This window comes from Pagrus major, chromosome 23, assembly GCF_040436345.1.
Source record: "Pagrus major chromosome 23, Pma_NU_1.0".
Lineage (NCBI taxonomy): Eukaryota > Metazoa > Chordata > Actinopteri > Spariformes > Sparidae > Pagrus > Pagrus major.
In genome coordinates, this window is record NC_133237.1 from 11,164,450 (window position 1) to 11,308,628 (window position 144,179).

Genomic DNA, 144,179 nt, shown 5'->3' on the forward strand with positions numbered 1-144,179 from the left:
TGTGATGAAACAAGGCAAACATCCTCATGAAAGCTACTCCTCTGCACATTTAGTAATGATGGCATGAATAAATTGACCGTGCATGAAAGCTGCTGCTGCTATGTCTTATCAAGCACTCCATGCAGCACATGGTAACAGTGGCAGATTGAGCGTTGTAAACTTGCAGTAATTTCTGAAACAATATGTCTTTGATTTTAATGCGGAATTCAAAAGAAAGCGAAGCGTTCTAGCCGACAGCTGTGGATTTGGTTTTCTGAAAGGATGGCTGTCGCCAGCAGGTTTTTCTGTGCTGTAGCTAGCTAGCTCTCTGTAAACTGGTTGAAAACTCTGTCTCAAGCTGACTTGTTAATGTTTCCAGATATGGCAACAAGGCGTCCCAAATGATTTGAGATATCACAAAGTGTCCTGGAATCCCAAATCCTGTCCTTTTTGTCCTGAAAATGCCTAATGAAACACAGAATACTGAAGCTGTGAAACATTAGTGTTTCTAATGCATTTATTTATTTGTGGCCACAATATCAACATTGAATGCCACATCTTGGTTGATAAATAGAGTTAGTTTCTCTTTTTCTTTTTTATACTCAAAGGCACAGAATTAACCTGTCTGCAGTTTTCTGGACTGGTTTTGGACGGGCCATCGGGTGGGTTTTGACATACGGACCTGGCAACCTGCTGTGCTCTGCTTGCACACTGAATCAAAACATGATCGTGCTCAGGATAGATTTAAGCAAATGTCAGAGTAAAGCTAATTTGTTGAGGTTAGCATCCTGTACATAGCGCCCAGTCATTATTAGCTGCTTGTGCGAGTGGATGTTTGAACAGACTGACCAGAGGTATTAGCAAAGCAGGGTACTTAGAAATGAAAAACAAAAAGACGCGAGGAAGCTGAACAGTCCAACCACTGTGATTAAGCATCCAATAAATTCCTTTTGAATATGTCCAGGCTTCATCCACCGAAGCAACAAGTTAAGGTCAGGTCAGGTTGTGATAAGGAAGCACTAGCCACATGGCATACCAAGCAGGCTAGCTCTTTCTCCCAAACAATAATGTCCATTTCAATTATTACGATAAAGTTTAATAGAAGTAGAAACTTAATTTTCACTCTACACCACACTGAAATTAAATTATGTCCAGACGCTTGTTAAAGAAAATTAGCCTTGCATGTAGTTCACGATGAAGGCTTTTAACCTTTCTTTTAAGGGTCAGCTCTGCTAACTGACGCGTACAAAACAGTGTGAACAGTGCATGCAAATGAAACTAGCACATCAATTGCATTAAATAAATCGCTCGGAGGGAAGCTGGATGTGGGGGAGATCAGCCTGTGCTTCTGATGACCTGCTGGTTTGTGTTGGGGGCTTATCAGGAAAAATAATGAAGAGTAGGCCTACTTAAAATGTAAAACGTTACCTGTCACCTATTACATCTGATGTTGGATTAATATTACTGCTGCATTAATGTGTATGTTTCTTTTACTGCTGTAGATGTTTATGATTGAGTTAATTTTTACTACTTTATATACTGCTGGGTACTTTAATTGACAGTATTACATCATGTTCTATAAAATCATCATATGTTTGTGGTGTGGCTGTCCTGTGAGAACCACGGATCTGTAAAATGTCAGAAAAACAGCCTGATGGATTTTCCAGCTAATCCAAGAGGGTACACTTCATCCTTCACTCTAACACTGACTGTCTGGTTATTGGGTTCACGATTACCTCACTGCTGTGGAGATGTCTGACTGTATGACTGCGATCGTTACCTTCCTATGCAGCTCTGCACCCATCCTCCTCTGTGAGCTCCTCTATCTCAAACAATGAATTAGGGAAACATGGAGCTGAACACAGACTTGATATTATCTGTGGAATCAGTCATAAATGTGTGCTTGATAAGACTTGTGTCACCGTAATCCTTGTAAACCTGACACATTAATGACCCACTTAATGTATTTTGTTGATTTACTGGTTGTTGCGGAGACCTGGGAGAATCCTTTATCTAAGGTGACGTGATTTCTGAAATGCAAACAGGGGATTCCCAGTTCAGCCGTCAGTGTATCATAAAGATATCCAATGTTATTATCTAGTTAAAAAAAAGGAAAAGGGACATTTCCGGGGACAGCTCCTGCCAGTGTACCAGAGATGTCTGACAGTGAGAAATGAATCAAAAAGGCAACCGTATACATATTTTACACCTGTTCCCAAACATCCATTACTAGTTAAGTATTATTTTCAAAGCCTTACAAGTATAGCTGTAAGTACTTGAACAGCGCATCAATAATATGATCTCATAAGGTCTGCACTGCTTCCTCTCCAGAGAACAATATCCCTGTAGGGCTGCTTTAACGCATGTGTTATTCTTGTCATGACCGAGGCTGTCAGTCTGCTCCTCACAGATGATCCGACTTTGTTTTCAAGAAGATCTGCAAAGAAACCACCTGACCTTCAGCTCTGTCAGGAAAATAATAAGACAGTTGAATTTCAGGGTCGGTTAAAGAAAGGACTGCAATAATTGCTGTGTGACATGCTTGAGAAAGTTCTTTATGTCTATATGAGGTCAGGGCGAGCTCTGTTAAAGTCAGCGTCGACATGAGAGTCTTGATATTCACATCATTTTCTCACAAAGGTGTTGTTTTCACACTGTTTTCATCTGCTTTGTATTCAGTGAGATGTGAACAGGTATCCTTCTTTTATAAGAGTGCAGGTACAGGTTTGGTACATCATGCTGCAAACAGTCACCACAAACACTTCGTCCTACAAATCTATTGTGGTCACAGAAGTCATAACGCTGACAGCTTGACAGTCCGAGGGGACAGATGAGGATATATACACTTTATGTAGAATGGAAAATGGTGTTTAAAAAAACCCAAAATGTTATCATGCCTTCCTCACAGCTGTTAATCATTGCCATGGAGACTAGTAACTTACACCACTTTTACACCAAAATCAGCCTGTACATGCAGGATTTTAAAACACAGGTAAACTCATGCTTTCTTTTTTCCCCTTGTGTGTCTCGGTCATCATCACAAATGTAGTCATCATGATTGTATACCTCATCAGACTACATCCAGAAAATGTTAAACATGTTTTCAAAAGTCTTAATCAATAAAATTCTGAATACGACACTTCTGAATTAGACAGGAGCTGAAAGCAACAGAAGTTGCGATGAAGTGAGATATTCTCATCTCTGTTGAGAGGTGCACATGCTCAGTACCGATCAGGCTGGCACGACTCAGTTACTAGTAACACGGAAGCGACCAACAACAGTTACTTTTTAAATCTTTAACTACAGTCTGTCTTTCAATCTCAGTGGCGACTAAACCATGTTCGAGTGCTGCTTGAACAGTAACGTATTGGAAAAGTCAATACAAACTCACAGACACAGAAAAGGGCGGGAAACTCACACAAAGGGAGGACCTGAAAAGCAACACACGACACATGAGAGCAAAACCTCACAGAAACACACACTAAAACATGACTTTATTGTTTTTATCACATACATCTTGTACCATAACTCACCTATACGGGAAGGGGTATTAGTCTGTCTCTCCTCCAGATTATCCTGTAAAGACTTGTTTATAGGGTGTTTAACAAAACCCTGTGCTTTCAAATATGAATTTAAAACTTATGCAACATGCTACCTGAGGGGATGTTGAGTAATAAACCCGATGTGTACTTACTGAGACTGATGACATTGATATTTCTCTGTTTTCTATCTCGAAGCAAATTCTGCCCGGTGCAAGATTAACATATCGTCTCATCTATTGTTCCGAGGGCTCCGGGTTTGTGTCGTGCCGCTCAAGACCTTTGTGAAGGTGAACTCATTCTTCAAGCGCTGCCGATAACTGCAGGCGTTTAGCAACCTTGGTGAAATTTGCATCAATGTGACTGAAATGGAGGAAAAAGGCACTGCCATTATTCATGATTCTCTCTATAGGGCATTCAATAATTTCATATTGTTTTTATATTTTTGACACAATATATTTATATGGTTATTTATTTCATGATTTCTTCTATATTTGATGTTTATTTGTTCCATACAATGAGACTTTCAAAGACCACCGATGAAGCAGAGGTCTTACTGTTTGTACACAGAGCTCACTGTGTCGAATCAGCAATGACTCATTCCTCCTCTCAAGTCATTGAGTTCAACTATGCTGAGCTCTCGCCTAATTTCCAGTGTAGGTCCTAATGTTAGTGGCTGCCAGCTGTAGACTGCAAACACTGGGACACACACACACACACACACACACACTACACTCTGTTGTGGAGGCGGAAGTGTGAAAAAGTGTCATGAACCTCATTGGAAAGGCATGGTGGTTAGTTTCTGTGTTTGGGTTCTGAGGCACATGACCCGAGGCTTTGTTTGACTGTGTAATGCGGCGAGATAATGGATAGTAATGTGGCCGGCCATGTCGACCAATGTGGTGACTGTAGACTCCAGTGGACCCAGCACACCTGGTTTTTATCTGTTGGTGGTACTCAGTATGAAGCAATAGCTTTATCTTTACTCATAGAAATATTTTTTATTTAAAAAAGGTTCGAATAAAACAGCTGCTGATGTTCTCAGCTGTCATCTTACACCTTTCTGCAAAGGCACCTGAGCAATGGACCAAGTGAAGCAAAGTTATGGTGTTGTGACTCTAATTTAGTCTTTGTCATGTGTTTATATTTAAGCAGCCTATATCAATGATACGTACTACTTTCAGCAACTGACATAAACTAGTGATGAAAAAAATCATACATTTTTGGACCACGTTTGTTCAGTCAAGCCAGTTCAGTCCATCGTTTGGCACAGCATGCTTTTCCAGTCAATCAGAGTCGGTTTTTTACAGAGTGCAACATGCCTTTTTAGCTTAACAGCAATCGTGGACTGAAAATGGTCGAATGACCCTGCTTTAAATGAGCTAAAAGTACGACTGTACTGCCACTGAAATGATGAACCAATCTGTGTGTCAGTGTTAGATAACTTTGCCAGCCTGCCCACCTAACGTCAGCTTGATGATCGGACAGCTATGGAGATGGGACATTACAAAACGAGCTGAATCAAAGACTCGTGTAACGTGGCCATTAATAGTGTTTGCATTAGCTCTGTTGATGTTATTTAGGATGGAGTGGAGTAGCCTGGCATCACCAGAACAATTTGCGTTCATTTTCCATTTCAAGTCGGTTTAATCAACGGGCCCAGAACAAAATCCCTCGAAACATATGATGTAGCAGTGAGGGATGGAAAAATCTAAACAGACTACAGAACATACCACAGTGTGCAGATATCAGCTGTGATGTCATTGCGTCAATCTGTAGGTGAACAAACATACTTGCACATTTTGGTGTGACTAAGAGGTGCAAACTGTTTTGGAGTTGGTCAAGTAGATTGCGTCAGCTGGCAGCCGTTAAATGGGCTGCAATGTCTGCGGAGTAATCCTTTGGGGGAGCTGCGCCCGTCAAATTACGTCCGCTAAAAGTAATTGATTTTGACAGTGACAGACTCAAAGTCCTATTCTGAGGGTCTGACAACTTTATGGAAAGGATCCCGACAGAAATAGACCTTTTGTAACCAGATACAGCTGCTTGATCACTCTCCTCAAAGCCACCAGACTCCTTTGACAAAAACAGTAATTTTACTTCAGAGATCATTGTGAAAACACACATATATATATATATATAACACAATAATGCACGCCTCCACTGAATCCAAAAAATGAGTTCATAACGTGCCCATGAAGCCGTTTGATTAAAGTTTGAGCTTAAATAGCATCACAATGGTTTAATCCCTGATATGTTTAATGATGTATTATTGTATTTCAACTCAGTGGACCGTGAGATGAATTATATATTAAAATCATTTTCACGGACAAATCATTTTTTTGGTTTTTATTTGGATACTCATTAGTTGTTACCTTGGCAACAGCTAAGTTTTCTTGGGCACAAGACATTAAAAAACAATCTCAATCGTGCAAAGAAAGTACAAGAACAAACAGCAATATTTAGTACAAGTAATTATCCATGTTTTTGAAATGAATGGAAATAAACAGCTCTCTGATTGCTAAGTTTGGTGTCACACTGCAGATGTTGAAAAGTAACACTGTGATGTGGAGCTTCAAGATGAACAGAAGCCTTTTGTTCACACAGCAATTACACAATACTGCCACAGGAAGCCAACTACATTGATCGATTACACTTCCCTGTAGAGCTTGTGAGTCTGTATACAGTAAGTGTAGTTGTGGATGTGCTATATGTGGTGACAGCACTCAGTATCCACAGATGGAAGAAGACAAGAGGAGGAGCCTGAACAACAGCAGTTACATAAAATAATTGGATGGTTATGTAACTGTTCGATGTTTGATGTCAGATTTTTTTTGATGGCTCTCCTGCAGCAGCACTTTCTCTGTCAATTAAAAACATCTAACATTTATTACCTTTTAGTCTTTCCACCCACACCTCTAAATTGTCACCGTGACTCATAAAATACCACCTGTAATCACCGTCGAATTTATTTTAGGTAGCAGGTGGCGTTACATAATGGATTTCTTTAGTTGAATGGGAAAACAGTAAAAGAGCAGACGCATTAAGTTTTGCCCTGTTATATATTTGCATTACTGAAACATAGATCTTCACAGCAGACACAGTGAAGCGTAAAAGAGGTGATATGGAAACTTGAAATTTGAAAAAAATTGCTTTTCAAAACATGTATATGAATTTCAGGTCCGTGAACGCTGGCTGCCCACTGCTCCTCACAGGCTAAATGCAGAAGAAGTTTCACCACATTGTACACTGTATGTGATAAATACCGACTCTTCTTGAATACCTACATTTACAAAAGATTTATCTTTTGCACCCATAAAGATGTTTTGGAAATTATGCTGGCAAAAATGTTCAAAACATGCTGCTGCAGTGACTTCATGTCACTTTCTGGGAGTGTAGTAGTATAAAGAGCAAGAAAAGTCAGAGTCAGGAGGTGGTTGAGTGGGTCATATGCAGGACTTTTCACCTCGACACTGGGGTTAACGTCCTGTGTGAGAAACATTGACTTGTTTTTGTTATGTTGAACAAGTTCGCTAATGTGAATTACGTAACTTAAGTTATATAGGTGTTGTTCCTGAATGTTATTTTAACACAAAGCAGGATGTTTTTCTAAACCTAACCAGATAGTTCTGTTGCCTTGACCTAACCAAGTAGTTTTCCTTTCGCTCGGGTACTATTTAGCCTAGATCCTGGTGACAGTGTAGTTACTTTCTACTGTGTCCCTGTTAATGATTAAACACACATTTACCCAAAATGACAGAGTTTAGATACCAGTCTTTTATTCTGAAAATCAAACCTAGAACAGAAAAGTTTGGGATTCGAAGGATCGACACTGGACTGATCTGCACACCACCACCCAGACCCCTTCAAGTGCAAAGCTGACACTAAAGGGGTATAAGCTGCCGTATTTGACAAGCTGGGGGTGAGAAGGTGTTGGTCTGAACTTACCTTTAGCATTTCAAGAGTGGCTCTTTATATATTGGATGCCAAGTTAATGAGAACCATTCATTTTGTTAAATAGCAACAACAGATGTAGCCACAAAGTTTCAAGCTCTTAGAATGGACAACGCACATGTTTCTTCATTAATGCCACAATGCACATGTCAGGAGGAGGTTTTTGAAACTTCACACTGAAGAAATAGAAGAGCATTGCCAACAGCTGATATAAGAGCTGCAGGAAAGATGCAGAACTTTTAAAAATAGATGTCGCTCTTAACTATATGGTCACGTGTCGCTGCCTGTAAAGATACCTCTCTCCACTTCACGGTGTGTCATCTCTTTATTAGTCTGTTAGTGATTACTTTTTGAATGTCAAAGAGATGTTTGTGTGTGACGTTGATATTTTCACTTAAGGCCATTTGACTTTCCTAGAACGTGTGTATACATGTGCCACGTGCGACAGCAAATGGAGGGATGGGTAAAACCTCAGCTGGAGGATGCACAGAAGTTTGCTATTCTGCGAATCCACTTTGCACTCATGTGGGAATAATGTTAAGACAGAGCTGTGAACTCTGGTCAGGGTTCATCCAATCTTGTGACCATTACCATGTCATCAAATCTTGCCACTTAAGCAGCTGGGGACACGTGCAGTCAGGCACACCTGAGCTGGAACTTTTTGTGGGACTTGATTGTCTCATTAATGTCTTGAAAGACCATTTCTATTGAGGCGAGCTCATGAATTGACAGCACAATGTGTCGCTCGCTCTTTTCTTAAATGTCATTCTAGCTCAACCAGCAGTCAGTCTCTATCTTCCTGCAGTCACCTTGGACAAATGGTTATCCTCATTCCAACAAGATCCTCTAGTATAATTTAAATGTCTGTGTTTTAAATTATTTGATATATTTATCTGCACCATCAAAAGCAAATAATTTGAATGATAGGATGTTCCATTTTTGCACGATTTGAGCAATGTGCATGTTATTAATAGCTTTTAAACCTTCGTAAGTAAATACTAAGTTTTTTCGGCATTTGAATGGTGTGTTAGTATAAACAGAGATTATTTCTGAAAATTTGCAAAATGCTTTTTCGGATGGCGATCGTTTTTGTTCCAAAAATACCCGCATAGGTGTAGACTTTAGTACAACCAGTCCACGGCACACCTGTGCAGTAATCATGCTATTTGTTCAGCGCCTGATTCGGCACACCTGTAAGGTGGATGGATTATCTTGAAATGCTCACTAATATGGATTTTGACAAATTTGTGCTCAAAATTTAGGAGAATTAATCCTTTTTCTGGAACAGAAACCTCAGACCTTGTCACCTCAGGATTCAAAACAGGACAGGACTTGTACCAGGACTGCTGACCTTGTATGCTCAGTTAACCATGAAGCTAGCAGTCAACATCAGCTGACTCGGACCTGCCTGGGCGGCCCAGAGTGTGTTGGTGATGGATGCTATCGGACTGTCACCCCCTGAGGTACAAAGTGACAAGAGGCTAGCTGGTTAGCATGCTAACTTCAATAGATATCCCTGCAACATTATACATACGTCTTTGACATAACATCAAAACTGTTATTTTTTCACACTCTACTGATAATCTTAGTTATAGATATTATTATTATTATTATTATTATTATTATTATTATTATTATTATTATTATTATTATTATTTCTGCATATTCTGAACTTTGAATGGGAGCAGCAGTAACATAAACAATTTCCCCTCGGGATAATAAAGTATTTCTGATTCTGATTAATATTTTAATATAAAATTCTTACATATTGCACCTTTAATGCCAATTTCCTGCTAATGTCAGCTAATGTTAATGATTTACTGCTATTTTTTTGATTTACCTTGTTTGTGTTAAAGTTATATATCTTGCTAAATATAACTGTTAACCTGGAAGACTTAGATGCATGTATTTGGTTGGATGGTTGGGAGTCCTCTTAATCTGCTGCTTGATGGAGTTCCTTGGAGAGCCTGCAGAGGAGCTGATCAAAGACTACCAGGTCAATTTTGACATTTTCTAATGAATGTTGTGTCCATAAATGAAACATGTCTCTTCTTCAACTTAAAACTCCTAACCTTGAATAGACAAATATTTCCACAGGTCTAACTCATTTCTGCTACACTGAATCAAGTATACTTGTCTGCAGGTCTTTTATAAGCTTTAATAACTGCCTTCATACTTAAAGTCATATGTCGACTATGAAATAGTGAATCCAATGACTGATTTGAATGTATTTTTGTTGAGTGTATATGTAAGTTTATCTCTTTTCCTTTTTGTTCTGCTACTTAGTACAGGACGTGATCTGCCACATGACTTTAATAATATACAGGATTTGTGTCACTGTGTCAGTCGAGCTCTGCCTGGTTCCTATAAACATGAGTTGTTTGAAATCCGATTGCTCCTCCAATTATGCTCCATTCAATGCCAAGCACATGTAATTGCTGGCCTTTGAGAGGGCCAATTTTCTGCACCGCAAGAAGTAAAACAACAAATAACAGAAAAGATAATATATTGTCTGTATGTGTCCTTATATAAAGCTTTAGCAGCTTCATTTCACCATGGCAACAGTGCTTTATCGAGATGGGAGAGCATCAACTCAATCTTGTTGTCTCTACAGTCACAGAGGTTGTGGTACAGCAAACCTTGGAAACATCTTGGATTACAGGATGTCCGTAATGATTTTTTTTTTTCTGCAAGACAATATGAGTTGTTATGTTTCATCAATAATCAGATTGTGGTTCATAGTGTTAGTAATGTAGTGTAAACACCTACAGTACAAGTGGCTCTTGTAATAAACAAATATTTCATTTTTTTCTGATGCACGACAAAGCAGCATACTGATGAACATTCCCCACTTGAAAAGAGACAAATGGTTATTTGTATATAAATATCACTGATTAGAGTTAAAAACTTTAACTGATGATTAAAGGTGTGATATGTAAGAATTGGCCACCTGTTGAATTTACACTCCGACTACCGACTGTAGCTGCCGTCCGCTGGATTTTCCAACTAAAGTTCTTAAATATTGCAACTTTAATGCTTCCAGTGAAGAGCGCCTTTGAAAAATAGGATTACTTTCAGTGCCTTTGAAAGTCATTCATAACTTCTCGCTAGTCACTAAGCTAAGCTCACCTTAGTAGCTTAGCTTAGTAGAACAACAGGGATGAGGGGGAAACAGCTTGCTAGCGTGGCTCTGTCTAAAGGTAACAAAATGCACTACCTCACCTCTAAAGCTCAATAATTAACATTAACATTTATGATTTGTTGAAACTGTCCCAAAAATAAAGTGTAAAAAACAACATGTTGTTTTCCAGTTTTTGTGCTAAGCTAAGCTAGGCTAATCAGCTCCTTGTGTTGGCTTCACGTTTAATATACAGACATGAGAACGGTATCGAGCTTCTTGTCCAACTCTTGGCAAGAAAGTGCATAAGTGTATTTTCCAAAATGTCAAACTAGGCATAAATCATTGCAGCATAAACATAACAAGCAGCTGGTAAACATCAAACACATACACTCTGCACTGAGACCCATGTTTATTGAAAACATCTACTGCCTGCTCGACTGTGCTGATCTCCAGTGAGTCTTAATCAATTTTGTTGTTGCTCTACAGGAGCAGATAAATCCAGCCTCTGTGTTCTGTCCATGGTAACTACTCTGTATTGTGTATCTGCTCTCAGTGAGGTCACCTCAGGTCAACTTATCTTACCTCTTCACTGCCTCTCCTGCTCCAGAAGCTGGGTTTGTCCAGTGAATTGTCCTTCCTGCCTTTCTTTTGTTGGAGAAGCACATTTCTCATACATCCACACTTTCATCCGTTTCAGCCCAGATCTTAACCTTAATGTTCTTTTAATGGCTTTGTTCCTGTTTGTTTAACCGTCCCCACTGTGTTAAAAAACAGACATGTGAGAACACAATACCTGCACATGTCCATAGAACAGGCTTTGACAATTTGCCACATTTACTGGACCAAACTTCAACAAAGAACTCCGAACTACAATAACAAAATACACACTGAGGAAGCCCTCACTGAATTTCGCCTGAAGCAACTACTTTTGCAGTGAAGCGCAGTGAGGAGTGTACAGATGTCTTAACTTGCATAACCAAATAAACTTTCCAAGACACACATCGTCAAACTGTACATGAGCAAACACATCCAGTCAGGACGGCTGGCGATCACTCAGACAGTGAAGACATTCACAGGAGCGTGTTACATGATACATTCTCACAAAGCTTACCGACAGGAATTGTATCACATTTCACACTTTTATGTAGCACGATTACTAAAGCAGAATTAAAACGTGAACGGCACTAGGTAGAGCTCATACCTCCACCTCGTATCACCTGAAATTTTAAACCACCCATAACTGTTTAACTATAATTTAAAATCACCAGATGTAAGATCTGCAACATATTGTACTCACTCATAGATACCAGCCACCTAAATATGCCTGATTCTTTTGTTTTTCATCAAGATACATTATTCCCTGAGAAATTAACAGAAATGTTGAAAAACGCCCTATACTGCAATGTTAAAGGTGCACTATGTAGTTTTGGGGAGGAAACTTTAATCAGAAGAAAATTATCTCTACTGGTATTTATTTTTTTATTCATGAGCAAACTTAATAAACAAACTCTCTTTGTTTTCATGACTGTATAAACAAACTGACCTTAAAGGACAACACATACTGTTTTACTTTGTTTATATGTGGTGGACCCTGCCACCTTTCTAGCTTCAAACAGTGTTCTGGGGAGCTTATTTTCCCCTGAGAACAGCTTGTTTATTCACTTATGGAAAAAATAAATATTTCTGAGTTTGTATTTTTACCTCATTAATATTGTAAATGTTAAAATTCTGAGTTTGAATTTCCTATCCAAAACTACATAGTGCTCCTTTAAGGAAAGTGAGAAAAAGAAATCCTGGATCCGTCCCTTCACCAAAAGTTATTGGGGTCTATTCTGGGCAGAAACCCTTCGTCCATCCAAGTTTTGTGGAATTCTGTTAAGTAGTTTATTTAAACTAAAGTCCTCAATACACAACTTTACATTTAGTAGACAGGATTTGGATCATTAATGGCTGTATGTCAGATTAGTGTCCACTAAAGCTACACATGAGCTGAATGAAAGTGAAAAAACATAATTTCCTCGGCAAAATAAATAGAAATGATAACAAAAGACACATTTTATTTCCTACATTGTAGGTTTTCAGATTTTTTTATTGCCCTTAATAATTGCTAATCTATTCACATGAAGCATGTTTACATTAAGGATCTAAGTACTCATGGGCAAAGTGCCTCTCCCTAAGTGTTGATGTATTTTGCTATAAAATCAGAATATTGAATCTAGTAGCTCTTCTTTACAGCATTTGCAACATACAAGAGGTGTGTGAAAGCAGTATAACAATGCTATTTATTACGAGGAGACTGCCTCCTTCTGGCCATCAGGATGAAGTAAAAAGTAATTCCCTGGTTACAGTGAGCATAAATGTAGCAGTGAAACAAGACTTAACATGAAATTGAAAACAGAAATGTTGTGTCTACAAAGAAGTGTTGTTCTTAAGCCTATATTAAGGAAAACTGTACACTCTTTAATCAAACTCCTTTGACACATACCATTGTTTTCTCAAATTCCCAAACATTACTTATGATTGATTTCAGTCATCAGTGAGCTTCTGCAGAAAAAGGTATTATAAAAGCTGATAAATGCTGTGCTGCCATCAAGATTTATGCTCTGGCAGCCAAAAGATTCAGATTTTGTCTCAAAGCAAACAATAAATTGGCTGACTTCCTCCTCTCCTGTTAACTTTCTCCTTTATGACATAAATTTCACCATCATGAATTCCACCATTATGCAAATCCACTGCAGTTCTACCATGTTCCCTGACGACTCCGGTTGCTTACGAATAGGTAGCTCATGCATTTGCAAATTCTTCCCCTCAGAAGGTATCCACAGTTTGCAAATATAAGGCTGGCTCAGGTTTCTTTTCTGTACACCTAGTGTGCTCCAGATATTGTACCGTCCGGTATGGTCCTCGACTTCCTGTGTGCTGGTAGAGTCCGTTAAGTTCACGCCTCCCTGGGACCAGCGAATGATGCCACTGGGGTAAACTCCATTGAACCGGCACTCAGCATGAGACTCGTTGATGGAGGAGCTTGGACTTCCAAAGCAGTCTGTAAAGATCAAGAACCTTTAGAAATATAAAAGACGAAAACAACAAACAATGGTTAAAAAAATATAAAAATGTAACTCACCGTGCACTTTAACAACAGTTGTGGCAAACTTGGATCCCCGTATGGTGCGAAGTTTGCAGAGGTACGGTCCCTCATTGACTGGCATCACATTGAGGAGAGTCAGAGTGAGTCTGTGGGTGGGAGTATTAACTGTGCTTTCACACAGAAACTGAGGCTCACGTTTGTCGTTGTCAAATTGGCATGTTATATTTCCAGCCTCCCAGGCAAAATATTTAATATCCAACTTATTTGGGAGGTTCGTGTCACATGTCAGCGTCACATTGTCTCCACACCGTGCCTCCACCTCTGAAACTACCTGTAGCTCCACATCTTCACTGGCTGAATGATCAGAGAGAGGGATGATGGGGTTAATCTTTAGTCAATTATTTATTTGGTCACATTTTATTAACATTGCTCAGTTTAATGTTAATATCAACAGAATGTGAAGAAATAACACTTTTCACATGTCTGTGTAGCTTATTGAGTTAGCATGCTAACTAGCAAGCCCCGTCCTGGTCCTAGGCCTCTGTCTGTAAACTCCAGCACTACTATAGTCCCTGAGTTACTGAGCTAATGAGCTAAGAGCAGCTAAGTTAGCAGCAGTTAGCGGTAACTCTGAGGATATGCTGCCTCCTACTTATTATGAGTTTTCATTTGAATTGGTGGCTAATTCTTGCATATTGCACCTTTAAAGGAATTGTTAGCGAAATAGTGTTACTATATTTCTGAAAGTTAAAAAGATTGATAAAACTTAATTGTCTGTACAATATGTGGCTTCAGCCAGCAGCCTTTGCACAAAAACTAGAATAGATGACAGTATAGGTACTAATATCGAGCAGAACAATGCTAGCAGTAAGTTATGCTAAGCTTATTTAAAGGTGCCAGAATCTGCCACCTGTCGAATTGACACTTTGAAGAAATAGGAGACATTATATCACAAGAGTAACTGCCTACTGCTGTTAGCTCAGTTAGCCGTGCAGCTAGCGAAGCTTTTAGCTGACTCTGCCTGGACTGGAAGCTCGTAGTTTGTAGTTGGTTGAGCTATTACATCTTGAGGTGGGGTAATTAGCGACAACAGGGATAGGGCTAGCTGGTTAGCATGCTAAGTCAGTAGATATCTGATCAACTCAATACATAGATGTCTCTGGCTTAACTTAATAGCTGTTATATCTTCATTCTGTTTGTAATATTAGCTCATTTTTAAATGTTTTAAACTAAATTCTTACACTGCAAATTTTAGAAGTTTTCCAAGTAAAGTAGACTATTAAATTTAAGTTGTAGGAGCTAAAAAGTTTTAACAACTTAAAATTATTAGTGACTTTGTCAGATGTTACAGTTTACATATCGCACCTTCAAGGATTGGAGATTTACCATGAATATAAAAAACCCTTTACAGCAATTCAAATCAAAATGTTCTGATAAACATGACTTTTCATGCACAAAACAAAGCCTCACCAGTAATGCTGACTGCTGAAGCGAACCACATGATGGAAACCCAGCCATAAATGATCCGCGTCCTCCCACCAGCAGAGAAACTCATCACTTTCATCTGCGTTAAAATCAATATTTATCCCATTAGATGAACCAGATAAAAGACAAACACAGACAGCTGCATCAGGTAAAAGCCGGTTTCTCACCATGGTGCTCTAGATTTCTGTTGTTGTAAAGTTTAGGTCCGCTTCCTTTAATGTGTTGTAGCTCCAGAGGACTGTTCTTGTAAATGGAAGAAGATTCACCGAGTCAGCTTCAGCTTCAGATCATGTGGTGTCAGGTTTTAACTTGAGCGTGAGTGAACATGCCCAGGAATGAATGACAGAGAAACATGAGGGAGAGTGAAAGTTTTGTTTCCTGCCTCCTTGTTAAACACTACCATGGATTACTGCACTCACTGTCCACAAATACTATTTACAAATTGGCTCTATGTCGATCTTTGCTTAAACTTATAATCAAATCAAAACATACCAATAATACATGTATTTGTTACAGTAAATGTTCTAATACTTTTACACTAAAAACAATAAATCAGAATGTTTCCAGCCAGAATTAACCAATTTTGTTTATAAATGAGCCTGTGTGCTAAGTAAAAACTTAGTGGCTATATGAATGCATTTTAAAGGTTTTCTAGGTCAGTGTTGCTGTTTCCATCCAAATTTGACCCTTGCCTCAGACCACTTGTTGTGTTTAAGATGCCTTAAAGGTGCGACGTGTAAGAATTTCACTTAAAAACATGAAAAAATGAACTAAACTTATCAAAGGAATGTGAAAGATAACAGTTTTGACGTCTGTATTGTGCTGCAGAGATATCTAGGTTATTGAAATTAGCATGCTAACCAGCTAGCACCATCCACAGCTCCAGTGCTAGGGGTGTGAGCACCAACAGTCCCCAGTCCGGACGGCTCGCTGAATGGCTAACTGAGCTAATTGGCTAACAGCAGCTACAGTTAGCAGCAGTTAGAAGTTACTCATGTCATGCGCTGTTTGTTTTGTGTATGAACTTGACGGGTGGCCAGTTCTTACATAGCGCTCCTTTAAGTCTGGTCACATTTGCAGATTCAGGATAACAACAATCCATTTTCATTCATGTTTGTCCCTGAAGTTGTTTTTACGACTCTCTGATTTATCTCCAGACTTGATTGTTAATGTGCAGTTCCTTAATCTGGGCCTTAAAAATACTTCTTTTTAATCACTCAGATATAATCAGAGCCTCTCTCAATCTCTCTGAGCACCAATTACAGATTGCATCTTGTAGTAACATTTAACAAGTTGTGTGATAGAAATCTTTGCTCTTACTGAGAACAAATGACAGCACACAAACACATCATAGCTTTGACTGTTTATCCAGATACCTCAGGGTGAGACACATTCCCCTGTCGCACTGAAAACAGCCTGTTGTACACCAGTTTGTTTGTGGTAATATCCACTCTGACTCACTGGAACCACTTATCTCTGGAGGGAGATGCCAACAAGGCGACCTGACCCGAGGGCAGAGCTGTGAAAATTGAGTTTCAGATGAACTTAATGGTAGTTTTGGCAAAGAAGCAGCATGGCATTTGAGTTTGTTTGATGAACTCCTTACAACAATAGGTCTTATCTGTTATCTCAGGATTGGCTCTTGTCTGGTGAGAAAAAAGTTTTGCTGGGCACTGATGTTTTCTTCAGGGAGCAGGCAAGAGCACTGTCGAACTTCTGAATTATGTTGAGCTGTCAGAGCTCGGCCTGGGTTTGGCTGCAAGGCAAAAAAAACAGTGTAGGCTGTAATCAAATTTATAAAAAGGAGAATAATAGGCAGATTTCCAAAATCATGTTGCTACAAGTCATTTTGTTGTCCTGCTGAGAACAAATCACTTTTTCCTTGTAAATAATTTAAACAAAACCTTTTATGCTTCTCTGTAAATCACAGAACGATTGCACTCAAGATATATTGATTTTTTATAAGACTTTGTCCCTCTACATTTTAAAACCACAGACACGTCCCACCCACATTCTCCGGTTTCACAATCAACAGTGAAAAAGAGCTCTGCTGTGTGTCGAGAAGCTGGGCCTAATTATCAGTGTACACAAGCAAGTAATCTGCTTGATCAAGCAGATCTTCACACACCGCAGTGATTCTTTATCAGAAGGTAGTCAAGCAAGAAATGACAAGTTACAAGACACATTATCAACTTCTATTACTGAGGAATCAAAAGTTTGTATGTAAAGAACAAAGGCCTCGTTTATACCCGATGTCAAAATGTAATCTGTGTCCCGATAATCAAAGCTTTGCATTTACACCTGGTATTAAGCAGCCTTGTTATCTTGATGTTGACTCACACATATGATCTCAGTATACACACTAGTTAAGTGGGTGTGACAGATATGTAGAGGCAAGATAAGGCAAGACTTTATTACTACCTGTAACTTTTGCCTCGAGTTCACATGAAGATGAGTAAGGTGACCTTTCAACCTGCTGGGCGGCCTCCTCCAAACTCCAATACGCGCTGCATGCATCTACACTAAATGTTAGCATGCGTTTTCCATATCCAGATAATGTAATGCTCTGATGGCATTCTGATCACAACGCATTCAGACGTTGGCAGTAACATGTGCTTTTGGTTGTCGAGATACAGATCACATTTTATCTGCCAGGTTTGAATGGGCTCTATATGTTAATATAAGCAACATTTTCAAATAGCAATCGCATATATCACATTAAAGGAAAAGTTCACCCAAAATCAAAAATTCCTTCATTATCTGCTCACCCCCATGTCGATGGAAAGTTAGCCATTTCTGGAGTTTTATAGCAAAACAGCAAACAACTGAAGTAGATGGGGACTTGTTTTGTAAATAACAACAATACTTTTTTAAATCTATTTAATCAATTTGGGATTGCTGGGCTTTTGGAAACTTTTACAAATTACGAATCTGGATTACGCCAGACAAGCTGTATGGAGCCATTTTACATCATTTTTTTGGTTGTTTCTTCACGTTTTTAAAACAAGTCCCCATCAGTTGTTTAGCAGAAAGCTGCAACGCTGTTTTGCTGTGAAGCTCCAGAAATGTTTTGTGGAAGACGAAACTTCACCCTGGTTTCAATCTGCATGGGGGTGAGTAGATAATGACAGAATTTTCTTTTTTTGGTGAACTTTTCCTTTAATAGAGAAAACCCAGACATGTTTTGGCCCAGAAAAGTAATATAACCCCAATTTCTATAAATTTACTGACAAACAAATCATCCACTAAACAATAGAAATCCCTCTATAGTTTGCTATGACAAGCAGTGTTGATAATAACATCAGTTACATTATATTGTTAGCACAAAATCATATGGAGCACCTTTTCATTTTAAGCATTGTGACAACCAAAAGTATGATATACAAATTACCATAGTGATTAATCAATACCTCTGGATTTCATAGCTGCCAACTCTCACGCTTTCGCCGTGTGACACACGGTTTTGCCTGTTTTCACACACACTCAACCGTGTGTCACACGGCGAAAGCGTGAGAGGTGGCAGCTATGAGATTTAGCAATAAATACTACAGCTGTTCACAGGTAGCACTAGGCTATAAGGTTGAAATGTATTTAAACCGATGTAATTGTATAGGTGTTTTTGGTCTTATATTAAACATTTACATGCACAAATATTTAGGCGTTCATTCTGTCCCATAACTCTTTCAATACCTAGAGGGAGAGAATATGTTTGGTTGAAGAAAGAATAGGCAGATTAACCCCCAACAGGTTGGGGCAGGCGAGCATATGTGGAAATAATACAGCCTGGAAACATTCTGGCAAACAACACCCAACAAGGAGCAGCTGGTGGAGATCAGGCAGCAGGTCTGGGCTGATTGTAGATCAGCCACAGGTGTGCAGGGCAGGGCAGTGTACTGAGGACTCCTGGTGGACAGGTGAGGGATGAGCGAACAACACAAAGAAAGACAGACAGAGATTGAAAGAGGTATGTGAATCACTGTTCTATTTTTAGTCTCAAGAAACCAACAGAGAAGTTATCAGACTGTTTTTCCGATTCATGTGAGAGTTGAAAGCAGTGCTGCCCAGTTGTGGGGTTATTGTCAATCTGTTCCTCTGAGTTGAAGCAGAAGTAAAAGGTCTGCAGTGAAGCGGGAAGAGTGATCGACTCTGAACCTCCAGGACAAGTTTTCTTTGATGTATCAGGCTATGTCTGTGCAAAAAAAACAGGTGAAGACAGTTTTAGTTTCCTGGAAGTGGTCTGCAAAATGAATGAAAGTGACTTGTATTTGAAGCATGACGGCTGAACAAACACAGGCGCGGTCTTATAAAAAGTTCAAAGCCGCTTTATAGTTTTTACTTCACAAGTCACGCAAACCAGAGGAGATCAGTTCATATCCATACAAAGTTTTCTGCAGTTTTCTGCCGTCTCACTTGAATATGATAATGTTTTAATCACATTAAGACACTGTTGGCACCAAAGAGGCCTTTAATCTTCTTTTAAATTTCCTCATCTTTGATTTTAAACACCGTGTGATGGCAGAGAAACAGATCTTAAAGGAGTTTCAGGCTCATCCGGTGTGCAGTGACTTTGAAGATTTTTCTCAGGACATTAATCCTTTGAGACAGATGCTGCCCACCCTGAGGCCTAACCCTCCATCCTAAGTGCATATAAGGCTCTAGCTTCTCTCATCGCTCGCCACTTTGGACACTGTAAACAGTAAAGCAAAGGCTGCCAATGCAAAAAAGGATATCCTCAACTAAATGGCTCCTTTTCACATTACGATTGCATAGCAAGATGTAGCATTTGTCCTGATAGAGTATGAAGCAGACCGTTCCTCTAAATGAATGCAGTGTGTGGTTGCATGTTGGATCCAGATCACAACTAATGTTACACAACCTTTTAAAGGTGTCAGTACTAATTGTGTCAACCTCATAGCTCAGATCATTAAGGAAATCTGTGTCAAGTTACTATTTTGGAAGTGGCGTATCTGTGATTACACTCAGAAGGAGGTGTTCCTGACAAAGACGATCGAGCCTTTAACACGAGTGCACACTGCTTGTGTTTAAGTTTTATAGCCTGTGTTGTGTTCACCTATATATTTACCAGGACTTGAGGAGCTTGTCGTGTATTTTATTCTTAAAAATCAAACTGCAATGCATCTTATTAGTACAGCTGTCACGTAAAGTCAGACAAACATTCCCCTGAAAACCTAAAATCCTCTCAAGTCTTCCAAACAGTGGAGGTATTCAGGTTTTCTGGGTAGTATGCTTTTAACACAACTCGGATCTGTTTATTTACACAAACCTCTCAGAGAGTGTGAGGCTATCATCTGTATTTATAAGCCCCATACTGTATTTTGACAGGCGCAGCTCTTCTCACGCAATGTGCTGTGACAAAGAAAACTCTGAAAGTGAGCTACTGCTCTGCACGCAGTCACTCACGCAGCAGGTGTTGTGAAAAAGTGTTGACTGAAGAATATGTTTTAAATATTAACGGATTAAAGAATGCCAGTATATATTTTATCAAACTGTTATTTAAAGTGTGAAGGCCTCTGCTGAGGGAGGAGGAGAAAGACTCAGCCGTAACGATTCATACATCCTCCCTGCTGGAGCCTGGGATTTGTTAGATATCAGTTACACACATCTTTGAGTTTCTATGACGTGCACAGCCATTAGGCCTTTATGGATCCCGAATCCTGGCGGAGCCGTATAAATGAACATTAAGACCAAGTATTACAGCATCTCAAGTGCTGTTCATCACTCACAATTACATTAATGGCAGATGTGGACATTATGAATGTGTAAAGCTGGCGATCTATCAGTGAGCGGTCAGATATGTGCCGAGAGCTCCTCCGTGTGAAACAACTCATCATGACAGAGAGCAGAGAAATAAGGGATCAAAATAAAATCTTTAAATTGTCCATGGTTGTGTCGGTCATTGCAAGTTAGAGAAGCCAGAATCAAAGCAGGGTGTGTCAATATAGGAAGGTAGCCTGATAGACTCAGTGTGTTGGCTTGTTTTGATTTCATTTCATTCATTTTCTACGTTTCTTGGGATTAGATATGCAAGTACTGTAACATTTTATATCAACAATGTACGGCAGAATAAGAAAGGCAGCTACTTGTAATGCAGAATATGTGACTTCAACAGTGGCCAGGGGATAAGTGGAAAGACTGTGGAGTAGCCTAGCTAAATTGATATAAAAAAAACAAAAACCAGATATTATCTAATTTCTTTTCCCCACCTTAATCCTTTCCTTTTATTGTCCTGCCTCAGATTTGTTCTTTGCTTCTCTGCCTAGAAGGCCAGCATCCTGGGGGCGTCTCCTCACTGCATGATGTGTAGACTGGTGTTTTTGCAGGGAACCATTTAATGAAACTGCCAGCTGCAGACCTGTGAGGCGTCCGTTTCTCAAACTTAGACTCTAATGTTGTCCTCTCGCTCGGCTGTGCTCCTTGCACTCCTCTTTCTGTGCTGGTTGGAGCCAGTTTGTGCTGTTCTTTGAAGGGAGTAGTACACAACATTGTATGAGAACTAAAGTTTCTTGGCAGTTTCTCGCGTGGGATCTAACAAGAATAGATTGAGGAGTTTCAGAAGAAAGTTATTTTTTTCTGGCTATTTTGAGACTTTAATCAAACCCACAAACTCTGATGCTTCAGATAGTTAACCAGCCTGAGGGAGGCCAGTTTTATTGCTTCTTTAATCAGCAGTGCTCACATCATTGTTCAAGGGTTTTCTAATGATCAGTCAGCTTTTAAAGACAATAAACTTGGATGAGCTAACACAAGGACCACAGGTGTTTGCTGAAAATGGGTTCTCTTTACATCGATGTAGATATTCTCTTTCTAATGTTATGGGATGGGATGGTCGTAGCTGGTTAGCATGCTGACTTCAGTAGATAACTGTAACACAATATGTTACAAGTAAAAGATCATAACTCTGCCTACATTCACAATAAATGTTGTGGCACATACTGACATCATGACGGTCGAGTCCAGAGAAGAAAACTTGAGACGGGAACTTTTGTTGAAAATAATTCAGTGTTTTGTCTTTTAAGTGAAGCTTTGCAAAGAAATAAAGTTATGTGGGCTGATGTATTGTGAAGTGCCCTGATTAGGATTCAGTTCCTGTTTTTTCTCCCACATTTCTGGCAAACAAAAGCACTAAATGTAATAAAGATTCAGTGGGACTTGGATCTATTTCTGCTGTGATCATTTCAGCAGCGCTCAGTGCATTTGATTTTCCTCCCATTTTGTAGCACACGAGCCTGCATTTTCCACTCCAGCTTTTCCCAGACGTGTCTTTCCCCCGTTAAATACAAATACGGTGTTTAGCATGAAGGCGATACTTTAAGGAGCTCTTTGTCCTTGGGCGTCTGCCTCTGTGAATCCTCGGCAAAGCAGAGGGAGTCCAAATCAAACAGTGGGTGGGAGAGAGAAACGGCGGTGGAAGTAAATACTCAAGAGACAAGTAGACACAGAGAGAGAAAGATAGAGACAAAAACAGCAAGGCAGTAAATCAGTGAGATAATGAATATTGTGGATAATGCGGTGGTGGGGAGGTCAGCATGGAGCAGGAGATAATTACTGAGAACAAGAAGACAAATGAGAAGATGCAGACGAGGAGGAATTACTCAAAACAATTAGATGAAAAGAATAAAGTTTGGGAGATGTCTTGAGAGGCTGCAGCTGATGGATGAAAGCCTACAGGTGTTTTTAGGATTAACTGCTTTAAAATCAGTGGAATATTTCTTTCAGCAAGTTTGTACAGCACACACACGTAATCTGCTTTCCTTCACTGATACTGTCGCTGAGGTTTTCCGTCATGTATTGAAGCCCTGCGGTCAGTCAGACGAGGACCCGTCATGTTGTCCTTTGACAGTAAGTGAATGTGAACTGACCAGCGGTGCATTTTAGATCTCAGCCCGGCCTCGTAATGTCAGAAGAGTCACTCTGTCTCGCTGGGCTGCGGGCTGAGAGGCAGCAGCAACAGGGACAGGCATAGTAAGGGTGAAAACGGTTGCCACGGCAACAGAGGATGCTGGCACTGGGTCCATTAGGCTGACACTGGATTTGATGTTGCGTTGATGGCTCACCCGGGTTATACTGAGGTCAATCTTCTTCATTTTTCTTCACTTTCATCTTATAAAGACACAGACGAAAAACAACAACAACAATGTGCCAGATTTCATCACATTGATAAGGAAGCCAACCACAAATAAACCTCTAATTTATTTGATATGGGGAAGAAATTTTAATCAGAAAGATCTTAACTGATTGTTGTTTTTTGTTTGTTATGCCGAAACAAAATAAACAAACTCTCTTTGTTTTCACGAATGAATAAACAAACTGACCTTAAAGGACAACACTCATACTGTTTTACTTTGTTTATATGTGGCGAACCCTGCCACCTCTCTAGCTTCAAACAGTGTTCTGGGACCTAATTTTCCTCTGAGAACAGCTTGTTTATTCACTTATGGAAAATAGATATTTCTGAGTTTGTATTATTACCTCATTAATATTGTAAATATTAAAACTCTGAGTTTGAATTTTCTAAAACTACATTAAACTTCACAATTTCAACTTTTCAACACTGTGAAGTATCATGTAAATAGATCATAAAGCCTGACTTTTTATTTCACATTGTAGGTCGAGCAAAGCCAGAAAATAGCCTAAAGACCAGACCAGAGCTGTCAGTGTATTCTGTGTTCACTCCGCGGGGTGTCGCTGCTGAGCTGCAGTCAGCCTGCTGCCTCCCAGTCGGAGCTGTCCACGGTGCTGAAATGGGAGCGATTCATGGACAATATTGCGTCTAAAAATGGATCCAGATGTTTGTTTGTTTAAGACTATTGCACGTCATTAATTGATTGCGTTGATTTGATTGTGTATACGTAGTGATGCTTTGTTCAAAAAGTCGGCCACTGGATCAGATTTACGCACGATCAGCCAGTGTGTGTCATGATGAGTAGTTCAGTCATTAGTGCAGTGGTGAGGAGGACTAATGAAAAACTAATTAAAACGCTAATTAATTCCCCTTGTTTCCAGTATAATACAATTTTAAACTTACTTTCATATCTAAGACACGTTAGTTGTCACTGTTTGTTTGTTTTCTTGTTTGTTTTTTTCTTAATTCAACAGAAAATAAGTCGTTTTCCAGTCTGAGTCGATAGATGGCGCTACCAGTGAAAAAAGCGAGAGAGCCACTCGCGCACTGAGGAGAGTCAGTCAGTTTCAAGGAATTCAAGGAACTCAGCAGTCCTGCGTTATTGCGCTCGGAGCTCGCTGTGTTTCCAGGACTTTTGCACACGATACGATCGTAGCTGATTAAAGGACAATTGCCCATTTTTTCCTTCTTTTTTCTTTTGTATTGCTCTCTGCAGAGTCTGAAGGAGGACTGCTGCAGGACGGGATTCCCCGCTGAAGTTGTTGACGCGCTGCTCCACACGGACAGCTGCTCATCACACGCTCAGTCGAGCCTCAGACAGGACGCTGCGAGGAAGTTATGGTTGTCAAACACACTCGCACCATGTTAAGGAGACCCGGCGCTTTCAACGTGTGTGGAAAATGATTGCAACCAGCAGCGAGCTTTTCATTATGGTGAGAAGATGTCTTCTCACTTTCAAACCGTTCAGGTAAGAGCAGACAGTAGATTGCTGTCATCATATTTCATACACTGTGATTTATTTATTTTTTTGTTCTGCATCATGAAAAAAAGGCAAAAGCACACTGTGATGTCACTGTTTAGTGGTTGTTTTCCTCAGTGGTCTGCAACTTCACAGCCTTGGCATTAACTGGAGCAACTGTCTGCCCGCTGTGCCATCATTAACATTTGCTCACACAGCTAAAAGTTCCTGCACCAGCCGCTGGAGAGGAGTGAAAGCAAACCAAGCGGGTATAAACTCATTAAAACTCCCCAAGTTTGACCAGATAGGCTGGGACGCAAGCTCAAGATACTCACTGCCATTAAGTAAGAAGTCACTGTCACTGCTTCAGCCTCCTGTGTGAATACAGAGGTCTTACTGGCAGTTTTGATATGCCAGTGAGCAGCTCTCACCCTCTTACTGTCCAGTTGGCACAGAAGGAATCATAGCCACAATACTTGTGTTTTTCACCATCACTTCATATATTGCATGTGAGTGCATTGTCAAACTCACAGGTTCTGCAGCCTCTCTGTTGTCAGTTTTCAGCCTTTGTACAAACTCAAGAAATCAAGCTGTTAAGCGTGACACTCTGTCCTCCTCCCTCCTTTCTATAAAAGGATTGTTTCCAAACATTTTCCCAGCACGACTCTTGGAGCGAGCAGACGAGACAGTTTTGAGCTAATCGGTCCAAAGCATCTGTTTTTTTCAGAAGCTTGAGAACTTGAGAAATGTTCACCGCTCTCTCTCTCCAAAATGCAGCCACTCGCCCCTAATTTGATGCTTTCAGATGTTGGCCCAGTGAGCACAGTGTGATGCAGAAAGCCCGTCTGTGTGACGGTTCATTTGATCCGACACAGTCAAGCGAGTACACAATGCTTTTCTGCGGTACAATATGAACTTTGGAGAATATGTCGACGCTCCACAAAGGACTCTGAGTGATGTCAACCCAAGTAGACTCTCACACACATGCCCCGGTTCACAATTTCCTTCTTCTTCTACTGTCTTGACCCACATCTGTCCTTTTCTCTCCTTCTCCGTCCGTCTCATGAACTTTAAACTTTGTCTTTGTCTCCTGCAGGATCTTTGTGGTGGGGATCGGCTTCTTCAGCCTCTGCTTTCTAATGACGTCTCTCGGGGGCCAGTTCTCGGCCAAGAGACCCGGAGATTCCCCCTTCACCGTGCGAGCCGAAGGTAAGCCGGCGGGTCGCATGTCATTGCTGCTCGGTCTCCTGTGACTACAGTGGTTGGTAATGAACAGGCTGGGAACATGCTGAGAGCTTGGCGGGGCTTCCTTGATTGCCACCAGCCGGCTGACAGACCTGCTCACTTTGCTCATCAGGAGTACGCCGGGGGGTGCTGTCACCCAGAGAAGCTCCCCGCTCCTCTCATCTACACCTCTATCTTTATACACCTGCTTTCATCCCTGCTCAGCGCCCACATGGCCTTTTTCTGACCCACATGAAGTCATTTTATAGTACAACTACTCGTGGCTGTTTTTTTAATGAATATTTATTGGTTATGTTGACCCTGCAGGGTTGTGTTCATGTAGGCGGATAGAGCAGACAAGAGGAAGTAGTTCACCAGTGAAGTTCCTCTTGTAAGGTCAGGTCATGCACAAATAAGTTATTGCAAACATGAATTACTGTGACAGGAAGATTTAAATATAAAATCTGCATCTGATTCTCTGTGACGGCTCTGACTGCACAGTCAGTCATGATTTGCTGATTAAAAGGTCTCCCTGACAACCAGCTGATTGGATCTGCTTAAAAGTAGTTGTCAATCTGATCTCCAAAAGTCCAAATGGCCGCTCTAATGAAGCAGTACTCAGTAACATTGACCTTGCCCTGGCAGAGATCAACAAATCAAAACCACGGCAGAAACACAATCCAAACTATCGCAGAGACTCCATCCCTGAGAGAAAGCTCTTATCTTTCTCAGCACGTCCTCTGTGTTTGCGCTCTGTGCTTCTGCATATAAACCACTACAGCACTAGCCATTTGGGAGAGTCAGTGTTAGCTCTTGGACTATTGTCTCTCACCTTTTTTATCTCTGCCTGGCACAGTGTTGACACTGCGTGTCATCCTCTTTGAAGGGTACCAGCTGGCATGGAGAGAAGCAGTGTTGCCATCTATCACAACCCGTCCAAGGACAACAGTTGTTTATAGTTTGTATTTGTATAATGTTACACTGATCTCCATTTATTTATAATTCAAATGAGGCACGAACAGTATGCGCTCGGTGCCATGAGAGTACTCAAAGGGACAGTTCAACCCAAAATCAAAAATGCATATTTTGATAGTGTTATATTTGCATCTAGATTGGAGAGTTTTGGAAATATCATCTGTTGAAATTTTCTCTCCAAATAATGAAACTAGATTGCACACAGCTTGTGGTCCCAAATAACAAAATGCAAAATAGTAGATGCCTGCCTTCCTTCTGCAAAGGGATATGGTTGATGGGTGTAGTTTGGTAGAAAGAAAACAGTTCCTCTGCAACACTGCTCACAACAAGTAGGCTTGCAATGGTAGTCGGTGGTACCGGTGTTGCACAATGTTTGGGCATATACCGATTACATTACGTGCCCAACGCCCCACCGTCATTTTGCTTTTTAAAAAATCAGTACTTAGTTGGACCGACAAGACAATGGCAGAGGATCTGTGGTCAAAGTGGGGAAAAAAAGTGCCTATTTGGCAGTTTTTCTGATGTAAACCCAACACTAACAAGGAACCTGATAACATTAATGAGGGAATAGGAGTTGGTTACCTCACTGAGAAGTTGGAGGTGTGCAACCTGTCGCTGGTAGCTCTTCATCAAGTTGCTCTTCTTCTTGTTCTACTCCTCCCGCAAACTGCGTGTGGCCCAGTGTTATTGGTAACATCGTTGTTATCATGAGCGTATTAGTCTGTGCCAACATTTCATCACCGCGGCAACCCTAAACAAGGTTTGTGGATTATCTTGAAATCAAGTTATGAATTCTGGAAAGAGACATTGCTGTTGAGTCTCTCAAATTTAGTTATTTATTTATTTTTTTGGTTCTTTGAGACCTTGAGTCAAGTGCCATCTACAGTAGTTCCATTGTATCTGAGAGAAGACAGTCATCTCTACAGAAAATATGGATAAATTAGATTTTTGGGTGAACTGTGCCTTTTAAGGGTCCCTCTATTTAAGCTTTACGTATGTATAGAAAATAGCAAAAACAACAACATGATTGGCGGAGATACATGTGACATCACTTTGCTGTTGTTTCAGAACCATGGACAGCACTGGTTGTTGGGTGCAGGGATTTTGAAACAGAAACTGTATTTTGTTGTCGTTGCTCTGAAGTCTTTCTGAGGCTGTTGTATTGTTAAATCAATGAATAAAGAAATTGCCCCCTTCCAACTTTGAACAGCCCCATCAGTCACTTCATCCTGTTGCCGGGCCTGCAACAGTCATCATTACATCCAGTTGAATTATGCAGTCAATCTTCAGGCCAGTAAGTGAGCAGCATTTCCCCTTGTGGTTGTTTGTTGTGTGAGTTGTAAAGATACTCGAATGGCTCTACACGGTTATTCAAAGCTTTAATAGCTTTAACATCACCTCGTTGTTATAGCACCTCCTCGGGAAAATGGGTATAATTTTGAAAGTGTAGTAACGCAGGTGTCATCTTGTGAGACCATTTCAAGGATTTCACGCATGTATGAGTAGTTTATGCAGAACTGGTTCGGATGTGGGAGAGAGAACGGGCAGAGGGTGGTGGGGTGGGGGTGAGGATGGGGAAGACAGGAGAGCTGTCTGATTAATTAACCACTCATAGGCTGCAGTCAAGGGAAGGCATCTGGCCTCTAGCTCATTAAACACTGCCTCGACGCTAACCAGGAAGAGTCTATGCAAATTCTCTCTGCCCGTGATGTGTACGTGTGTTTGTGCATGTTTGGGAGTGAGGATTAGTGACACGGGGAGTTAGTGTAATATGAATGAACAGGGATGGAGTGTTCAGCGGACCTTGGTGACACCAACTGTACACACCCATCCAGCCTCTGCTACTGCATACGCATGAACCTGCACACATGTTGTCAGTCTGGATGCCAACATGTGTGTGACATGCAGGAAATGTCAGAGAAGCAGCAGGGGGGCACCTTCACATCCACAGTATTTTGTCTCTGAAAGGGTAAACAAAATGTCCAGGCTGATGCTGAGAGGAGCAGCTCGTCTATTGCTCGTCTTGTGAATAGCAACAATTGCCTGAAGAGCAAGAGGTGCGAGAAAAATATGTAATTATAGTCTTGCTACCTTCTGTTACTCTCTGCCTCTCTGCCTCCTTCTTAAATGCTTCTCTGCAGCTCTGTCTCTTAAAGATATTTTCTAAGATGCACCGCGACTTTTACCTCCCTTTCAGGTTTCCGAAGGCTGTATTTCTGCAGAATTATAGATTTTTTTTATACTGTGTATAAAATTACAGTGAATAAAAGTGTTGCACTCCCTGACACGCCGAGTTGCAGTAGGATACTAAGCTATATCCAGATTTAAAATGCATGCATTTCCTTCATTATGTCCCCTTTTTGAAGGTACAGGAAACTAATGATGTGGAAAGTAAGTGAGGGAGGTGGGGGGACTCCCCGAGTGGGAAGCATGAAAGACGGAGGCATTTGATCCTAGATATCTTAAAGGCTCCAGAGGTGTACTGTAGCTCCATAATAAGCTCTTTGAAGACCACCTTCACAGTGTGTCCTTTCACTACTGAGGTCCTTAATGCAGCTTTGCCACAAAGGGAGAAATAGGCCTAGGACACTTTCATGTTTTAACGGGGTCGAGCACAACTAAATGGTTCAGATGTTAATGTGTTCTCCGGTCCTACCTGCAAGCTCCATTACCAGAGATTTTTTTTCGAACTCCATCATCGAAGTGATGGAAAAATATATTTTGCTGCAGGCAAACAGAGTAGAAGGCAAATGATTGCTTCTTTACCCATTTGAACACACACATTTTTATTTTTATTCATGTTTATCATGCTGCAACTCAATCCCCAGAATACATTTTGGCAATAAACATTTCTTCTTTATGTTGCCACTTTACGTCTCTTCAAGTTCAATATTCGATTTCTTTACTGTCGTCACAGCACTGTGCTTAAGGTTTGGTTAGGTTTCGGCACAAAGACAACTTGGTTAGGGTCAGGAAAAGATCATGCTTTGGCTAGAAATATCCAGTTTTGTCTCAACAAACACAGCTGGAAAATGTCTTGAGGTCTCGTACAAAGTATCCAGTGGTTTCAGGCTTACAAATGATGAAATGCTGTCCTGAAACAATGGTCTCTGGCTTTGCAACCTCCTTGCTTAGCTGTAATCCCACGTCCCCTCCAACTCCTGATATGAAAGTCAGTCAAAAAACATCTAATGTGACCGTGATGATGGTTTGTTAATAGGGTATTGTAGAAATGTCAATAAGTATGACACATAGTTGGCAGAAATATAAACTACAAACATTTTATTCTGGTGACTTGGCCACATGCTGAAAGCACATCGCCACAAAAATGTGTTAAAACTCTGGAAGAATAATAACCGCTTTCATTTTGGTGGCTGGTCTACTGAACCTGATTAAATGTAAAAGCAAACTTGCCTCTCCCAGTTTAAACCCATCACTAAGCAGAGCAGCAGGTGTGCAGGGAGCATCGTGTTCAGTATCCTGTTCACTGCCATCCTTTCACAGACTGACGGAACTTTTTTATTTCATGCTTCAGCAGCCTCGGCTATACGCGGTGCATGACAATGAGTCTTAACTGACGTCTCTCCTGGTGAGGGTGTGGCATTCGCAGGTCTATCAAAGCATTGTGTTCAGTGCTGGGTTTGAAATACGAACTGGGGTTAGTGATCTGCTGCAGTGGAAGCGATCCCCCTCCAGCGTCTGTAGATGTTATGAATAGAATAAACTGACCTTTGCCTACTGACGGCACTTCACCGGTAGTTCAGAATATCTGAACCTCCTGATGACAAAAGAGGTGTGAATAAGAAAGCGCTGCTTGTTGTTCACTCTGTCACAAGCTCCCTGTCACCTGGTGGAAAAAGACCAGTGATTTTCCCTCAGATTGCGAGGCAGGTACGACAACAGGGGCTGTACTGAATCTGATTGTTGTTTCAGCCAAGACAGGTAATGACACTCGCTGGGATTCAACTGCTAACATGTTTTCTGTGTCTCAGATTGCTGTGTTGTTTACAGATTTGTGGATAAAAGATGCTTTTGACGGGAGTTTAAGACAGAGGCTGCTCTCTTGCTCTTTTTGTTACTGATTTGCATCACAATAGACCCATTACAGACAGAGACTGTTGTCACCACTGCTCATATTAGGCCCCTGTGTTGGTTTAATTATGTGTGTAGACATACTGGCATTAGACCCATTACTACTAAAAAGTAGTATAAAGCATTTTGTGGCTCCAGTGGAAGCTGCATGTAATCTGATGAATTGCATCCAGTTGTGTCAGTCAGTGGCTAAGTTGCATTGTGGGTAATGTAGGCACCAGGTTTTGACAAGGAAAAAGAATGTGTGAAGTAAAAAGTTGATATCTCCGGTTCTGCTGCATCACTTTTGAACATTCGTTTGTAAACTGTCCAATTAGCAGCAATTAGAGGATATATTGCTCCTTTTAAATGTACAAGCAACATAGCTACTAATTTTAGAAGTGACAAGATGCCGTGCTCCATTATTGTTTAATATTATCTTGGTTGATTTCAGCCTCTTTCGGAGCGTATGTACTGTTGATCACGAGCTGCAAACTGGGTCAGGAAGTTCACTTCCAGACATTGTTTAGGTAGCATTTCCTATTCTGGTTGTTTCTTTTGCATTCATGCATTCAAGATTTCTTTTCTTTTTTGTTGTTTTTGAGTGAAAACAGGAAAGATGCTTATGCAAATGCTCATCATATTTTTATGCCAAATCTGAAGAGCGAATGCATTAAATTGAATAAAACCACTAAAGTCTTGTCCTGGAAAATGATGTGTGCTGTGACACTCGTGGGTTTTCTGAGCAAACTGAGTACTTTTGAGTGGTTTTAATAAAAGGTACTATACTGAACTCTGCTCCTAAATCGCCTTCAAAGCTGCCAGGTGTGCTTTGTTATTTTCACCCAGGTATCACACATCAAATGACAGCGTGGTGAATCAATAAGGCTGCGGTATTTCCGTATAGCTCGAGGAAACATCACTGTGCTTCCAACTAAACGTGCTGGTCTACAGTACGTCTGCATACTGTCAGAAGAGATAACCAAGGAGAAATACTTTAATTGAAGCAACAGAGAGCCACGTTTTAAAAAAAAATAATAAAAAAATACTGCGGGTATTTTCCCCTTTTCCAGGCTGTCAGGCACAATAAGAGGCTGGAGCTGCTGTGAGGATAAGTGACAGAGGGTTTTCGGCTGTAATAGCTCCTGGATCTGGCAGCTCCCCCCACATAGGTGCCAGAAAGAAGAGAGAAACTCAATCTCAATCAGCCTCTTCTGTAATGAATATTTGAATTAGGAGCGAGAGGGTAAGGAAAGGTCTGTCTTTGGATGTGTGTGTGTGTGTGTAAAGAGTGCAGAGCAGGAGGGATCGTATGAATTTATTCAGGTGACAGGTGAGATGAAGAGGTCTGACCCTCAGCTCCCTCAGTATGAAAACCAGGCAGCCAGCGTTCATATGAGAGATGACAGCATTTATTTATTTGGCTCTTAATCTGGCCAATAGGGATGAGAAAGAAAAAAAAAAATCTTCTCTACAAGGCAGCAGAGATATCCTCTGAATTCTGTCTTCAGGCTGTGGTGGGGACCAAATAAAACGTTTGATCATCTGCGTCTAAATGAGACAACTCTCCATATACAGTAATTATATGACGCTTTCCACATACTGCTCAACACCTGAGCCAACAACTGAAATGTGTTTCTTTGTAATGAACCTTCACAACGTTCGCCAAAACTTAATAACAGTGGTGGGAGATTCTTTCCCCCCTGGCAACATGTACTGTTTGTTGTTTTGGGTCCCTACCTGTGTAATGAAAGTGTTGAGCAGTAGATCTGAGGCGGGCTGTGTGGTAATTGCAATGTGGGAGCTCTTTGTTCTGGCCGAGTTGGTCATTTAGTTTTCCTGCAGAAAATAAGCTGAGGCTGCTGTTATTGCAGCAACTTTTATTGCTTCTTTGTCGCGTCCATTAGTTTGTTCACTCTGCAGTTCTGCATACACGAGTGTGTGAATCTGTGTACGGGAATAATAATAGATGTGATAACTTTATTCTCTTTAAGTGATGAGACATACTTAGTGCAGAGATTATATGCATCATCTGAATGTTGGACCTGCTGGTGGCAAAATTAGCGCAGTGATGTGAGACACGATGTTTAGAGCCTCCTCCACACTAAATCCACATTCTGCAAGAGGGCCAAGGTGGTGCCACTCTTTGTTTTCAATAGGGATTTATTTATTTGTCATTATTCAAACATCTAAATAACAGCCTCCAACATGAGGATTTGCAGATGCTGACGTTATTTAGGGACTGAAGAAAGATATTCAGTCTGTTCGATAATGAATTCCAAGAAAAATGTAGCGCTGTGTACAGTACGACATAAATAAAAGTGTTCCTGAGCCCATGTAGTAATATCTTTCTGTACATTCACGTGTTTCACAGAGTGGTGATCCACAGCCAGTCCCTACACAAAGACTAGACACACACTGCTCAGTGCGAGGTATGAAATAATAAAGGTTGCGATGGAAAATAATGAAAACGAAGGTTGAAAAATAGTAATGGACAGTCACCCACATGAAGAGCATCCACTAGGTGCCAGATTTGTTATACAACTGTGACCTCTACTCTTCAGAGAGAACCATGTTTTCTCAAGGTGAAGGGTTTTTAAAAAGGGAAGCAACTGAATGTTAAAGCTGGCGCACCAGGAGCAGTCGATTCTAGTGGCCCTGTGGAGGCCGTGAAAGAAAATAAACTTTGTTTTAGCGGTGAACAGTACAGCCAGACCAACAGAACAGCTTCTTTCCTCAGGCTGTTGGACTCATTTCATCCTCAGGTCTCAGCCATAAAAAGTCATTTCCACCGTTTGACTTATCTGATCCACTATTAAGTTCAGACAGTTTCATGACCAGTTAAAAGTTCCCTGCAGTACTTTAAGCTTGTTTTAATAGCTGTGTTAATGCATCATCATAAAAATAATACTTTGTTCCTTGTGCCCATACACACGCACAGGTTGTGATTGTTCAACAGGTTCAGAATAAGCATATATTTAGAAAAGTCGATGAAGATGATGAGGTTTTGTCTTCATGCTGTATTTTTCAATTGCAGATGATCAAATCCTGTTTTATATGTTTTACAGTGTCCCAACTATTTGGCATCAGGGACGATGAACCATGGACAGACCGCTCAATAAAAGAACTTCCACCTCTCTGTTTGACGTGGACCCGTAACACTCATCATGTACTGGACCAGTTAATTGGCTCAGGTGAAGGGTCTCCTAAAGTGCCTGAGGGATAATAATATGCAAGCGGGCGTTCTCTGCAGAACTTCTGAGGCCCGAACAAAATAGTAATTTGTCAAGTCATGTGAAATGAAAAGCAGCGCGAGGACTTAAAAGCGTGACTCACAGACAGAGCAGGTGAGATAAAAGCAAACGGCACTGAGCCGGACAAAAAGAGGTGAACAAAAGTCTCAAATGCTGCAACAGCACAGTAGAAAATCTGCTGGAGAACTATAATTTTTTGACTTGTAACGCATTAGCTGACCTCTCCATGAAAGCTGTCAATAGTGGTATTTTATGTAGCCAGCTTTAGTTCATGTTTAATGCAAGATAATGACGAGTTTTGTAGGTTTGTGAGCAGCAGTCGTGACAGAAAGGCCCAAATCTGCCACTACCAGCAACAGGGGGTGGAAGACCACGGTCAGGGATCAGGCTGGATATGAGTGCTGGTCTGCGGGGGTGAGGTGTAACTACCCCATCCATGACCTGGTTTCAGCCCTGGTGCTGCCTGATAGCATAGTGAGCCAATGAAAAGCAGGCAGTGGAAGAATGCCTTGTATGCCTTTCCTGGCCTTTCTGCCATCTTTCTCCCCCTGTTTAAAGGTCGAACGAGTTTCTTTTTGAAGACTGCCCATTCAAGGAAAATTGTATCTACCCTCCCTCTGGACATATTATAGAACAAAGTGTTTAGTTGAACGCACTATTGAGCAAACTTTTCTCCAAAGGTTAAATATAGGGGTGGAAATCACTGCAAGTGAGGCCAAGTAGCGTTTCTGAGTTCTGACTTGTACCTTTGCCTTGTTTTTTGTTTTGTTTTCCATAATTATTCAGCTCCAATTCAGATGTTTATAGTCAGTGGTTGGCTTGTGCCAGGCTTAAAACTCTCTCTGCACGAGGAGAAATTCACTTCAAGCACCGAGCCATTCAAAAAGTGTATAATTCTGTATAGTTGCATTACAAATATAGAGATATTTGGTCAAAAATATTGTGATTTTTTTAATTTTTCATGCCCAGTCAAAGCATTTATGAAATTCTTTTGAAGACACTTCAAAATATCGACGTGTGCACTGGACAAAATACTTCTATTTTGCACTTGCTTTGAATGTAATATTTTTTTCATCACAAATGATAATATGAGCTCAACATATTGAGAAAAAAGTTGAATCTTGGAAAAATATTCATGAATTTCAGAATATATTTTGGCATTTTTCCTCTTTTGCTTTAATGACAGCATGTACTCAGGCTGGCAAGGACTCCACAAGTTTGTGGCCTTGTCCACACTGAAAGGGATATTTTTACCCTCCATTTTTTAAAAGAAAAATCCTGTCCACACAATATTTTAAACAACAGTTTTTTCACACATATTTCCTTCACTTTACCTTTCTGGCACACCGCCCAAGGTGCTGTGAAGAAACCGAAAGCAAAAGGTGATCCATTCGTGTGGACAAACGGTGAAGTGGAGTCGCTGCTTAGCGTCGTAGCAACGGGCATGCGTAAATTGAGGCGTGATGTCATTGTTTCCCCCTAAATAATCTGTTTTACATGTACATACGATACACAGAAAGTGGAGCTTTTAAACAAATGCACTACAGAAAAATTTGGTGACTTAAAAACTCTGTTTTGCATGTGGATGAGAGGCCACAACATGCAGGAAAACATTTGTTTTGTGAGATATTCCTATTAATGTGGACAAGGCCTGTGCAAAAGTTGATGACCCATGCTATCTCAGTATGATCTGACAGTGTTTCTCAAAGCTTCTTTAGATGTCACAGAATATGTGGCTTTCTGAGTCCTCGGATCTTGTCATGATTGAATATTTGTGGGGGCACTTAAAGACTGAGAAAGCCAAGCATGCGGTGACATCACAAGAAGCTTTGTGGAGCACTGTCAAATGATGCTGGGATAACATGAGTCAGCAGAGTCCGTGCCAGCTCAAGTGCGTGCTGTCATTAAAGGAAAAGGGGGAACTTACAAAACACCAAGATATTCTGAAATTCATGGACATTTCTTAAAGAATCAACTTTAAACTCCCGTTTTTAACTGATATTATTACAAGATCATTTAAAGGCTGTCTGCCCCACTGGTAACCATTCAAACATGGTTGACAGCATGGATTTGTAAGGAACTGTTGAGCTCCATTTGCCACATGACCATGTGTCGGCGAGAACAGAGTGTGTCACAGTTTTTCAATGTGCTTGGTGACAGGGAGAGGCGGGAACACAGCAGGGGAAGGGACAATTATTTGCTTGCAGACAGATTCAACAGGAAATAGACATCATTTGTCCAAGCAGTGTTGTTCACAGTTAAAATTGTGTGCATATGTCTGTATTCAACACTCATTTGCATTCTTGTCTGCGAGCTTCAGCTCAGACTTTTTGGCAATGCATGTAGCCAGTGAGCCTCTCTGAGGGCAGTTGTTTATAGCTGGTTGGCCATTGTCTCACTGTGCAGGCTACAGCACAAATGGCGATCTAATTGGAATTTGTTCATAATATCGATTGTGCTGTGGCACTTCCGAAATTGAGTCGTTAAAGGAGATTAGCTGCTACTAAATAGTCCCTTTTATTAAGCAGCAGATGAGGAAGGACGCAGAGGAGGCTCTACATTAGCACACAGATACCATCAACTCCTGCTGCCGCACCACCGTCAGCTCGCTGGACTGTGCATCGGAAAAAACACATTAGCCAACGTTCCCCGAGAGGCTGCAGGGAGCAAGAGTAGAAAGCAGCCTGATGAACAGTTGATTGCAAACATATATAAGGCTCGGTTCTAAAAATGTACCATGTTGCAAGGCTGTTCAGTCCCAGTAATGGTGATTTACGAGCGCAATGTGAGCGCTGAGCATTACTGTGAACAAATGTGTGTTCCTTCTTCCCACACTTTAGCCCTGAGGCTTTGTTTAGATTTAGTGCAGCGAGCGCGCTGCAGCTGAAAGACGATCCCCTGAAGTTAGCAAATATCCTGAAAGTCCATAGATAAATGTACATGTACAAGTGTGGCAGAATAATTGCTTGTTTGGAATTATTTTTGTAGATTTTGTTGCTTAAGGTTTTGCAGATACATGCAACAGGCTTTCAGACTGTGTTTACTTGGATCATGTAAGGTCGCACTCCTCTCCTAGCCTCCGTCCTCGCCTGTGCATTGATAAACGGCTGTTTAGAGTCTGAATGGGAATTCATTTAGTCTCCCTCTTGCTGTCTGTTGAAGGGAAAATTGTTGTCTAACTGCTGAATTATTCAAAGGGAGACATCTCTAGGCCAGCTTGACTGAAGATATTCTGGAAATGAGTGAAACTGTGCTAAGCCAAAGCAGAATATCAGATTTAGAGGGCTCCTCCTAACACAATTTACTCTGGAGCTGAAGCCTACCACTACCTCTGCAACTTTTTCTGTATTTCTTGTTTCCTCCTCCTATAAACTTCAACAACACAAACACACACAGACAAAGAGAAGTGTGTGATTTCTCCCTCGGTCCTTATTTTATTTACTGGTGATGTGATAGAATTTCTTTGTGGAGAAAGGTGACTTTCACCCGGGCCGGTGATAAATTAACTCTGACGGGAGAAGTGAGTGTGCCACCGTTGCAGTTACTACAGCCTAATGCAATTGATGAGGGAACAGTGAGAGGTGTGGCTTTTTTCACTCACAGTCCCCAAGAACAATAAGAGACTGTTGTTGGTTCCTGTTGTTTTTCTCAGGGATCTAAACCACATAGTGGTCCCTCGAGTGACATTATTTCTCTTGATTCTTTGTATTTTCTTCATGAAACGCCTTTTCGCCGCAAAGAATTGTGTTTTCCTCACGAACCCTTTTGTTGATTTTGAACTGTGATGCAATTAGGTGTCAGTAATTACACTAGAGTGCCATTAAAGAAAACAACGCAGGGTCAGGACCCTTGTCTGAGACGTGCTTTGACCTTATTGTCTGCAGCTTTTTTAATGGACTAGGTGTTCACTAACTGCATCATTCTGGTTTACCACCGTCAGCTCGTTAATAATTTGAGGCAAGCAGGAAGAAGAAAGAAAAAAAAACAACAGTACCCCAGACTTATTTGTCCCTTCCTGTGTTTTGCTGGAAAGCTGGCCTTGGATGAGCTGCAGGTTTAGTAATGAAGGATGACAGAAAATGGAAACTGAAGTGTTTTAAAATAAAGCAGCAGTAAAATAAATGTTTTTCAAATGTGACCTTCAGTGACAGAATTTTAACTGCCTGTACAGTAAGTCAGAGTGGAAACGACTGTATTTAGATCAGAACAAGTGTGTGACCTTGTTTTTGACATCACTAAAAGCAAAATAAGACTTTCAAATTCGCTCTTCTGTTTTTCAGTGCTTGGTGGCCAAGAGTCTCGTGGCGTGCTGAGGAAAATCAGCGACATGCTGGAGGTCATTATGAAGAGGATGGATGCTCTGTCCAAACTGGGTAACACGACAGACACCCACAGGCTGGATGAGCTCAGCTCAGCCCTGGACAGGTACAGCATGTTGGTTTCTAAAGCCCGTCAAATGTGTTTTTTAAAGTAGATTTAGCTAATGCAACCTGCTGTCATGTAGGGTTGCTGAAGAAGGCAGCATATTGCCTGCACTAATGTTCGAAAATTGCAACTGACTGTTGAAGAAAGTGCTCTTTTCGACTTACTCTTTAAGAGTAATGGCACGAAATGGTTCAGCTCATTTTTGCCAAAGGAGTACTTGTCAAAAACTGTATGTCAGGCAAAGTAAGTAAAAGACTTGATGAAATTTCTATGTCCTCAATGTCAGTGTGGCCCACTCAAGAGATCATGGAAGGAAACTTCACCAAAATTAGTGTCAGCTTTCAAGTCCATTATTGGCTTTGGAAGCAACACCGCACAAAATAATCCCCTCACAAGATCCACTAAGTTGCGGTTCCGGAGCTTTTGATCATGTCACATGATGTTCATCAGCAGCAGAATTCACCTGTTAGTACCAAGTTTTAACATCGACACTTTCATGACAACTGTGAGAAGGATAGTATATGATGGAACGTTCCAGAACTGAATGGACCTCATGGATATGAATATGACAGGTGGCCAATTCTTACATATCGCACCTTTTTAAAATGGCAGGGTTTTATGTTACGTTACTCTATTTAACAATCTAAAATAATCTGCTGTTAGGAGCCATACTAAATCATTCCTGAGGTATTCAGTATGCAGTACACAGTGAATAGTCTGTACGGGTGCTCTAGCCTGCACAGATGTGATCCAATTACCATGACGCACCGCCTTCTGGTGAGAGACAGCCAGCCAAAAGGACTCTATTAACTGATTCAGGACATTTATCTTTTTAAAATCAGCAAAACTAAAAAGTGTTGTTGGTCATCTCGTCACGTGTGCCAAGAGAGATGCTGAAAATAAGCCAGGGAAGAGCAGCAGCTAACGGTCTGCAGAATATTAAGCTCAGCTTTCAAGTTCAACCTGTGTGCTATAGGTGAATTTCACTGGCATGGTAATGGTAAGATAAGAAACGTGGGAGGCTGAAGAGGACTGTGTGAAGAAAGGAAGCGGGCCAAGTGTAGAGCCCTGGGGCATCCCTGTAGAGCAGGTGCATGCTGTGAATAGAGGCTCGTTCTACTGAAACCTTGAGTTGAAGATGATGATACATGTAGAGAACAAAGCCAATCCTACTCTTTGGGCAGCTGGAGCAATGAAAGAGACTGTCATATATATATATAAAAAAAAAAGAAAAAAACACAGGAAGAGCAGGGGTCTTGCTGGACAAGTTGAAGCTGCCAGCCCCGAGTTATGGGTGCTCTGCTGTTGCCGTGGCAACAGACCTTTTTCTTGTGAGCCCACCTGCTCCAGGTTTGAGGAGGAGGAAGCTTCCTCATGTTTCTGCCTTACCCTTCTGGACATCACCTCACAGCCGGGAAATATCTGTTCTGAAATCCTACTTCAGTCGAGCCTGCACTGCCACACACAACCTACACGACACACAGCCACCTCCGATGATACATGAGCATTGTCGTAGCATTTGCAATTTACAATATGTCTGGCTGTGACTCCTGCTGACTGCAAATAATTAGCAGTGACAGAGGAGGTGCGACGTCACACCTGACCTGACTTTCAGGAGCCTAGGGGGAAACATATATTGTACTTTGACCAAAACTATGCACATAATGACTTTTATCTGCAGTTTGATATTACAGAATTTAATTCCCTCAAAACGCCCTGTGGATATCCTCTCAGTCATATTGTTCTAACAATCATTTAATTGGCCTCACAGGGGCTGAAGTGGAAATGCTACGGTGACAAAGGCCAAATAGTTTTGAAACCAACTCGGTGGTTAAATATATCTCATTCTGACATTACATACACATTAAAAAAACTCTGTTTGGCTCAGGGTCAGGGTTGACCTTAACGGTTATCACGCAGGAAAAACTTTGCCCACCTGGTGCGTTGTTTAAAAGCAATTAGGTTGTCCTCTAGCTCTTCAGCAGCTGATAGCCTCTCCAGGGTCAGGAGAGTCCCTGCACTGTAAATATGCGATGGCTCCTCGTGACACCACAAATTTCTGTCTGCAGTACCAGACAGTGAAAGCTTTTGTGCAGCTGCATAATAATCATTGCTCTGTGTGTGTGTACTCAACTGTGCTACTGTATGTCAGCGTGTCTGCGTAATTGCCAATTAATTTGCACTGACCTGCTAGTCTGAAGCATACAAGCGAAGGTTTGGCTACCACTTGCCTCCTGGGCACAATGTGGAAAAATGAAATTGGGGCTTAGGATTATGTTAAGTTATGCGTTTAAGCACAGTTAGATTGCTTTCCCCTGGAACACGCACAGAAAGACACGCTGCCTCAATGAAATCAGTTTTGCTTCTTGATCTGCATCCGGCTCAGAACTGCAGTTCCATTCGTTGGTATGAGTTTACACATTCAGAGCTGTTTAATGAGAAATGTAAATCCCAGAAATAATACGACGCAACAAGAGAGGCTCATTAAAATGATTAATTTAGGTGTTTTTTCATGTAAAACAGGGCAATGTTGGTTGATTGTAACAAACAAACACATCATTAAAGTTTTGTGTTGATGTGCAAAACTTTATTAAGTTTAGACTTTTCTCTCCAGTGTCTGTTTGTCAGAGGTTATCCAGTTTGTCTGAATACGTGCTGAATCGTGCAGAGACGAGGATCACACTGCAAAGTTCTTTCCACCAGTTTAATGGGATCCACCAGTAACTGCTAACATAAAGTATTAACAAGCTTTCCTCTTGCAAACTGCTCTCTGTAAAGCTCCACCAGCAAGTTTGAAAATGAGCTGGTCTAAACATCTACTTGAATGGACAATATAACATGATAGAACAACATTTCTTTACAAACATTTCCGCCAAAATAAAAACCTTCCTTCACCGCTGGATTTTATTTTTTATCGAGCAGTGAATCAAAAGAATCCTGCAGTGTGTTTGGCTAAGAGAGCTTACAACTAACTGCGCTAATAGCTTACAGCAGAGCTAAACGCACAGCAGGACTGAGAATTTCTGTTCAGAGGAACATGAAGCGTTTAATGTGACAACACAACAAGTTCAGTTAATACATTTACTGAAGTACTCTAGCTGAGTACAGTTTGGAGGTGAAAGTACTTTGAGTTTGGAGTTTTCACTTAATTTGTGGCTACATTTTGTTTTGCCAAACTTCTGTCTGAGATGAAAGTAACCAGATAGGAGCAGTGACCAGGTGGTGGAGGAGCAGCTTCAGGGCACAAAGACCTCAGTACAAAGACTGAGATGACCGAGACTGAGACAGAAATTTTCAGAAATTTGGTGTCCTATTCACGTTTTCTTAACTCTGTTTACAGATCACTTCTGTGGTGAGTGATCGACCCCAAAAATCCTAATTGGTGCGCCCTAGTTGTGGCGCTACTACCTGTACAATGGTTGCACCAACTTCTAACAAACAAAGTCAGGCTAACATAAGCATTTTTTCTTTTCTCTTTCGGACATCTTTTCTGATGCATTGCATACATCCATGAACTAGTAATGGAGGTAATTGCTGTGCATTACTGAAGCCTCTTTCCTTTGAAGGTTCATTGTTACACAGAAAGATACATATGGTAATAAGCTTGTAGAGCAGTTAATGTGCCATGGGCTTGTTTCCGGTAAGACTGCAGATATAGAAGCAGGTCTTTGAATATATTGTGATGAAATTAGACTCTGAGGTAAGATGAAACTTACTAAATCTGAGGCTCTACTGAACAAAGCTTTAGATCATTTGCTGTTGGTCTGTTTCTTACAGCCAAGCTACAGATCTCCAAAATCTCGGAAATTCAACACTGTACTGTGATGTATTTTGCAAACGCTCCACTACTCTTTATTCCCTCTGTGTTTCATTTGCCTCTCCATAGTAAATATTGGTTCCTGATTGTATTGCCGACAGCTTTTAGGCCACAGAGGTCAAGAGCGGTGAGACAGATTTGCTAACAGCCTAATTGTCTTCTGTTTTTATCTCCCCCAGGGACCTGCTTTAATATGCCGACTTACTTTTTTTCCTCAACAAATAAATTACTTGTCAGTGTTTAAAAGCTTTTTCGATTTCACGCCTCAAGTTCTTGACAATTAGCAATTTTTCCGCCACTTCATGCTCGCTGTGATGGGTGGAAAAACAACAAATACTTCTGAATGGAAGGGAGCTATAAAAGAAATGTAGCATTTCGTTTGAAAGCACCTGATTGCAACTTGAAGAGCATTACAAGATGGTTGATGCTGGCGTATTTTTAGATATTCTCTCTTCCTCTTTGTGTGTGTGTGACAGGATTCAGCCTATAGGGCTCGTGGAGCGGATTCAGGCCATAGCCCAGAACATGTCTGACATGGCGGTGAGGGTGGAGCAGATCCTACAGCGCAGCATGGCCAACAACAGAGGTACGATTTTATAACACCCCTGGAGAATACAAATATATCTGCCTCCCTACACATGACCCCCTCCTCTTCCCTTTCCTGTCTATGTCAAATCCATCCAATCTGGAGACACTTTTCCCCTCTGCCCACATAAGCCTGACTGTCAAGCCTGGATCCAGTTGAACACTTGAATGCACAATTTGTGTCTAACGTGCGCTTGCTGGCTGATCATACAGAACATGACAGACATTATTCATGGCACATCACCCGTTCAAATAGCAAGCCACCGTTTGTGCCCCGTGCAGAAAGGTGCTCCTTTTTGTTCTTGCCAAATCATAACCACACAACATGCAGGATGTTTAAATCGTGATGAAGAATTACTATCTTGTTAATAGGATCCGGGCTTTCTTTATTAGCCTCCATCCTCATTTTCTTTATGGGACATCAGACAGTTTTCAATTCCTCTCTTGTATCCACTAGGTTGCACTTTATGACCGAAAACTATTCAGCTCACCGTCTCATTAAAATGCCGTCAAGTTAATTTGTCTGTTGTCATAATGTCTGATATAATTTAAATAAGGCTGATCTGAACCCGGTGAAGTTTTGACAGCGGCAGGCGGTAGCACTTTTCATTGTGAGAGGTCTGTCGTTATCATGCTAATCAGACAGAATGGCTGGCAATTATTTGTCTGTGATTGTGCTCTTCGCCGCTTGGCAGGATGCTGGCGGAGGAGCTTGCAACTGCTCCTTTAATTAGGCCGGCTAGTGTCGGGCTTCAAGGAGAAGAAAGGAGGGGAGAGGAAGGAAAGAGAGCAGCAGAGAGAGGAAGGAAAGATGGGGAGAAAAGGAGAAAGAGAGGAAGAAAGAAGGAGGGGGATTATGATTTTTATGAATCACACTAATGCAATCTATCTATAGTAAATCTTGTGAGCGGGTTGAAGAGACTTGAGCCATTCAGCAGGGGAGGCCAAGCTTTTACAGGAGCTCGTTAGCTAGCTCTAGTCTCTAATTTATCTCTGTTCATCCCAAAGGCAGGAGGATATACGTGTGCTGTAATATAAAAGACAAATAGGCTCAAAGCCCAGGGGAAAAGCTGTAAAGATCTGTTTGATCAGTGGTCAATTAGGAATCCCAAAGCCAGTTAATCCATCTATTTATACATATTAATTGAATGGAGCTGGGTGTTGTATCACAAATTTAATTCTTATATTAAATCTGATAAGTTAACAGAGTGGAGTGAAGGTCGGTAGAATTTATGACAGGAATACAAAACAGAGGTTATGCTTTATAGTAAGGTCCTTGTAATAAACAACAGGTAGTCGAGGTGATTTATTCGTTGTTTTTCCAAATAGGGTTGCAAATAATGCATTTTTTGATTTTGCGTTGGGGTGTATATAAACAACAGCAACAAAATATTGATGATAATATGGTCGGAATCTTCACAATAAAAGTCCTCTTCCCGCTCCAGTCCTACACTCTGTCGGATGCAACAGCTTGATCTGAGATGTTGTGTTTGAAACAGGTCTCTGTAAAGATGTAGTAGAAACAGTTCTCTGTAAAGATGTAGTGGAAACAGGTCTCAGAAAAGATGTGGTGGAGACTGGTCTCTGAAAAGACGTGGTGGAGACTGGTCTCTGTAAAGATGTGGTGGAGGCAGGTCTCTGTAAAGATGTGGTGGAGGCAGGTCTCTGTAAAGATGTGGTGGAGGCAGGTCTCTGTAAAGATGTGGTGGAGACTGGTCTCTGTAAAGATGTGGTGGAGGCAGGTCTCTGTAAAGACGTTGGTGCAACAGTCTCCTGAGTCCCATTTCATTATCATTAGCCAGGAGCAGCCATAATTTCAAGATGGATTAGCATGGCTCTCCTAACTGTCTTCCTCTCCTCCTTGGGGTCGTTCGGCTGGTCAGGTTAGATTCCTTGGGCTGCGATCCTTCTAAAACTATGTCCTTCATCCAAAACCCATGCTTTCTTGTCCAATCCTGATGAATAATTTTCTGTCATAGATAATTCTTGTTTTATCAATCAAGCAAGGAAAACCACTGTTGCCATGGCCCTCATAAAACCTTAAATTAAAGGATATATTAACCTTAATAAGGCATCGTTCTCACTTTGGATCCAGTATCGGCAAAAAGCATAGTTAATTGTAAATAAGTGCATAGTGAACTGCTAGTGAATGTATAATATAGTATGTATGAATCTTAATAGAGCAACCAAAAATAGCTTTTCTTATTTAGTTTCTTATTTACATTCTGCTTATTTCATGGACCTTCATGTAACGGCCACACGTGAAAACACTGTAGAAATTCTGGATGTACTCTGCCAGCATGTTTTCTTCACCTTCCTCTTTGTGTTTGACTTTAATGTTTTTGTCCTGACTGAAAAAGTCCAAACAATGCAGCTTTTCTGCTGATTTGTGTGGTCTGCATGCACAGGCTTTGATAAATGCCCTGCATTTTTCTTTTCCTCCAGTCAGGGATGGAGCATTAGGACAATGCGAGACTCCTAAAGATCCCCGTTATCCGGACTGTCCCAGCAAGATGGATGTAAGTCTTCATATCTCACTTAAGTCCAAACAATTTCACCCGCAGAGCAAATATCCCGATGTCCTCTCTGGGCGACTCACCTTGGTGTGACATCAATTTTGTATAATAAGATAAGAGGATGTATGAATTGTCTGAGCGACAAATTCTACTGGGCGACAGCAGAGTACAATATTATACATACATTGTACGAATTAAAGCATATAACAGAAGTGGCAGAAAATTGTAGTGTGTACAATATAAAGATAAACAATACAGCGTGTACAAAATGTGCTTCTATTTAGGGATGTGAAATTCTTAGTCAATTCTTGAGCATATATTCAATCTTACAAATTAATGCAACAACTTTGAATGTAACCTTCTTTAACATAAGAAATATTCTTTTTTGAAAAATAACTGCTTTAAAAGCCTTTTTACCCTGTTATACTACATACTTAAAGCCACATTATGCAGAAATTGGCATCATCTTATTTGCAGAAAATTGGCTGATATCGACATCCAACCAATCTATCAGTGCATCCATGCATCTTTTTATCAACATGTCTGGAAATCGTGAATAAATGAATGAGAAGCTCATGATTAAAAAATATCCATCATATGTTCAGTATATAGCTGTAGCCGAGAGGTGTGCATCAACGCTCTGCCACACGTGTACACTGTACTGTAGCATGTACAGAAACGCATACATATGCAAGGTGCACTGTTCACTATTCATAGTACCGCAAACATGTTTATGCATGAAGTAGGCCCCCATACATATGGACCAATCATACACATGTAATATGTTCTCATTAAAACTATTTCTAGTCTGTGTGGGCTGCACAGGTCTCCTGCTTTAGTATAATCAGGTTTTTTTGAACAGAAGGTAATTTCAGTTCTGTCAGCAGAAAACAGAAGACGCTCTACCCTGAGGGGATGTGCCTATAGCTCGCCAAAGAAAGAGTGGGACATCTGCGACAGAGTTTTGGGAAGTCCTGGGAAGTCAGGCTATTAACAAAAACAGCTATTTCACTACTTAATTATCCTCTCTGGCTCCTGCACTTTGAGGTCCACTACCGCAAAGAACAATGCATGTCTGAAAATAAGTTGACCTGTGAGTGGGAACCCATTAAAACTCAATTATCTGTATTACTTGACCACAGAGAATCATAGGTTCATGGTTGGCTCAACCCAGATTTAAACATCTTTTTCCATCTGTAGCCAAATGTAGTGTTGTGCCCTGAAGGAGTATACTTTTGTATAAATGTAAACATTTTATACACATTTTTGAGAGACAACCATTTGGGCCTTTGCCTTTCCAGTGGATGCGGGCTCGTTGGACCTCAGACCCTTGCTATGCCTTTTATGGCGTGGACGGCTCCGATTGCTCCTTCCTCGTCTACCTGAGCGAGGTGGAGTGGTTCTGCCCCCCTCTGGCCTGGAGGAACCAGACTGCCACACCCACCTTAAAGCCTCCGCCCAAGAGACAGGTAACACAGCATTTTCATATCATTCTTTGTTAATTCCACAATAACACAGTTGGCTGAGGAGCAGAGCGCAGGGCAACAGATTGATGTAAAGGTGAAACAATTTCCCTCGACTGCAAGACACTTCGGTGCAACCTCCTCGACAGCACAAGCAGTCTGTTTCTCACACCTGCTCGGTGCGAGGGAAAGTCTGAAATTCTCTCGCTAGAAGAGCCAGCTGCTGACTCAACTGAGGAGGCACATAGTCGTCGACACTCATCACATGCCAATGGAGGTGTCAAAGCATTTAGCAGCAACAAGGAATCTTAAAGACAGAAAAAGCACAAAGAGCAGAATGCTGAATATCAAGGCGCTGTAAAAAAAAGCTGCTACTGTAGATTTAGTAGCCTGACACTGATGAGTTGCTTATATTCCAAGTTCAAGCAGAGCATTTATTACTTCATTTTTTTTTATCAACAGCTCTTGGGAGAGTCTGAATACCTAACGGTCTCTCACAGGGAGCTGGCTGTCATCCCCGGTTTTCAATGCTGTTTGGCTTCCTGCATCATTTCATTTTTAATTTCAGCACCGTGCGCGTGATGCGTTGTGCCTACATTCGCTCCTCAAGGTCTATCCCACCGTTCGCCTCCTCCCTCTTTTTCCTCTCTCTCTCCTGAGTAAAGCACAGCCTGCACGGCGGGGCCCTGATGTGAATTCACTCCGCAGCGCTACCGCCTGCTCTAATTGCCAGCCTGTATTCACTGAGACTAAACCCACGGCTTCCCTCGGGTACTCTGCATTTTGCTGTGCGGTACACAAGTTACTCTTGAGAGCTATAACTCACCTGCATTGTGAGAGTGCAGTACAGCTCTGCATATTGATTTTGCCTTTTAACAGAATTTCTTTTATATAGCGTCTGTGAGTTTGAGAGACAGATTGTGTGCATCGGTTTTATTTTTCATAAGTCCTCCGTGCTCCCCTATGCGGTTGCTCTATTGATTAATCCTCGCACCCCGGTATCTCGCTGTGATGCAGTGATTATGGTGGGCAGAGGAGGAGATGTAAAATGAGAGCAGACTATTTATGAGGATGATCCAGGAATCCCTCAGGCAGCCTGTTTAATACTATCAGATAACAGGATATAACAGGCTCTCTGTGCCCTATACAGTCCTAACTATGCCCAATGAAAATGTAGAAAACAGCCCACCCACTTTTTCAAACGATTAGTCCCACACTAACACACTTTCACCATGCTGAAACTGTCGGTCTATTCACCCGCCCTCTTTTCAGAGCCATGTTCAAATCCATTCCGCTTTCTTCTTGGAAAATTCCCAAATCAATTAAATTCCAGACCGCGTTTTCACTGCTACATTGCACCCAGGCAGACTGACATACGCACAGATAGACACGAGCGCTCCGCTCACGTCAACTAGTCATTGATGCCCAAATGCCAGGCAGCTTAGTTCAGGTGGGTTAAACACTGTCACCGCAAAAGGCCTTGATCAAAGAGAGTATACGTGGTAGGAAGGAGGGAAACATGACAGGAGAGAGGAAAGTACGATGGCAAATGTGCGAGAAAGAAAGGGACGAAAAAGAGGAAAAGAAGGAACAAAGTAACTAAACAAAAAAAGGATGGAGGATATCGAGGCAGGGAGGAGCTCAAGCTGTAAACTTTGAGTTTTCTTATAACCGTCTCTAAGTCTTTCAGTTGTTTGTACAGTGCCTCCATTGCAATAGTTGAAACAACTGGGCACCTGATAACTGTGTCAGGTTATAGAGAACAGCAAAAGCACCAATCCCCTTAAGTCATTGTTGGTGAGTAATTGTCACATTAAGTCATATTATTTTGGTATTTCATGAGATTTTCTGGTTATATTTGGTGGATATTAAAGGTGCACTATGTAGCGCTAAGTTTTTTTTTTATGCCTAAACAAACTTAATAAACTCTTTGTTTAGATAAAAGCGTCAATCCACCTTTTTAAAATGAAACACAATACAGGAAATTGAATCTACTCTGTTAAAAATGTTCTCCCCCAGAGCCTCTCACCCACATTTGAAATGCTTCCTACGCCCATTGTATCTGTTCTATCATAGTTTTTTAATCATCCCATCCCTTCTGCTTCAGGTGCTGTTGTTTAGTATTTTCTGGTGCAGAACTTCCACATAAAGAAATAACAACACAGGCTCATGACGAGGCCACAGCAGACGTTCTCTACACTTATGATTTTTTTATTGCTTCTGTCATGCAGGCTGTTTTCCAGTCCGACATCGGGACTCTGCTGGAGCAGGTGGGCACCGGGAAGGAATCGCTGAGCTTCATGAAGAGGCGCATACGCAGGATGGCGGCTCAGTGGGCCTCCGCCGCTCGGCGGCTGGATGACAAGCTCCGCACCCACTGGAGAGAGCAGAAAAGGGTGAATACGAGGCACACACTGGAGGATGAAAGTGTAGGAGAGGGAACAAGAGAACGAGCCTGTGTTGTGGTTTCATCTTTTCAAAGTGTTGTTGCTGCAACAGACTGCAGAAGAGGCGCCTGTAAAAAAAAAAAAAAAAGATTCTCAACAGATTTCTTGTTTTTTGTAAGTCTGGAAACATATTCCTCATCTCCTAATTTGACGTAAATCCATCTGTTTAGGAATTAAAGAAAGAAAAAAGGGAGGTTTTGGATCAAAGAGTTGTGAGGAAGCCAGACAATCGTTTAATGCCCACATGTGAGGCTGCAAAGTTACCAGAACAGCTGTGACATTTTGTTCGACTAACACTTTGTTCTTTTATCTCCAGTTCCTCAGATTGTTGAGTGAAAGACATAAGATGATAATGATGCAGAGGAACTCCTAGCAGGCATTGATTGGCTTTGTTGCACTTTCCCCACTGACATTTACAGGGACATTTCCACAACGTGTCAAAGAGCGCTGCCTGCTGCAGCAGAGGAATGATGAAATGTCGATGACATTAGGTTCCTTCTGGCATACATGTTAAAACCTTTACACCAGTGATGTGTCCTCATGGTGAAGCGTTTGGGTCGCCTATTAGCAAATATACAGTAACGAGAACCAAGATATATGTGACATAGATAATTTTGTATCGTGCAGACCGTCACGCTCTCAGTACAGTGACGTGTCGGCGTTCCAAAATGCTACACTTTCATCCTTTGATCGTCAAGTTATTTTTGCCTTTTTGTATCTGTTTGAAGTCTTGATGACAAAAGTGATTTGTTTGGTGTTGAAGTGCTCTCCTATTGCTGCCTGTGGGGGTGCCAGCAGTCTTCTTTTCCCTCGCTCTGCTCAGATTTGTGGTGAAAATAACCAAGCGGTGGTTGACACGATATGAAATACAGCCGCTCGGTCAGTTCACATTGTTTCAGACTTGCAAACATTCAAAACATCCTCTTCCATAACACGTGACATCATCACTCTCATGCCCTCAAGAGAGACTCCACACCAGAGTAGCCAGAATCCACATTGTACGTATATGTATCCTTGTCACCGCCTGACATGTGGGATCATTTACGCTGACACAATAATATCCTATAAGTGACTCACAGTACTGCTCTTTATACCCGCACTATAGGTGAGCAGAAAATAGGGTTTCAGTCATTTCCTTCGCATTTCTTGAACACGGTTTATGTACAATAGTAATAGACAGTAATCATACTTATTATACTGTATATACCGGGGCTGCCTGCCGCCTGGCCACCTCAAGGTTCAATTTGGCCCACCAGATGTTTTGAGTGGAAAATGATCATGTTTGTGCTGTTTTAATTTTTTTTAAAATACCATTTGAATATGAATGATCCCTAATTATTAGTTATTTCTTCATATTAAAGTCAGTCAATTGGGACCATTTTTCAGCTCTTTTAAGATGAAATCGCTAAAAGTGTTAGCGCGCATCATGTCTAAAATGACCCACCAACCCAAGACATACTTATTAATAAACTTGGAATCAGACTCAACAACAGCAACAGCTTTAAATCTCAGCAGCCTACCAAGAAGACTCTATACTCAACGACTGTTCACAAACAGCTTTGCAGGGAGAAAATGTACAGTAGCCGAATAATTAGCATATGAGTAAAATTATTCATTATAAAAACAAGAACTCAACCTTACCTCAGGCATTTAGAGTTTATTTTGCCTGAAGCCTCATTCATTCTCTGACCCTTCCTCAACACATTTGCATGCATATCTGTATGGAGCATCATACTGATAAAGCACAGCACCATTACATGTGGGTTTACATTTCACAGTGAAGTGGCTGAGCGATGTTTTTGTAGATCTCAGCTTGGGCAAATCGTTTTATGCCCGAAAATGTGGACAGCTCTCCACAAATCTCTCTGATGCTGGAAAGAGGCTTGATACCCCAAGAGCTTAAATGAAACATGAGGAATGAAAGAAAATTCATTTGTAGTGTTTTGCTTTCTGTAAACGAGCTGACAGTATCCTGCCGTGTGTGTGTGTGTGTGTGTGTGTGTGTGTGTGTGTGTGTGTGTGTGTGTGTGTGTGTGTGTGTGTGTGTGTGTGTGTGTGTGTGTGTGTGTGTGTGTGTGTTCAGTTTTTTCCTTCATCGGCCAGTTTTCAGCTGGATAAATCAAAGCCTGTTCTGTAAATAACATTACAGACCAAATGTCTGTTTCTTCCCCACTGGGGAGTGGGCTTTGTTTATTGTAATGGTGTGTTTGACAGTAATGGTTACTGTCATTAACCAGAGCCTGCAGGCTTGGCTGCTGTCACTGAAACACTGAGTGCTGTTGAGAAAACAGACACGGACGGACTTGTAGAGAAGGGAGATGTTTCATGGAATGTCTCTGTCTCTTTTTTTCTGCTTCCTGTTCTGTATTTTCTTCTGGCATTTGAGTTACTCTTTACTTGGTATCCAAGTGATGTTTGAGTCATGATTAGTGATGTGACGTTCATACTCCATTAGGCTGTACTTTACCTGGAAGCACAGTGACTGGAACATGACGACTTGATGAGTCCAACTAAGTTATTATTATCTGCTCTGTAAATCACACGCAAATCAGAAACAGAAGCATTTATTTTGTACAGTATGTTTAATGCATGTTTTATTTTGAGTTACTACTAGAGCAGGTTTACATGCTTGACTGCTCAAAAAACACATCAGTTTTCTCATACTGTCCAATGCTGCAGCACTGTATCCCCCCTCTGTGTGAAACACTCTGTTTGAGCTCCTGTCTCTTTAAGGTCCCCCCTCCTGAACACCCAGTCACATCTGATTGGTCAGCTCACACACGCCTGACCCAGCAGCGCTTACAAAAACAGAGCAGCTGTGCTCAATCAGTTCTTACGTGCCAAACTAGCCGTAAATTATGAAAATGTACGACTCTGTGACAGTGTGATGTCACAAAGTCACGTAATTAAAGGCGGCACTACTGACGAGGCGTTTAAGGAGCAGTGTTTTCTGTGGGAGAGAGGAGCTTCCGTTTGACCTTTTTCACTTACAAGATCTTTTACATGCACATGAACATATAAAAACGCTGAATGAAAGGAAAAAACAAAAAAGCACAATAGGTCTCCTTTAATGATGGTGCTACTATCTTAACATCACGCTCTGTTTCAATGAAGCAAATCGAGTTATTTCATTTTAAACCATATTATGTCACCATTCTGTCACAGGCTGACTGTCACACTGAATAACAGCCTGCTAACGATCCTCTGGAAATAAAACACATTAGCATTCCTGCTAAATGCCTCTCCATAGCTACGTCGCGTCCTGCACCAAACAAACATTCACAGGGGAAAAGTGTGATACTTATGGCAGTTTCCAGGCTAGATAGCTAATTAACTGCAACTGTCACTTTGGTCTATTAAGATGCCGGTGTCATCCTCACTCATTAGTGCCAGTGTAGAAAATATACTGTATGCCCGTGGCTTGTATAAGCTACAGCCTAAGTTTGTTTACTTTGCGTTGTGTCGACTCGAAGATGTTTCCCTGTTGATTCTTGTTCTTGAACTAGTCCTCTTCTGAGATGCTTGACTTAACTCTAACCATGAGATGTGCAATATGTAAGAATTGTAGTTGAATAAATTCAAAAATTAACTCAAATTATCAACAGAGGAAAGATATAACACTATTGATGTCATGTTAAATACGTGTATGTACTGTGTTGCAGAGATGTCTATTGAAATTAGCATGTTAACCTGCTAGCGCCAGCTTGTCCTGGTCCAAAGCTCTTGTGCTAGCAGTGTAAACTCCAACACTCCTCTGGTGCACTCAAACTCCCACTCCGAACGGCTAGATGCACAGCTAACTGAGCTAACTAGGCAGTGATATTAGCAGGAAGAAGTTACTCCTGGTACTGTGTGCCCCATTTGTATCGAGTATATATTCAATAGGTGGCCAATTCTTACATATTGCACCTTTTATGTCTGACCTCAGCATAACCCAACCACTCATCTCTATTATGCCTAACCATAACCTGACCTGAACCCTAATCCCAACCATTAAGGCGCTGTGGGAAATATCATTTTAACAGGATGGAAACACTCTTCAAAGGGCAAACAGACTTCATAGCAAGACTTGTTTTCAGCCTGCCTGCTGCTGTCAATCCAAATCAGACCTCACCTCTAGCTGGCTGAGAGCAAAAAGAGCATTTCTAAAATTCCCCAAAGACAATTTTTTCTTCTTTCCAGTAATAAAAACCCACTTCTGATAAAATAATAAAAAAAGACAAAATACAAACATTATGTTTTCCACAAAAAGGGATGACTCAATTTTATTTCATTTGGAGTCATTGTACCACCAGTACAAAATGTGAACCCTGTGTTTGTACACTTTTTCTCCAAAGTAACTGTTCATTGATTATCATAATATTACATGTCTTTATTTTTTCAGTCAAGTTTTGATGTCTAAATGCAAAACTTTGTCCTCCCCCTCCTCAATTGGCTTCTTCCCAACCACAGCAGTGAACTTTAAATCTGACTTGCGGTGCTCATATATGTTCAAAACGCTGCAGGCTGAGCAGCTTTGTGGCTCACACACAGGGGAAATCCATTGTGTCAGCAGTGCAGGTGATGAAACTTTGAATTGGATTGGTATGTGGTATTGAGCCTTTTCTAGTTAAAAGATCTAAGTGTGAAAAGCAGCCGTCTGAAAAGCAATATAGCATCAGACGGATACAGACCGAACCTGCCAGTAACATATGAGGAAAGTCTAGATGCCATTATAACTCGGACCCTTACATAAGCTGATTATCATCTTTTTAAACTAGACTAGTTTTGATATTGGATTGAAACATGACTGTCCATCTGTACGCTTGTATTTTGAGGGATAGTTCAAGGGAAATTTCGATGATTTCAAGGGCAGTGAGACAAATGATGTCAGAGGGGTTCATGTTGATTCAACGTCACTGTCAAGCCTCTAAACAAACGCGTGAATAAATATGTGGTCTCCGAGATTAACCAAATTGTCTTTGAAAGCTTTTTTCAAATCCAAAGTAATTGAGAAAATGCCATCTGTTGAAAAATCTAATTTCATTACATATTTAACAGCGTGGAAATTCCATCCGTCCCCATCAGCAATTAAACCGCTCGTGTATAGTTCTGCATATCAATTAGCCCCCCAGCAGGTCAATGTTCATTTCAACTCCGCACACAGTTGATTGTATTTTTCAGGAGTTGCGTCGGCGGGAATATGCTGTCACTCCGCTTCCTCGCTTTCATTAAGACACTCAATTGCATTACAATTTGACATCAATGATCCGTGCCAAACACCTGAATTTATTTACAGTATGTGTAATATATATATATATATATATATATATATATATATATATATATATATATATATATATATATATATATATATATATATATATATAAGCGTTTGGTGGAAAATTCTCACAGAATCTCAATTATTCACTACCCAGGGCTGGAGATTGTCTTAATGTAATGTAAAATTGCTATAATGGCTTGTTTTTTTAATTATAGTGCAGAAATGGTTTAACAGAAATGCATACATTGCATTCCAGTCAAGTACATTTTATTCATATAGCCCTAAATCACAAATCACAGTATCTCAGGGGGCTTCAGTATGTGACAGTCTCTGTACTCAGACTCTTGATTTGAGTAAGGAAAACCCCACGTATACAGAATAGACCAAAAACATCATCAGTATATAGGTTGCAATGATAAAATATGTGAGGAATTTGGATCCAGGAGGACGACTGAGCAGCTTGTGGTGTCGCCAAGTGGCACCTGAGCCATACTGTTGTGTTTTAGCAAAAAACAACCCAAATCCAACACCCTGGGCACACAGATGGTAGTGACAAAAGGAAAGCCTTGATAACAAACTGACTCCAAAAAACAAAAGGCACTGGCACAGGCAATAAAAGGAAGAGAACAAAAAGACTAGACCAAGTACGAACCAGGATGACACGAGGAACACAAGCGGCAACGCAGGTGAGACACAACGATCGACAAACATGATGTGAAAATGCATCCAAACTGAGAGAGAGTGAGGGAAAAACACCGAATTAAACCCATAATATGTAGGAATTCTACATTAAAATGTCTGAAAATGACTAGGTCTTTAAAATATATTTTGTAGATTTGTGTACTTACACTTACATTGTGTATCTTTGTGTTTAAATTCAAGTCAACTCTCATTATTTGGCACTGACTCCAGTTCTATCTCTTCTTTTCCCCTCTCCTCTCTGTAACATCTCCATGAAATAAAGTACATTTCCCATCCAGCTCCAGTCAGCAGTCAACATTACAGTAGCGTGACATAAACACAGACAATGCGGGTCTGCCGCAGTCATGTTGATAGATGGGAGTGAAGATAAATCTAGATTTTAATCCAAAAATTTAAAAAGTAATCTCTTGGCTCTCCTCCCGTCGGTAAATGGTTTCCGGATCAGAGCGGAATCCAAAACACTCTGCGAATGTCTTGTTTTGACAGAGAGTCTTCTAGTGGCGAGATTATATATTGTGGGTTTAACTACACTAGGGAAGGTACACTAATAAGGCAGGTGAAACTAATAGGGCAATCAAAATGTAGGGAAAAAACACAAAGACAGGAAGTGTAAAATAGACATGCCACGCAAGGATGAAACCTACAAAATAAAACAGGAAACAACTAAAATGAAACCCAAAGCCAGGACACGTACGGCCTCCTCTTGACCATGTTGACCTGGAAGAGGACAGACCACACAAAGAAAAATCCAAATATAAACAAATTTTGATGACGAAATGAAAAAAATACCATTCTGTCATAAACCCCACTCTTCTTTTGCTTTTCCCTTCAGATTCTAGTTCACGTTGGATTTCTGACTGAGGAATCCGGGGACGTCTTCAGTCCCAAGGTGCTGAAGGGGGGTCCGCTGGGCGAGATGGTGCAATGGGCCGACATCCTCACAGCCCTCCATGTGCTGGGGCACAACCTCAAGATCTCGGTTTCTCTCAAAGAGCTGCACGGGTAAGATTAGATTTCACTTATTCCTCTCTGATCCTCTTATTTTGAAGCTGTGGCCAGAGCCGCTGCAGCGGTTGTACAGTGCTCGGCTTTGCTCGACGATGTTTAGATACATCTATTGTGCAAACTATTATTCTTTGTAGCCTGTTTTGTTGAATGAACATGCTTTCTTTAAGTGCCTTTCGAGTGATGAGGAGCCCAATCACAGCGCTGTTACCCCACACGCTGTTTTTTCGATCACCTTTGGCCACACTAAGATAAGCTATCTCTCCTTCCTGCAGAGTGCCGCCTCAGCCTGAAGGCTTGACAGTGTCTATATGCTTCCTGCCGCAGCTCACTGACTCAAGAGTGATAACGGGCTCGTCGCTCGTCATCACAAGCATAAATACATATGGACAGGTGGACTGTTTCTTCCAAAAATAAAGGATTATTGATTGTCACACCTTTCCAGTCCTGCCTCGCACATTGTCTCCAGCTTCACGCTGGCTGGTCAGGAAAATGACCGCGCGCAGGACGAGACCCGCTGTCGATTCCAGCGGGCGGTATGGAGCTGCGACAGGCGGACTGACGCTAATGCTCGCTTGTTATTGAGCACCATATGTATCCAGTGCTGTAGGGAGGAGGTCAGAGCATTGATGGGTTCGAGCTGCCCTTTGATCTGAAATTTCAGGCCGCGAAGAAAAGCAGCTTTGATATGCACAGACTAGGGTAGATCAGTGGAGGTGGTGAGGAGGCCCCAGTGGGAATGCTTCTGCTGCCCGTGCTATTATTTACCCGGCTAATTGGTGTCATGGTGTATTGAATCACTGCGCGCTGTCTCCGCTGGGAACGCCATCAGAGATGTTTAGAAAATTGCACAAGTTCTGACAGAGACTCACAAAGGGCCAAGGTTAGGATAATACAGTCCAACAGCTGACTGTAGCCTGTGTGTGTGTGTTTTTAAGCTACAGCAGTAACTAACTGAGGTTTTATTGGTAAATGATGTACTTTCTATGAGTGTGCATCAGGGCTGATATTGGTCTCTATTCATGAGGAAATAAAATGTTCAGCCTTGGAGATACTATAATGGAGAATGGCACCGTATCCCCCCTCTATATGAACACAGCTCGGTGTACATATCCTACTTTCTTTTATGGGATTTGTAAATTGTCCGGTTAGTGGCAGATGCCGAACATCCATAAATCCTCCTCTCTGTAACTGTTAATGAATAGAAACAGGCAACATTTCTCTCCATCCCTTACTCTTCCTCTCCCACACACTATTAAATTGACAGATCGTTATGTGGGTTGTGCTCCCACGGATTGCCTCAGGCTCGCATCTATTTACATTTCCTGCTCTTCGCTTTTCCCACCCGGGCTTTGCAAGGGAGCTTAATATCAGTGGATGGGCCCCGCTGTGGTTCTCATGTGGACAGGATCGGTGATATGTTTAGCCTCTTCCTCCGATAGACAAATTAGCCACACTGGGAGCTCAGCTGCAGTGGGAGTCGAGCTGTTGGTCTGCATCACATAATTGCCTCTAATTGGCAACATTCATGCTCTCTGGTGGCGTCAATGAGTAGTCACTTTGGCTGGTGTCCTTCCCTTTAGACAAATCGGCTCTTCTCACACGTCTCTCCCGCAGCCAATGTCTTTTCTCTGCAGCGAGATCTTTAGCTTATTTTTTCCAACAGATGCTCTACGGAGTTCTCTGAAGAAAGACGTGCTGGTCTTTTCTCTGTCCACACACTGGTAAATGTTCTCAAGGGAGGCACTGATCACACCCTGAGGAGAGAATCATGTATATGTATAAATGATTTTTCTCAATACATAGCAGTCTGGAAGCACAAGAGATGCTTTCATCGTGGCAGCATCAGCTTTGCCTTTTGCTCTAGTATTATGCTGTTTTGTTGGAAAGTTTACATTTTCACATGGGAATCACATGCGTTCATACATGATTGTTTTTTTTTTCACATGTGGACAAGTAAACATGACACATTCTTAGCATTACTAGCAAGCCTAGTCTGTGTGCACATGTTAGCATTCAGCCTCAAAGCACCACTGTGCCTATATGTTGGTGTTGAACTTTAATTTTTAACTCATGCTTTGGTGACGAAATCCACATTGGAGCAAGCTGTTGTGGATAAGCTGATTAAGTACAGGACGCTTCGGAAACTAGGGTTTCTATTCAGTTTGGAACATATCGTTATACTGTTTACTTATTATTTTAACTCCATGTTCACTTGTTAATTTCCATTTCTTTTCAGTTTTCTGTCCCTTCTTGCTTTGGTTTAGGCAAGGAAATACTTAAATAAACTAAATAAAATAACTTCAACATGTCGGTATCAGATCATGCCAGCTATATACACATCCTCACAGAGTCGCGAGCGCGACTACTGACTCTTGTTATTCTACGATCATAGGCGGTGAAATTCAAAACACTCCTCTTCGATTAGCTTACGTGGGTTAGGGCATACGTTGTCATTGCAGGTCTGACTGAACAGTTGGAACTTATGACTATATAATCATTAGTAATATTATCAATCATCAACTAGGGACAAGAGTTGAAAATTCAATAAACTCTGTGCAACACATCAGTTTTATACTCTGTATGAGAACCATGTAAAACTGCATCGAAATAAAGATGATAATAATAATAATTGACAGTTTTAAAATCTTCTTGCCAAGATAGCTACATTTGACTCGATGGTAATCACTCTTTACCTCGAAATGAACTCACATTTTAAAATGCCATTGTCAATAATTCAATTTAAATACATCACTAACCATCAACCACTTCTCCTGTTGTAGTGTTGGAAAGAAAAGCGTCAGATCCATGTAAAGAGAGCTCGTGATGGAAGAATCAAGAGAGGAAGTACAGTCATCTTTCCTGGGTTTACTGTAATTGAGGTTGAGTGTTGTGACATCATTTCTGTCAGTAACACCGACACTTGTCGCGCACCGCGGGGAGGGAGTGCCCCCATGGCAATGCGCCGAACGTCAGAGACAGCTGTCACTTCCGCTCGGGGATCTCCCCTCATCTCCTCCCCGAGTGACACAGGTAATTGGCCGTCGACGGAGCATAGCGCCTCAACACCTGAGGAGCAGTGGAAGGTGGGGGGAGCGAGAAAACAGGGGAGGGTGCAGCTGCAGCCTGTCAGGTTTAGAGGTTCTGTCAGCAGAGTGGAGAAGGAGTGTACACACTCACTGCCACCCAGTAGTGTTGTGATTCAGAGGTAAACCCAAGGAACCAGTGTTTTAGTGCTCAAACCAGTCTCACATGGGATGGATGCACTCAAACACACTCACACCATTCACTGATTTTAACGCACTATTGTATCTCCACGTTTTCTGTCCTCCGTTCTGACGGGCTGCTGTGGATTTTGCACATGACCGTGTAAACGCAGCTACAGTCAACAACCTGGTGATTTCATCATGTTTCTCCAGGCAAACATGCAGACTCGCCTGGACTGTGTGATCAGTAACCCTCAGAAATGACTTAACAAAATGTCAAACGGGAGATCAATCGCGTCTCTAGCCCGGCAACCTAGCCTGAACGCTGGCTCTAATGACAGGCACGTGTAGGGCAGTCTGAAGCGTGAAATAAGATGAAATCAAAGCTCCGACAAAGAGCCTTATTATGCTGCCAGTCTCAGGTTGTGCTGACGCTCTTTCACCCCGCGGCCTTCTGATTGATGTGCCTTTTTGTTTTCTATGCGTTGAGATGAAAAGCAAAACAGCGGCGTCGTTAAAAATAACCTGAGTGTGCCGTCAGTGAGATAACGCAAGTTAAATTGTCTTCAGTACAACGGCGCTGGAGTTTTGGCTAATAGAGGTTAGCGGTGCAGTCGACTTTCGTGTGATATTCCTTGATTACTGTAGAGCATTTAATTGCTTGAAAATACAACTGTTGGCAGTGTTTTTTTGTTGTGTTACTGTTCAGGCTCAGTGTTTTGCTCTTTTTAGAGGTTTCAAACCAATTTTCCGAGAGATTTTATGGCCCTACACACCCAAGATTGTTTCTGCAGCATAAGTACACCGCTTGCTACAGTTTAAGAAGATGAGGTCCGCTTCCTGTGATGTTGACAGCTCAGAAAGTGCTTCCCGAGTAAATAAAACGCAAATGAGCTGCTGATTTTGCACATCAGTGAGTAAAAAGAAACCACCACACAACAAAATTTTGAATTCATCCCTGATCTTCTATGTTTTTTTTTCCCTAATTAATGCAGATTCATTTCCAGTTTTTCTTTTTTTTTTTTAACAAAAGCTGAGGATAATGAGCCCTGTTTACTCTTTATGCATTGAACAGCTGTAAACAACACAAAGTCAGAGAGTGTTGCTCTTGGGACAGCAGCTGTATCTGATCATAACCGCATCAACATCTGAGTTTTTGGTCCTGGTGTGGTCGATTAGCATGCCAGCCGCACAGATACTGTCCTCTCTGCCTGTGTCATGCGCCACACACTGCGAGCCCTCCCCGCAGCCGCCCTGCAGCCCTCGGTGCACTCCCGTCACCCAGTCCCAGCCCCTGGAAATCTCTCTCAGCCAATTCCCCTCACTGCTGGACATGCGTGCCTCTTTTTAAAGGAGTAATGCAGTGTGACTATGGAGTCTCTTACCCTTGTTTCTTTCTCTGTCTCTCTCCCTTCCCTGAAACTGGTGAGCTGCAGTGGTGCCAGTGACCAGCTGTGAACCAGATAAATGATGCCCGATGGTGGTTTTCAAGCCTTGCACCGTTTGTCCTTCTCTTTCTCTCACAACTTACTTCGCTTCTCTGAAGCCTGAGCAGGTCATTAAAGTCACTTTCATACTGTGTCCTAAAGGACGATGCTGACAAAATTTAATCTCTTCATTGAATAAAATGAGTCAGTTATTGTCTGTTATCGGCAGATAAAGCTTCTGTCTCCGCGCCAACTCATCCAAAACCTTTTAAAAACACATTTAGAAACATAAAGTTGTACACAGTGACATATATTATTCATCATGATGAACGCGTTCTGAAACAACTCCGTAACTGCCTTTTTAAATATTTGAAGAGCAGCTCTGTGTCTGGTAGACGTCTCTGAGCGTGCTCAAGAATGCCTGTTTGGCGTTATCGCTGCTGAGAGGGATAAGCTATACGGTATATCTATGTTCATCACGATATATGGTTCTTTAATGTGTTTTTGATGGTGTTGGAAGGCAGTGGAGTTGTGAATGGTGAAGGCGGATACTTGTTAGTGGAGAAGATTCATTGTTGGTTTTGGTGTTTTCATTGGATTTAATGATAACGATAGAAAAAGATAAAATAATGGGAGCGTTATCCTTTAATCTTGTAGATAAAGACAGAAAGGGAGTTGTTTGTGCCCGCTTGTGTACGCACACTGTAGATGTCTGTGTGCCTGTGTGGTACAGTACAGTATATGTGTCTGTGTGTGCTCCCATTTCCACACTACTGGCTCCATAATGCACTTTAATCCCTTTACTCTTCCCCTTAAAGTTTGCCTAGATTTGCATATATCCAATTAAACCCCCTGAACAGCGGCGGCTTCAGTGGATCTGAGAGGAGCCGAGTCACGCACAGTTCTGCTCTCAGTCACTGTAATACATCTGCTCTCACATTAATGCACGTCGGCATTTACCTCTGAGGGTCTGTACAGGCCGTAAATTAAATTCAAACTCAGGGTGAAACCTCGCACACAAACACACCTATACTAGTGGAAGCACATGTATGTCAATTACACTACATGCACACACTGCTAGCAGGCAAACCCACACACTTAATTGAAAGAATATACATACGCAGCAGTGGCATATGTATACCAAATACCTGGACGTGGTCATACCTAGCGTTAGCATCCGTCCTGATTGATTCAATCACACTTGGACAGCTTTCCTGAGCCACACTGAAGGACCGCCTACTCAACTGATGTCCTCTGTGAAACAGGGAGAAGACGCCACAACATGTCGAATGGATTACACACTGTCTGATTTCCCTGTGGTTCACTGTAGTGCAAATGACATGTTTGGACCTAACCTGCCAATATCAGCAGCATGGTAGTGAACACAATGTTTCAGCTTATCTAACCACTGAACTAGTAAACGCCATATCCCTGAATCTCTTAACAAATCACGCAATTTCAAAGATTTGTTGAGTGAGAAGAAACTTAAAAAACTTTGTAAAACACCTACAGTATGGTGAATTCTTAATAGTTGGTGCCTTCTTGTAATTCCATTAAATGCAATTCAGTAAGTCTTTTGTTTCTTGTAAAAAGTGTCAGTTTGTCGCAGCAACGCTGTACCTGCCTGTCAGCTACATCACAGCGCTGACACTCCTCGTCTCTTACCTGCCAGCATTTAGCGTCTGTTTGAACACACTGTTCCCCCAGGCTCTCTTCAAAAAATGCGCGATTTTGTGAGTTGTTGCTTTAGGAGGAGCTTGACAAACTTTGTGAAACACAGTCTAGGAAAAATTCATAATTATTTGAGCCGTCTTGAAAATTTGGCAAATGTTATACACAAAGTATTTTCTTCTCTGATTAAAAATGTGTTTGTTTGTCCCTGCGATTGGTGGCTACATCTGTTGGTCCCCCAGTTAAAAACAACATATTTGGTCTTAGCAAACCAAAAGTGAGAAATCAAAAGTGGTCACTTGAGACTCGTTCTGATTCCAGGTGTGAACTGATGTGCTAACAGCTGTCCACTTGTAATTGGATCACCCAAAAAAACGTGTTAATGCTAGGTATAAACAGCTGGAATTGACATTCTCATCAGCTGTACATTGTGTTTAGTGCTGATTTAGCAATTCAAGATTCCCTTTATTGCCATTCAAACTCAAGACAGGTACACAGTAGAACGACAATATGTTGCATCTGGCTCAAGACACCAAAAACACAAGCGCCGCCTGTGTGTACATACACCCATGCGCATACACCCACATTGACTCATGTACATGTGCATACACAGCCCTGCATTCCCCCATGTACACGACAACACCCCTGCAAACATACACACACATGCATGCGGACAGTTGTGTGCAATGTGTATATTAATTGTTAGCATGCTGACACTAAAATGATGAACATAAGTGCCAAATGGTTATGCTTGTAGCTTTGTCATCGTGATAAATTCATATTTTGTGAGAAAATGTCAAATACTGTAAATGTAAAACATGGAATATCCATAAAAATGTATTTTTTCTGACCATGTAATTGAATAAATGTTGTCTGTTCATATTTTTGCACACCATCTTGTCTGCCTTTTATATTTCACCACTCCCCTGTAATCTATATAGATTATATATAAATATAAGTTTATATGCTGTCTGCTGGACTGTATTGTATCCACCTGGCTACACACTGAACACAATGTAGAGAACAGGAATACAGCTTCAGTGAAGAGCACTTTTGTTTGTGTAGGCTCTGAATTGCCCTGGTGTGTACCTTTTCAGTGACCACAGCATAAATCCGACACGCTCCTGCTCATTATCCCCTCTACTGTATGGGGAACTGGCAGCCATGCCTGTTTCCACAAGGCTGCACAGCTGACTAAATGTGTTCACTGTCCAAAGGAGGATCGATAGGCTCTTGTTTTGCAGGTGTTTGTGTGTGTGGATTCTGGCATGTGTTTCTGAACCAGGTAGTGAGAGGGAGAGAGAGTGGGAGTTTAAGGTCATGGGTGTGTGACTACCGCTGCAGAAACTTTCATGAAGTGGTTGCAGTTAACAACACCGAAAGCTTTGATGCATTCCAGCAAACCAACAGTCTTTTCTTCATGACTCATGAGAGATGCTTTCTTTGCTGTTGGTCATTCTTTGAGATATGTGGCAGACATTTTTATATTTGAGCAGAAGCCTCGATGGAATCCAGTGATTTTTTTCTGTTGTGAACAATGTGGTTGCAGTATCTGTTTTATAGACTTCTTCATGTATCAGTTACAAATTGTATGAAAAAGCCCTAATATAGTAGACGTAGCTGGAAATTTAGCATCAAACTCAGGCTTAAAGGAGCAATATGTTAGAATTGTCCACCTCTTAACTCATACTCCAAACAAATAGGGGGCAGCATATCACCAGAGTAACACTGCTAACTACTGCTAACTAAGAAATGTCATGAACAACTGCATGTAGTGTCCTCACATGTATAGTATGTGTGTTTTTGTGTGTGTTTAGTGGTCTGATGAAATATATTATAAAAATATTCTAGAGTTAGAGTTATCCTGTTTTTCTAGCTGCTTCAAAATGTCCCATGGCCCATTACCTTGACATACATAAACTGCATTTTACCAATCTGAGCATTAACTTCTTCTGCTGCACTGTAATTTCTTTTACAAAGGCGTTGTTCTCAAGAGCTGCTGAAGTTTGACAAAGCAATTCTTTTTGTCTGGATGAAAACAGACACACTTGATTGCCTTTTTCTCAAACAAAGTGCTACCTTGATCCCCACTGAAAGCGGAGCACTCTGAAGCTGAGCTGTACTTTGTCATAGCAGACAGCAAATTTATATCTCCTGTCTTTCCTGTTTTTGGGAACATAACACTCTTTTGTAGCTGCTTTTGTCTGGTTTTATTTATGCCTCCTTTTGTTCCGGCTGCAGAATCTTGATATCTAAACTGATCAAGCCAGTCTGCTTCACTGCACAGAGCGGCAAAGTAACAAGGGCACGTTATCTCAACACAACAGTGACCTGCAGTCACAGATATTTTAATTAGATGATCAATATGCACGAATGCTGCTGTCATTCACACCTTGTGCAGAAAGCAATATAAAAAAAGGTGCTCAAACTAGATTAATACAGGCAGCAACCTTCATACTCACAGCCTAGTTAGTCTAGAGTGCATTATATTTATGCTAGCATTTTGAATTTTGCCCGTTGTTATATTCGTTGTTGAAAGCTTATCTTCGCAGGTGTAATGTTAACCCTGTTCACCGTGTTAGTTTAGCATGTTAGCATGCTAGCATTTGCATTAGCACTAAACATTTAATGTCCAGCCGCAGACTAAACATTTGACCTCACTGTGGGGCTAGATGAAAGGTCTGAGGATGAAGGTTATTACAACTAATCCTCTGAGAACCATGAGTGTTTGTACCAAATTTAAAGGCACCAAAGTCAATGTGATTCAGCTTCTGGGGACCATGAATGTCCATAAAAACAACAAAAAAGAAAGACCGGCATTGACATACAATACATAGAGCTATGGCTCAAAAGTCTGGTAGGAGAGCTAACAATGCAAGCCGACACTTATGTAGTAAGTGATTGGATGGCATCGTGAAGCAAAATAACCAGTCCCTCCGTCTCTGTTAATGATGTGTACTTAATGAACGGCTGCATTTCTCAAATAATGTGTGTTTTGAGATCAAGTTGTGCAGATAAACTGCGTGACCCCGGAAGCGAGACATCGCTGCCTTGTAGCGCTGATTTCTTGTATTGCTCGCTTGAATGGCTCCGCCGTAATCTCGCCGAGCGCACCGACATGCTTCACAACGCAACTGGCCCCTTTCATTCTTCCTGTCTCCAACTCTCCGTCTGACTGTCTCTCTCTAAGACGTACCCAATTGTATCTTCAGTGAAATGGGAGAAATTGCACTGGAGAGCTTTGAAATGAGCAGTCCCATCTGGGGTGCCTTGGTGGATTGAAAGTCTTTGAGTTAATTTGTAGTATTTTATTGCACGTTTATGGGGAATGGTCTGTCATGATCACTACGCTGTCATCACAATAATGACCATAATATTCCTCTCGTGTCTTATAAGAGCTGCACTGGAAGATTCCTCTGCAAGAATTCATCTGTGCAGGGACGGCAGTACTGGAGCAGCAATTTTGACAATTTCTTTAGTTTAATGAACTAACTGAACGGGAGGAAGTAATGCTGTGACTATCCGTTGACAGCAGCCCGACAACCAGTGTTAAGGCTCGTTCCCACATCGCAGTGAGTTGATAAAAGCACATCTGACCCGTCTGCAGGTTTTTGGGGGTCCCACCAGGAAGAGGAAGCTGCCCTCTGACGGGACCTCTGCCCTTCGACCTCATCTACACCGACTACCACGGCTTGCAGCAGATGAAGCAGCACATGGGGCTCTCGCTGAGGAAGCACAAGTCAGTCTCTCTTTCTCTTTGTGACTTTTCTGTTTCTTTACCAAGCTCTACGTGCACTGTTTGTTTGTTGCATCCGTTTCTGTCCCCATTAATTGCCTTTCTGATGAAATACTTCGCCGTTATTGGCTTATTGGCTGGCTGGTGTTACAGGTCGGTAACTTCACTGCGCATCAGCAGAATTCTCCCTTTGGAGGGATTCAATTTGGCCTCTTTGCACAACGATCAATCAACCAGGTGCAGGCTTCAGGGTCAATGTTTGCTCTGCTCTTATTTTGTTTTTATCACAAATGCAAACTCTGATTAGGTTATCTGCTTAGAGTGAACGCCTGTACACAAGTGCATACTCAAATTCTGTGATCAGATACAGCTCCTGCATTTGTAAACGCTTAAAGTAGACATGTTATGATACCCAGTTTGTTCTGATTGGTCAGCTCACAGCTGTGATAAACGTATTCTCAAGTGCCAAGTGATGTGTGACATGGTGATGTAGTGTGATGTCAAAAGTCCTGAAATTAAAGGCAGGGCTACTGACGAGGCCTTTCAGGAGCAGTGTTTTCTGTGGGAGAGAGGAGCTTCTGCTGGTGCAGACTTTAACCTTTTAACTTTCAAGACATTTTACATGCACCAGAACTTTTATTAAACACTGAGGGAAAGGAAAAAACAAAAAAGCATAATAGAGCTCCTATGAAGTTTGTAGCTCTGATGTCCCTGGAAAGTTAGTTGGTAAAGTTTTTGTTCTTTGGTTCCAGCTGGGCAGCACCGGAGCTGTCACAGTGTAAAAGCAAATCCCCAAAACAATGCTTTTACTGCAACTCTGGGAAGGAAAATATGATTATGAAAAAAGGAAAACTTTAAAAGGAAACAAAATCTTCAAGTAATAATTATTACTGTGTAGCTGTAGTGCAGTTTATCTCATTCCACATTTTGCTCTGAATGCATAAGAGGAGAGGGGTTTAACATTTATTATGTAACTCGTCAGCAGAAGCACACATTCTCTCAAACGAGGCAGGAAAAGAGTGAAAACCTCCGCCGATTCCCATCAGCCCAAGGTCAGCTGATCGACCTGCGCTCCTCAGCTGTCACGAAGTGTCAGACCGATACTTTAATTTCCTGTCCGGCCCTGACACTGATCTAGAGATGCTTGGCATTGATAAATGTGCTCAGAGTGGATTACATCAATTGATTTTTAGCTTCCCAGTGTGAATATTCACTGCTGGTATAACTTCCCTCAAGCTGTTTATTGTAAACTTAACTCATAAAGTCCGTTCCACCCTCGTTTTCTTGTTTGAGCTTGATGTGGAAGGACAGTTACACAACATACTTTCAGATATTTTATGATCTGCAGTCAAATGAGTGTAATCTATTCCTTCATTTTACCAGAAACAATTTTCCAGTCTTTCCAAAGAGAGTTTGGAGTCGAGTATTTCTGAGAACAGTATCGGCCCATGTTTTGTGTCAGGTTGTGTCATGATCTGTTCCAGCAGAGGCCCCTGTGGTGTCTGTGGAACAAGGCTGTGATTTAAGCCTCAGACGTCTCACCTTGAGGTTAGTGTAAGCTCTGCTCAGTGAGGGGAGACCGGCGGGGGGACATGGATATCCATCACCGCTGACAGCTTTACACACCAAGACAACCAGACAGTTAGAGAGCTGAGAGGAGCTCTCATGAGTCGAAGAAAAAAGGAAAACGTGCTGCTTGTTGTTGTTGTTATGCTGATAGATTCTTATTATGCATATAGGAGCTGAAATAAACCAAGGTAATGAAATTGTTTTTCGCTCTCTCGTCTCTCTCATTCAGGGAGACTGTCCTGTTTGAAAGCTAGAGACATCTTTGTTCTAATTTTAGCTCAGCCCATTTCTTATTTCGTCCCAGGTGCCACATCCGAGTGATTGACACCTTCGGCACCGAGCCCGCTTACAACCACGAGGAGTACGCCACGCTGCACGGCTACAGAACCAACTGGGGCTACTGGAACCTCCACGGCCAGCAGTACATGACCATGTTCCGTACGTGGGATTTCATTTCTCTCTTGTCAGAACGTGGCTGGATGTGATGTGTACACGTCTCTGAGTGAAGGCAGACTGTTCGAGTTTCTACGGTCCTGCGAGGCTTTGGACGCACAACCAGAGCAGAGAACTGAACAGCTGTGCCCAGGCAGATGCCTAAAGCCACCGACTGTTACCAAATGCACAAACACACAAGCAAACACACACATTCACAGCTCATGTAGCCTCCAATTAATTCGGCGTCAGTGGGCAGCCCCGCTGGTTCCTAAATACTGAGTGTTATCACCCGGCTGACACTGTGAAAAATGTCAGCTTTCATCTCAGCTTTACCTGGAAATGCCGTTTCTTTTTCTCCTTCACATTCGCCGTCTTGGAGCCAGCTGTAGATTTGCTGCAATCTAAAACTCCCAGTGCGTTAAAACTTTAGCAAAGACGACAGAAGGAAAGTGTTGATTGGAATTTCTAACTTCTATTCAATACTTTGACACTGAGGGCATAAATATTCTATATTCATTAAAAGATAAATATAACAAGTCTTGTATATTGTGTGTTAAGAACAGCAGCATCTAAGTCGGCTTCAGGAGGAGGTGGGGCTGCCATAAAGGGCCCTGATGTCATACTTGAGTACAAGTAAAGATATCGTAGTAAATATTACTTTGGTAAAAGTGAAAGTCAGCCGTATGAATGGTACTTGAGTAAATGCCTTAAAGTATCTGATATTAGCTGAACGTAGGCATCAAAAGTACAAATAAAGTAAATTATACATATATTTACCTGTATGTATATGCTTTATGTTAGGGGTCGACTGATTATCGACCTGGAAGATTATTAGTCCGATATTTAGCATTTTTAGAGTAGAGTATGTTAAGTAAGTGCACTTAGTTACATTCCATCACTGGGGCTACAGTATGTGAGCAGTACAGCGGTGCATGTTCAAAAGATACCTGGCGAAGGACTTTACATGTTTTTACAAAATTGCATTAACCCCAAGTGCTAAATTTTAGTTCGACCATTGAAAATGTTTAGTCGCACACTGTGCAGCCAAAATAGTCGCACCCTGGAGCCCTGGATGATGTCAGCTGTTGTTGATGAAAATCTAACTGACGTGACTCTTAGAAACGTTCACGGACGAGGTTTATTCATGTTGTGTTTAGCCTTGTTCGCTGACCTGCCCTTCCTCAATCTCTCTCGGATTTCTCATGACTTGAACGTTGTTAGAAAAATGTCCTGTAAGTACACAATTCAAAGGTTTAGTCATTTTTTGGACATTTAAATGCGTAAAGGTCGCATATTGTAGCTTAAACTGATGAAGTTTGCAGTGAAAATGTGTTTTCAGCACACCTTTACAAATGCACAGAATAATAATTCTCAATCATTGTGAAGTTCATCTCGACATAATTCCCACAGAGCTCCTTTTGTTCTGTATTGTCTACATGTGCAGCCGGCTGGATCTCCACAGCAACTCATTACGTTTAATCACTTTTTTCCCTTTTTTTTTGAGACATGAAATTGGACCTGTAACATTGTATTGACAATTACTTTGTTTGTCCTTGGCAGCCCACACTCCTGATAACTCCTTTATGGGTTTTGTGGCGGAGGAGCTGAATGAGACAGAGAGACTGAACATTCAGCGCAACAAGGTTAACAATATGGCTGTTGTGTACGGGAAAGAAGCCAGCATGTGGAAGGTCAGTATCCCACAGTAAACACACTGATGATTATCACCATAGCTACATATATGCCAGTTAATTAGGTGCAGTCAGCAGCCTGTAATAAATCCTGCCTTTGTCTGCACCTCATTTGCTTTAATAAGGGTAGACTGTGTGTTAAACTGGTAGCTCAGAGTGTGTTAGTACTGTAGAGATTATATATTAACAATTTAGTGATCTGTAGTTCTTTTTTTGTAATTAAGTTCTGTTAATTGAACACTGAATGTGTCTTTGCAATGAAGATTTAAAGATGAAAAAAGCATGAGAAGGGCTCACAGAGTCAAAGAGACACAAAGAAGTCAACATGATGCTGTTATATATTACACCATCTTGTGTTGAAGGCGTACAGAGTATCGATCTGTTACATACAAAGCAATAGCGCTTGCTATGTAGTATTGAAAACATATGAGTCATATGAGAGGCTTCCTTTCACAATACTCTTCTCACTCTTTTGACGCTGTGCTCCTACCAGCTTCCATTGTGAGATGAGTTGTTGAAGGTTCTTGAGACTACAGAGTGATTCCCACTCCTCTTGCCCCGGAGCAGCACTACATGGTTTAAAATGCCTTACAAGGCTGAATTACACTTCGCTCTTGTTTGAATTTTGTTGAGCAGTGTAGTCCCATTGCAGTGAAGGTTGTTATTGTGAGGGGGAAAAAAAATGTATCACACACACACACACATACATACACGTGAACAGGGCCAACAGGGCACTACATTTCTCCACTATCTAAGAGGGGACCACTGTTTCTGGTCATTTTGAAGAAACAAAAATCAAATAGAAAAGCTTCTTTTGAGGTCTTTTACCATAATATTACTTCAAATGTGTTCTTTTAATTTTTTTAAAGAAATTGTCGAGAGGGGACTTGGATCCTTCAGCGACGTATACCTTCCAAAGGGGGGGCATTGGAGCTGTCTGTACCCATAATTAACTTTGATGTCATCAATATTTAAACATTTCTCTATAATACCAATATTACGAAATCATAGCCACTTTAATGGAGAATACACACACATACAAACACAATACACATATTTTTAGATTCGGACAGGCTAACACCTCAAGGACCCCGTAATCCGAAGTCCATCACCCATAAAAGTCTGTAAATCTCTCAACAAAAAGATGCTCCTTAAAACTCCAGAACTTGCCTGAGAATCCTCAAGTTTTTAAGTTTTCTCCAGTTTAAAACTAATTGATGATAGTTGTCTATACAAACTTGGGTACATTGCAAACAGGAACTCCTAAAAGCAAATTCAAGCTTTGAAAACCTCCAATTTAGGGGAATCATTAGAGCGTTACACACGGCAGACGACTGAAACATAGACGGATTAAATGCATTTGTCACAACATGGTTTTTTGCATGCGCGGGTTTCTTTGAATCCGATAAAAACAGAATAAATGTTTGGAGTTTGGAGAACTTTTGAATATCACTTTCCTCAGAAAACCTTCACAAACATACACTGTGAAAACACCCACTACATGTTACATCTCCCCGCAATCGAGTTACTCCTCCAGGAATTTAGCCTGAAGTGTGACGGCAGAGGAACAATTGTTTTTGTTTAGAGTAAATTTTCCCTTCGAGCTACTGGCATGATTTCTCACTCTTACTGTAGCGTTTGAAGTGTGCTGCAGCCTCCCCCAAGGTTTGGTTCACTTGAATTTTGACTGCAGCTTTGTTCCTACACTGCCATAAAATTCCCCTGTTTTTCAGAACAACTTGAGCTGCAGCGTAACATTTGTGAGTCTGAAAGACTGCAGTGTAAAAGTTGGGTTCTCTCCAGACAATGAATCCCCCCCCTCATTTAGAGCAGTCTTAACTTCCTCCACCTCAGTTTTGAGGTTCGCGTGAGAGTTTTCGGGCCTGTAAAGGTCCTACGAGAGGAGAAATGACTTACTCTTCATGTCGTATTCTCTCTTTTCCTCTACGTCTGCCTCTCTGCTCACTTCCCTCCTACTCATACCTCTGTTCTCACCCTGTTACTATTCCTCTATCTATCATCCCGTGATGCCTCATTGATGGATCCACACAGCTTCAAGTGAGTACACCTGCTTTTCACGGGCGTCATCGATTCTCCAAACGCCCAAACTCGCTCTTCTTTTTCCCCACTTCGGTTGTGTTTGCATGAACTTTTAGTGATATATTTTAAGAGCCTAAAAAATATCAGACATAATGTGACTTCAGATATGTAAAACATCCTCTGACATTTAGTTCTGTCACTATAAACATTAACTTAATCTGTAATGAAGCATAGAGTATAGACGACTGATCCAGAAATAAAGAATACAGTATATAAATGGCTCAATAAATAAATTAATGACATTTATATAATAATAATAATAGACATTTCTGCTGTGAATTGCCTCTGTTTTTATTTACTTTTGTATTAATCCCATTTAATTGAGCATTTTATTTATAATTTATTCATTTTTAAATGTTTTTTTATGTATTTATTTCTGTATTCTTGTCCCTCCTTATCTAATTTTACTTCAGAAGAGAAAGATCTTCATCACCTGATATTTGTTATGCCTGAACAAACTAAATAAACTCTTTGTTTTCACGACTGAATAAACTGAATAAACAAACTGACCGTAAAGGACAAGACAATTTCATGCTGTTTTACTTTGTTTATATGTGGTGGACCCTGCCCATTCTGGGGACTTATTTTCCTCTGAGAACAGCTTGTTTATTCAGTTGTGGAAAAGATAAATATTTCTGAGTTTGTATTATTACCTCATTAATATTGTGAATATTTTAATTTCTTCTCCAAAACCACATAGTGCCCCTCTAACTTAATTATTTCTGATACAGACAAATTAAAGATGAAATATATTAATGTTTTATTTTTGATGCATTCAATGGCATATCAATGTATTTATTGAGCCATTTTTTATCTTTCTTTCTGATTTGGGCAGATTCAGTTGTCCATAACAGAGCGACATCATCACGTTTACAACATTTAAACAAGATTTAAATAAATGAATCACTGAGGTTGAGGCCTGTCTTAGCAGTCACATGAATCCAGTAATGTGAGTCAGATTTGGTATCACTTTCAGCAAAAGAGCGTGATTTCATCTCCATGTTGCTCAAAGAAATTAAAATTGCCCGAGATGAAAAATGAGGAATAACACTCAGCTGACATTTATAAATGATTTATGCCTTGAAGACATAGCATTAGTGAATAATTCATAACATTCCCCTAGAAACACTTTTTGAGGCAAAACATATACATTGATTCTCGTCTTACATAACCTCACAGGGTCTGGATAGTTACCCGTTGCCAATATGATGATGTTATGGCTAACAAGAGCAGACTCTGCTCGTTAGACCCCATCGTCTCATTTCCATTAGCCAATACTTTTGCTCGGGCAGGGGTGATAATCTTGCCCTCCCTATGCCTTTGGGCTTTTCTCCCCCGCCCTTATTATAGTGGTTGTCAGTAATACTGTGGGTCATAGCTGTGTCGGTGCTTTAGTGAGGACAGTAAAAAATAGGATGCCCATCACGGTCCAAAGCTCCTTGGCCCTCCCCCACTGCTCAGAGCTCCTAGTCCAAATTGCAAGCTGCTTGGCTTACTGAGCTAACTAGCTAATGGCAGCCACAGTTAGCAGGCTACTCTGATCACATGATGCCCTCTATTGGTTTGGAGTACTAAATTGCAAGGTGGCCAGTTCTTACATATCGCACCTTTTTTAATGCAATCTAATTCATAAAAACAGTCTACAGTATGTTTTGTGTTGTAGTGATATCTACTGAAGTAGCATGCTAACCTGCTAGCCCTATGTCTGAAAACCTCAATTCAAAGCTCCTGTGTAGCTAGCAGTTACTCTGATGATATGCTGCCCCTCTTTGTTGGCAGCATGAATTCAACAGGTAGCATATTCTTACATATTGCACCTTTAAAACAATTGCTGGGAGGGCAGAGAGGGACTCATGCACACACAGGCGTCCTGGCCACCAAAACAAAGAACAGAGAAGCTCAGATCACAACACACATTGAGGGAGTGGGACGTGTTTCTGTTAGGACGCCATTACACGTCTTTGTACTGCAAGTTGTTGCTAGATGCCACATAAATGTGCAGGAAGATCTGCACATGTATATGCAATTTGAGACAACTACCAGTTTTTAAAGGATGCCGGATACTCTGTCCAAACTGCGGGAAAAACATGTACTTGATAAGTCAAGCGGAACAGTGCAGGGCAATATATGCCAAACACAGAGCGAGCCAACCAACAGGGATATTCTGGACTGAAAAAATACTAATTTGAATGCAAATAAGATGACCCCCTTTGTAGCACTGTGTGTTTGCAATGTTAAATTATTTACTTTACTCGCCTATTTCTAAGTGCTTAACTCATTTTGTCTGCACCCTTTATGTCTCAAAGGGAAAGGAAAAGTTCCTGACCATTCTGCATCGCTACATGGACATCCACGGGACGGTGTACTACGAGACGCAGCGTCCCCCGGAGGTGCCTGCCTTCGTCAAGAACCACGGTCTGCTGCCTCAGCAGGAGCTGCAGCAGCTCCTCAGAAAGGCCAAGGTAGGAGGAGCCTTACAGAGGCTTTGATGCAAAGATGTTTGAATACACAAAATCTGCATAATACTGACATGTTTTTATACAAGTCTTACACAAGTGTTGACCTGGATTTGAGCATCTCATTGTATAAACTTGAGATCTCCGCCTCTTTTTCCTGTCAAGCTCTTTATCGGGTTTGGCTTCCCCTACGAAGGTCCCGCCCCTTTGGAGGCCATAGCCAATGGCTGCATCTTCCTCCAACCCAAGTTTAATCCCCCTCACAGCTCTCTCAATCATGAGTTCTTCAGAGGAAAACCCACCTCCAGGAAGGTAGACACCATTACTTGGAAGCCATCACTTTTATCTTTTATTTTTATCAGCACTACTTAAAACACACTACGACACTATATAGTTTTGGAGAAGAAATTCAAACTCAGAAACTTTTTTCTATTTATGATTTATTCATCTTTTAATGAACTGACTTTTTCATCACAGTGAGTCGAGATTGTCTGTGTGTGAGTCCACATTTCTGATTCTGACCCTAATACTGTCATTTTACTTTGTACTTCCACTTTCCTGTTAGCAAATGTAGATTAACCTAACTCTTAATAACCATTTTTTATACATACATCAAACCTCTACACAGGACCATATATATACTATATACCTTGATACCTACATGCAACAGTTGAATAAGAAAAAAGGTGATTAATCCAAAAATCTGTCTTAAATTTGGTTAAGGATTATCTCGAAGGGTCTTAAAAAGTATGAAAGAGTAGCATCTCCAGCTAAATGATCTTACTGTCTTTACTAATGGTTCACGAAGGCTTTATTTATCATACTATGGCTCCAAAAACATGCTGTGAACACATCTTAAGAGCTGATGAGAAAACAAACTAAAATATTTTCATTTATACATATCTATAAAATGACTCTTTATGACCCATTTTACCTTAAACTAGAGATGGGATTTATGGCTCTTTGAGGGGAGCCGGATCTTGGTGAGCCGTTCCTTTCAAAGAGCCGTTCAAAAAACTGGCTCATTTGACTGATTTTTATATTTATTAAGTTTTAAGAAGCCAGCCTGGTGGTAACTCATTTTATCTTGGAAATAATCACTGGGAGGTATGATGGGGTGAGATTTGGAACAAAATAATACAAAATTAGATATCCCACCAATATCTGAGTTTGAATTATTCTGAAATATTGAACCGGACTTAAAAGAAATATTTTTCTGACAAATATTGCATTTTGCCTTACTGTCTTCCACAAGAGAAAAGTGCATCCAAATGCTGCTCCGTTTCCTTTGGCTCATTTTGTCCAAACAACAACGTCAGACACACGACAGACTGACTGTCCTCCTAATTAAGACCGCTGCAGCTGCTCTGCTCTCCGAGGCAGGGGCAGTCACGTGTTTCTGTTTTTTTTTTTGTTTGTTTTTTACGCAAAGGCAGCGTGCACAACTCGGGTGGCGTCATGCTACATTTGCATATCTAATAAGCACCTGCAGCTGGGCTGGCTCCTCCCCATGTAACTTTTTTTTCCCTCCTGTTCTCTGTCCCACTCAGGGGAGGAGCAAAGGAGGAGCTTTTGTGTGCGTCTGCGTGAAACACAGTGATATAAAAAAAAAAAAAAAAAGAACGGTTCCCAGCTGCGACTCGGTTCCCATCGTTCATGTTAACGAGCCGTTCAAAAGAATCGGTTCGTTCGTGAACGTCACAACACTACCTTAAACTTAATGACAACCTCCAATAGAGCGCTTTAAAGTAGATAAACATATTTATCTTGACATATTATTTCCTCTCCTAGCTAATATCAACATTAAGCAAAGGAAAATGGCGCAAATTTAGGTGAAATACAATTTGAATCCCTCCAATCCGTCTTCCTATTCAAATAAATTGCAGTAACTGCGATTCAAACATCTCAGTAACACTGCATTTCTTAATAACAAGCTTAATTTAACCAAGTAATATGAAGTGCTTATTAAGCATTACAGACTTACCATTGCATTGGGCTAATCCACTAGTAATTTTGCTACCTCAACTCACACATGCTCTTCACACTTGGAACATTCTCACTATAATTTAACTCAGTATTACACACAATGTGAAACTAAACTCTGACAAATCTTGTGCCATTAAAACTAGATGGTAACAAAACAAAACTCCCTGATACAAATAACTAGAGACCATCTTGCGGCTGCTAGATATGCATTCTGTGCAGATCTTGTCTTCAGTCGATGTTTTATTGTGACTGTTAATCACATTTATTCCTCCCTCAGGTGTCCTCTCAGCATCCGTATGCAGAGCAGTATATTGGCAGACCACATGTCATCACCATTGACTTCAATAACTCTGAAGAGTTTGATGCAACCATCCGTGAGATCATGAGGATCAACGTATGTTCAGGTTTTTTGTGTTCGCTTCCCAAACTCACTTAAAATAATGGCTTTCTAATATTACAGTCCACCAAATACACTTTACACTGCTGCTTAATGATGATAATAATGGTAATTCACTCCCTTTGCACTCCTTAGTCTGGTCTGACCCACTTTCGAAGCCCTCAGCTTTTAATAGAGCTCTTAATCACAGCATCTGACATTACAGCAAAATGCTTAGCTGGCTCCCTCTCCGCTATCCGCACTGCTAATTGCTTGAGATATTGAGCAGCTCAGTAGGTAAACTGTGCACACACCTGGGTTTACATGGCACTTTTCCAGAGGCCAGCCCCACAGGCAGCCCGCATTATCCGCAGCAGATCATATTAATCAATCACGCTGTGCTCAATCTGTCACCACAACAACACTGAGCCCGCAGCCAAGCCTCTCGCGGTGCCGAGACGCATGTGGGCCTCCACCTGCCAGGTGTGTTAAATAGGCCTTGTGTTTTCCTGCTGATAGAGGCAAAATGAAGTACCAGTTGTGAATCTGGTGAATGCTTGGGGTAAGAAAAAAACAATGCTAATCACACAAGCTGACTGTAAAATCACCTTTAATGTAAAAGATTAAATGAAAACAAAGAGCAGCTTTATTTTCCATTATGTTGACCAACGTACAGTAGCTGATAACGACTGGACATGTGCGGTAAATTTGTGGTTTGCAGTCGAAAGTGTTGAAAGTGGTTGCCAGTTTGTTGCACCAGCTAATCGTGCCAATGCTAGCTAGCAAACGTTTACGTTGCTAATGCGCTAATGATGTTAACATTGCCCACACTAGCTAACGTTAACTTTGCCAACACCACCTAATGTTAACGTCGCTAATGCTACCTAGCTGACGGTGGGCAATACAGTATGCTGGGCGCAAACTGTAGAATGCCATTTTTACAGGGTTTTTTTTCCACAAACTGGCAACTACCAAGAGTCTTGATGCTGAGGAAACAAGAAGCGTTATACCATCGGTACACAAACCTTGTCAGAAGCTGGTACCAGCTGTCAGAATTCTTCCCTTTTGTGGTCCAAATAGTACTGACCAATCACGTTTGAGTAGGTTTTGCTGGCGCACAGGTAAACAGTTCATGAGGACGATGATTTAGCTTTTTATCAGCTTTCATTTATGTACATTCATATGCAGATATCAGATTAGTATACCAAGATTCACGGGAGAGGAAGCCCTTATTAGCCCAGATTTCCGTTATCTGAACAACCTTGAAACATTAAGCTTGGCCAGCGGAGAAAAATCTTTATCAGATCATATCAATGGGTTCCGAGATTAGACAGATGATGACAAAATCTTCCTACCAGCACCTCTAGAGCTCATTTATTAACAGGTAATATCTAACTTGTTTAATCTGTACAAAGAGTTTATATTTAAAAACGACAAATCTCCTTTTAATGGGAGCTGATGTGTATCTGTCGGCTGTGACCGGTAACTTCCTGGAGTCTAAGCTGGTTTCCTGGCAACTGGTCACTTTGGTTTCTGTTCAAATTAATAAGATGTAACATGTTAATTAGTTAGCTTTAGAGGTGCTTGTGGGTGTATTTTGTGACTTTCAGGTTCAGCCAACCTGAAAGTGCTGTCGGTTTTCTCATCTTACTCTTGATAAGAATAAAAAGTGCATTTGCCAAAATCAATAATAGTAGCTCTGTATCTGTAATACAGTGTTTAGGTTCAGCAACATAAATCTTTCTGTAGAATCATGTGCATAATATTCAGATGGCTGCAGGCGCGACGCCATCGGTAGTCTGAGTACCACACAGCGGTTCACTCGTACTGTATGTACTCACAGCCAGCTCAGCACATAAAGTTCTTTACTCAACACATTTTCAGATGAGCTTTGTTTGTGATGCTGCCGCTCATGTTGTTGACGTTCGACAGAGCTGAAGAGCTGCCTCCCCGTCTGAAACCCTGTTGCCTCACATTTTAATGGCACCATGGCAACAGTGCGTGATGGAAATGAGGAAACAGGCAGCTGATAAAGAAGCACTAAAACGGCTGTGACACCTGCCTTAGTGTACAAGCCAGCTGGGTTTGTTTGCCTTATTCTGGACACGGCTGCTCCGAGTACAATCACCTAAGACGTTTTTATTTTATGTCACTGATTGACGGCATGAAATAATGAATGTCGCTCACATATTTCTGTGGTCGAGAAATGCAATCAGTTTGGGTATATAAACTGCACAGTCGTTTTAAAAATGTTTTTCCGCTTTTCAATTCAAATCGCCCCTCTATGAAGCATTTTTCTCACTCTGCCTCTGATTCTATTATATAAAGATGCCCAAAAGGCAAATTGCACTGCAGAATAGCTGATAAAGTGCCAGATACATTTCATTAAACTCAGATGAAATAAAGTAATAAGAGAGTGCTAAAAGGAACACAACACTAAAAGGAACCATTTATCAATTTAAAAGCCTGAGTGCTTTGGAGGCCTGATGGTAAACAATGAGATCTCACTTTAGCTACCACAGGAGACATTCAGAGAGTGTGCTGCGCTGGAAATCCTCGCAGAAAACATCCTGCGTTCAGCAATCCTGCTATATTTCATGATCACTTCTCTCAGAACGCTGTAATTAATATAATCCTACTTCTTTCTGTCACTGCTGGGTTTTCTACGAGGCTGTTGCCATAAAACACTAGAAAGAAGAGGAGAGGATATTGATCAGTGCTCTCTCAGTGAATTTGAATCCACTGCTTGCCTTCAAAAATCAGAGAATACGACACTGATAAATGTGCCCAAAGGACCCAGAATGCACAGAACCAGGAGCCTCATCAGTACCGGGTGACCAGTGGTCCACTGTCACTTTAATCCATTGTTTGACGTATTGATGCAGTCATCACTAAAAATAATGAAATCAATTTTCAAAGCTGTCACCTGTGATGTATTAGCTCATTGATTTTAATGTGAGGCTTGTGGCATGATATAAGCCTTTCACAATTACGCTAATGAATATGTCAGCTTTGATTAACTGTCAGATGCTCGGCTGCTGTGATTACAATGGCTTGATTCTGTGGACACACACACACACACACACACACCGCACTGTTTCTGCATCTGTGTGCACATCTGTGTTTTGCAGGTGGAGCCGTTCCTGCCCTACGAGTACACCTGTGAGGGGATGCTTGAAAGAGTTCACGCCTACATTCAGAACCAGGTGGGTGTCCAAACTCAGCAGGCAGCTGGTGAGGGTCATAATGATGTGATGGAAGTGATGTGTCGGTGCGTATGTTGCCTCCCAGCAGCTCGGGTCGGTCACAGTTTGGTGGTGAGCAGAACACAAAAATAAATGAAATGTGAGCTGGAACCATGAGATTAATTGTTACTTGTTCTGGCTCAACTGCTGCGGCTCTATGCAGCCGGTGACACTCCCTCGAGTGACCTGTGGTTATAATAGACCAGTGCAGTGTAGTCTTTTGCGACTGAAAGTATTACAGCTTAATTCAGAAGTAATATGTAATAACAAGTTGCCATTTTAATCATTAGAGAAGGGTTTAACAGACAGACTTCACAAAAGGGTCTAATGAGTTGCATTATGGAAAACATAGGATCCAATGTTTTAGGAGCTCGATTCATATAATTTAAGACATTTCTGCCTCTACGGTGTCAATTTTGGCCTTTGTTTTTAAAATATTATCATGACTTACTTTCAGGATGTGTAAAATTGAATCACCTCAGTCTTACCTGGTGATATTTCCCTGCCTTTTTATGGCGTATGTTTCTAAACATGTTGCCACCAACTGCTGATTAATGGATTGTCTGGAGGGTGAATCACATCACCTTCACGTAAAAACATTGCTCTGTACCCTGCGTCTTCAACAGGCGAACCGCGACCCTGAGGTGGTCTTCAGAGTTACTGCCAAATTATTGTTTGATCATATTTAAAAGTTTTATTAAAAAAAAGTAAAAGTGGCTGAAACACACACACTAACATGAATCCAACATATTAAAAAATGTCTCAACACTGATGATAGTATACCCACGAATCTTCATGCAATCGTGAGCAAGCTAACCAAACCACACGCGCTGTGCTGTGCCTATCAATTACGATTAACTCCTCAGCGAACTGCATATTATGGAATATATTGACCAGTTATCTGTATTTTTATCCCAAATGTACAGAATGGATCGTTTTCCTAACTTACTCCGACTTACCCTTACCACCGGACAATTTGCAGAGGTCGAGGCTAACGCAGCTAACATTAGCTATGCTACAACTATTGTTGGCCACTTGTTTATACATGGCAGTACAGGTTGCCCTACGTGTTATTATTGGTCCAGTTTAATGTGCAACATCTGGGTTAACAGGACTTTATACAATATGTCATAGGGGCTTCTAAGTCTGCCTCTCTATCAGCTAAGGGGTCGAAAATGGGCCCGTGTGGCCTGCCATACTTGGGATCCTAGCAGCATTTTGTGTCTTTGTGATACAGTACAGTCAGCGTTTGCTTTTGGCCCATGGTCCACCGATAACTTTCATGTTTGGCCTCCAAGGAAAAAAGTTTGCCCACCTCTGCTATATCCTATACTGCCTTAATAGCGGTCAACAACTCCACAGGGAACCTTTTGAAGTTTATTTTGCATTTGTAGTTCGCAGCCAATATGAGCAAACACAGTCAGCTTTTCCAAGAACTGACAGTCTACCCTTTTCAAGAATGTGTCTTGACGGTTGTAACACGACACTAGGAGAGAATATGAATGTGGGAAGGAGGTATAATATCTCTGCATTAGAATGGACGGTGTATGAGCCTCTTCTCATTAGCTCAGTCTTTATCATCAGGCGTCTCAGCTCCTTTGTTGACAGGGGGGGGGGGGAATTAATTGGCTCTTTTCTGTAGCCTCAACTGATTTGGAGGGACTTGCGGTGCATGTGGGATACTTGTACCAAAGCCAATTTTATTTAAGTGTTTATTGAGCATTTTTAGTCATTTATCTCTTGGAACAGATGCACACCATCTAAACCAAACAGTATCAGTCAATCATTTGTCCATTACATTACCCTGACGTTGGCATTTTTCGGTTGAATGTGTGCTGACTTTGACTTTCAGCATGTGTTTGGAGGAATTTAAGAGATGATTCTCACATGCTGAATGGATAATTACCTGATAGAGAAGAAATACAACAGCAATTGCATTTTTATAACTGCACAAGATCTTCTTCTCAGAGCATTTATGTGTCCATGTAGATAATCTGAATTCAACTAATACGCTGAACTTCTATTTAAAAGTCTCCCATTCTGGGATTTCTCAGTTGCTTGGCCCCAATATATATGCCTCGGCTACGCTGCCAGGGTCAGCAATTAAATTCTGTGGAGACGCCAGCTGCAAACTTAATAGACTAGCACGGTGACTGTCTCACAGTGATGGTCCTCGAGGACAGTAATGAAAGAGCAAAATAACTCTCATACATAAATGGACTTATCATCCAACCTTTTACACACATCAGCATGGGAATTAATCAAAAGTCAGGATCTAATGTTTAATGGATATTTTTTACTGTAATCCAGTTCATGAAGAAGTCTTTATGAATATTATGACTGTCATTCTGAATCATTCAGTCAATTATGTCATGATTAATGCACAGTTGACATTGACAGATGTCTTTGTTAGGTCAACTTGATATTAAACAGGATAATACAGCCTGTCATAACACTATGTTACCTTATAGTACCTGACGCTGCACTATGTTACCTTACTTTGAAAATACCATGTAGGCACTTAATACAAGTCTTTTGGATCAACACGTTTTGTTTTTATATTGAGCCAAATTGGCTGAAAAAACATGTCAATTCCATCACTTCTATCATTTATTATGGTTCATTGACTTGCATAAAAATTAGCTTAGGTTGTACGGTTTTAGGGAAAAGAAGCATTTGAAGATACCCCGAATGACATCACAAAAAGCAGTACCAACGTAGGCACTGGTGGACCATTTCTAATGCACAGATCAAATAAAAATGTCATTAATTGTTATTACTGTCAAATGCTTGTCATTAACATTCATGAAGACTGACACGTGTGTGTCATGTCAGTCTTGTGCACACTCCCGTTATCCTGTACATCTACATGCGTTGTCATCCTCTGCTCCATCTATCATGCTGTGATGGTTGGTGTAATGTGTGGCAGTGGCAGGTTAAGGAAATGCCTCTGCTCGGCTCTGACACCATCTCTTTCCGAGCTGTCAGACACACACACACAAACACACACACACAGTCAACACTCCGTGACCGACTGTGACTGCCCGCCCGGTGTGTACGAGGCCAGACTCCCAATCAGACTCTCCTTTCTTCTCTTCCACTTTTCTTAACCTTCCTTTCCCCCCATTTTACACTTTCCCAATTTTATTTCAAACTTATCAACTTGTTTTTTTCAACTCTCCGACTGAATCTCTCATCCTCGTTATCTCTCACAATAACTTCCTCTCAACTCCCTCCGCTGGCAGAGCTCCAGCCCCACCATGACCCTCATACAATACACTGGCAGCTGAGTCTCTCTGCTCTTGTGAAGCTTTTCTGGATTATGTGACGGCACGTACAGCCAAGAACAAATAATGCATTTCACACTTTTCCCTGTCCTATTATTATTTGTATTGTATGCCTATAATTGAGAACGCATTCAACTGAGAAATCACTTGAATGACATTTAACTTGAGATATATACAGGTGGACACGCACATTAAGAGAGCAGCATGACGGAGATGTTTTTTGTACTCTGTCGTTGCTAACCATACAGAGTAGTGCAATTACAATTACCTGACATATTCTCTGGATACCTAATTGTATAACACCTCCTGAAGATGTCACCATCCCCCAGTATATGACAGATCATTAATAGATGGAGGCTTCAGTCGTGTACTACTACTAATGTAGGAGCTTAATTAATTTCTTTAATGTGATTTTAATATGTCCAGTAAGAAAAGAACAAGCCTAAAGAATAAATGAATGATGGCTGGATTCCATTTAGCTGCCTCAGTTTCGGTTACCTGGTATTTTGCATCGTGGCTCACTGTGATGGCTGACCGGGAGCAAAGCAGAGCCGTCACTAATGCTCTTAATGACACCTGTGCTCTTCCTTAATTTAACATCGCTCTGTCTGTTGGAACATGCACTCATCTCAGAGTGTTCAGTGCCAGAACGCATGAATCAGAAAGCCAAAAATTGCCACCTATGATTCACAGGAACTGATGTAGTTTGAACATCGCATTTTCAAAAAAAAAAAAACATGACTCACTTCACTGGTGATATCTGGGAATGCAGCAGCTTCACTAGAACTGTACAGTAGATGATGTCGGCCTGTTACAGTTATATCGCATCGGTGTGTATGTTTTCCAATATGTGCCAATATGAAAACTTTTCTTTTTTAGCTCACAATGCAGAATAAGATGCTTAGGGTGATTTATAATTATTAAATTCCAACTAAATTTAAAGTGTCAGTGCACTGATTTTATTTTAGATATTAAAGTTTATTGTTAAAGTGTAACATCCTGCCTGCATAACATCTTTGTTACAAATGTTGGATAACCACCTTTGAAGGACAATTGCAAAACAATGTGTGTGTATCAGTTGATATATCAATATAGGAAACTATTGCTTCCTAAAATCGGTGTCGGCATTGGCCCCAATAATGGAGCGTCAGTCGGGTTCAAGTTCTTTCCAACCTGTGTGGTCATCTGACATCTGGATTGACCAGAGTCACCTAAATCTACAAAAATAACACCTGGTTATGTTTTTAGATTTCCTTGATGTACTCTATGTTTAGGATCAGAAATGCTCTGACACCATTTCAACAGTGACAATGATTAACAAGAGAAAAACACCCTGAAGTATTCTGTTATTTTTTTCACAAGCCGCCACAAACAAACCAAATACTGTGAATGCCCACATAATAATAATAATAATAATAATAATAATAATAATATACTTTTGTCTGTTAAGGACTTTTATTAACAAGGTCACAAAGTGCTTTTTTAGAAAAAAAAAAAGTAGGTAAGAAACCAAAATATGAAATGATAGCAGTGGAAGCGCAGCAGAGAGAGAGAATAGGAGCCTAGTTATTGCCTGCGGGCACTAGAAGCCTGTTTAATAAACGGGTCTGGAGGCCAGTGGGACATGTCAGAAAAATGTTATTACCTGGGTCTTATGAATAGCCCCAGCTGGAGGGGGAATCTAATCAGGGCTCTCACCAGAGCCTAATTCTGCCTCCAGACCTCATTTGTTATTGGGCAGCATAACTGCATTCATATCATTTTGCTGGAAGATTGACGAGGACTCGTCAGCTCCGATAAGCACCTTTTGTCCTGTAACGGTTCTTTTATTATTTCCTGTATCAGCCGGATGTCTAATTTGTCACTGTTTTGTAGTGGGTATATTATTTTTTGTAGTTGACAGGTCAAAGGTTTTGCAATATAACACAGAAAATATCACTGACCAGGGTTGTTTTATCTTTGCACGTGCAGGACTTTTGCTCCCCACAGGCTCCATTTCCTCCAGTGAACTCATCTGGGGCTTGGCTGGGCAGCACTCCCAGTCCTTTCATCCTCCTGCCGAACTCCAGCATCCTGACATGGGCCGCCAACGCCAGCTTCTACACAGCCTGGCCGCCCCTCAGTGCACTACGGCTCTTGGTTTCATCGGCGGGCCAGTCGTGTGTGACGGCTTGCCAGACTGCAGGACTAATCTGTGAACCGGCCTTGTATCGTTTCATCAACATTAAGGAGGCCTTCAGCGGGTAAAGCCGATTGGGTTAATTTGTTAAATGACTATGCACAATTCGTTCTCAACAAAATGTGAAGAACAGTTTTGACGCTATGGCAAAGATGTCTATGTATTGTGTTGCAGAGATATCTACTGAAGTTAGCATGCTGACTAGCTAGCCACGTCATTCTGTCTTGTAATACCCACTTTGTTCCTCAGGAGGCGATAGTCTGATAGGATAGCTTAGGCCTCCCTCTTGTTCCTTTCCTGCTTCATGCCTATCCTGCTCCTACCTGTACCCTCCATGTCTTCATTGTCCCTGGAGTCAGAATCCTGGTTGTGGCCGCTAAAATCACCTTGGCACTGGTATTCCCTGACGTCAAACTGCTCGGTCTCAGAGGCTGTTTTTGGTCCCAGTCTGGCTGTGTTCAGAGAGAGGCTAATGAGCCCAGTACCTTTGCCTGATCACCCAGCTCTGGTTAAGTGGTTGTTGTCCAACTAGCTTCTGTGCTACATTAGCAGTGTATTATTGTAGTATTTGTTATTTTCTCTTGGTTGTGAAATGAAAAGTTCATTAAATGTGCTAATAGAAGATACATGCAGAAATACAGCCCTCTGGATGCCTATGGTTGTGATATCCATCACATCGGCCCTCTTTGAATACAAAACTTAAACTAAAATGAGATTGTGTTCTTGTCCAATGCACCATCCACACTATTGATTATTTTGTGAAACGCCTCATTAGGACCCTCTTGAAAACAAAGCAATGCACCTACAGGAGCTCATCCTGCAACAACAATACATTTGACGAACTATTACGCCTCATTTGCGCTTCTGTTTTCAAAATTATGCAGCTGCACGAAGCACAGAAGACACCAGCTCACCTTTTCTCTTCCCATTAGTCAGCAAGGTCCTGAAGGCGGCACTGTAACATTAATATTAAATATATTAGTGGAATAATCATTAATACCCTCTGGCACTCCTGCTACATTAATATTAAACATGTAAGTGTGTTTTATCAGCGGAGTAATAATTAATACCCTTTAAACTTGTCTTTGCTTCCAGGCTGGACATCCAGTGTGAGGGAGTGGAGTACGAGACGAACCATCTCTTCCCTGCCTTCTCAGCAGAGCATGCTGAATGTGGCCTGCAGCAGGACCCGCTGCTGTTCAGCTGCGCCGGCTCCAGTGCCAAATACCAGCGCCTTTGCCCCTGCAGGGACTACCGTACCGGCCAGGTGGCTCTGTGCAGGGACTGCCTATGACCACACGGGGAACCTGTGGACGGAGGGCAGGGTCCTGGCTGCCTCGTGAGACTCTCTTTGCTGTAAAACGCAAACAATGACTCTGCTCCCTTACCTCTGACCAAGGGGCAGGCTGCCAAAGTAGGTATTACCTCTCAGGGAACTGCATGATTGTACTTTGAATGTGGCGGGTTTAGATGGCTGCATTAGGACCACAGTCTTTACAGAAGTCATGCTGAAATGTGTCACGTGATGGATCAGTTAGATTAGTAAAGACATCATGAGCAATCAAAAGGAAAGCATTGATTAAAAAACATGTTTCAAATGCTTGAATTTCACAAGTGTGTTTACTCAGTGTTGTGTGAGTACGTACAGTATCATAGTGGAGTTTGGATATTTGTACTAGATGCACCCAAAGCCATTTACACCATGTTGAGATGTACAATTTTACATGTTCTGTAATTAATATATTTGTACATAAGTGTTGTTTAATAAAACACGGGAGAAAAACAAAAGATGTTCCCATTATTCATAATAGGATATGAGTGGAAATTGTTATAATTAATTTTCTTTTAAGTCATTTAAATTATAAGATAACATCAATCTTCTATGGTCAGCTTCACAAAGCGTGTGGGGAAATATCCTAATTACTTCTTGCAGCCTGTGATTTATATGCAAACTGTGCTGAGTCGGACTCATTAGTTTGAAAAGCAGTCTTCGGATACAAGATGACAATAGAGTTGGGTTTATTCCTGTTATAGTATTTCTGCCTCAATGTTTTGGGTCTTCTTAGCTCCCTCTTATTGGAGCAGATATTTCTGTACAATACAATTTTCCTCAGCACCGCTTCTTTACTCTCTCCCTCACAGAGGCCAGACATATTAGTATTGTAGATAAAGATAAACTTTCTTTCATCGGAGGACCCAGTGTGGAAGTACAGAGACGGACGACAACAGCCTGTTCGGAGATGAGCTGCAGAATTACTGTGCGCTGAATGATGTGCGGTTGCAGCAGATAAAATCACAGTTTTTCTCAGCTTGACAAAAATACAGCATTATTTTGGTGTGGTGAATCACTGTTGGCAGGCAGAAAGCGGCACAGTGTTTAAAGTAGTTATGGGTTTTTACTAGTGTGTGAAACAGTTTTTGCTTGCTGTTATGTTCTTGCTCAGCCACAAATCTGATGTTTCTACTATAAAGCTTTAGCAGTCTAAGTTGAACAAATGACGAGATATCTTCCGTTACAATAACAGTACTACCACAACAGAAAAATGTTTAGTGTGTCACATGCAGATTGCCACAAAAACCACAACCCTGCCACATCTGGGCGCATTTTTCAGTATAAAAGCCAGGATGCTCTGTTAGCTATTCTGACCCACAATCCTTTGCCAAATCAAATCAAATCAATTTTATTTATATAGCCCAAAATCACAATCACATTACCTCAATGGGCTTTACAATCTGTACAGTGAGCAACATCCTCTGTCCTTAGACCCTCGATTCAAGTGAAAAACTGAAGAAAAAAAAAAAAAAAAAGGGAATAAATCTCAGGAAGTTACCAATTCAAAGACATTTTTATTCTTTTTACTCCAAATGTTGCACTACACACTGCAATGGATGCATGAGCAAGAGGTCAAAGTTCAAGGTGCAATGTGATAACGGGGTCCTTTGTAAGTGCAGCTGCAGCAGTCTCAAAAGTAAAAATGAAAATTGTTTTATGTACAAAATTCCCTCTTAAATGTTTCCCAAGACAGTGTTTTCTTGCTGAGTGGGACAATAAAACTTTAATAAGATGGAGGATACCGAGTTGATTAGTCTAACTCAGACTGCTGAAGCGTCATATCAGCCTGCGCTAACCCTCAGAGAGCATTTATGCACAGAACAGGACTGTGGATCGTGTTCTCCATCTCCTACAGTAGAACTGTGTCAAAGAGAACCAGTAGAGTAGACTTGGTAAAAGGGGAACCTAGCCTTTGAGGACTAGGCTGGCAATATAGTAAAATGACTCATGTCTCCCAAGGCTCACAGGAAACTGCAGCAGGGCTTAACAACTGAAGACTGTTCGAGCTCATGGAGCACAATAGGACTCCACCGGATAGCATGTGTCACCAAATGAAAGGCACATTAAAGAAGACATATGTAAAGTTTTTTCCACTGAAGTTTCTCCGAGGCATATTTTCACTTGCTTGAGGCAAAGAATGTATATATTATGAGACACCCATTTGTAAACCATTTTACTAGAAGATCATAGTTAAAGGCTGTAAAATATCTTGCCCTCAAGAAGCTTACGGGTTTTTTTCCACACAGATCTTTATTGAGAAAGAACAAAGACACTAAGAGAAAAGATGTTGGGAAATTCGTTCACATTTCTTCCAATCATTTATACAGTCCCATAGACCATTTTGAGTTTAGTATCATTTTTCTTTCTGTAGTGCTATATGTAGTCTTCAGATATGTGTCTGTATTTCCATGAATGGTGCGAATTTTAGTTGAAAACATTAAAAGATAACAAAAAATATCAATTGAATGTAAAGAAATAATAGTTCTTACATTATGTGTATCTATTGCATTACAGAGATATCTACCTAATTTAGCATGCTAACAAGATAGCCCACTACTAGCACAGAAAGTTCCTGTGCTAGTAGTGTAAACGCCAATACCCCAGCCGCCCGAGCTCCGACTCTGTACTGCTAACTGCACAGCTTACTGAGCTAAGTAGCTAATGGCAGCTACAGTTAGCAGCAGTAAGTTGATACCCTGGTGATATGCTGCCTCCTATGAATTTGATAGCTGGCCAGTTCTTATATATTGCACCTGTAAGAAAAGAAAATTAAACAATTAGCCATTGGTCCCTTGGGTGTTCCTTGCTGCATGCCAGCTGGGAGATGATATATTAGCGGCTAGTTTGCTTCGTTCAAAATGCTCTCTCTTAGCCTCTTAGACCAATAAATACATAGATAAACCACTGTTAAATGCTGAAATGTCACGATCATGTAAACACAAGCAAAATAGCCGTCATGTGACAAAAACGTACCTCAGTCTGAAAAGGCTACCCAGCGCGACAGTTACTCCAGCTGTGTGCTTTATGCCCTGCACATCATTGTCTTTACTAACCAACAACCTCTTTAAATGTCTCACTCACATGTAAGAAAACACATATTATCATAATTAACAGTATGTTAGTATTAGAAAAAAAAATTAGCTGCACTCTCTCTGCCATTCTTGTGCTACTAGCTTGCTAATACCTTTAGCAATACACCTGCCTAGCCCTGTGGCAGGTAGTCTGTCGAGTTGTTTCATATAGGCTGAATAAGACGATTGGATGGGCTCATTAGAAGCCAGAGACAGCCACAATTACTGTGGATTTTTTTCCTTTTATTTATTAGAGCATTTGAATTATTCATTGGTGTCGGGACGTTAAGAGAGAACAAAAAATCCTTCTAAAACAACTTACCAGTCCTTGCTTTAAGGTAAAGCCAAACAAAACAACAAAAATAAAAAGTGATAGCCAGTGTTGAGAGAGAGCAACCAGAGCTCCAGTAAGGGTTGAGCACACAGGGCCCAGGTGTTGCTTTGCTCACCTCCATTACCTCTATCACCTCCAGCACCTGCAAAGAAAGCAGCAGCTCAAACCAGGCACACAGGGCAGAAAAGTTCATCACAGTAATGACGAAACAGACTAGACTTTTCAAGGATATCCCCCACAGTGTATCTTCTACATTTTTTGCCAAGCCTAAGCAGGTAAATTGTAATGTTGCGGCAATCGCCCGCTCATAATGTTTGTTTGTTTAAAATGTAACTGCTTTCAGAATTTCAATTTCAACTGGAAATACTGATTCTTCAACAGAAACCATTGTAGTGACTTCACACATATAAACTGTATAGTAAGTTAAAGGTGCACTATGTAAGAATTTGCCACCTGTTGAACTGTTAGCTTGTTAGCTCAGTTAGCCATGCAGCTAGCCAGAGAGTTGGTGTTTACACTGCTGGCACAGGACCTTTGGACTACAGTGAGAAAAAAGTTTTAAGGCCTGGGGCTAGCTAGTTAGCATGCTAACGTTGACATTACATCAGCGCTGTTATTTCTTCACATTCTGTTGATGATTTTAGTAAATTTGAACTAAAATTCTTACATATTGCTCCTTTAAATGGAGTGTGCCATCAAATGTACTTCACACACATCTTCAGAGGCAAACATAGAGCTCCATTTCATGACGAAACTATCCTGGTACAGTTTGACTGTAATTATCTCTCCTCATTTCTTTTGTTTTTGCAGGCTTCATGAATGAAACCGTTCGTGTGAAGCAGTCTCTCCCAAGCTATTTTAAATCACCTTTACAGATGGACGTTATTATATGTGCAGAAATGCTCCAATGTCACTAAACTCATTATCACAAACCCTGCTGCTCCACTGAAGCCGAAATTCCTCCACCCAAGATAAGAGGATTTTAATGAGACATCCTCAAAAGACAGAGTTGGAATTTGCCGGTTTTCATTTAATGATGGTGCTCGTGTCTCCTTGACTGATAGTAAGGACCATTTCACAATATGCCCGGGCTTCCTCTGCAATTTATAATCTCTGAACCAATATTGAACTTTCTCTTGATCCTCCGAAACTGAAAGAAAAAGAATATATGCGTGTGATGGTAACACTCAGGAAGGCTTTGAATCTTTGAGGGCTCTTTAGGGTGAGAATTTGGGTGTTGAACAGTAACCCCTGGTACTTATAGAAAGAAAAAGAGAATATAAATATACCACTTCGCATACCACCGTTTTCTGTAATTGTATTTTTTCTGAGCTTAAGTGCCACCACAAGTACTTTGCCATTCAGCTACAGAAAGAAAAAAGCTCACCTCAATTTCAGCTTTTCAACACTTAGAAAGGAAAGTTTCATTAATTTCCTGGCAAGAGAGACGTCCCGCAGTTTGAAGCCAGTCGATACTGCAGAAAACACGCAATGATGGTTTTACATCGAGCAGCTAAAACGTGCGTTTTGTCCTGAACAACCTGTTGACTTCGTCCTCTGACAGATACTCCACACACCCTGCTGTGGATCAGTCTGTGCCTGAGAGACTGCCTGCAAGGTCGGCAGTGACTGTATCAGGTAACACAGTGGCCTGAAGTGAGAGAGAAGTACGGAGCCCTTTGAGCTCACTAGCTGTGGGAAATCTTTAAAGCCAAAACATAACAGCATCACACAGATAAAGGGTCACAGGAAGAGAGTGATTGCAAAGGTGCTAGACAGAACTCAGCCTGGAAGTGTACAGCTGATGAAAGTCTTGTGTTTTACAGGTTGATAAAAAGGATCTCTGTCTGTACAGTACTTTCTATATCTCATCCAATCCAACCCTAACTACTGGATGGGTTGGCATCAACACTGGTCAATCTTAGTGACTTTGGTGACCCCTAACTTTTCCTCTATCACCACAATGAGTGTCACTTTGGTGGTTTGGAGATTTGGACATTCCTGTTCCCTTAGGCCAACAGTCTGAGCTGACTTCTCATATAGCACCACCATCTGGTCAGAACGCCAATTTACTGTATAAATACATACTTGGCCAATTAATGACAATCCCTTCATCCTCAGTTATACTTTGTGCTCGATGCTAGTTAGCAAATGCATGTTAGCATGCTGGCACTTCACTTCAACACAGCACCTCACAGAGCTGCGATATAGCTGTAGACTTTAAGTCTGGTTCTGATGTGACACAAAATAAAAATCCCAAGACGAATCACACATGTTACTCAAGTCATTTGGTCGAAGTCTCAAGCAAGTACTAAATAAGTTAGGTCTCAAGTCAAGTCACCCCCCAAGATACTGCTGAATCCGGTCTCTATAGAGAGATAAGATGAGGTATCAGTAACTGTCTAATAATGGTACTATTGGCCAGTTTATCTAACCTGTCCAAAATGCAAAACAGTGAATTGAATTTGTATTATAATGAGTGATATTCAGTGAAATAAATGTGAACAAACAAAACACTTATAAGAGCTTGTTTTTTTCTTAATTTTGTCTCATCAAAAAAATACACCCTCCTCATGACTTTTAAACAGTCAAATACTAACGCTCAGACTTAAAAAGACTAATGACTAACTAAACATAAATTGAACACAGACAAGTTACTCGAGTCATCATCATCATGTCAAGTCCAAGTTGAGTCTCAGGTGGTTTATTTTTTTGTCAGGTCAAGTTGCAAGTCATCAAAACAGTGACTCGAGTCCACACCTCTGAGAAGAATGCAGGCTAGTATCACCACAGTCTGTCAATAACGGAAACACAATAACAATTACATATTATATACAGTTATCCATAATACATATAGGCCTAATATCTCATGTTACCAATATACAAGTGTAAAGAAAGGAGGTGAGTTTCAAGGCTAAATGGTCTGCAGTGCCGGGAGCCATTGTTCTAACACGGAGGTTAGCCAAACTTGAACTATTCAGAAGTGAAAATGAAAGCAATCTCTTTCAAAACATCCATCGCAGATTACAAACCAACCCTCTGGTTTAACTTGGACCTAATGTCCGTTGTTTTAAAGGATTGAGAACACTTTGTTGCAGCAATTCTGCAAAAGCTCTCAGATGCAGATTACTATTGTAAGCATCATAACTGACAGACTGAAAAAGTACAAAATAAGCTGCAGATTGTATCGGAGAGAAGATATTCTTTCATCACAATGTGCCTTTATATGAATAATAACTGGCCTTGTCACATTTACACACTAATGTGTTGTGTATATGAACAGCTCTTGACCATGTATGGAACAAAAATCAGCAGTGCTGCACACAGGTCTGTGAAAGAGTGTTTTCTTCGCTGGTGAATAAGACAGCGGCCATGATGCAAATGACGCAGCGTGATTCATGGCTTAGCGGGCGACCTTTTCTAAAGAGGGAGGTCACGCAGACTGGGATTAATCACTTTTCTCCGCACACAGCAGACATCTTCATCCCTCCTGCACTCACACCCACACCTCAATGCCCTCTCTGCTCCCTGGATCCAGCTTCCTCTTCCTCCTCTCTGTAAATCCTCAAGATAAAAATGATTTCATCATTATTCTTAGACAACTTCTCCATGATAGGCTACCCACACTTAATGATGTTTGATACTCCGTTTCTAATCACTTCTCTCTTTTGCTGGCTCGTGTCTCTTTGTCACTTTCGTCCCACAGAGATAAATGCATCACATGAAATGACTGCGCTGCCCTGCTCTTTAAATGTGTGCGCGCACTCTATGCAGACGCCTTCCTCCGTAATAACAGGTGACATCCTCATAGACTAATGGAGTGCACCTGTTATGACTAAAGAGCTGCAGAGTGGAAGACAGATTAGTCAATTTGAGAGAGCTTTTAATATAAACTGTGGTGCCTCGGGTCAGTGGTGCGTATCCAGGATGGATTTTACAAATTTAAGAAGCAGTTTTACTCGTTATAATGATCGAGCCACAGCAGCAGCAGCTTACCAATAGAGATATGTAGTCATACAAAAATATTTGATAGCTCAGAAACGATGGGAATAAAATGATCATCTGTCTCCGTCTTCCACTTAAAAAGGTGCACTATGTAGTTTTGGGAAGAAATTTTAATCAGAAGAGAGAGATCTTCACTGCCTCTTATGCCTAAATAAACAAACTCTTTGATTTCATGACTGAATAAACAAAACTGACCTTAAAGGACGACACAATTTGTTTTACTTTGTTTATATTTTGCGGACCCTGTGTTAGAATGCGTAGGTGTAGTAGGACCCAGAAGAGGACGACAAGGTGGGGAGTGGAGTGGTAAGGAAAAGGTATGCAGGTATGAGTAGTGGGAGGCTCTGGCTGGAGAATCCGCCGAAGAAGAGGAGGAGGAGAGGCAGCTCACGGTGGCGCTGGTGGATAGTGTGGAGCTCAGGGGAACACAGGGCAAGGCTGTTGGCTGCAGAGGTGCTGAAGGCCGGGTCACTGGTAGATGAAAACAAGTTAGATCACTGAAGGCGAAAAAGCAAAGTTAGATCTCTTAGCAACATGCACAGAGAACAACATGAGAAAACTCTTAAAGAGATTAGCACCAGCAGGAGCCATGTACCACTCAGTACTGACGAAATCATCTGGCAGCAGGTAGAGTGGAGACCAGGGCTTATCAGCAGGCGCTGATTGCCAATCTGCTGCAGGTATGTGTGTGTCAGCAGCTCCTGGTGAAGGGAAACCCCGCCCAGCCTTTCAGTGCACCTCTGCAAGCACAACAAGCACAGAAACAAAAATACCACAGCACAAATCCAACAGAGAAAATGACTGACTGTGACACCCTGCTACCTTTCTAGCTTCAAACAGTGTTCAGGGGACCTTATTTTCCTCTAAGAACAGCCTGTTTATTGAGTTATGGAAATTACAATGGTAAATATTAAAATTCTGAGTTTTAATTAACTACATAGCGCCCCTTTAATTTCTCTTTTTTCACTCCTCCTCCATCTCTGCCTGTTTGCAGCTTCCTCATCAGGAATTAAAAAAAAGAAAGTTCAACAACTTATAACCCATCACTCTTGTTTTCGCATCACTTTACTCTGTGAAAACATTTTCTTCTAATGGCATTTCGAGCTCATTATGCAGATTAATTGGCTGGTTTAAAAATTTCAGCTTGTTTTCACTCTTCTTATGTCGCTTTTCTCATTCCCGACGTCAATTAAAAAACCCACTCGAGGTGAGCGCGCACCCACTTGAGCTACAACAATCACTGCTGCTAATATTTCCATTGCACTTAACAAAGAGAAGAAGTATGATGGAAACTTGCTCGAGGTGTATGTGTGTGTGTGCCTGTTCTTTGCAGGATTTGGATGTAGCACCTTAGGTAACAGATTGCTCACCACTTACGGAGAGCTCTGCTGTTCGATGATAAGACTCCCCTGTCTGCCGCGTAGTGAAGTCAGCTTCGTTTCAACTTAACCAGAGGCATTACAGGTAGGTGTGAGGGGGCAGCGCGAACAGAGCAGATATGGAATCACAAAGGTCCGTGTTGAGTTTCCGACTTCACGCCCTCAGAGAAGAACCGACACACACACACACTATAAATGATGCACCACACACTTGAATTTTATCTGCACAAACTCCCGTAGATGCTGCTTGGAGACGGTTTTCAAAATCACATCTCTGTAGGAATAATTATTTAAAAATTTTGGGGTTTTATGCACCTGTTTGACTCAAAGTGAAGTCATGCTCAGGGCAGTTGTATCTATATTTTATATCATATTATAAATCATTACAGAGAATAATCACAAGAATCTGCACCTCTCCTCAACTTTAACAGAGGTCTATAGAGAGCTTCAGCTCACTCACTGTTTTGGTTCACTCTCACTGCTCACATAGTGTCATTTCTGGCAGCATCAGGCAGTTGTTTTCAAGGAAAAGGCTCTAAGAATCCATCCACGGTCTGCTCAGCACCACAGAAGCAGGTAGAGAGCCAGATATTTCCCTGAGGAGTTGGAGGAGACCAAAAACAGAGATAAAAGAGAGTGAATACTGGACTTACATCATAAATGTAATAAAATATCTGCTATTGCAGGTTTTAAAGAATAATTTGACATTTTGGGAAACATGCTTTCTTAAAACCTTTTCACGATGTGCAAAACAAACCCCACAGACGTCCACCAACATCTGACTTTTGTCTTCAGTTGCCATTCATCCTGAGGTCAAATTACTCTGCCCACGTTCTCACTCCCAACTCGTCAAATTCGGCAGCTTGGTTTCCTAACTACCCTTGTGGCATCAGTTTTGGACATGAAGGACCCAAAGGTCAAGTGAGTACTAAGTTATATGCAATGTTTGGTTAGACTTTCAAAATAAAAGCTCCATGGTCAAATTTGTAACAATATGTAATCTACAATGTCCAATCACACTTTCCAAAATAAAGCATGATGAATGCTTAGGGTGTTATTAACATTGTCAAACAGTTGTGGTTTGGTTAACAAAAAAAACAAAAAAAAACGGCTACGTGGTTAGGTTTAGGCAAAATAACACTTAAGTGACATCTTTTATGTAATTTACATACATTCACTTATGTTACATACATTAAAAACAAATCACTGTTAACTCTATAGGAGGAATGTCTTATCAATAACCCATCCATTTGCACCAGCAACCTCCTGACTCTAAAATGTCTTGCTTTTTATACTTCTGCACTAGAGTGACGCTTCAACAAGTGACGCTAGAGGGGCACCTGCAGAGTCAAACTGGTAAGCCTGGGGCTGTTGACCAGGCTGCTGTGTGTGACGCACTGGGAGTGAGAACAGGTACTTGTTAGCTCCAGCATGGATCAGAAGTGATTGAAGCTTAACTTTGCCCCTTTTCCAGCGCGATGCTATAACGCATGTTGAAGTTGAGGACATTGGTGCATAAATAGTTCACTGTTCTCTGCTTTTTGGTGCATTTGAGATGACAAATGTGACACACCAAGGAAAAAACACCCAGAAAGGCAAAGTGGTCTGGCAATGGGAAAGGATTCTATTGCCAATTTTCTAGCAGGTTTAGGCTGCCTGTGATGAAGAATAAAACGCATGAGGAGATTAATACCATTCTCTTATCCATGTGATAAAGATACGGTGCCAGCCAGCAGGATTGTGTTTTTGGCTGGGTTCAGCCACTTGATTAAACAAGCAAGACATTGTGTGAATTTGTGAGCTGTAGAGCTGCTGGTCAGCCAATTTTATTACATTCATACATAGCAAGGATATGGCTATTTCCCCCCTGGTTCCAGTCTTTATGCTAGCTCAACTAAGCTAAGAGATTGGTATCAATCCTCTCATCAAACTCTTGGCAGACGGTGAGCAGGCATATTTCCCACATTGTTGAATTATTCCATAAAAATTGCAGCAGTAGAACAGTTTGTCCTGAAAGCAGGCGAGGGTGCCTTTTGTGTGAATATGTTCTGCGATGGCTCCACTTAAGCTCAGTTTTTTTCCTCAAGTGAGATGAGAGACAAAGTTATGAGTCCTGGGAAATCTTTATTTCATATGTTCATATTTTCAGCCTCCTGCTGTCAGCGTTATAGCCTTCAGGCAGTGCTGCATTCTGCTGGTTTTTCCACCGGCTTTCAGTAACGCATTTAACATTAGGCCTGTCTGTGTGCATTTCTACAGTAATGCATGCCCTAAGTGGCAGTCTCAAGCACAGCGAGAAGTCAGGAGGCTTCTCTCAGGTATTGGGTCGCCCTCGTCCATGGTCAGCTGGAGCTCTGCATCTGTCACAGCTGTCTCACGGTCAGTCTCTACATAACTGCACTCCATTACTGATTCTATAGAGCTGAGAGGGGAGCACACTAGACATATTAGAAGCAATCCTCCACAGTCTTGTGTGGCAGCTTTTGACTGAGGAGAACGGCCGGCTGTCTGCAGCACAGCTTTTAGGGAGATCCGAGAGGCTCGGTGACTGCACACCTTCAGTCCTGACAAATAAGGTAGGCTGAGCGAGTGAGGGGAGGGGGATGAGAGAGCGAGAGAGAGATCCTCATTCCTTATAGACAGTTCATCCGCCCTGGTGACCCTGTTGTCTGAGTGGACTGTCAAGTTGTAATAGACGTGATTGAGAAGGTGTGAGAGGAATCTGGAGGGAAGTGGAAGCTGCAGAGAAAATGAATCAGAGGACGAGACGATAGAGATGAGAGGACAAATGATTGAAAAGTAGGGAAAAAAAGGATCAAGGCAGATGGATCAGAGGCCGGAGGTTGTTTTTCAGCACAGTCAGGAAAGAGTGAGGCTGGAGAGAGATGACAGAAGAGGGAAAAAACAGCATGTGTGGATGACAATTTTTTATCGGGGCTTCTCTGGGCGACTTCAAAGTGAACTCCATACCAAGGATATACAGGAAGAGGCTGCACAGAACTCTCAAATGGGAATGATTGAAAAACATGTCTTGAATCACTGCTGTTAGGACCTTGATGTAATGTTTTTTGAGAGATCAAAGTTATCCTGCAGTTTTACAGTCAGCGTGCTGCATGTTCTTATAAGTTATTTAGTGAAGTATGGATTGATGCAGGAGGTGAGAGGGCTGCAGGAGGGAGGAAGATAGAGATGGAGTGTGGGAGTGCGGGTTCTGTACAGTATGTTCTTAGTGATCGACTGTGTACAAAGTTAAGAAACTGCGGTATCAACATTAAAAGTTGTAGGTTGTCCCTGAAGCTAGACAAATGAGGGAATAGCCTTTGAGTTCTTGTAGTTAAAGGTCACACTGGTCAAAATAATAACAGTAAAACAACTGAAAATGTTGGTTTTAGGGGCTCTATGGGGCTTCTGTGTTGTGCAGAAGCTGCTTGTTTGTTTCTGTTAGCGGACTCCATTTGCTGTTGCTCTCTCCTAGCAGAGAGGCACTGAGACGAGGCATTCGAGAACGTGCATAAAGTCACATTCTTTAGACTGTTGCGGAAAAAAATACTTGAGTCCTTCACAAAAAAATCCACAGTCTAGCAGCATTAAACAACTAAAATAAGAGAGACAAGAAAGGTCTTACATTTCACTTTACGTTACAATCCACTTCGATTTGGCAAAAGAAAAAAGATTATTACATGTAAATTGCTCCAATTTGTCACACAGGGCCCCTTTCACTGGCTCCTGAGTCGGCAGTGAAAGGGTTAACGATCTTCTGATATCATTAAAAGCTGTGCAAACATATCAGACAGCTTGATTATGTACCTAATAAAGTAAAAGAAGTTTTAATTGCTCAGAAAATCCATCTTCTCAAGCTGCTTTATACCTCAATCCTCCAAATTGACTGTTCTCCTGAACCCCTGTCGCAAGCAATGATCAAATCATAGCTCTGCAGCCTTAACCGGGCACAGCAGGCCTGTCATGCTTCTGATTTGTCAACATGTTGAAGCGGTGTGATGTGGGAACTCGAGCAGCAAATCTACACAACGTGACACATTCCCAATTCTGGTGCAGACAGGAAGTTAAAACAAGTAATTAGAGTCGGAGAGCACTACCTTGTTGTTGAAGCGCATAAAGTTCTTAATTCTGAAATATCAATGACAGCTTATACATAATTATTTAAGCCTGGAGGTGAAACACATTGGATGTGATCAAAATTTTAGCTGGGAAATGGTTGAATGCTAACATTAGCTAATGGGTTATCAAATATGGTGTTTTACCTTGAAATATGGCCCCATGTCACTCAAGATTGTCACTATCCATAATATGTTCAGTTGCTGATCAATCAGGAAGTGGTGAAATGATATCAGATTCCCTACATTATACGACTCGCAGCCTGGAACATGGCAGCATAAGATCATCCTAGCATTCGAGCTTCCCAACCTTGAGCGTTACATCAGAGGAAAATGGCCGCCCTGTGAAAGGTGATTGTAAGTATGGTAAAAACAGTGCAAGGATAATGATTACTGTCAAGAATATAGGGTTATATATTCTATATACTATAGAACAAATTGTAGATGCAGTAAACAAATGCAAGTTGAAGTTGGATAGGAGTTGAATAGCCTTGTGGCCCGGAGACAGTTGTCAGCTAGAAATGAGGAGCCAGTTTCTGTTAATCTGAACTGTTGTTTCATAAATTACAGCAAGTTTCCAATGTAAATCTGCTGCTGCTGTCATTGTAAACTGCATTATGTGCTGTGTGAGAACAGAAAGCTTTGCAGGCGGTAACAACAGAAACTATTGCACGCAGCCGACACTGAAAGAAACATTTCTAGTTCACTAATAAACTACATGTATAGCCTGAGTGATGCACGTGTCCTCATTACAGTGAAACATTCAAGCTCTCATTCATCACTATAATTAATGTAAATCTACGTGAGTGTGATATCTACCCCGGGCTTTTCCTGCGTATAGCTTCGTGTTCATCTGGAGCATTCATGTCAGCTTAGCACAGCTTTTATGGCGTAGGCCCTGCCACAGATGACGTCCTTTAAGGGTTAATGGCCTCATGCCATCCAGTGTGGTAAATCATTAAGATGTTTACCAATGATTAAAGATGTTTTTTTCTCCCTGAAATGTTTCAGAAAGATGATGTTTGATAAATGATTCAACGCATGGCTGATCAGTTCCCTCTCACTTCCTGTTTGTAGTCGTGGATTGATCCTTGACTCAGTGAAGGGTTGGATATTGTTTTTGATCTCTCGGAATGACACGACAGGAAAACTTTGTCTCTTCCTCGTAAATTCTCCAGAAACTATTCTGTCAATGCCAATTATTTATTTAAGACGGATATAATTGTCTTGCCAGTTGTCACATTATTGATATCAGCTATTCTGAGACATCTAATAAAAGTAGCTGCGTGAGTTTTACATGCACAAACAAGTCCTAGGTTGACAATGTAATTACAGAGAATAGTTTCCTGAGCTGCTAGATCTTTATAATGGCCCGATAATAATTCCTCAATGCCACACAGAGTGCGCGTAAGTGTGTTTTTGCGTGTGCGACAACAGGCAGTGCGACGAGAGCTTGGAGCGTGCAGGGTGTCAGGGGCGACAAATGAATCAGAGTGGCATGTTGCTGTCACGTCTCCCTGCTATAATCTTCCACTTTGATCGGCCTTAATTGATCTCATTCGAGCTGGTTAGGGCTTCCCGCTGCACTGACGGACACAGTTGTTGCCTGGCTCATCACAGCTCAGTAATTACATGTCACCACTATCACATGACACCACCTCTGACAACACAGCATGGCCTCACAACAAAACAGGAACCTCTCCACACCTCGACAATATGTCTTTTCACCTGTGAGGCAAGATGGCAGAACACCGCATCGAATCGTCTCCCACACTCATGCAGAAGAATAAAGGTTGATGCAGTATATATGTGGATGTCTTATGCAATATTCTGCATGGCGATATCTTTCCTGAGTGTGAAAAGAGAATAAGGTTATTAACCAGCAAGCCGAAGCCGTGGGGGAGGCACCGCCACGCAGTGAATAAAACACACTTCAACCCAGAGGTGTGTGTCGCAGAGCTGAATAAGTATCAATTATAGACCGTGCAAGAAACCCAAATTCCTAGAGTTAATTCAATTCAATTCAACATCAGTCAACTGTGTATAAAGCCGTTTCAAAGGAACAACAAGTATATAATTTATGTTAAGTTGTACATGACATCAGCTTTTGAATTTCAGCTCTTAAATCTGAGCATGACGAGCTAAAATCTGGCATCTTGGCATCCTAAAAGTCAGCGACAAGACTCGAGGAATGTTCTGTGGACGGCCAAGAAAAAGTCTGTCAAATAATCCTCTTTAAACCCACGACGAGTTGTTTTCACTTGTTTTCTGCACCGATTAAAGCAGTGAGTTGTAACATGCGGCTAAGTGAACTTTATTTGATACTTTGTGCTATGCTAAAGTAACTGGCTGTTCCCTCATAATAGTTGTACAAACATGAGTAGAATAAATCTTCCTATTATCAACCATATGTGTAGCTACATGTTGGCTTACAGTATGTACTAACAGTAGCTCACTGTCACTCCGTTGTCAAGATCAAAAGCTACTAGGCCTACTAGAAAAGTCTATGCTATGTCAAGCTTTTGGGGCTGCTGCATTTGAAGGATGAAGCCTAGTTGTGTCCCAGTGGTCAGACTGAACCTGTCAGTCTTTATCAGAGTGTCCTGCCTTATAAATACTGAAAGTAATGGTTAATTTAAGCTGGTCCTTGTCAGCGCAAAGCCAAAGTATTGACATTAATCTGCCACAAAGAACGAGGGCTAAATCCATGATGCCTGATTTATCTACATTACAACTTGACAACACCATGTACCTCCATAGACACTATCTTCTGCAGAGCTGTGAGCCATGACATCACATCACATTAATGGTACAGCAAATTGAAACTTTGCTGGAGACGCTTTAATAGAGTCAGTAGCAGCAACAAAGCTAGATAGTCCACCATTGTACTTGCTGCCCTCTAATTTGCACGTGGCTGTTAGGCCTAAAACAAAATACACATGCGCAAAGTGGAGCCATGTGGTCACATGAGGTAACAGAAGCCATTACACGTTTTTTTTTTACAGCACTTTTATACATGGAAACGTATCTAAATACGCTATTTACCGGCCTAATACAAATACTGTCATCTACAAATACATCCTACCTCTTCTATTTGGGTGCTGCCATTGTTGTGTGACATCAGACAACTGCTGACTCATGAAGTCAGGATGGTAGAAGGATGTGCCCTGAGTTTACAAGTAGGAATTCTGGCTTGGAATTGTGTTTAATTGTACTTTTTGTTGTAGCAGGTCACAGAAAATAGACTACAGGACGTCAAGGAACATCTGAGGAGATCACTTCTGATGACTTCTGAGGACACCAAAACTGACGTTACTGTGCTCACAAACGCTCCTAACGCAAATCATATTTTGCAGTTACTTGTACTTTGCAATAGTTCAGGTCGTGTGACACCTCCCAGGATTAGATGAGCACCTGTCCAGGAACACCTGGTCGATTCAACATGTTAACAAGGTATTTTTCAACTCAACAAGTTGAAAATCTTCATTAAACAGCTGATGTACGCTGAATGATGGAGGCCCTGAAGTTGGAGGGAGCAGCAAAGCCGAGACAAGATGACTGATATGAGATGATGATGATCCCTCCTTTAAATTTCCTGAATGGCTTCTTCTTTCCACAGCCGCCCGGCCTCTGTGCGCTCCGACGTCTTCCTCATTTGAATATGAAAGGGCACTGGAAGCATACATCACGATGATTGATTCTGAGCAGATTGTGGGAAGAGTCATTTGTCATGTTGCGCCTCAGAGTCCAGAGCAAAGCAATCTGTCTTGATATCAGAAAACCAACCGTTATAGATTTACTAATTACCAATGCTGAGCTCATCATTACACCTGAATGAGAACTGGCTGCCAAGTCTATAGATACTGGATGTTTTTTGGCAACCCACAGCTGGCTGCACACCCTGAGGCCAGCACCTGCACCCCACCTATTAGCATTGCTCTACTGGCCATGTGCTCACTATCTTTATGTGGAGAAACTGGGGTGTATTTTTAACCGTGACAGTTTTGGTGTGCTCTGGGGTCTGCAGCGTTTGAAATGTCACAGGTGTTGTGGTCTAGTATACTTCCTGGGCTAATATGCCTGCTCAGCTGGAAGAAGCACAGATATAGCATCTGTTGTAGTTTAACATGACAGTGTTGCACATAGCTGGTTGCCTCCCTCATCTTGTTTCACTGTCTATTTCCTGTTCTCCATATCCTCTTTAATCCAATGTTGGAATGTACTGCTCTCAGATGTAATTATTTTACCCACGCTCCCAGGCAATAACTTGATTTTCCTGTCTTAAAGTGATTTCAGAAGGCTAATTTTAAGTTTCCCCGCTCCGCTTGATGTTTCTTTGAACGAGTAGGCACTACAAGAATCTCGTTTTCTCCTTTGATGAGAGGAATGGGATTTCATAAATCACACCTCATTTCTCCTCTCTGTTTCGAATTTGATCCGTGGGGGTGGACCTGAAGCCAGCACGGTTTGATGTGGGGGTTTAAAAGGGGATGTATTTCATTACCCTTTGATTGTGCGCTGGGCCGTGGTTATTGGGAAGCGTGACCGTGCTGATGTTTGGCGGGCCGGATGTCTGACACTGTGCCGAGAAAAAGCTTCAAGGTGACAACAAGAGGGGGCATTTTTCTGCAAGACTGAATACATCATCAAACTACCTTTGATTTCTGAAGTAGGTAGGTCAAGGTAAAAGATAACACCTTTTTGTACACATAGATATAAACTTAATCTTTTTGATGGTACAGTCTTGTAATAGGGTGAATGGTGTCTCCGTTCAAACCCAGAGAGATCTACAAGTTTACTCAAAGTGACGCTGTGTTTCATTAGGTGGCCGTTGCTGCAGTCAGGCTGATAAACAGGAGCGAAGATAAATCCACTTTTCAGTCCCAAAAGTGTAAAAGTAATCTCTGCGCTCTCCTCTCATCAGTAAATGACTCTGGATCAGGGCAGAATCCGATGTGACTGATACGATTCTTCTGGGCTTTTTGTTTTACCTGCATTTTATTGATCCCAGTTGTTGCTGCTCTTTCTATCCTTACCACGTTTGTAATTCTGGACAGTCTGTTTTTGTTCTTTGCGCTCAAGTGCCCATACCACAGTTAGTCCTCTATAAATGATTGGTAGCAGTGGTGGCAGGGAGTAAATTTTGGTATTTGTTCCACGTCCATCCCTGTTGGTCTTGGTTTTGGTTCTAGTGCTATGAGTGAATGGAGTACTACGGTTAATATGTAGCTATTTGGTCATGATTAAAGGACTACTTGTATGCTCTGGGCCTTATGTCTGTGTTTTTTGTTTGGTGCCACCATGTTTGCAAAATGCCCTCTTGGATGCACCTATGATGCACTTCCACTGGACAAAACATGGTGAAGTGCCCTCTAGGGTACCCTTTCAGTTCACTATAAATGGTGCTCCCATTTGTTTTCACCCCTGCCCTTCAAACATACTGAGACCGCCACTAAAGCATATTAAAAGTTAAAGGAGTTTCAACAACTTTTCTCTACGGTCTCAGACAGTCTCTAAAATATTCTCTTAGAGATTGGATTCTTATGAATCCAATCTCCTGGTAAATCTGTGTTTGCTGTAAAACTTCAAGAGTAATTAAAAAAGGCTCCAAATATAAACTCTTGAACTGCTTCAACGGGATTAATCGAAACAGGCGGGACATAATAACAGGCATTATGGTGACTCATAATGTCTTAGTCTTAGTAAGGACAACACAATAATCTATTTTTATCAGAATTCTCCTCGTGTTGGTTTGTTTTTCCTTGCTCGCTCTGTTTTCCTAACAGCATGCTTTAAGATTAGATTCATGAGAGTACCAAGCAAATTAGAAGCATGTCTTTTATATACAGGGTTAGAGTGTGTGGGTGTGTGGAGGAGACCATGGAGGAAATCATTTCCCTGTAAAAGAAAACAAGTATAATATCTCAGCCAGTGCATTTATATTGCACCAGTTGAATTAAAGAGTTACACGACTACTCCGCACTTCAATAAGATACCGAATAACTTAAAAATCCCCGCGGTTCAGACAGTTAATACATGACACAGAGCAGATTCTGCATTCTTAACACTGCAATTAAAATCTCTCAACCAGGACCTTCAAACATGGAGTACACACAATATTTTTTTTTAAATAATCTGTTTTGACCTTCAGCCTATGACGGGCCTTTATACCAGCTGGGAGCCTGAATAATAATAGAACAGCTGCTATTAAAACCACAGTGTCTTACACTACATGGCACTTCAGAGACATTCGGGAGCTGCTCTGACTATATTGAAGGTGCAGGCTGTGCTTACAGAGGAAACCCAAGAGTTAATGTTGATAGGCTGCTGCTGGATCCGAGCCTCACAGCTCTGCTTCCCACCTGCAGAGAGTTAAAGTTATTCCCTCCAGCACTGAAAGACATGAGGTTTAAAGATCCTTCTATAATGTCCAGTTGATTTATTTTTTTCAGTTATTGGTAATGGACTGGGGACCTCAAGTGGACAGATAATGAACAACAGTCCCCCTTCAGAGACAAGTGAAAGAAAAAGGAAACAGATGAGTAATTACGTCGTGTTAATGGTGTTTACCCAGCCTGACAATGCTGCTGCTGTCATCCTATCTACCCTACAACCTTCTCATCCAAAGGAGAAAAAAAGTCTCTCCCAGGAACTGGCAAGGGTTGAATCACTAATAAGCCTCCCACGCTCACTCCTTGTAGTTTGACCTTTATGCTGTCGCTCTGAGTGTGTTGGTGTCTCGTCTGACTGGCTGGCAAATCTTCAGATCAACTGTTCATTAGATGAAAGAATTTTCATTGGGAATATGTAAGGGTTATCTCTTAGTGGGTATTTTCATGGAGGATTAATTCATCTTTTGTTTATCTTTCATTTATCAGTAAATAGTAATAACAAAGTAAATAATCTAATTTAGAAAACAAAGACAGAACATTGCATTCATTAAACCTCAGTGAAAGCTAATCAAGCAATCAAAGCTGAAGTCCCAGAGTCACCTCATTGAAATTGAGTTTGATTATGCCTGCAGCTTTTACTTGTTATGCAACACATACAGTATAATCTCATTACGAACTTTTGCTTTATGCAACCAGTTGGCAGAATCTTAGTTTAAATACCTTTTAAATGAACAGAATTTCTGTGATTTACCTTGCAATGTCAATGAATAAAACATGTGTTGACTTTATGTGTTGAATCAAAGGAAAGTAAGATTAAATCCCTTAAAGGAACAGTTCACCCAAAAATGAAAAGTCAGTCTTCAAGTCAATTTTGGCTTGGATCACGCCAAACAAGCTGTATACGGAGCCTTTAATGTTTTGTTCCAGTAGTTTTTTAACATTTTAAAACAAGTCCCCATCTACTTCAGTTGGACTGTGAAACTTCACCTGACTTACATTGGTATGGGGTTGAGTAGATGAGTAGATGTACTGTTCCTTTAACCTATAACTTCAAGGAATTGGGGAATAACAGCAAGAGATGCAGTAATGAGATGCTGCATTAATAGGCTAATTGAGCTGTTGAGCATCTGAACCAAATTAGCCACAGTGGTTCCCAACTTAATTTGTCTGATGTTCCCCACTGTCTGTAAAGTCCCAAAACTACCTGGATGTTCCAAATATGTTGAATGAATTGCTACTACATAGCCTATTACTAACTGCTTCATATACTTTTAGCTTATTATTAGGACTGTTATTTAAATACATTTAGCGAACTGTTCGACTGTTTATTCAATACTTTTGGCTATTTCAACTGTTGCCTATCCTATTTATTTAATAGCCTATTTAATTTTAACCATATATTCAATACATTTTGCTAACATAAATTTTATAAGTTTTGTTAACATATATTCAATACATTTTGCTAACATATATTCAATATGTTTTAACAGCCTACTTATAGCTAGCTAAGTGTTTTTCAATATCTTTTAGCTAACTAGCCTAAATGTTCTTTTCCTTGTAGCTGACTATTAGTACAGTTCATCAATTGCTTGAAGAATTTCAACCATTTATCCACCACAGTTAACTATTTCTGTGTTCGCTTGCTAGTTTTCCCTGTCAATTGCAACATGGGCTGACTGACTCGGGCGGATTTACAGCTAGCTTAGTGTAATAAATATCAATATTCTAACCATTTGTAGGCCTAATTCTAATTGGCTGATTTCATTTTCTAGCTGTGTTAGTTGAGTTTAGTCAAGTTAATTACAGAAGCCTAATTGAGTTTTCCATGCGCTCTCTGGCAGCTGAGCTACTACCCCTGGGATGTGTCCTGGAATACTTTTACTGTTCTCATAACAAATGGAGACGCACACACAGACATGCAAACAAACACACACACAGACATGCAAACAAACATACACACACACACACAGACATGCAAACACACACACACACACAGATATGCAAACAAACACACACACACACACACACACACACACACTTTATTGAATATTTTTTCATGTTGTTGAAATTTAGGTAGGAATGGGTCAGGGGGGCTCTTTATTGAATTTTAAATGATTAAATAATTGGGAAACTCTGAGGCTTCTGAATGAATTCTGCATTCTACTGAAAATCATTTCAAGTTCCTCAAAGCTCAATTTATTTGTTTTTCCCTGAGATGGACTCAAGTCAAATTAACTTCCTTCTCGAGGTGCATTCCTCAGAGAAACGTAGGCAGAAAACAGCTTAAGTTTAATACTGCCTCTCACTTGAGCCATCATTAATTTCCAAGGAGTTTAAATTACATTCAAGGAGGAGGAAAAAACAGCAATTTATCTTGATTTTGGTTAACAGTGGTATTTGTGAATATCTGCTTATAAAGACTATGATAATGTTGGAAATGTAGTATTTTATTCAACAGATTCTACTTTCTGTGCACATTATTCTTTTATTACTGTAGCTGAACAGCTGATGAAAAGAGGTTTATTTATGCTCTGGATTACCGATGCATGAATAACAAGGTGTGCGGCTATTGCTGCATAATCTCCATGAGATTTACTGCCAGAAGTTTCAGCTCCACGGTGCTTTAGGCGTGTGGAGTCACTGTGAAGTCTGGGCAGCATTCAGGAGAGAAATACATCCAATATGCTTAGTCATTATTAGAGTTAATTAGACAGGAGAGCTAAGAGGATTCTGTAAAGGATGATGAGCTCAGAGAGGTGGTGAACCAAGCTTAAAGGAGAGCAAACTTCAGTGATCTTTTCTCTTTCCTTTTCAGAATCATCACTAACAGCTGAGAATAGGTGATCAGTTTCATCAGACGCAAGAAGATGAGTCATTGTGTTTGTAATAAAAATTCTTATCTTGACATATCTGCCAGGAAATTAAAAGACTTTCAAAGTACACGCTGTTGCCATAACAGAGTCAAGGATGCTTTTTATGGCCCTTGATCATAATTAGTATATGAAGTGGAAATGACACCTGAACTTAGATACCCTCAGTGCACACAACAAGTCACCCACTCAGGAAATGAGGAAGTATAAGGCTCATACCCAAACCTAGTATTCTCAGAAGAGGACCACAATGATTGCGCAGGTGCACCAAGGTGGCACAGTTTTTTTTTATCCAAAATTGTGTGCTGAGAGCAGCTTGTTTTCAACGTTTTTCTTTGTGCCTGAGGCTGATTAGGAAAAAGAGCTTATCTGAACTCCACTTCCCCCTCTCAGGATGTCCCCTGCTGGACTCCAGTACCTTTTGTAGGCTGCCAGCTCCAAAAGCTTTGAATGCAGCCCCTCCCCAGCCCCCCACCTCCAGATGCTGCTTCAGGAGTCTCAGTGTGGGACCAGCTGCATTTTGCCGGAGCAGCTAATGAGAGGCAGTAAAAAAGTCAGCGTTTTGGCTGCTACAAAATTTTGCTAAAGCTGGTATTGCAATGCTGACCTTGAGTCTAAAGGCAGTCATAGTTTGTTGTTGATGCACCCCAAACCCCGAGGTGTCACCGACGTCATAATCAATTAAAATCTTAATTTCGTTTTTCACTGGACTTAGAGACCTTGGCTCCGTGGACGGATGATGAAACGATGGGCCCCTGGGCACAGACACGTAAGAGGTCCTCCCCTTCTGCACTGCTTGTCTCATCATTATTTTGTGCCTTTTTCAGCAACATTTTGTTGGTTAAGCAGACCTCCAAAGTGCTGCTCTTGGTTTTAAAATTACATCATTCAATAAACAGTGTTCCTTAACCTTTAACGCATATAATAAGCAACAATTGTAAAGAGTTGCTAAACAAAATATTATAGAGAAAGTTGTAATGGGGGTTATAGCAGAGCTATTTGATTGTTGAACATATTCAACTTGCTTTACTGATTTCTATTTAAGTAAAGCCTTTGTATGCAATATGCTTTTGGGGAAAATAATTGAAAATATGATAACAAATAGTGGAACAGGCTTGGTATTTGCTAAAATCCAACATTAAAGGTCTTCCAGTTTCCGTCATGGGACCTGATTTCCCATAGGATATGTATGTTCGTGAACGGAGAGAGACAAATCATTGTTTGATCCTGCTTGGATTGTGTCTTGAATCACACATTTGATGTTTGTCAATTGAAAAGATATTTTTTTTTATTTGAGAAAGTAGCCATTTGTCATAAAACTAATGAAATATCACACTGTGAAAATACGTAATTATAAAGACTACACAGCCAACAGTTGCGTTAGTGACGTTGTCTCGTTGATAATCACCAAAACCTGTGACTTAAACCGTGCAGAGCTGGTCCTGTACATTAGCAGCTCACAACACTGACAAATTCTCCTTTCACATGACTACAGTTGTCAGTATGATCAGATTTATTGTGATTTAATCCATTTTAGTACATTTTCTGAGCCAAGTTGGCGGCCATGGCGAGACAATCGATGTTTTACTTTATTTATGACAAACTTTATCTGTCTTGACTTGAAAAAAGTCTCTTTTTTAATTCAGAAACATCATATGTGTAATTCATGGCACTATTCAAACAGGATCAAAAAAATGATTTACTGTCATACATATTTATTTTTTCAGAATAAAGGTCCCATGGGGTCCACCGGAAGGGGCTGTGAATGTAACAAAGTAATGTGTTGGCTTTTCACAATAAAACGCCAGATAACACCTGTACATTTGACAGAAAGTGTCACACTGACTTCCTGTTTGTGTGAAAGGGGGAGGAGTCAGCAGTCCTTGCTGCGGACAGACGGACAGACGGTTACACTACTTTTGTTTTTGCTGTTTACATTGAGGGGACTTTACATTTCCCCTCCTGAGTTGACGTTATGGATGTAAGGAGGACAGTTTGGCAGCTGCAGTGACGCACTTTAAATTCAGCGGCTCGGATTCAAACGGCTGTAAGTGAAGTTTGTCTTTCTCTCCGTCGCCGTTCAGGCCGCTTGCCCCCCCACATACTTAGCATAGCAACGGTAACCAGGCTGTCACGGGACAGACGTGGGCTTGCTTTTTACTTGTATCCCCTCTCAGCAGCGGACATTATGCTATAATGCTAACTTGGGTAGCTCTGGACAAACTTAAGCAGTTTAACCGGCACATGCAGTTTGGCTGGACATCAGTAAATCACGTGTGTCTGAACGTTGACCCTCCACTCAGCTGACGTGCTAGTACCATTTCATAACAGTATAATAACCCGTGAAAAGCTGCTGCCCTGCTCTTTTCACCTGAACACTGCTGTGTCATGTCTTTGTGGTTGTCTACCAGAGGCTGTTTGTGAACCAGGGTCCACCATGGTGCAGGAGTACCAGTCCCCTGTGCGGGTCTACAAGCACCCGTTTGAGCTCATAATGGCGGTGAGTACTGTGTGTGAACATCTGTTATCAAGATAAGTGATGATCCAAAGCACTTGAAGGATGTTACATAACTATTGGTGACTCAGCTGTGTTGTTACTCTTCTCATCCAGTGTTTCTGTGACCCCTTGCACTCCTGAAACATATTCTGCTGAGAATGAAAAACTAAAATATTAAAACAGATCAATGTTAAATAATACAAAACACTAAAACTTACAAAATGGCTGTAGCCTTTTCTGCATCCTAGGGGTCATGTGTCTCGCTCTTGAGTTAGACATTACTGCAATAAACGTACATGTTAAGTGGAGGACAGTATGTTCTGTTCTCTTTTCACCCAAGTCTGCAGTAAACACAGTAGTCTACAGGTCACATACTGTGAAATAGCTGCTTAATAAACTTGATATTAATTCAGCACCTAAAGGAATACATTTTCTTTTCATTTAATTCAATACCAGACTTTAGTTAAGTGTTTTGTTCCTTTGACCCTCAAAGACCCAGACACATGCCGGTGGCTAGAAATAGCTATCGCTCGAAAGTGCTCAGTAGTTTTTGAGCTGCTGATCCGATCCATATTCTTTAAAAACTCATGGAAAGGAGAGTTTCTCAGATTTTCACTGGTACCACACATATGCCTCGCTACTTGTGTTGCTCATGTTCAAAGGATAATACATTAAGCCCATCTGAGAAAACTCACTTTTGCTTCAGTGTCCTCTGTTATGATGTAATACCCTGTCTTTTACTCTCTGCACTTTTTTTTGACACATCCACACTGTAACTTTTAAAAACGGACTTCACTTTAAAAAAGTCAGGACACCAATTACCTCAGAATTACCGAGTAGATTTAAGTGTTGTGTTGTATATATGTGGCGGACCCTGCCACCTTTCTAGCTTCAATAAGTGCTCTAGGGACCTTATTTTCCTTTGAGAACAGCTTGTTTATTCAGTGATGGAAAAGATAAATTCCAAATTTGTATTATTACCTCATTAATATTAAAATTCAGAGTTTGAATTTCTTCTAAGGTTCTCCTGAATTAAATGATGTATGGCACTTGATGCTGACTGCTAGAATAAGTTAGAAAAACAAAAATAAATACAGGCGAATCAGAAATTGGTCAAGATCGTTGATTGTAAACTGGGCTACATGTTGGATATTTAAGCATAAAGTATTTGTAAAGATACACATCTGTAGCTCTTTTAAAACTCGTTGTGTGTGTTGTCCTGAGAGGTCAGGAGTTTTTTTAATTGTTTTATCTTTGCTCCAGTTCAAAGAAAAAACTACTGGTATTAAAACATTCCTTGAATTTCTCGGCTGACTGCTCTTCCAGTGATATTAATTTAACCGTCACAAGATTTATATTATAGTGCAGCATTATTCAACAGTCATACCGGAGAAATCCACTGAAATAGCAACAGAGATCTTGATTTCCAAACATTTATTCACCATAAGATTAACTCTCTTTCCCTTGAGTGGAAAACTTCACCTGCAAACTGCAACTCAATGATTTAAACTCATGTAAGAACGGGAACTGTGTGTGAAGTAAAGTAGGACAAAAGTAGAATGAGAAGTAGACTGTTTTCACCCACTTTCACCGTCTGTTTCTTGTCCTCTGAAGTTACATATTAAGCCAAAGACTTATGCAATACCCTCAGAGACGGTAAAGCCTGTGTCGCTAGAGTGACACTGCAGGCTTAAACTCTTTCACCAAACAGTCCAAGTCAACACCTACACAAGCTTTATTTTCCATGAAACATCTCTTGCAGAAATACCTCTCGCATCACTACATGTTATTGAAAAGGATCTCTGAAATAGGCCCTTTGTGGAAAGTAAATAGCAGCCCTTGTGAAAGGATCCAGGCCTCAGCACCATAAAGGAGAGGACCCAGTGAATAGAACTGCCTCCTCCGCTCTCATTTATCTCTGGGCTTTCTCATTAGTCCCCTGGCTGATCCTGCCACCGACGTACTCCAAGTTATTACCTTAGCTAACAGTCTTCATCAGTGTCCAGGATACCACTTGATGTTTAACCCGTGTCATAATTATTGTCCCTCTCATGACACCTTTATATGACAAAGCTTATGTAATTAAACTGCGCTAGATTTGTTCTGCTGTAGAAAAAACTAAGCTACCTGTACATGCTTTACACCAACGGAGTTGCTTTTAATCAATATCGCTACAGGAAATTTTAATAAAGAATTTTTTCTGCTTCACAGCCGTGGCCATCAGACAATTATTGGGTCGCTAATGTGAAATATGTTGTTTTCTGAAGTAAGAGGAGGTCTTCTGAGGCCACCGACAGTTATCCTTGAACACACTCTGCTCAGCTTTTATCTTTTTATGCTTATAGCACTGAGAGGAATAGGAAGGACAAAGAATTCAATTGGTCTGCAATCAGTGAAACGTATTGGTTTTGTTGCACAGTGTGTCTGTTATGTAACACCAGTCAATGCTGCTTATTTACCAAGGAAAGCTCTCCCATTAATTTGCTTAGTGAATAATGCCATCTTATTGATTTAGATTCCTCATATGCTGTGCTGTATCAATACAAGCTGGATATGTGTGTTGCTGAAAGACACGCAGAGAGAAAAAAAACACAACTGAAAATGTCTTTTATTTGTTCCTTTTTTCTGCACGTCAATACCTGTGGTGTGTTTTTATAATATAGTTAGTTTAGTTCTTTAAACCTTTATTGCAGATGTGACAGTTTAGGTTGTCAGTGTTTTTCAATTCAAGGGATCAAGGGAGTATTATGGTAAACTCAGTTATTGTTACAAAGGCTGGACAATATGGCCTTAAAATAATATGGCAATATTTCTATGCTACAATGCAATCAATATATACAATATATACGTTGTGACAATATCATAGGGATGACTATTGGTATTTTCCAACAATATAACAAAATAACACAGATTTTTGCTAAGTTATCATCAGTAATGCAGATGCAATGACTAAGTTGGTAAAGGCAAGTATTGGAACAAGTGGAACAGTCTCATAACTTTACTGAAATGCAGCCTTTATAACCAGAAAAAGACAATAACTATACCAAAATATCACAATAAAACAGTATCCAAAATCTAACATGATATATAGTCTATATAGTTACTAGGTAGTCCCTTGTTACTTAATCATTATCGTACGATTACTTGCCCTTTTTGTGTCCTTTTAAGTAAAGTGGTGTATCATACTGAGTGTTTACTGAAGACTGAATCATTACTTCATGAATACCTGTCTATTAGTTAACAAGTCTACTTTCCCTGGTTTCCTCACAGTTTTTTTCGTCTTGACAAATCATTAACTAAGGATTAACTAGACTTAATGTATTAAAATTGGAATAGGAGTCACTCATTAACTAATGGTTAACTAGTAGTTGGTTTTCAGTCTGTTCCCTAAGAACTACTCAGAATTTTGTGTCCATATTGTGAAACGTTGCCCTGTAATGGTTGGTTCCTTCCTTGCTCTTGGTTACTTGGTAGTAGGTTATCAGCAAAAACCACACTGCTTTTAGTTACGTATCCTGAAGGCTCATTTTTTCAGATCCTGGAACAGCCACTCAGCGTCTCAATTTAATATTGACAGGAGAGCCCTGCAGAAATTAGCCTGGACAGATGGTCATACAGTGTGCTGTGGGCAATAAAACACCAAGTAATCACGGCTTGTAAAAGCTGCCACAGCTGCAGGCTGCTGCACTGCAAAAAAACCCATCAAATGTTAATATGCATTAATATGAACTGTTTAAACTGCTAACTATTAATGCATTTGAACCTGACAAAGAAATTAGGTGCTCTAAATGACATGCTGTACTATTAGTCAACAATATTTTCATAACAGCACAGTTTACTCTTATTGCAAATACAAGTGACCTTCTCTTAATGGGTCCATTCAAAGCTTTCCTGCCCAATTTGAGAGCTAAATCAAAGTATGCAGGACAAAAGCAAAAACCTTGAGTGTGAACAGAATGAACGGAGCCAATTGCACAAATAAAGTAAAAATAGTCATACAAGGATGAGAACAATCATCAGGACCAGAGGATCTAGAATTTGTTTTGTTCTAATGGGCATCTCTACCTTTCTTTCACATGTGATTTATTTCTTCCTCTCAGGCCTATGTGAGGAGGTTCCCAAAGTGCCCCCTGATCCCAGTGTTTGTAGACAGCGAGATCATCAGTGAGAACCACAGCAAGGATGGATCCACACTGGTGACTGAGAGGCGCTGCGTGATCGACATCGATGCCCCGCGGCTTCTTAAGCGGGTATGTCTCCTCTGACAGAGTGAAGGCCTTGAAACAGCGTCAACAGTTGCTATAATTGGTTGAAGAAATAGTAAATAGTTTGTCAAGACTATATCAGAGTGTGGGAACTGTTGTGGCAGTGTTGCATGAATTTGTACTTTCTTTTTTTTAGATCGCCGGTGTAGATTACCTGTACTTTATCCAAAAGAACACTCTAAACCGCAGAGACAGGACGCTTCGCATCGAGGTCCACAACGAGACCTTTTCCAGCAGAGTCGTTGTCCGAGAGTGCTGCAACTACACGGTGAGCCTCGTACAGTATGTCAACAGATGGACATGGGTCACTTTAAATAAGTTAATATTTTGATACTTTTATAACAATATTTTTGATTCATTATTCTCTTCTACAGGTTCATCCAGAGAATGAAGACTGGACGTGCTTTGAACAGACAGCTAGTATGGATATTAAGTCCTTTTTTGGCTTCGAGAGCACAGCAGAGAAGATAGCTATGAAACAATATGCTAGCAGCATTAAGAAGGTTGGTGTCTTTGAACTAACTTTTACGTATTAATTTGTACAAATCAGCCAGAAATTACCACAGTGTCACATTAACTCAAAGTCTTGTCTCCTTTCTGTGTTGTAGGGTAAAGAAATTATTGAGTACTACCTCAGAGAGCTGGAGGAAGAAGGAGTAACTTACATACCTCGTTGGACCCCCCCTGTTGTCTCTGGCACTACCAGAGCAATCCCAGTGAAGGGTGCTAGGAATGGACTGGACAGTAAAGACACAGAGCTGGTGGTCGGCTCTCCTGATGGTCAGCATTTACTCGCCAATCACAATTAAGTGTGTCATAGCAGTCAACACCAAAGTGCATTGATAAAGTTAAAATATGAGTGGCATCGTGGTATTGTTCCTTTGTGTTGACTAGTTCACAGTATGTACTCTCACCGAGGACTGAGATGTTTACAGGGAGTGAAATAACTAGCTGCTGCTCCTCTTCTTCTGTTTGAGTAATTTTTTTAGAGTAACATTTTTAAGTCTGTAAATAACTATTGATTTGATGGTGCTATAGCAGAATATATTATTATATTACTATGATTTTGTATAAAAAATAACAGCAGCAAACATGGGAGAGCTTGCAGAAGCAACTCATTTTATCATTTTGGCTTGTGTTGAAAATACACTGCAGTGCACAGCTTCTCGTGTCTTCATTTGTTGCACGCAGTATATGCTAACTTTACACTGTACTTGTGTTTTGGCCCCCAGACAAGCTAGATGCTGACTACATCAGACGTTACCTAGGTGATTTAACTCCTCTGCAGGAGAGCTGTCTTATTCGACTGCGCCAGTGGCTCCAAGAAAACAACAAGGGCAAGGTCACATATACACACACACACACAATTTTGTTTGACTACGGAGCAGTTTGCTCACACACTTAAGTTGGTTTTGCTGCTCACATGTAACGCAGATAACAAGCATCCATCGGCTAAAATGTTCTGCATTTATCAGTAATTTTGACCCCTGCTTGTTGCTGTACAGATTCCAAAGGATCAGCATGTGCTACGCTTCCTGAGGGCCAGAGATTTCAACCTTGACAAAGCCAAAGAGTTCATGTGCCAGTCACTCACCTGGAGGAAGCAGCACCAGGTAGATTTCCTGTTGGACACGTGGGAGCGCCCACAACTGCTTCAGGACTATTACGCCGGAGGCTGGCACCACCACGACAAAGGTACTTAATGATTAATGCCTGCCTACTTTATCTTAAAGTGATCTAATTTTGCTCATATTATGCTAATAAATATTATTATTGTGCTTTGGTTTATCTCCAGTGAAAGTGGAAACTAATCAGTAAATGTAAACATAAAGAAGCAGAGAGGTTTACAGGGCTTTCACAACAACATGGAGTAGATCTGATGTCCTCTGGCACATTCTAATGCTACTATTCAATCACATACACTGATATTAATTAGTGCACATTTTAATAAATTTGCCTACCCATTTGTAAACATGTAACAAAAGGAGAATTAAGCTTCTTGTGTGTGTTATAGCCCACACATTTATTATGAATTCGGGCACATTAGTTTGCATAATTGCTCAGTGGCAAAAAATAAACAAGTGTGTGTGGACATTTTAAACTGTATAATTCCAAAGTGAGGCTGAGGCACAGCAGATATTGTCTTCATATAACATAGGCCTGTTGCTTTGGCAACATTGCCTGTTTTAGCAATATGGTTTTTCAGTGATTAACTCATAAATTAAATAAGGAAACTGCAGCGCTTTACTGGACTTTTTATTCTAATGAGCATGTCTCCTGTCTGTGCAATCAGTGCAATTCTTCATATGTTTACTGCTAATTACTGCTAATATTTGTCAAACACTAAAGAAGACTCTCGGCTCTCGACGAGGCAGGACACAAGCACATATAGAGCATGTTTCCCTCACGGAGACTAGTGTTTGTTAAATGTGTATACATAGCCAATCAAAACTATTTGGTGTTTCAATCCAGCCTAATCCAATATCAAACTCAGTAGCCCTGTATCACTCTAAATTTTAAACCACCCATAACTGCTTAACCATAATTTAGCCTCACCACATGTAGGATCCGCATCAAATTGTTCAACTCATAAATATCAGCCACCTAAACACGCCTGATTTTTTGTCACCAAGATCCAGGCATTCTTTCCTCAGAAATTAACGAAAATGTTGAAAAACACAGTGTCGATGTTCAAGAAAGTGACAAAAAATTCCTGGATGTGTCCCTTTTATTCTGTAGTTTTTGTGTAATCCTGCTGACAAACCATCAAACAAAAGGACACAGGTGAAATCATAACCTCCCTGCAGAGGTAATAAAGAAATCGGCGGTTTGGCCGGCAGCCAGTGCTTATGGAAAGCTCTTGGTTTAGTCTTCTGTATTTAAGTCCACTCGGGTTCAAATCAAATGGCCTGTTAATTATTGACTGTAAAGTATGAGCACCATCTGTTGTAGCTCCCATGTTTGAAAATGAGTCATTGCTTTTAAAAGCTCAGCTGATCCACCAGGTAAGAGTAAAAGTAATACCTGTGAAAGCCGGTTTTCTGAAGTACAGACTGTGAATTTGTGTGTGTGTGTGTGTGGTTTAGATGGCCGTCCTCTGTATGTCTTGCGTCTGGGGCAAATGGACACGAAGGGCTTGGTACGAGCTTTGGGAGAGGAGATGCTGCTGAGACAGGTGACATGAATACATACACATAAACAGTAATTTCCATTTAAAATATCTTCAGTCACATTAATGCTACAACTTGATGAATGTGACGCAGGTCCTGTCTCTCAACGAGGAGGGACTGAGGCGTTGTGAAGAAAACACCAGAGTCTTCGGTCGACCCATCAGGTACCTAAATACTAATTCATCCATTTTCTTCTTCAGTACTTGCATATATAGTCATGTGATGTCTTATAATAACGTGTCTGTCAGCTGCTGGACTTGCCTGGTGGATCTGGAGGGTCTTAATATGCGTCACCTCTGGAGACCAGGTGTGAAGGCTCTGCTGAGAATCATCGAGGTGGTGGAGGCCAACTACCCCGAGACTCTGGGTCGCCTGCTCATACTGAGGGCGCCCAGAGTTTTCCCAGTGCTCTGGACCCTGGTGAGAATAAACGCCAGCATTGACATTTTATGTGCAGCCATTAATGTGGCTTTAATTAATCATCTGACTGTGGTAGGATAGATGAAGTTGTACCGTACAGACACTGATATTGCAGAGAAAGTCTTAATAGCCCGGTGCAAGATTGTGAATACGAGCGTATGATAAACAAAGAAGAGAAATGAGGTGCATAATTACAACCATACGTTATGCAGATCCTCATAGCGGCAGATGTAATTACAGCCACAGCAGTATGGAATGATATAGTTTGTAGGAGAGTAATCGCATTCAGCAAAGGAATAAATTCAAGTAGTAAAAAAAGTACACTAATATGTGAAAACAAATCAAAACAACAATAAAGGCTGTAAAAGCAGCACACTGTAAGTGTGGGCTGCAACAGCTATTACCTGGAGAAACAGAAAATTATAGATAGACTACAGATGCTTAGTAACACCACCAACCAGCCAACCTATTTTTTTCTTAAACGATAATTCAAATATCCATGGATCAGCATTTACAGTTCAGAACATGTGAACCTGCAGTTTTGTCCGTGTTCTCTGATGACTGTCTTGTTCCCAGGTGAGCCCCCTGATTGACGAGAACACCCGTAAGAAGTTCCTGGTTTATGCTGGAAACGACTACCAGGGTCCAGGAGGACTAGTGGACTACATAGACAAAGAAATTATCCCCGACTTCTTGGGAGGGGACTGCATGGTGAGGTTTAGTTCTCAGTCATGAATATGTTGATTTTGTCCTCAAAAAACACACACAGTGAAACCTAATTTCCACATAAAAACATGTTTTCTTGTGAGTTTTCTCTTGGTGTCATTGAGCTTGAGGTTTTTTTTCTTCCTGCCCTCTCCAGTGTGACATCCCTGAGGGAGGCATGGTCCCCAAATCTTTGTACAGGACAGCAGAAGAGCTGGAGAGTGAAGAAAACCGCCTTCTAACTGACTCCATCTATAAGAGTGCCAGTATTTTCAAAGGAGCCCCATATGAGGTAGAGTTTCTGCTTTTAAATCAGCCCCCAGATCCACACGTAGGTAGGAGTGAAGCCATCTTAACTTTGCTAAAGTATCGTTTCTTAACGGGGGGCAGTAGCATCCCCAGGGGGTATTCAGAGAACGTCTGTGGGCGATGGAAGCCATATTTTTTGAAGTATTTACAAAGGCATGTTGTCTGCAACATTACAAAAGCTGCCAGTTTACAACTCGGCAACTAGACCAGATGGTGGTTTTCATAACGTGGAACACTTTCTTAAAACCATCATAAATGATCAAACATGGTAAATTTCTAGTAAATGACTCATAAGTTAATAGTTTTTTCACACAAACAATGAAGTGTGGGGGTTAATAAACATCAGTTGCCACTTTATAATGGCCTTCTAAATAATGTTTATAGATGAACTACACAGTATTTATTAACCATTAACAAACTTTACTATAAATGATTACTTAATAAATGTTTGAGTGAAATAGTTTAACTCAAGTTTAATTATCTATAAATTAACCATTTATGAATTATGGTTATTATAAGTGTTACCAGTGTTCCTGTCAGCACAGCTCCATGCTACCTGCACGGGAATGGGACGTCAACTAGCCTAACATTTTACCAACATGATGTTTACTGTGTCAACTCAGGATAACGGATGCTGTCTTTATGGTCATCCCTGTTGAGGCAATTGAGAGTTCCTTGCTCTTGAAAGCATTCATTTCTCCACTGGAATATCACCATGGTTACAAATTTACACTTGTAGTTAAAGCAACTTAGCGCCCAGCATCCATCCATCCATCCATCCATCCGTCCATCCATCCATCCATGACAACTATGTTGTGAAATCAGACACCTCTCTCCTGACAAGCTGAGTCACAGCAATGCTACCACCTGTCAGCTGGTCATGAATCTTTCGTCAAAACTAGCTTTCGTGAAAAGCAGGACTGCGAGCGACGTATCATTTCATCATATCAATATATCGATCATCAGCCTGCTATTAATTACAAATAATCTTGTCGTGTTATGTTTATAATACAGACGTATCTGAAAATATAGGCCTTTATAGTCATTACAAATGTAAAGAAACATTTATTTGTAGCCTAGGCTCAAAAGTAGTCTAAAAATCTGCACTGAGAATAATTTAAGACGGAGATAAAGTTAAGATAAGTAGGCCTACTTATCCTTCTGCCTTTTTTCTACGTAGTATTCTCAGACCTTTTCCTGGGTTGGCTGTTGTTGTATTGTTGTAACAATTAATTAGAATGCTTTTTGTTTGGTATTTCTGCTTATTGGTGATCGATGACATGACCTAATAATTAAAGTCTGCACGTCAAATTTCTATCCTCATAAATAGATTTTCTATTCGCATGGCTTTTTTGCTCCCTGGGAAAGTAATGATAATGATATTCCAACTGTCCAGTTAAATCAAATCTGGTATTTGGCACTGAGTGAAATTCTGAATAATAACCTACATTATTATTCAGGGATGACAATTAGCCTTATTTTATTTGATGGGGGCTGCAAGGGACCTGGAGAATGGATAGGGGAGTGCTACTGTAAAGGTTTATATTTCCAATTTATGCCCATGCTGGATTTTATACCATGGATTAGGCTGCCACCAGCTGGAAGAAATCTACATTGCAGGCTTGCAGAAATGTGATTAATGACCTGCTGTCTGCTGTTTTGTTTTCTAATCTCCGTACATCCTCTGGCAGATGCTGGTTGAGATCACTGAGGCCTCCTCCGTCATCACCTGGGACTTTGACGTGTCCAAAGGAGATGTGATTTTCAACATCTACCACTCCAAGAGGGCCCCACAGCCTCCTAAGAAAGACACCCTCGGAGCCCACGGCATCACGTCCCTCGGGGCCGTTAACACCCAGCTGATAGACAGGAACTGGGTGCTGGGAAAGGACTACAGCATGGTGGAGAAAGCGCTCACCTGCAGGGAGGGAGAGAGTGTGCAGGTGAGAGAGAAGACGGCTGACAAAACTTTTGTTTGTCCTTGTTTTCTGTCTGTTGCATCAAAGCAGTTAAATTTATCCTCCATTCAAACAGGGCTCCCACATAACGCGCTGGCCCGGCTTCTACATCCTCCAGTGGCGCTTCCACAGCTCCCCGGCCTGCTCCGCCTCCAGCCTGCCTCGTGTGGATGATGTGCTGGCCTCGCTGCAGGTCTCCTCCCACAAGTGTAAGATCATGTACTACACCGAGGTGCTGGCATCCCATGACTTCAGGTCAGTTTATTTATTCCCACTGAGCTCTTTTTTTCCTCTCGTCGTGTCATGTTGTCTTTGTCTCTGAAACTGTGTGTGTGTGTGTTTATCAAAATACAATGAGATTTCTCTGTTTGTCAGATTTCTTCTTTTTGTACCGGTTTACCTGCCCATGTGCTAGATTTACAGTGATTGGGTAGGAATTAACACTTATTTTCTGTATTTTTCTGTCATTTTCCAGGGGATCCATGACCAGTCTGGAGTCGAGTCATAGTGGTTTCTCTCAGCTCAGCGCTGCCACTACGTCCTCTAGCCAATCACACGCCAGCTCCACCATCTCCAGGTAGCATCTGCTCAGCAGGTGTCAAAGGCAGCAGTGACCTAAAACCTCCTGACATATACTCCGACTGTGCCTTGTGGCTTCATAAAGAGGCTGTTTTTACTAGTACACTTAAAGGGGCACTATGTAGTTTTGGAGAATAAATATTAATGAGGTAATAATACAAACTCAGGAATATTTATTATTTCCATAACTGAATAAAGAAGCTGTTCTTAGAGGAAAATAAGGTCCCAGAACACTGTATGAAGTGAAACAGTGTGAAATTGTGTTGTTCTTTAATGTCAGTTTGTTTATTCAGTTTATTCAGTCATGAAAACAAAGAGTTTGTTTATTTATTTTGCTTAAGCATAAAAAAAAATCAATCAATGAATTTTCCTTCTCTGATTAAAATATCTCCCCCAAAGCTACATAGTGCACCTTTAAATAAGACATTAATCTGACGATTGAAGGTGAGGAGAGTGTCATGGAAATATTATTTGATGTTTTATTGATCTCTGTTTGGAGGGAATCATGTACTTAAAGTGTTCATTTACGGTGCGTATGATGACTGACTTGTTTCTTTTCTTTGTTGGACTAATAGTAATGTATAACAAATGCAACGCACAGTGCAAATATCTGATATGTATTTATAGTAGAGGTGTGTCCATAAGTGCCATTACAGAGGAGCATCTGCTGGATCAATAATGCAACAGGAGACGCCCCACAGCAGCAGCTCTTACATAAGATTAAATGTTGCAGAGAGATTGAAAAGTAAAAAGTATCTGTACAGCACACACAGCTTTCCTTTCCTCAAGTTGTGTTCGCTGACCACAAGGTGTCAGTGTACTCTGTGACTGGAGCTGCTCTCGTATCTGCAGTGTATTCACACTTTCACTCACACACTTTTTGTCTAGTTGTCTTCTAAGAAATCGAAAGAAGGATTGTTTTAATAAAGAATTTATCACAAGTATTCATATTGATTTAACTCCAGAGTGTCTTTATGCTGAATTTAGAGAAAACAATGACTGCAGGAGCAGAGCTATAGCAGTGGGGAAGTTATTTTGAGTAATTGTAGCGATGGGTTATTAATCTTTTTTACAGCGAAAGGTGAGATGTTAAGAGTGAGCAGATAATACCAAACCTTTTCCTAAAATATGCAGAGCGCTCTCTGGATTTCATGTAATGTTGTTTTTGGGCTTGTTAGGCATAGCTGCTGAGTTTTCTGAGGCAGCTAATTTGAATGCAATATAGTGCAGCCCCTTGTGATCTGGCACAGGGCCAGGCAGACTGCTGATTTACATAAAACTTTAATTTCCATAAACTTATCAGATGCTTCCAGCTAAAGCTTAATTGAATTTCCCTGTGTTATTTTTTTCTCCTCGGTTTGCAAACTTGTGTCACATTGCTGCTTATCCCAACGCTATCCAAACTCTGGTGGCCAGTGGTGGAGCTTTCTGAGGGGGTCGATTGAATGGGAGCCCGACTTCCTGCTGGCATGACAGTGTTGTTAGAAAGAGGAAATGCACCAACTTTGCCAGAAGCTTATTTACTGAATTACTCAGCTTGCTCTAATGACCTCCCAAGACACACATTGTCCACATAAATAGCAGCGTCTCTTTCTCCTGATATGCCTAATTTGCGTTTAAACCCTCTTCCTTTTGAGCAGTTATGTGATTTTAAGGTTGAATTATTTCACTGGCATTCACAGGCCTTGACAAATGAGGTCGATTATACAGTTAACTATAGCTCGGTAAGTATATTTAATACTCCTAAATTATGTATCACATGAAAATGTATCTGTGGAGTAAGGGATGGTAGCTGACCTACAGCCATCAATCATTCAGATGATTAATGGTGACATTATGATAACACCTGACATGCACCGTGTCAGAGAAGTAGTGAAGTTAAACCACTTACATAGTTATAGCCACGGCCGAAACTCGATTATAGAATTGGTCTTAAAACACACGAAACTGTGTTGATCTTCACAGAACTTGTCTTTGATGCAAGGTCATAGTGTTTGGAGTCTACAGCCATGCTCGCAGCTCTCAAAGGCTGCATTCATGTCATATTGGAGTTATTAGAATTACAAGTGTCACACATCAAAGTCATTATTGCGACTGTGAAACTTGAGAGTTTTTCTGAAAGCTTTTATATAGCCAGCTTGGAACTTTGTAGTATGGATGTTATCTAATAATCCACATTTAAAGATACATGCATTGGATATACTGCTATCATGCCAGTGCTCAGTAGTTTTAACTCAACAACATCTGTAATCACACTACGGTCTTGAGTTGTCAGATGACGTGAACGGCAGCAGTCACTAACATTATGGGATCCAATTTACTATGAGGCACAGCGGAGCAGTGCTGCTAGCTAAATGCAGCCATCAGCAAGGGCCTGACAATGCAGCCCAGTCGTCAGATACAAATGTACACATTTTACATTTCCGATACATTCAATACTTAGTTTCATACGTACCATATCACCATTTCTACAATATACACCATCTCACCCTCACATTACATGTATATGAGCTGTCTTTATGTCAGGAGGAGGAGGGGGTGGTGGGTGGTAGCGTGACAGCTAGGCGAGTTGGCTATGAAGTGAGAGACCACTGTTCAAGACTGCGTTTCAACATTTGTAGGTGAGGAGAAACCGCTTGATGTTTTTAACGAGATGTCAGGATGATCAGGACAATTTCCAGTCTAGTTTGTGGCAACAGAACCAGGTAAGCTAACGTGATATTTTCCTAACCAGGGGTGTAGCATAAAAATCCTGATGCGTACCCATTCTCCAAAGCCACAGCCATTAATTCGAGTAAATTTTTGGACTCTCCTAACGTGAAGGCCCTAAGTCCCATTCACTAAATACAAATTGCATCTGAGGTTAGAGGGAATTTCATTAGTTTAGTTTAGAAGGAATAAAGACATAATCCAAAGTATTGGATATGTTGATGTGAGGGAACTTTTAAAATTGCGACCTGCTGACGGAGCTTGATGAAAAGTGAAGGGGACACCAAAGTTATTACAATTCAGATCCATCCTGAGGGGAACATGATTGTACCAAATGTCATGGTGATCCATCCAGTTGCTGTCGAGACACCTCACTCAAAACCACAAGTGTTGGCACCTGATGGCTCCAAGGGGAAAGTCTGTGAATGTCCTGTATGTTTTTAACCCTTCTCTTCGAACTAGATGGATCCATGTTTGGACAAAACAAAGTGTCCTTTCTCAGAGGACACATCTGGTATAATAAACTATCACATAAGAGTGGCGGTTACCAATATCTTTAGATGACTGTTTGTAGGTTTTGTGACACATTCAGATTCTGGATTCTTTCTTTCTCTCTTTTTATGATATTTAATTTATTTGACAAATCAAAAAGAAAGCTGGTGCTTTGAAGCTGGGATTTGGTGCAAAGGTCAGCTTAATGAGTGGTGTAATAGCGTGACAGGATTCAATTTTGTTGTTAATCGTGGATAACATTTCAAGTTTTATCAACCACTCTTGGTAGAAAAAAAAAAAGGATTTCTGTCTAGACATAACATTTGCACTGCAGTCCAGAACATGGATCAGTCATTCATTAAGAAATCTCTCAGTAGAAGAGATATCAGTTTCTCCTCCTGCATTTGCAACGTTTTGACATTCCATCACTGTTATCCTTTGGCTGCACCGAACATCACAGTCTCAAAGGAAGCAGGTCTGAAAATTCAATCCCAGCCAAATCTGAATCAAAAATTGATCTCCTTGTTGATCTCCCTACCAGCTCAGAAGATACTGGTTGACCAATGATGGAGAAGCAGTCGGATTAAAATCCCATTTTCAATTCTCCAACCAGGAACACTAGATGACTTAATTCTTTTGTGAGAACAACAGGGAACGAGGCAACGCAGGAGGATTGCATTGATAACATTGTGCTAAAAGAGTCTTCTTGTTACAGATATAAACATCTCAGCCTTCACTGGGAATATGTGCATGATAATGAATCATCTTCTCTCAGAAATAACAGAGGCAGGCACGGGTGTAGCCAACATGGGGCTGATTTTTTAGCGGTGTTTCTTTTTTTGTATTTACGTCTCATAAATGTCAAAAAGCAAGAGAGCCTGTGCTTTTCAAATTAATGGTTCATGCTCCGCTTCCCTTTGTCAACATACTCCTTTTAATCTACTTGAAAGAGCTGATTAGGGAGGACCCCGTCTCAGATGCCATGCTTGAATGATAATGGCACCTAAAAGGGTCAAAAACTAACTCTAGCATCCCGTCTTTTCACTCGACCTCTCAAATCCTGCATGGAAATTGCTTTTTTCTAACTCGATTTGATCACAGTAAGAAAATCTTATCAGACATAAGGTTGTAGAGCCTCGCTGCCATGGATATCCTCATTAAAACCTAAGCTTGTGTTTCATTTGCTTCCTCCTGACAATCCTGACCTTCCCACTAATTGAAAAGGAGAGCTCTGGATTAGTGTGCACTAAATTATTTTTAGGAGGCCTGACACACTGGGAGAGAAACTTTTGTCCTGGATTGTTTGCGTGTACAAATGTGCAGCTTGAATCGACGCCTTGTTTTCATGTGTGCAACCTGAAACACAGTAAATGTTTAATGCCTCTTCCATCTGAGTTGTGGACCTGTCTGTTTAACTAATCTCATATCGGCTGGGTTGAAATTCATTTTCTGACTTGATGTACTACAGGGCCCGATTAATATGTCCACAAACAAATAGATACAGTCACGTCTATTTATCTCTGATGCTTTGTACATTGATTTTCTCTGCATCAAGAGACACCATCAATCTAGCTTCAATTTAGGCCAATTCCTGAGTTTTGCCCTCATTTGCAATGAACTGTCAAGGCTCTGCTTAACTCATATGTCGTTTTCATCGGTTTCCGAACATCAGACCTGGTTTTATTTCTCTAGTGTTTTCTTGGCTCAATGACTTTTACAGCTGACATTTCCATTCCTCTCACTCGTCAAGTGCACACTGAACCGTGGAGGTCAATACGGGCCTGCCCTTCCTAAATGTTACGGTGGGAACACACATTTATCCATGGGTGACCTGGAGAGAAAACCAAACCTACCCAACTTGAAGAGGGTTCATGGGGTATCTCACAATATTATTACGTGAAGAGAGGTGTAACCCATAAATCTGAAATATTTTCCAAATGTCAAGTCAATACAGACACATAAAGTAACATGTCACAGACAAATACATTTGATTCTGTATGCGTAGCCAAGGCCTGCTGAAAACACAAACATGATCTTGGATGTTCAGTGGTCAAGGCCAAGCCAGTCAAAAATAAAATGTGTTTAAAGTAATTGATAAGTTCTTATGTACAGTATATGCACTAAGTTTTGATACATAGTCATAACATACTAAATCATACAATACAATTACTAATATGAGGAAAAGATTTCTATAGAACTAGAGACTGCACCAAAGATGGCACCTATTCAGTCTGATGAGAACTGCTCGCCTGGCGCATATGCATAAAACGTTTTCTAGCTTCTGGGTCTACATCCTGGTTATGTGGCACACTGAATATGCCCACAGACTTTATATTGGGAAGACGGCACAGATTTTTAAATGTCTTTAAAAGGCAAGTTTTACAAAAATAAAACCTCCATAGGACCTTGTTTGCAGTTCGAGATGTCCTGTCAACAGTTTTTTGGATATCTCTGTCTTTTTTGGGCCACGGGGGAATTTTACGCTGCAATAATATTGGCCACTGAACAAAATTGGAGGCATGGCTGAGCGGTGACCTCTTATCCAGGTCTACAATACATTCATGATATGAGCAAGAAGATATGTTAAGATATATCAAAATTTGGTTCAAGTGGCTGCAAAGTCTCAATGTTAGGTGTTTCCTTGGAAAGGGATTAATTGCTAGCCACCGTACAAACAAAGAAGATTAAGAAGATTAAGATAATTTGTTTAGAACAATCATTTTGATGAGTAAAATCCAAGGTTGAAGGTGTGAAGGTTTTCTGTGAGAGCCTCCATTGGGATTCAAAAACCTGCTAGCGTTAACTAGACTAAATTAACTAGCTAATAGTGAGACCTGCTACGCTATAATGGCTAAAGATGATGTTAACCTTCAGCATAACCTTTGGTTACGTCGATAAAACTAGCCAAATGCAAGTTAAAGACAATAAATAAAAAGTTAGGCTTCATTAATTGTACAGTTAATGTGTTTTCCTGATGACATTAACAAGTTACTAGTTTCAGGGCCTTGTCATTGTGCTCATTGGCTCTCGTTAAAGGCTCTTGTTAATTGTATTAATTGCATTTGTGCTCTTCCTGCTATGACAGCCAAAAATGTCTGCTGTGAACATTTTAAAACGCAGTATAAAGAGCTAAAATGTCATGCTGAGTGTCTTACTTGGCGTTAACAAAGTGACAGATGACATCTTCCTCCTGCCTGTTGATCCATGCCCCTCAGTATTAGTTCAGGTTAGATGTAATCATGGCTTGAACATGGTAAGAAGTCTGTAGCGATTACACGGATGACAGTAGAGAGTAAAGGGCGGCATTTAAAGCATCCATCCTCTTACCTGGCAAGCTTCACCACCCTTCAACGAGCACAGGTTTGCCTTACTGTCAGGCAGAGAGGCTGGCAGGAATACCCAATACACTTGAATGATGTGGGTGCCTGCTGAATAAAGAATAGAGTGAGTGTGAGAGAGGAAAGACAGAGATAGACAGATGGAGAGAGCGAGATAAAGGCACGGAGGTAAGATTAGGGACAAGGGGAGCAGGGCGATCAAGGCAAATGTAGATTCTGAAGAGCTCCTGGCCTTCTCATGGGACTGGCTGCCATCTTGTCTGCTAGTCCCTTTTTATCCATTCAAAGTCTGAAGAGCACTGAGTATACTGTGAAGGGGCTGTTTGGTTGGAGTTAAAACACAAAGGTTGAAACTATTTTCATCAGCAGTTAAACTTGTGATTATTTTCTGGGTTGATCATTTAGGCTATAACATTAAGAAAATACCAAAAAAGGTCATCAGGTTTCATCATGCCTTCACAATTCAAGATCCAAGGTAATATTACCAATTTGCAAGCTTTTCTTAAATTAAGATGTCAGTAAACATCTAGGCCTTTGTTTTATTTGTTGAGCTGTGTACTTACATTTTCACAAAAGCCTCCAACAATGTTCAAACCCTCTGAAACTCATCGTACTCAAAGTAACAGTGCATTTCATTTGGTCGCAATAAATTCTGGGTGAACAGTAGATGATGGGTCGGAGAGTGGGGAAGGAAGTTGGTGAACAGGACTATACGTAACATGAATAAAACTTGAATAGGTTAAGTTGTCCACGTTTACATTATACCACGCCAAGGCTCTGCTCTGCGTGGTATAACTTGATTTTACATATTTTCTAAATATATAGCTTGACACCCATTTAGATTTATTACTTAGAATTAATATTTAGTATGGTTGTTTTCTAGACCAAACTTTATTTTAAAGCACGGAGCATCAGGGTGGTTGTTTTTTATGCCAAAATCTATATCTATATCTAAAACTGACTCATATAAAGGCAAAGTTAAGCTCCAGAAGTCTCCTGCACTTTAAACAACAGAGACACACTACCAAGAACAAGCCTGGTCTGTGCCTCGTGTTGTTTCAGATGATCCTGTACAGATGCAGTGAAGCGGAGAACAGGAACAGATGACACACAGCCAAACTGTCTTCTGTGGAAAACATCTCCTGGCACCGGTAGCTGCTCTCTCTTTCTGTCTCTCTCTAACATTATGAGGTAGTTACTGTAAGCCAGGCCCATAAGCGATCCCTTGATGCATGCTGGCACTGCACCACTCACCAGTCTGTTTGTAGCCTCGTAGTCTCTCCAACTTGTTTGAACTACCTGCTTCACTGCGCTATGAAATTAAAATAAACTACTGTCACCATAAAGTGGTACCTCTATTCTCTGGTGACAATAAGGTCATTATCATTTTGAATCTGATTGCAGGACATTAAAGCTGGTGGAGGAGACAGAACGGCTGATTGGTCCAAAACTGGCATGCTGTAACTGTGTGGCTCAACTTCTAAAGACAATCGAAAGCTTCTTTAGCAAGGGTGCAGTTTGGTTGTTGAAGCAAGTAAACACCGTATACAATGTGCTTGAAATGGTGGCCCATGTTATTAAAGTCTGAATCATGACTTAAAGCAGCCTAGCCTGGCTCTGTCCAAAAGTAACAAAATCCACCCACCAGCACCTTTTGAAAGATCGCTTATTATCATGTTATATCTTGTATGTTTTTATTTATACAAAAACCAAAGGGTGGAAATGGTATTTGCCATTCCACAGGGGCAGTTATGTGCAGATTATTTTTTGGCCGGGAGCACCAACTTCCTGGACTCTCTGCTGGCTGCCTAGCCAACTGCTCAGAGCCAAATATTGTCTCTACGCTCACTGACTGTAAAACATAGATAGAGCATCCAGAACTGAAAAGTGAAGCCAATGCAGAAGTACCTTAAGCCTGCATTCTTTCTAATGGCCAGCATGGGACAGCTACACTGGCTTCAGAAACAACAAGTTCACAGTAGATGCCATATCCACTGCCCTCTACTCAGTCTTCACACACCTGGAGAATAACACATCTCCATCCTGTTTTTTTTTTTGTTTTGTTTTTTTTAAAAAAAAAGGTTGTTCATTTTCAGAAAACTTAAGGATAAATTTTAGAGCCAAATTCTTCTCAGCTTTCACAGAGCAGCAATAGAAAGCATCCAAACTGGAAACATCAAAAACTGGCATGGTTCATGCACGGGTCAGCACAGGAAGGCTCCACAGTGGGTGATTAAAACCGCCCAGAACATCACTGGTACCCATCTACAAAGCATCAGTGGCATCGGTAAAGTCAGATGTCTGCACAGAGCCCAAAGGATACTAAAAGACAACATCCATCCCAGCCAGTGTGGCAAAAGATACAGAAGTGTATGTATAGCACCAGATTGTGGAGCAGCTTCATACCACAGGGTGTGAGACTTGAGAGATATTTTATTTATTACCTCAGTAACATAAGAGTGGTATCAATCTTCTCATCTAAGAAAATAAATAAGTATACCGTGCTGCTGCTGTGCACAGTAAGTATGTCATTTTTAGATTTTTAGGGATGGGTTTGTGCTGCAGGCAGCAGCAGATGTAGAAAATACTCTTGACTTTCCTGCTGGGCAGTTGGGGAAAATGGCTCAGGCTGTGGCTCAGGAGGTAGAGCGTCTCGTTCGCTAATCGGAAGATCGGTGGACCAATTCCCGGTTCCCCCAGCTCAGCGTCGAAGTATTCTTGGGCAGGATACTGAGCCCCAAATTGCTCCTCGCAGGGCAGCCTGCCATCAGCGTATGAATGTGTGTGTGAATGGGTTGTAAAATACACCTGAGTGGTCGTGCGCTGGTCCTTTGCCTTTATATGAATGTCCATTTACCATTTACAGACTGCAGAGATGAGATATGGACCTTGACAGGTCTGTCTATTGTATGTGCCGGAGGGAAACTCGTCACCTGTCAAGGCCTAAATCACTATAGGCTGGTGTGTTAGCTATGTTTGTTGCCTTCAATTCTTTATTTGGATATTGAAATGAACAGTTTCCCCTCAGCGCAGTCACACGAGGCTGACAGTCGCAGGGAATGTGTGACAGCGATGAAGGCTTTTACTATCATTCCCACCCATGGCTCATCTTCTCTCTGTCTGTCCTCCTGTGTGGTGTGGTGTGGTGTGAAGGCATTGTGGTTATAATTGCCTTCAAGACTGGCTTAGGCTCAGGACCAAGGATCTTTCAGCTGTGATCTGTTAAGCCTATTACATACTTGTTGCGTGAAGACACACAATCCTATGTAGATGTGTGTGAGAGCCAATTTGTGACACTTGCTTTGGCATCGCCACATCCCGTCTGCGCTGCCTAAGTCTTTTGTTCTTTGGATCATTAGCACTTCAATACAGAATAGACACGCAATGAATTCAGAGGGCTTTGATTGTCAAAACCAGCTAGTGGTGGCAGTGGTCTCACTGGGCAGGATAAGGCAAACAAGGAAAACTAGCGGGAAGGAAAAGTGTCTGATGTGTCGGAGGGTGCGACTTGACTGTTACTGGCAACATTCACTTTGATCTCACAATCCACATGAAATTGTACAAGATTAAACTGCAGACTTGTTGATGTGACTATTGTATTAAATAAAGTTTTAATACAAGTATTTCCAGCTTCAACTCTCAAGACAGATAGCAACAGAAGCAGATCATATGATCGAGGGAACAGACCTTATGGGAAACGGCCCTAATGGCTGATCTGTTGTGATTAGATCTGGTGCTAAATATGTTTGGACAGTTTGAAACAGTAGTCTGCTGGCAGAAACTTGGCAGAAATCCCACCCGCCACAGCTTCCCTGATGACTGGCACGCTTGCGGGCTTCATTCAATGACTGAACGAGGCCCTCGCGCTATTACAAATATCCTGTTGTTAAATCTGATCAATCATAAAATCATAACTTAATGTTCATGAAAAGAACCCATCATTAGCTCGTGCGCCCACAACATTTATGGCCTTCTTCATGTGAAGCAATTCGCAGTTAAATGCACAGGCCACATCTAGAGCCTTGTAAAGAAACAAGGTGTGAGTATGTCAATTTAACTTCTTTTTCCAATGAAGTAATGTTACAGACAGCCAGTGGGGTTACAAGCGCTTTATTAAACCCAGTGAACTGGCTCGTAAAGATCACGTGTCAAAGAGCTGCGAGGGGTGACCTTGTAATTAAATTACAGTTCTTGCATGATACCTTTGAGTATAGTGGCAGACTCAACCATGTCTTGTTTTTCGTCACATGAATACCTTAAGGCTCTAGATCAGGGGTCTCCAACACGCTCGCCAAAGGGTTAATGAATCCTACATAAATTTGAAAACTTGAGTAGTCAAATTTGATTAGTCACTCGGCAAACCAACTTACATGTATATCCAATCAAATTCATAGATACCCCGCCCCCTTCTTACACAAAATGATTATTTGCCAATTAGTTGTCAATCAAACAGTTGCGCTGCTGTCAAGCTTGATGAGCCAGTGGTGGTGTGAGATGGGCAGCGACCATGACCGTGGCAGGTACCTGTAACAATAACAGGCTAAAAACATTCTATTTTCCACAACAACTTTTCGCGGGACTTTCCTGCAGGTAGCAGTCTACGAAAAGGGAAGATCAGTCTCTGTTCACCAAACCTACGAAGAAGAAGGACAATGCAGCAACAGAGGCCTCGTTTAAAGTGGCGCACATCTTGACGAAGCACAAAAAGCCCTTTCACCGATGGCGGGATTGTAAAGGAGGCTATGACCGCGGTGGCTGAAACGTTATTCAGGGAGTATAAAAGCAAGACAGAAATTTAGTCTGCTATTGCCGATGTACAACTTGGTGTAAATACTGTGGCAAAGAGAGTGTCTGCGCTGTCTGCGCATGCAGTAAAACAGCTGGAAACCGACATGAACAGGTGCAAATAGTTTTCAATTCAGTGTGATGAGTCTGTCGACTCCAGTGATATACAGCCCAGACTCCATTCGATACCACCCTATTATCTGATGCAGAGTGGCTACTTGATCTTGCTTTCTTGACAGATGTAACTGAGAAAATTAACCACCTGAACCTTAAATTTTTCCAAGTATTGTGGCCTCTTGTCAAGGCTTGGACAGGAGTTTGAGAAACTTGAGCCCTGTGTGACATTTATGGCCAACCCCTTCATGGATGTGGACATAAGTGAGATTTCGCGGCAGATGGCTGAACTTTTCTGTGTTGATCCTGCAGAAATGGAAATTGAGGTTATAAACCTTCAAAATAATGTGCAGTCAAAGTCTCAACAGCATTCTCAGCATTTCTGGAGCTTAGTAGAGCCAGATAATTATAGGAATCTTCACCAAGCAGCTCTGAAAATGTCTGATTTGTTTGGGTCTACATACCTCTGCGAGTTGGCCTTTTCTAAGTGGCTGCACTCCACCATACACCTCTCTTGTTGACTCCATGCAGTGCCAGTCATCTCACTAACTAAAAAAGACTGAGTACACATCACACATACAACTGGACATGTGAATACTCTTGTGAAGTGATACAGTGACATGTGGACATATAGAGAGATGGAGATATAACAAAATGAAAAGTGAATAAGTAATATCTGTGTATTTGTAATTGCATTGTTTTGTTTTGACAGCATTCATGTTTTAATTTAATAGTGTGAGATACACTAGAAAGAAATGCATACAGACATTCAAAATGCACATGCAGGTGAACGAAATATTTTTTGTGATGTTTTAATGCAAAATGTGAGTTGTGGACACCGACATTTTGTGAATGTTCAGACATAACAAGCTTATTCAGTTTGTTTAGGTTGAAATAAGCTATGAGAATAAGCAAGATCTCTGAAAGTTCAACCCACTGGCTCAGAGGCAAAACTCAGTCTTCAGAGGAAGAATAAGCATAATAAATGTTAGAAAACATGAGTAGCTCTCGGCCATTTTCATTTGTAAAAGTAGCTCTCAGAAGAAAAAAGGTTGGAGACGCCTGCTCTAGATATTGTTAAACTCTCAAGATGACGTTCAAACATATCACGACTGGATCTTTGGATTGGCAATCAGGAAAGACGCTTCCTATTCGGGCTGCAAAGAGTTAGTTAATTTCTGGAAGATGTCCAAGTTAAGAAGTTAACCAGGTAAATTTGGGAAATTTTGCCTAATTTCAATGTAAAAAATTGGTCCTTTTGATTGTGAACTTATCTTGGGAGAACTTAACCATTCAAAAGCAGTGCAAGGTTTTATGAAATATTTTGGTAAAAAGTGGCACTGCTACTCTTCCATCTTGTTTTGGCAGAATGTTACGTCTACAGATCACATGGTAAATACAACCGGAGAAAATAATCCCTAAATTTCCTTCTTATTCACATTATTTCCTGTTATTTCCCTGCTTCTAATTCCCAGTTGGAAAGTTTCCAACCATGATTTTGAACCCTTCTTCCCATTGCTTTTAACAACCAGTTAAGGTAGCTCACTTTGGATGCTGGCTGTTGCCACAACAACACAGACATGAACAAGCAGCCGGGAAAACGAGTGGACAGATTAATAAACACAGTGCAAACATACTGTACATTCTTTAGGCCCATCTGTAAATACAACCTGCTGGAGAGAGCGAGGCGTGGGCGCCAAATGTTTACTTGCCGGCAACGTGTATATAATCCAACTTGACTCCACTCTAAGTCCTATCAGACGCCCCTTTGTGTGCGTGGGTGTATGTGGCAGTCGCCATATGTGGAGGCGGTGCTTCTGTTTGAATAGCTGGACCTGTGTCACATGCTTAAACAAGGAATCCTGCAGAGTTTTGCATCTGTTGTTGTTCATGTCTTATTCAGTGTGTGCAGTCACAGTGAAAGTGTGTTGTTGGAAGTGGAAATGGCTGTTGGCTAAATTCTTTGGATGCAGTCCATTTAGTATGTACAAAGACAAGTGCTTTATGACTTTTGGCTTGCGAATGTGTTAATGTTGTAAATATTACAATAGGCCATGAAGAGTCTTAATCTTCAGATTTTAAACACTTGTCCCATGTTTTAATCGAAAAAAACACAGACTGCAGCTGTATCAGTAACTTAAACTGGTTTCTTACATAATGTTTTAGTTATTTAACAGGCCAGAAAATATTTTGCATGATTAAAATATTTCTTTGATTAAGAGAAGTGGATAACCTCAATGTGAACTGATACGTTCTGCTATGCTGTTTCATTTAAAGTACATGCAAGAGAGAGAAAGTGGGTGAGACGGGGGTGAGAGCATGATGAGAGGATGACCTTAAGCCCGTCCCTTCACTTTGTAGAGCCGATTGAGTAGTTCACAACCCCTGTAAACTCTGACGACACGCCATTAAAATGATAATTATATTTTAAATCAAGCCCCCGGGGTCTTTGTAACTCACACAGCTTGTACAGTGTCTTGTATAGTGACTGTTATCGTACAGTGTCATGAGTTGATAGCCCTTTGTTCCACCCCTCGCTTCTATGTGATCAGATAGATCATCGTGTCAGGCGCAATCAAGGAGTCACCGTGTCCGGATCAAACACTTTCTTGCATTTGAATTTAGATTCCCTTTCTGTCTGCGGATCAAAGGTTCCCGGCTGAGATGGCATTATTCAGCTGGGAAAGGTGCACAGACAGAATCTGACGCCTTGAACTTAAGCCAAGAAAGAGATTTTTCTATCTCAGACTGATTAGAGTCATAGAGGAGGACTTTATAGTGTTAAAATGCAATTTCTCCTTAAGTGAATAGCTGTCACGATGTCGACTTACCATTTTAGTTTTTGCAAAGTTACATCACTTGGTGTCAGCAGCGCAATTTCACCTGTGATCTGATGTCTGTGATCCTTTCATGATCCTTCCATCCTGTGATCATTTAAGCTCTTTCACCTTTCCCAATTCTATGACACGTTTGAAAATTATCCATTAGGTCTTTAACTGCTCGTATCTTCTCTCAATTCAGCACTCATTGCCTGTGCAGCAATAAAAATTCATTACAGTGTTTCGCCTTAGGTGAGCGATTGATATGTGCAGAATTTCATTCTCACACTCCCGGGGGCTGCGCCACTAAAATGTAATTTCAGTTTGAATAGTTTTCCACAGGCCTGTGAGATCTTGCCTTAAGCTGAGAGATGCGGCTCTATCCGAACACGTGACTCGGGCTGCGTTTCTTTTTATTATTTCTTGTTAGGTTGTGTTCGGTTGTCCCGCAGCGTTTTGTTTACCTGCCATGTTTGATAAGCAGGAGCCACATATTGCTGTGACACCGAACCTGTTCAGATCGCTGCAGTCACACATAAAAATATCACTTTCATAACTGCTGTTTGCTGTTAACTGGAACAGAGGACTTCTGAGGTACACGTGTCTACACCTTACTGAATCAATTACAGTACATGCCGGTGCTGTCATGTTTTGTTGTGAGGCAGACATCCGCGAGGGATTCTCAGGCTGCATGACTCAAACGCATCTGGGTACATTGCAGGAAAAAAGCAATTCAAGCACTTCTTATGTAATGCATTTCTTATGTTGCGTCTTCCAGCAGCTACACCAGCAGATTGCTGTTTGCTACAACAAAGCCGACAAAGTGCTACTTTACATTTGACTTTCATGGGTAATTTGGCCTCGAGCGCTGCCAGTTTCTAATTCAATCTGAAAGCTAATTTTGTGTTTTACAATGTAAATTGTTTGTCCAAAGACTGTTTATCCCATCCCAAGTATCTCATTAAACAGTGATCCAGGAAAATAACATTTGTTTTAATTGCCTGTACAGGTGTAATGTTTATGGAAGAGTCTTTTGAATCAAGATGTTTTTTGCCCAAGGATCTGAAAACTGGCAACATCCAGACCATTTAGTTTTACACTTAACATGGTAAGGCTGAATTGAGGTTGCATTTACGGATGTTTTCACAATGTTGCTGCATATTTTGGTGGCACTTTATAACTTTAAATGAGTCAGGTACCAATAAAGTCCTTACTGGTCCCTTCTGGCACTATGTAGGCATAGCGGAGGAAAATAAGACGATGGGTAACAAGGGAGTAACAATTGGACATTTAAGAGAAAAGGAGAAACTATGCAATAAAGAAATTATACTTTTGTATTTTTGTGAATGCTGGGTACCCACTTGGTACATTACTGGGAAACAGTCCATCCGTCAGTTCATATTTCATATATCTCAAGGCCAATATGGACTCCTCATGACTAAAATGCTGGAGTTGGTATTGGCACTTTTTTTTTGGCTGGACCGCCACAGTGGGGCCAGCCCAACAAACGCAGTTATCCCTGACTGACTGACAGCGGGAGTTACAGTCGGGTCTTAGCGTTCGCCATGGGCTGTTGCCCTTTCAAAATGAATCCATGTGAATGGTTATTACATCACCCAGGGGTGTTTCCTTACCAGTTTTCCCTTACTTTCACCAATTCCCTGCCTACTTCATACTACTTTATTGCCTAAAACAGCATAATAAAGTCATGTGATCTGCTACTTCGGTGCACATTAACAACAAATATTACTGGGACCACAGCAAAAGACTGAACACAAGCATTTAATAAACAGAGATTCAAATCATATATTCTACGACTGACAATCCCACTAATGAATTTTGACCAGACACAGCCCATACTCGGTTTGGACATTGTCTTGTTGTTTAACACTCATTGGTACTGGATCATTACTTATTCGCCAATCAACAAAGTTCAGGTATCAGGTATTGGGAAGAAGAAATTGGTATTGGTGGGTAAATAGCCACATCTTGTTCAAGAAAACAAGCTTTGTTAAAGTCGTGGCGATGTTACAGTTTCACCAGTTCTCCCATGAAACCACTAAACTGACTTGCCAGATGGTTTGTTTCAAAAGTCCATCTGAGAAGACGCTAAAAAACTGTTTGGAAAATGGATGGCACTTCTAAGGAAAACCTGACTTATCACTGCCTATCACAGGCTAACATTAACCAATCAGATCAACATCGGAGATCGCTTCCACCAACGGAGCCAGTTGTTAAATCAAACTCTTACTGAGTCTAGTCCAGAGAACAGAAAAATCATCTCTTCCATCAAAAAAAGGCCTTTCTTTCAGTGAAAAATACTCTCCATTTCTGATATAACTGATGCTATAGCAGCAATGCTAACCTCTTGAGGAGCCGTCATTGTTGTTTCCAAACAGTCGCTTTTCTCCCCACTGAAATACCCAGCTGTTACTCCCTTGTACCCCACAGCCATTGTTTTCTTCCACTGTATCTACACAGTGCCACTAGGAGCAACATTACACTGTGAATTGCAGACTGTGTTATTAAGTGTTATCCTCTTTCTTCCTCTGAAGACTGAGTTTTGCCTCTGAGCCAGTGGGTTGAACTTTCAGAGATCAAGAGCAGAGCAAAGGTGATTTATGGGCCTTCACTCCTGCGGCACAAATTAGCAGGACCGGGGTTCAATTACGCACAGCGGTGGTCGTGGGCACTGTTATAATGAGGGTCAGTAGGGCAGAGCTGGGACAGAAGGCAGAGGGAAGTACATCTCCCTGAGTGACTGGCACTGCAGTGTAGCTGAACATGAGAGCTGCCGTAGAGGAGAGAGGGGTTGATGCAGTCGGTGTAACATTGATTCACAGTCGAGGCTTTAACCCTCACCTGTTCAGTGGACTGTGAATTGGATTTGTCATAATACAGCCGTCAGTCAAAGCTGTCATTAAAAACGTCTTATTGTTTTTGATGTCCATGTAATTATCTGGTTCCCAGGTGCCTGAGCTCTGTATGGCTTGGGGTTATTATTTGTTTGGTTAAATAATTGCTCAGACCAATTTTAGCCCTTCAATTTTATTACTCTACTGATTTCCTATAAACGTGTCTATCCAAATATGAGCTGTTATTTGCCTAATTAAGTAGTCCACCCATGACCCCATGCCACAAAAAATCCAATACCATTTATCTTCGAGTGTTAACCCAATGTGCATTGACTTACTTTTATGGCTGTACCAAATCACATTTTCTTTCCATTTGAAGTTACGGAGATTTTTCGAATGTCTGTCGTCATATTTTATGACATTAATCACATTAAACTAGAAAACAAACCTTGAACAAAATTCTCAATTTGAACGAAATGATTCATCATATTAAACTGCTGGCCAAACGATCGCAGATACATAATCTGATCTTTTTTTGAGTGACTTAAATGCACAATATGTCATTTCTGCCACTAGGGGTCTCTCAATCAAAACAAAAGAAATAATAACGATAATTGTTGTATTTAAAAGTTTACAATATAACGTTAAACTACGTTAAATGTAAGTAGTGTGGTGTGCGTGCCTCCTTTTGGGTGCAGCAAGCAAAGACAGCAAACTATTTTTTTTCAGGGATAATGTTGTTTCTAAAGGCTAAACCCAACACATATGGACTAAGGAAGAAAATGTTGTTAAATATTAACATTACACCTATTTTTTCCCAGATATGTTTGACTTTTGGACTTTAAAATGCTCTTATTATAGTTATTCTTAACGATTGGATCACACGAGCTAGAAACAAACACATCCACCACATTCTACAAACTGCATAATACTAATAATATAAGTGTGTCTGTATCTTCAGCTGTGCAGAAGGGTTTACATAGAATAAAGTCACTGATCTGAATGAAGCTCTGAAGCTTCAAACTATCCCTTACAGCCCTACTCACATGTTTTCTCACGGACTGCTGTGCCTCACTACCAGTGTGCTATTCTGCTAATCAATAGCATCGCTAACGATGCATGGAAAATGCCCCTCACCAGCTTCTTACCTGGAAAAGCCATTCTCATCCACCTACCCACTCAGATAATTGGTCTGGATACAACACACTGGTAGATTTCTATACAATGCAGGTATCATTAAAGGTGAGTCACATGTGCAGCATGGAGGCAGCAGGGAGAAACATGAGACAGAGATAAAAAGGATGGTTATTAAAAGAAGCCCCGGTGCAGGAATGCAGCAGAGGATGACAGGTTTTGAGGAATGGATAAAGATTTAAAGCCGAGCAGAAGAGGAAAGAGAGTTTCTGTTGAATCCCAGATTCTGACTGAGCCAGTGATCCTGCGTCTCCTGCGAGGCCCACTTTGTTTCTGATCTCAGATGTGCTAATGGCATTAAGACTGGATTTTCTGATTGCCAGTGTGATTTGTGATGTTGATATATGTGTAGAGAGATGGATGGGGGCAGAGGGTTACTTAGGGGTAAAGACTGAAAAATGGTGTCTCATAGAACTCATTATTTCAGTCTTGTTTTAAGTTTTCTTAATGGTCTATTGACCAAAATGTAATCAGCTGAGTACATGTGATTAGACAGGATTATTTGTATTTTTTCAGGGAACTAGCATAAAGGTCATGTTGTTATTGTTCAACAAAAATAAGAGCTCAACACTTTTGTTCAGCTCCCAGGAGTTGTTTTTTGTGCACAAAAGGATTATTCCTCTGTAAAAATCCATGTCAGTGAGCACTTCTCCTTCACCCAGAGCTGAAAGGTGTGGTGATTAAACAGCACGATGAGTGTACAGCCTTGGACCAATCGCATCTAAAACGCAGAGTTCTATCACATAACACAATGCCACAGATGTTGTGTCCTCACCATGGCCTGGAGACTCTTCAGACATGCCAGCCACTGATCATGTTCTGGATTGACATGTACAACACTGTGCTCCACTTGCTGCCAATCGCCAGAGACTTCACGCAGCCATTAAGGAGCAGATAGCCAGCATTACCCAGTCCACAATCAACAACCTGATCAACACTGTGGAGGTGAGTCGCACTGCATGAGGAAAATGGTGCTCAGCGTGTTGATATTCCACACCTGTGATGGGGATGGATTATTTTTGCAAAGGAGAAGCGCTCACTAACAGGGTTTTTATAAATTTGAGATCAAAATTTGAGAGAAATTATTCTTTTGTGTGCACAGAAAAAGTCTTAAATCTTTTACATCAACCTCGTGTTTTATTTATACTTTTGCTTAAGCTTGTTGCATGGCAAAAAGGAAAAGACTTGCAATTTGATTCAGTGTAGCCGTATCTTCTTCTTGAAACAATCTTATGCCTGCAGTTTACTTCTCTCTTGTTGGGGCACCTCCCCATTCTGAGAAACGTTGTTTCAGTCATGTGGATTCCTTTTTCTTCACTGACAGTCAACAAATGTTTTGTATTCATGCAGTACAGTAATCACACCTTTAAGGCCAGTAAAAACACTTTTCTTTAGCTGATATCTAGTCCCCTATGTGTTTTTCTAACATTGCACCGGTGTCTACATTTTGGTTATTGTGAAAATAAGTCCATTTCCATTTGCTCAATACTCTTAAATGACGCATAAATTGTCTACAATTTCCTGTGACCAGACAAGACAAAACTCTAGTATACCAGGGGGAAATGAGGATGTCTTTTTCCTACATTTCACACATTCTCCAGTGGAGGACAAAGTCGAATTATGTTATTAGTGTGATAAAGAAATGACTCTGTGTTGATAGAGATGGTGGATTTATCCAATGCATACTTTATTACCCGATTGATTGTGCATGTTTGTGCCTGTGTGTGATATTTCGACATATTGTGCTGTAGCGTTTGCAAGAGACTTGAAGCGAGGCCGCTGTTTGCTCTTGATCAAAGCGTAAATGAGACGGGGGTGCTGTCAGTAATGTTTTTTTTTCTTTTTCCCATTTGTGCATATTTGATGTTTCCCCGCCACAAACCAGAGAGCGAAGCGCTGATGTCTTCGGCTCTTGTACGTAAGAAGAACTGAGCCTCCGAGTGATTTACAGATGAAAGCTGTCAGCGCCACCCTCTCCATTCAGGGAGCCTGGAGAATAATATTGCATCAGAGTCTTGTGTGACAGAAGAACAATGGTTTCTGAGTCTGAACAGACTTTAGATGAAGTGACAACTGGAAACAAGGAACGGAGGTGAATTTCAACCCTACATTGACAATAATCATAAAAATTCAAGTTTACATAAGAAAATGAGTCACCTTAGTGATCATTTACCATAAGAGTGAATGATCAGCTGAGGTGTGTAGGGGAAGTGTCTTTATACATTCAAGTGATGTGTCTGAACCGAGCACCTCTCATGTTAACTTCGCTTCTGCAACTGGTTCTGTCATGATATGAGGCTTAGATGTCATAAAGGCATTAGGATTCATACATTTTATAAGATGTGTTTGTGTCATTCAGAAAAGATTAGCGGATTGAGTGACTATTTTGATGATTGATGATTAAATGCAGTGACTTTTTACACAAAAATGCTGAAAATGTATTGGTTCTAGGTAATCAAACGTTAGGATTTTGTCTATTGTAGTGTAATATAACCATATAACCATAAGTAAGGAGTTAGTGGTTAATGACAAGTGGTAATAAGTACTGAGAGGTTAAAGAATCTTATCAAAATGTGAAGGAATCATAAATGA

At 41.0% G+C, this 144,179-nt stretch overlaps 2 protein-coding genes across 2 annotated transcripts; both read left to right on the plus strand.

The window, feature by feature from the left end:
- The first annotated feature begins 19,042 nt into the window (after nucleotides 1–19,042).
- Nucleotides 19,043–87,667, plus strand: LOC141018954 (alpha-1,6-mannosylglycoprotein 6-beta-N-acetylglucosaminyltransferase B-like). The gene is made up of 18 exons (XM_073493708.1): nucleotides 19,043–19,130; nucleotides 24,526–24,777; nucleotides 25,865–25,977; nucleotides 38,573–38,717; nucleotides 43,011–43,120; nucleotides 45,565–45,638; nucleotides 46,937–47,104; nucleotides 49,330–49,494; nucleotides 56,343–56,512; nucleotides 66,427–66,558; nucleotides 68,429–68,562; nucleotides 70,120–70,250; nucleotides 74,657–74,812; nucleotides 74,972–75,118; nucleotides 77,070–77,186; nucleotides 80,300–80,374; nucleotides 85,672–85,943; nucleotides 86,975–87,667. The coding sequence occupies exons 2-18, from the start codon at nucleotides 24,710–24,712 to the stop codon at nucleotides 87,171–87,173; spliced, it is 2,376 nt and encodes a 791-aa protein (XP_073349809.1). The 5' UTR covers nucleotides 19,043–19,130; nucleotides 24,526–24,709; the 3' UTR covers nucleotides 87,174–87,667.
- A 23,562-nt stretch (nucleotides 87,668–111,229) lies between these two features.
- Nucleotides 111,230–124,229, plus strand: LOC141019441 (SEC14-like protein 1). The gene is made up of 16 exons (XM_073494359.1): nucleotides 111,230–111,425; nucleotides 111,790–111,878; nucleotides 115,976–116,125; nucleotides 116,277–116,408; nucleotides 116,515–116,643; nucleotides 116,749–116,920; nucleotides 117,373–117,482; nucleotides 117,646–117,835; nucleotides 119,227–119,315; nucleotides 119,404–119,474; nucleotides 119,559–119,730; nucleotides 120,307–120,441; nucleotides 120,593–120,727; nucleotides 122,436–122,687; nucleotides 122,779–122,957; nucleotides 123,178–124,229. Exons 2-16 carry the CDS (start codon nucleotides 111,816–111,818, stop codon nucleotides 123,281–123,283), a joined length of 2,085 nt encoding a protein of 694 aa, XP_073350460.1. The 5' UTR covers nucleotides 111,230–111,425; nucleotides 111,790–111,815; the 3' UTR covers nucleotides 123,284–124,229.
- Nucleotides 124,230–144,179: the final 19,950 nt, after the last annotated feature.

Bases quoted from the DNA above. Each gene is read 5' to 3' on its own strand.
- LOC141018954 (XM_073493708.1), top strand. From the start codon at position 24,710: ATGATTGCAACCAGCAGCGAGCTTTTCATTATGGTGAGAAGATGTCTT. The intron at 24,778-25,864 runs GTAAGAGCAGAC...TGTCTCCTGCAG, and splicing joins CTCACTTTCAAACCGTTCAG to GATCTTTGTGGTGGGGATCG. The intron at 70,251-74,656 runs GTCAGTATCCCA...TATGTCTCAAAG, and splicing joins AAGAAGCCAGCATGTGGAAG to GGAAAGGAAAAGTTCCTGAC.
- LOC141019441 (XM_073494359.1), top strand. From the start codon at position 111,816: ATGGTGCAGGAGTACCAGTCCCCTGTGCGGGTCTACAAGCACCCGTTT. The intron at 116,126-116,276 runs GTATGTCTCCTC...TCTTTTTTTTAG, and splicing joins CCCCGCGGCTTCTTAAGCGG to ATCGCCGGTGTAGATTACCT. The intron at 116,921-117,372 runs GTCAGCATTTAC...TTTGGCCCCCAG, and splicing joins GGTGGTCGGCTCTCCTGATG to ACAAGCTAGATGCTGACTAC.